Source organism: Pipistrellus kuhlii, unplaced genomic scaffold (assembly GCF_014108245.1).
Source record: "Pipistrellus kuhlii isolate mPipKuh1 unplaced genomic scaffold, mPipKuh1.p scaffold_m20_p_24, whole genome shotgun sequence".
NCBI lineage: Eukaryota > Metazoa > Chordata > Mammalia > Chiroptera > Vespertilionidae > Pipistrellus > Pipistrellus kuhlii.
In genome coordinates, this window is record NW_023425523.1 from 7,162,494 (window position 1) to 7,306,672 (window position 144,179).

Below are 144,179 nucleotides of genomic sequence, written 5' to 3' on the forward strand. Positions count from 1 at the left end.
CGATACATACATAGGCTATCGAGTCCTCTGCCAATGAAGGCAAAAGGTTCCAGGCGCTGCTGGTTTCATAATCCTGTGTCCCTCTTATGCTTTACTTCCCTGCCGCTCAAGGTACCTGCACAGGCTGCACAGAGCTAAGAGTGCATCCTCGTTTGGTTAAGAAATTCCCCACAAAATATTCCCCCGCCTCCCCCCCTCCTCCGCCCCGCCCCGAGCCCTCAGGAGCTGTAGTGATGTCATATCCGTCGTCCAGGTCTCCACACCTCTCCAGGCGCCTACTCCCTCGGTCTCTTTCTTGGGTCCAAACTTTTGAGGTGGACTGGCGAGGAGGAGAGGCGAGGGCAGAGGGGCGGGCGCGCAGCTGGGAGGCGCTTCAGCACCACGGCCAGCGCCCGCTGCAGACGCCCCGCCAGGAGCTGCGGGCGGGCGGGCTGCGTGCTGGGAGCAGGGAGCAGCCTGGACACCGAGATGCCTGCGGAATGATCGCCCCCCAGGGCGGCTGCTGGGGCTGCTGCTGCGGCTGCCTCAGTCTTTCCTCCGCGCGGCTCTGGCTGCCGGGCGGCGGGTGCAACCGGAGGGCCAGGTGTCGGTCCCCGCAGTGACCCTGGAGTGGCCGCAGAAGAGGGAGTGAAGAGGGGGCACCACCGAACCCAGGTCAGGATGCAGCCGGCGACGTCCCGCCTGCTCAATCTGCTGCTGCTGTCGCTGCTGGCTGGACTGGGTCCTTCCAAGGTAGGCGAGATACGTTCCTTCTTGGCTCGGAATCAATGTGCAATAGGAAACAAACCGACCAACCGACCCAAAATGCAAATAAATACATTCTCTCCCCCCACCACCCTAAAAAAACCCGCATGCAAGACGGCTGTCCTGGCTACCTTGTGATACCCAGCATTTGTCCAGGGCTTGGGTGATAGATAACAAGGTGAACTGCCTGCCTGCCTGCCTGCCTGCCTGCCTGCTGAGGAATAGCGCCTCCAGGTAGAGTCTGGGAAGCGGGGAGGGACCAGGACCCGAGGGAATGAGGATGAGCAGCGGGCAATGCGGCTCTCTCAGGGGAATGGGCTCGGCTCGTTCTGGGTCCGAGCGCTAACGTGCCGTGGGGAAGTCGCGGGGGTCACGCCAGGGAGTTAGGCGGCGGAAACAATGACATTTGTCCACACGGATCGACGAGGATATGGTGAAGGGGACCGTCTCTCGGTGGAGAGCGGAGCAGGAGGGCTGTGTGTGTGTTTTCCAGCGGATCCGGGGGAGGAGGACTCCCATGGCAGACGTGCTGCTGCGGTTTGTGTCCAAAAGCACCGGCGATGCTGCTGCTGGTGGCACTCAGGGCGCAGGCAGCGCCAGGCTGGCTCTGGGTGCGGGCGGGAGGCAGGCGTCGGTGACAGGGGCTGGTGTTCACGGGCTGCTTGCTTTTTCCCAGAGGAAGAGGGGGCTCAGAGGAAGTTCTGATTACCTGATTACCGCTGATAAAAGGCAGGAAGTGCAAGTCCTGGGGAGGCAGAGGTGTTGCCTGGCTGCTGAACTCTGAAAAGGAGCCAGCTCTGGCCAGGAGGAGAGTGAAGGCTGAGCCCTTCTCCTCAAAAGGCAGGAAAATCCCGAGAAATGTTTGCAGGGAAAAGTCTTGATGTCAAAGTGAGAGAATTTGACAGCGTCAGCATGGTACGATCATCTTCATTATACGGAATAAGAAATTAGGCGTCTGGTTACAAAGACTAAGAGCTACAATTTAAAAAAAAAATGATTATCACTTATTTCTCTGGCCGAGAGCACTGGACACAACCGGACAAATGATGCCATTTGAAGCTGTCTTTGAGGATATTGGCAAGTTATGTATTTAAAGCTTTACACATCCATCTCTGTGGTGGAGAGAGATTCGTTTTCTTTCCATCACTGAATGAGAAACAATTAAGATGTAACCAGGCATAATCTCATGCTGTGGTTGACAGTGTTTGTAGGCCCAATGTAGCGCATAGCGAAAAGTTAGAGACACGTCCTGTAGACGCGGAGTTAAGTGTGTGCTCGTTTCATGTCTGGAGAGACCTAATGAGAATCAAATCATTTTCTCTTCAAGCTCTGGTGGTTCTATTGCCCCTGAAATCTTCGGCGTGAATTCCACCTTGGTGATCTTAATGGTCAGCGTTAAGGCATTCTGCCTCTACCCCAAAAGTGTTGGCTTTGTTTTTATCATTTCTAAATCTGATTTTTCTTTTCGCCTTTGGATTCACAGTGCCACGTGCCACTGTCACTATATTGTGTTGGTTGAAACTTTTAAGTACATTCCATCATGTACCTCACTTGAGATATTCTTGGTAAAACGAGTTTTAAAATTAAACCTACTCCCTGAATTACTGCAGGGGAGGGGGGGGGAATCACTCGACATAACGTGAATCCTGTCATTCTTAAAAATGAACTCGTGTGTGATTTCTTGTATATCTTTAATGCGTAAGCATCTGTACTTCTTTGCCCTTCATTCTTTCCCATGTTGATATATATAAACAAAGAAAAGCTTCTATTAAATATTGAGATCATGCCTCCAGATAAATGACCCACTTTTAGTCAATAGGAGCCTTTCTAGTATGGATAAGCTTATTTCTGGGTGTGCTTTTCGTGGATTTAACTGTGGAGGCTTGGTACAAATGAGGGAGAAGCCCAGGCAGGACAGGCACACACATTAACTTTGCAAACTGTCCCTTTCAGCTCCCAGACGCTGCCCTGCAGTGTGCAGAGAGGAGAAGACACTGCTGGTCCTAGGCCGCATGTGACATTAGAGAGAACATTAACATGGCCATCAGTGTTTCTGAACAGGGAGAGGAAAATATGGCTTTAAAAGTGAACAAAAGCTACTTTTGTATGCTTTATCAAACTATGGTTGATCGCCAATCTATCACCCCACCCTGTCTCCCATCACAAATAGCACCATTTAATTCTTAAAGTAATTATCCATCAGGTTTGAACCTAGGAATTCTCTCAGATTTTATGGATGATTATACTAACTACTTAAGGTTTTACTTACTAAAATTAATATTGATGATAGAGATTATGTTTAGTAAAACTGAAATGAAAAATCCACTAAGACCACTCAAGACCACAGTTTTGGGAAGTGATAATTAAGTGATGACACTGGGATGCACAGTGATTTTAAACAGCTGATTTGTTCATACTAACATATTCGGACTGACATCTTTTCTAATAACATTTTAAAATAAATGTATTCAAGTGTGCTATGTTTGTTTACGGTAAGCATATGCATGTCCACATATGGATAACTGACAAACCAGGAGAGTTCTTAAAATGGGAGATTTATTTTTCCATGTGTAGAATTATACCACACATGCCGAATGTTGGAAATCTAAATTGTGGAGGGTGTGCATTGTATATTAATTTACCTGCAAACAAAAAGGCTTTCTAACAACATTACCAGTGCCATTTCACAAACACTATGTAGTATTCATGTTTATCATCATTTTACCTGAGATTGAAATTTATAGATTTTCTATGACATTTCATAAAGTGCTTAAGTATCGCCATCTTATGGTAAGATAAGTTACTTGTAGCTCAAATTTATCTTTAAATTTTTTTTTAAATGCCCAAACCTCTAGATTGATAGGATGAACTCACTTTCAGCATGTGCTGATTACTTTCTTTTCTCTCATTTAATACATCAGAAAAACTGGCGAGATCAGTATTTTCTTTCGACAAAGGAAGGCCATTCACCGCTAATTATTTGTATTTTTATGCAGACAGACGATCAATTTTCCCTCTCAGGAAAATGATGAGAATTATGTTTTCTTAATTAAATTCTTATTAACGAGTTTCCAGTTCCATTTACAACTCATGGGTCTATCACTTTGTCTATTGAGGAGATATTAATTAATTTCATTTGTGATGGCGCGTCTCAAGTATAGGCCCTGTGCCAGACCATCCTTCTCCCAGCAAGTTCTCTTAGACAGTGAAAGCTTGTCGGAACTCGGCTGTTGCTTTTAGAGAGAAAGGACCATTTCTGGGCAGGAAATTGCTGAGGGCGGCTGCTAGATGGCATCTCTGTGCTTTTCCAGGGAAGGAAATGAGTCCAGTAATGACCTTGAGAGTAAGAGAGTGAGCCTTTCTCTCTTATAGGAGTTTTTGGCAGACAGTTATTTGAATGTGATAATAAAACAGTAGCTGCCATTCATCAGAGCCATGCGATTCCCCGCTCTGCCTGGCTGAATGCAGGAGGAAGGAGGATACACGCGGGGCCATGCAGTTTTCCAAGAGAACAGTTACACCCAAGGCCCACCCTGGAGCACCAGTGGCCACCGTCACGCGTGGCAGGGCCCGTGAGTGTCCAGCAGACATACTTGTGTGAAAACTACCTTGCAGAATGCCCCAGCATGCTCAAATGGAGGAAGCCTTCCTTCTCTTCTTGCCTAGAAATAGATGACAGAACTTCCCACCACAGTCCTCGCTCCCACTACAGACCTGAGCCGTCACCATGACTCGGCAAGCCTCTTCAGGCACAAACGGCTCTTTCTGAGCAAAGGAACCCAGCCACTCGGGACTCGCCTTGCACCAGACGGTTGCTTTGAAGCCATAGAAGCACGAGTGGAACTAAGAGCACTGGAGTAATTATGCCGCCAAGGGCTTCTTAATGTAATGCCCCGTGTCTAAGCGCCTTCGTCTTATAGAATTGCAGAAGAGAAGCATCAGGCTTACATTGGTGAGAGCTGGCTTTGTACACAAACCTGGTTAGAGTCCCTACCATTTTTTTTTTTTAATGAAATGGATAAAAAGCAAGAGCAGCCAGAGCAGTGAACCAAGATGGGTACCAGTCTCCTTTAACATGCGCCTCAAGTGGTCTCTCTTCTCCTGAACCCACTGTGTGCCAGGGAGGTCCTCTCTACAGCAGGATCCACTCACATCAGAACAGCAAGTATGGACCGAGGGCACGTGGTAGGCCTACGGTCATACCCCAGCGACCCTGATATGGCAGGAAGCGAGAGCTCAGGGCAGCCCACCCATGTTTTGAAAGAGCAAATGACTTTTTACTCTCATTTTCTCCCATCCTCCTGGCTCCTATTCCATTTTTACTTTGCAAAAAGTAATTATTCTTCCCCGCCCCCCCACTTTTTCTTGGCAACTTGAAAAGGTTAAAATTGTACTGCTTTCCTTTATTTTTAAAATTACCGTTTCCTGTATTTTGCAACTATTCTCTTTAAAACAATGTTATTGGGACAATTTTTTGATTCTCCGCTAAGAGGGAAAGCAGGTGCAGTCAGGCCTTCATGTTTCATACCTCCTTTGCCGCCGAAACAATACATTCATGAATGACTCCGGGGAAGATGTGATCTCAGGCCCTCGCCCATAAGATGAGAGGTCCGCCTGTTCTTAAAACGTCTTTGTGAAACTTTAGAATGACTGAGTGCACCTCCCCCTCCCGCATAACTCATATGGTGACCTACTGTCCAAGGTGATGGAATTAAGATATGAGGTCTTTGGAGTAATTAGTTTCTGAGGATGGGTCCCTCATGAATGGGATTAGTGCCCTTAGAGAAAAGGCCCTGGAGATCTAGCTCACCCTTTCCACCCCAATCAACTTAATACAAAAAATAAAATAAGACTTAAAAAAAACAAAAGCATGTCCACCTGAGTAACTCAAAAATTGATTCTTTTCTGAGTTCAACCCATATAGATAATATGAAGGATAAAAAAATAGATGAGAGCAGCTATATAATGCCTAGGATAGACCTTACTCATGAACAACTAATATTTAAGAAATGTATTATCTCAAAAATACTTGCTATGCCAGTAATTTTCCTAATAAAAGTACTCAAAAGTGTTGAAACTAGTATAAATACAGTTTTCTAGGAACATTTCTCTTTTTTATGCTTTAAATATAAGGTGTTGTGAAGCATACATCGCAAAGCTGTGCCTTCTGTCGTTATCACAGCAAGCTTTTGGAAGAATAGAAATAAGTTCAGAAAGAGGATCCCAGATGCTGGTATTCCTGCTCTCCCCTCTCCCTGGAAGCTCTTTCTGCTTCTCCATATGTCACAAGTCTACCTACATTTTAGATGCAACTGAAATGTCACTTCCCCCGCATATCCTTCCCTGACACTCCTCACACCGGAGAGGAGGTGACACTGATAAACTGAGAACTCCTACAAGAAAAGAACTGTGCTCTATTTGTCTCTGCACCTGCAGCTCCTGGCACTGTGCCTGACAGAGTAGGTGTGCAATGAACAGACTAAATTGGATTTCCTCCCCCCCACCACCAAGTTTGCAAAATATTCTATTTCTAATCACTCTTGTCATACGTATCCCTTTCTTCTATTTAATTGGATGTTTGATGTATTGTGTCTCCCCTGCTAAATTATATTGTGGCTGAGGGCAGGCTGTGAGTCTTGATCATTATCTTATTCTTCCGTACCTAGCAACTAGCACCGTGTCTATTCAGGTCAGATTTTTTTTTTTAATATGTTTTTATTGATGAGAGAGAGAGAGAGAGAGAGAGAGAGAGAGAGAGAGAGAGAGAGAGAGAGAGAGAGAGAAACATCAATGATGACAATCATTGACCGGCGGCCTCCCGAATGCCCCCTACTGGGGATCAAGCCTGCAACCCAAGCATTTGCCTTGAACTAGAATCAAACTGTGACCTTCTGGTTCATGTGTTGATGCTCAAGCCCTGAACCACACGGACCAGGCTCAGGTAAGATTTTTAACAAGAAATGTTGAATGAACAGATGAATAGATAAAGTCAAGGAAGCCCTAAAAAACTTACAATCCTGTGATAAATGATGCATGGAAATAATCTCTGGTTTTGGCCCAGGCTCCCTTCATACCAAGGAAACAGAAGAGAAGTAAGACTGATCTTAAGAATCTTGGTTTCAAGGGCTTAACACGATCCTATCAGGCCATTTATCTTGAAGAATGCTGCAAGATTATGCTTTTTTAAATTTTTTTATTACTTTCCTGTCTTACCTCACCATCTTTAGTGTTGTTATTACATCTGGTAACTCTGGGATGCTAGGACTTTGATCCTCTTGTGAATTACTTGCTGTGTTTCATGGTACTCTGGCAAAGTTCGTATTATCTTCATATTCCTTGCTGTATGTATGTATCTACTTTGTTTGCATAGCTTTATAAGTTTGAATATTAATGAGTACTAACTGTTTCACAACTTTTACTGGATCCCATGTCTTATCTTATTGGAAAAATTACTATTTTACCTGTATTTACCTCTTTTTCTAGTGATGGTTATTTTTTTAAGGATGTAAAATATACTATTGAAATTATTCTCTTACTAGATATTCTTATACTAGTATCACAGAAAAAAAGTAATATCAATTCTGGATTTGTATTGCATTGCTATATGAGAGAATACCACCACTTACAGAATGACATCGAATGATTAAAAGCAAACACAGGTACAGTGGAGTTAGATTTATCTGAATTATAACTTCTAAATATAATCCAAAATGTTAACTTTGTAGCTTAAAATGCTCTGGAAAGAAATGTCAGCAATAAAATTGTCTCACCATCTCAAGCCAACAGCTGCCGAGATAACCCCCAAGAGAGGGCATACATGGAGTAGGTGATTCTTTTTCTTTTTCAAACTACGTTGAAGGTGATTGAGATGCATTAGCCCACGATGATTAACTAGCATTCACGGAGGGCACAAGCCCAGATGTCAGGAATGCCTAAAACAGAGCATCCATGCTGCAAGTGCCAAACCACTGGCACCGGTGTCCCTGGTGAAACCCTGCCTTCAAAAGACACAGTCACTTCCAGGAAGGATGGGCGCCAATAGCTGCTGTGGGATTCTCTGCATTAGCACCGATGGCAAGTCTTTTTACACCTCCATGTACTTTGGCAGGATGACCCCATCTTTAGTGCCCAGCACCCTGGTATGGAACAGACTGAAACCCTGTGTGCTTCAGGATCCACTAGAGACTTTTTGTTGGCGGTATCATTTATTAATTACATCCTGATACAGATATATTTTACTCTTGAAAACAAGCTGAGTGCTAGACAACGTCAGAGAGTGCAAGGACGGCAGTGTGATTGCCATCTACCCTAGAGCACCCTGGGGATGTGCAGGAGGAAGTGTAGGGAACATTAGAAGCTCATGCCAAAGAAGTATCAGTTGTCATGTGATGCCTCAAAAATGGGCATGCGATGCACTGAATTTACTCAGTGTCTTTCATAGGCATCAAAGCATCCTGACCCTCCCACCCCTACCACCTGTCAAAGCAAGAAAAGATTCCATGTCCAAACATTCATCCTAAAACTATAGTGGAATAATACTTGAAGAAGTGATAGAATCATAAATGAGCTTATATGCATCTCAGATGTGAACAAAAGATAGTTAAAAGTAAAAGAAGGGTTGAGGAGAGATAAGTATTTGTTTACATGTAGAGGATGGAGCTTTTAAAGATGGGGCATAACATCTGGTGATGTGTATTAAAGCATCACAAGCAAAGTTTATTCTCCCTACCAGCACCACACACACACACACACACACACACACACACACACACACACACATATACACACACATAAAATGACAACATTCATTCATCTGAGACCTGGTTACCCTCCTATTAGCAACTGTTGTATTGGCATTCACTTTTAGAACAAGGTCTCTAATTAGTTCACTAATGTTTAATGTCTTTTGGTAAGAAGAACTAGAAGGAAGGAAAAGGCAGAAATAAGAGCATCAATCAGGTCCTTTTCCTTTCTTACTTGTATCTCAATTTTGCACATGGAGAAGCAATAGGAACCTGATTGCATTTGTATGTAATCATTGCTTTTGGAAAAGCTGCCGCTCAAGGGACTCAACCTAATTAATATTACCTTAACATGCAAAATGAAGATCAAGAAAGAGAGAAAGCATACCAAATCGGGGCAAATTATACACCAATGAGGAAACTGGGCAGAGAAGTAAATTAGGAGAAAAGCTGGGCCGTAACATCAGATTATCAGATGTCCAGTTGTATGGCTTTGGCCAACTTACTATATTGTTCTACAGAACCAGATATAGAGAAACACCTAAAAGATAGAGGATGAGGCTTAACGCCAAGGAATGTGGGCTGCCTCTAGACATTGGAAAGCCAAGAAAATTCATTTGCTAAAACCTCCAGAAATAAAAACAGCCTCGCTGACATTGATTCTAATATCATAACACTGAGTTCAGATGTCTGCTCTCCAGAACTGTAAGATACTAAACTGTGTTGCTTTAAACCACTAAGTTTATGGCCATTTGTTACTAATTACTAAAATTCTGCAGCACAACAATTTTTTTTTTGCGGATTTAATGAAAAAATTGATATAATTTTGATTCATTCACACCAACATTGTTGTGTTGGCTGTTGACATTTTTGTATTTGAGGACCTAAAAGGAAGAAGGTCAGTGCCTATGATTAGTCAGGTATTGCATGTTTTAAAAATTCTCCTGGTGTACTAGTTGAAAATCACTAATCTGGATGATAATAATTAATGTGTAAATAAACATAAAATGTAAGGTAGCCAAATAATAGTAGTGTCTGTGCTTGTCAGTATTAAGATTGAAGAGACCATACCTGGAAATTACAGTGAGGCCTAAAAATTATCAAGAAGGATAGGCAAAATAGAACTAAGAATTGCTTCTTAAAGAAGACTAATTAGATTCCACATAATTCTAATCGACTTACATGACAGGTTACGGTGTCCCTAGGTGACATCTGTCAGATGCACAGTGAGCCTTTTTGTTGTTTCCATCAGGAAAAGCCTGCCTAGAGAGCCTCACCCTCGATCTAAACTATTGTCATTTCACTTACTTGCCAGCAGTGGATGTCAAATGTTTATACTGGATTTGTAATCGACAGTGAACATACAAATAAATTGGCTGCTCTGATTCAGTAAAAACGATGATGATGGCTCCTTCTTTTTCATCAGTCAAATCTGATCCGCCGAAGGCATTGGCATGTCTTCAGATGAAAGCAATTTTTTTGCCAGAACCAATGCATGGTGTACAATAAAGGTGCCGCCAAACACGATGAGGGCCCAGCGACATTCCGTAAATGATGAGCCGGAGCCGCCCCCATTCCTGTGCAGTAGAGGGGGGGAAATGTTGTGTTTACTTATTTAATTTAAAATAACGGAGATTTATTCTTAGCTTCACAACAATTTGCAATGTAAAGAAAATAATTAGTCCAAAAAATGGATGATTCCCCATGATCATAATTATCACTTGTGATGTAATCATCCATTGACAGTCATACTGGAATAATTTTTTCAACAAATGGTCATGCCTGGCACTATTGTTGGAGTTGGAGATAAAAGCATTTTTAAGGAGTAACAGTTATTACTCTCCAAAGCCCTTAGCATTTTCCACTGGAAGATGTGCAGGTGTACTTATTATTGTTCTGCCATATGCTGCTCTACAACAGACACTTGTCTAGCAGTCAAGCAAGGAGAGGCAACGAACATCTATGGGGGCATAAAAGAACATTTCCTGGGGAAAGTGATGCTTAAGGGAAGATCAGTTTAAAAGGGAAGGAGTATTCCATTGAAAGGCAAGAAGTCTCAAAGGAGGACCTATGTAATACTTTTAACAATAAAGATTTAAATGTATACATACACATATATGTACATATATAACCATATATCCAAGTATCTCTGTATTTTATCCATCTATCTATCTATATCTATCTATCTATCTATCTATCTATCTATATCTATCTATCTATCTATCTATTTATCTATCCTCATCTCTGTCTACCTACATAGCTTTGTAACCACTATCTACTTTAATAATCGGAACATAAATTACTGAAAAGAATCCCAACACTTATCTTAACACAAGATCCCCATGATGTCACTGTGATTGTGTGTCCCTGTCTCATCCACATCATGCTCATTGGGCTCCCATGAAAGTCATGACTGAAGATGTTCTACATTGTGGATTGTGTCACCACCATCATATATGAACAGTATGATTACTCAATTACTAAAACTATTGTTATCCTTTGGTAGCAAATTTGTGGTTCGAATGGCTTCACCTAAATAAAGGATCTTCTATTACATCTTCATCAAGTTACAAGATAATTCTGGCTTGGTTCAATTGGCCTGGAATTTGGCATCAACTCAAACTGTTACTCAGATTGCATACTGATTTTAAATTTTATTGACAAGTGCATTTTTTTAATGATGTAAATTTATTCATTTTGGATTAAGAGAAAGTTTCTTTCTTTGCCTTTCTTATTTTGTCCCTTTCTTCTTTCCTTCCTTCCTTTCTTCCTTTTACTCATGTTCTTTCTTCTATTCATTCAAAAATGCAATTAAACTGCTATCATACTGTTAAAATTGGAGCCCCAAAGTTCAAACTGTATGAAATGGATAGCCATGGTACAACAAGGATCACAGAATGAGTACTGGCAGCCTGTTACGGAAGTCTGGGCCAATCACCAATTGCATGATACCCACATCACTAGGGGAGAATGCGGAAAGATTTTCCCTTTATCTTTTGAATTTCTCCAGATTAGACTAGACAGTGGAAAGGTGTGCCACTCCCCACCCCCTCAGCCTGGGCTTCATTTACCTATGAAGTCACATCCTACTCGAGGAAGGACTCATCCACTGAGTCTGGAAATCAATCTATAATCATAAAAGCATAATGATAATTAGACCAGATGTCCTTCGGGACTACGCAGAGCTGTAGCCGCCATGGCTGCGAGGGAGGGATCCAGGCAGTCACCCGTGACTGCGAAGGCCTATTCTTGCACAAATTTCGTGCATCGGGCCTCTAGTGTCATATAACGAGGAAAGAAGGCCTGGCTGACAGCCAGTGGGCTTGTATATTTTAACCATATTTGGCAAAACTCTATTCTGAGAATTCTTTAAAGCAATATAAGAAAGTTGTATGCTGACTGACATGGGGCTATCAGTGCAAAACTGCATGTCTCTTGGACTTCCCCTGTCCAAGAGAATATATCATTTCAGCTCCACCAAAGCCACACAGGAAAAACGGGATTTGTGTTTGTTTTTGCAATTAATCCTGAGATCAAAAGAAAATCTTACTTCAATGCACTGTATTAATGAAAAGAAATCTGTAGTTTGTCATACTTAGCAATTGATTTGGGTCTTGAATATGCCTAAGGAGACATGGCTCACATACGGCTCTCAATCTATTATATGAGGTCTTTCTAATCATCCAACAGGCATAAAAGAAGAAAAATGTTAAGTTTAGCTTTATGCGACAAAAGGAAGGAAAAAAAGATTTATGTGACTCACATTCTTCTCATTTCCCTTGCTATGGGATGACATTATGAGAGAGTAAAAGGAATGTGTGAGGTACTGTAACATTGGCATTGAGCTAAGAGTCTGGAAATAGAAAAATCAAAGCAGGTGCCTGTGTGTGCATGTGTGTGTGCGCATGTGAAGGAGGGAAAGCTTCATCTGAAAACTATGAGAGTAAATCTCAACCATCCAAACTAATCATGTTAATTATAGAAGTGAACAGCATGAGCTACAAAATATTTTTAAATGCCTCTTATTTCCAAATCACACAATAAGCTAAGTTCATCCTACAACTCTATTTGAAGAGTGAAGCCTAATAGAGGTGGTTAGAGCTCATTGTAAAAACAGATGAGATGACATTCAAATTATCCTGTCCATTAAGTGAACATAGGTGATTTAAATTTCTCATGAAAATTCAGTTTACACTAAGAAAACTCATTTCCTTCTTTACTTGCTTCTTTTCTTGCTTTTTGGTTTTTATGCAAAAAAACAACAACAAAACCATCATATTTAACCACAATTAGTATAGAGTCCAAATGACAAAAAAAAATGCAACAAATAACATTTCTTGATTGAAATTACAATAAATTTCGTATCTTTCTTGAAACGTGTTACTGCTATGTGAAAAATCATGTGGTTCTCAGTAATAAAATGGGGAACATAAGACTTCTCTTGTGGGTCTATGTGAAATTTAAATAAGGGAACATTTTGAACCATCAAGTACACTGCCTGGCATTTAGTAAGTGCTAAATAAATGGCAGTTTATTTTTCAGTAAATTAGTGTTCAAAATATATTGTGTGTGCCATACATTCTACTTCTTACCTACCGTGCTATTTGTATAACCTGACATCATACATTTGGCTCATTTTTTCCAATTTCCCATCATTCTCAGGAATATGAATATATATATATATATATATATATATATATATATATATATATAGCTAATATGCAAAGTGTCCCCTTGGGAGTTTGACCAGGAGACCATAAGTTTGATCACTTGCTATGATGTGCACTGATCACCAGGAGGCTGCATGGAATAAAGGAAGGCCCTGGATGGCAGCTGGCAGCTGGGGAAGGAAGGCCCTGGCTATCAGCTGGAAGGCTCCAATACGTGCATGAGTTTCATGCACCGGGCCTCTAATACACACACACACACACACACACACACAAGAGTAATATGCTAATTAGACTGGGAGACCTTCCAGATGTTCTTCTGGACAAAGCCATGGTGGCGGGGCCGAGGTAGAGGTGGTTAGAGGCCAAGAGGGGAGGGCAGTTGTGGGTGATCAGGCTGGTGGCGGGCGGGGTCATTGGGGATAAGCAGACCAGCAGGGGGACCAGTTGGGGTGAGCAGGCCATCAGTGGGAATCAGTTGGAGGTGATCAGGACAGCGGTGGAGTTGGATAGTTTGGAGCGAGCATGCCAGCAGGGGGGCATTTGGGGGCAAGCAGACCAGTGGAGAGGGAAGGTGGGGGTGAGAATAAATCAACAGCACAACTATCAACTATATTTTTAAAGAAGAAAACCAGTGATTTACTATGAGGGTTAAAAAATGGGGGTGGAAGGAAGCACTTTTCTATTTCTGTCTTTACTCCCTGACAGATCCTCTCTCATCTCTTGAACGTGACGGGTTAGTGTTGAAAATTCTTTCCCACCAAGTAGAATAGAATTGGACGAACAAATGATCCCTAAAGCCCCTTCCAATTCAGAGATGCTTTTCAGTTCAACAAATCTTTGCTAAGAATTGTGTTCCAATTTGCTATGCCATTTGTAATCATGCCCCATTTGGTATTTATCCAGAACCCTAGTAAATGCTCAAGGGAAAGAGAAATACAAACAGATCTAAACTTCAGTTGACTGGTGGTCCAGCTCTTTAGCAACATAAGGTGTTTCCAAGAACGAAGAGTCATACAAGATGCCAGAAGGGGATAAAATCAGTCCATGGATCATCTGAGAACTTTCAATAGTTACAGGAAAAATATTCATTTGATTGTAACTCCCAACTGAATATTATTCAATTTCAATTCCTTTGCATTCTTCCATTCTGGTAAAAGGTGTTAATTCTAGTCCTAGCACATAATTTGCATATCCACCACTAAGATTTCCTGAAAGTAAAATTTCTAGTTTATTGCTACCCAGTTTTTATTGAAAGCATTTTTGAGAGGAAATAATTCAGGGAAGGTTGTTTAAATATAGGGTGTCCCCCCAAAATGTAACACACTTTATCAGCTGATGGCTCAATTTTGAAACTGAAATGTATTCAAATAAACACTGCTTTTATAATTACTCAAAGCGTGTGTATACATTCTGGAGGGACACCCTATACACCAATGTCAAATCAGACTGTCCAGGGGCTAGGGACGTACGCTGCTATAACTAACCTCCACGAGCCTCAATTTCCTTATATATAAATAACTTCAGGATAAAGCAAAACCTGAGACTGTTTAGGGAAGCATAGGATAGGATACTTCCTGGCACAGGAAGACATGGACAATCAATACAGACCCTGACACCAATTATTGCCCGATAGCTAGCCTATTGTTGGTGTTAGTATTGTTGTCTGTGTGCAACTGTCTCTTTTTAGGCTACCGATTATGTAAGCCCTCTGCATGTGTGCTTCTCACAAGAGGAAAAAGGCGTGGGCGCGGCTCACCATCAGTAAGTCCGCCCATGCTGGACATCCCTCCAGCGAGCAGATGGCCCGGCAGTGCAGCAGGGCACCTGGATCTTGCCTGCAGGTACCACCAGGTCAGAGTATCTCACCTGGGATTTAACCAGGAAACCGAGCCATGTGCAACTATCTGCTTACCTATTGGGTATGTTTATTTTCAAAGCTGAATGAAAAGGCTACACACAAGTCACTAATTGTAAATCGACTCTATTGCATCCTAGTGTTTGGGGGACTTCTGTCTCAATCTCTGTTCTGTCCTCTCCCTATTAATTTTTCAAGGAGCTTAAAATGCCCCCCTGGAATTTAAAAATGTCCATTCAACGACAACAATGCTTTTGTGAATAGGAAGCAAATACTTAATGCTCGCCTCTCATTCCTCCCGAACTTGCCTTCCTACATTGATTTTTGTAAATGCTCTTTCTGTCGTTTTTACATACTGCGGTCCCTCCCTTTCCAACTCTCCGTGTCTGTGTCATGTGCTGCCTCTCGTGTTCTACATGTTTTTACCTGGAGACCGTGCCCTCTATGCAATGAGCTACATCCTGCTATCTTCCTCAAGCTTTCGATAACTTCCATCTCTATGTAATAGCAAGCTCTTATCTCAAATGTTGGTGTTTCTTGTTGTATTCGCAAACAGTAATAATAAGTCATTTGCATTTTCTGTGCCAGTGGTCACAAATGACAAAAAAGGAACCATTTTTATCCTTAAGAAACTATGATATTTGGGGGGAGGGGGCGCCAGGGGGGACCTCAAGTCAGAAAGCCACCAGGAAAAGCAAATTATCTCAGCTACCTGTGAACTCCTCCATCTACAGCAAAAACAGACGTATTTCAAAAACATAAAGGCATTAAACATGCTTTTGCTATTAATTCTTTAATATCCAGAGAATCATGCTTGTGGCCCCATACAGTCGAAAGCATCGGGACACAGAGGATTCATTTTAAAGACTAAAACCATGTGTGTGATCACTCCTTTCTGGCCATGGGACTGGGGAGGTGTGCTGTGTCGCTTTGAATGTCACCTGACAATAGCCACACCACAGTTCCAACAGCAACTGTTTGCCTGGGAGAAACCAAGAGATGATGGTCCATGGCCTTGGGGTAGTAACCAAAGCAAGCAGCTCCTGCCCAGCCTAAAGGGGAGAGGGTGGTCTAGCAGTTACCTGAAGGGAGAGACGCACCTGTGGGAGAGGTTCACCCCAAATAAATGGAGACTTGGGGTAAAGGCAGAGAGTTAGAGAAACAAATATATCGACTTGGCTTTCCTACTGCTCCTGGTGTCCTTCCAGTACTTTCCATTGCCCACATAGGCCCTTCCCCCAAACACTCTGCAGGAGGAGGGAGTGGCGCACCGCCCTGGAGGTGCACATTACCAACAGGTACCTCCCTGGTCCAGTGGCACAGCTGGTTGAAGCATTGTCCCATATACCAAAGCGCTGCAGGTTCGATTCCTGGTCAGGGCATGTACCTAGGTTGCAGGTTCGATTCCCGGTGGAGGCATGTACAGGAAGCAACCGATCGATGTTTCTCTCTCATGTCGATGTTTCTGTCTCTCCCTCTCTTTCCCTTCCACTCTCTTTAAAATTCAATAAAGCATATTTTGGGGTGAGGATTAAAAACAAAACAAAACAAAACAAAAATACAGGTGTCACTATAGGAAATGAAGATTTGGGGTATACTGGAGCAAAGGAGTACTCTAAATACAGATGTTGTGTTATTTGAGCTAATAAGAAAGTACATTGAAACTATCACCGCTCCCTGATCCCTTCCCCAGAATGAGATGGCTATGGGTTTTGGTGTGCTACCCAATGACTCTGACTCCGCAGCACAGACACAGGACATCTGGGCTATGCGTGTCTGCCAGATGGCGCGGACACTCAGAGATCTGGGCGGCTAATTTTACACAATAACTGCTTCTAATAGGAGTTTTACACTGAAACCTCTGACACGCTTTTACCAGGAGTTGTACTGCCAACTCAGACTGCAATAAATGTGCCTGATTTAATAGCTAATTCTCCAGAAATATCACTTTTTTTTTCTTTTTTTTTTTGCTTCCCTTCAAAATCTTTGCCCTGTGCAACCGCTCACATTTTAATCTTACAACCTTCATCCTTCTTGACCATTTTCCTGCCCCTAGTGGTAATTCCTGTCACCTGGGCATATATATACCACTGCGTCTCATCTGCGTGGCCCCGGCCCATCAGTCAGCAGGTGCTCTCTGTTGCTTTTGGTGTTTCTGGTACTTCATGGTGCAAATTCCAGCTACTGTGAGCTGCCTCCCCAAGTAAGCTCTCTGGGTACCAATTTTTGTTAGGGCTTTGGATACACAATTATGTAGGTTTGGGGTGTCATCCCAAACCCATTGTACCCATAAGCACTGTTATTCTTAACCATAGGCCTGCTGCACTTACTCAACCAGGGCCTGTCCAGCCCGTTTCGCCCAGTCCCGATCGGCCTGACTCCAGCAGCAAGCTAACCTACCAGTGAAAGTGTCTGCCCACCCCAGTGGTCAGTGTGCATCATGGCGACTGGTCAAACAGTCTAAGGAACAGTCAGACCCTTAACATATTAGGCTTTTATTATATATGATACACAGTTTTGCAGGTACTGGATTCAAGAATCCAGGTGTCATGTTACAATACTTTTAGTAACCTCTGTAGAAAGACTTTTAGTACATACACTGGTGTTACTTGAATTATGACTAAGTCTTTCTTGCTTTGATTTCCTTTGCTTGAAGCAACTTTTGATAATTATTGGTCAGTCCCATGTAAACATCCAATTTACTTGACATAGTTCTCATGGGAAATTTTGAATTTTAATTTTTGTTGCATATGTCAGTCTCTTGTGAATTTGGTTAACTCACATCAACAAACAACAGTCGATCCATTCTAAGTACTAACAAGACTGAGTTTCTACGCTTAAAAAAGAAAACCTGACGACTGGATTCTGAACCCCAAGCAACTAAGTGAGATTAAGACCACCCTAGAAGGCCATGATTCAGTAGCCATCTAGCCTCGTCTGAGACCGGCCCTCCTTTCATGAAGAAATGATGATATTTAGGTACCACTGACAGGGTTGCTGTGAATGTGTCATAAGCCCAGCCCAATGCTGGGAATGCCAAGTGCTTGGTAAAGTACACCCGTTAGAATAGTTCTTGGTGGCAATGCATTCCATTTGTGCCAGTCTCTTCCCACCAAAATGCCTCCAAAGTCAACAGAGCTTTAACAAGCAAAAGGAGGGGGAATGAGGGAAAGGAAGGAAGGAAGAAAGAAAGGAAGGAAGGAGGGAAGGAAGGAAGGAAGGAAGGAAGGAAGGAAGGAAGGAGGGAGGAAGGAGGCTTTGGGAATTTAGAAGGATGTAGTTTTGAAGTCTAAGACCTATCTAGTTCAGCTTTATATTTCTAACTCCTAGCATACTGGGCAGTAAATGAAATTTATTTTGGTAGTATTGCTAAAAAGTCTGTATACATTGTAGCCTCAGGTAGTTCTAAGGGGTCCAGAGCACCTCCTGGGGCTATTGTATTGGTAGAAAAGTTTATAACCACCTTATCCAAATTTTCATTCTCAAGTTAATTAAAAGATGATGCATGCTCTATTCAAGATCTTTAAAAATCACTTTTCTTCAACAACTACTCTCATGCCCATGGATTTTAGCCAGGAATCTTCCTATGTCTTCTCCCAATTCAATCTTCAGTGCCTGCCCAAAGAGAGCAAAAGGGGCCACATTCTAAACTTGGGATGATCAAGAGCTTACGTCCTGAAGAAAACTTGAGATGCATCTCATCTTTATGCCCTTCTGATCCCAAGACCTATAATGTAGTATTCTAAAAGGACTCTGAATTGATAGGATCATCTCGATATTAACACCGATAAGTTGTCTGAGTTGGGAAAACCATTAGACCTGTCTGAGCCCATTTTCTCTGAGTAAAATGGAACCAGTATGATCAGGCATGCCTATTACTTAACAGTGTGGTGAAGGTCCACTGTGAAAAATGTAATCCATTACGATGGGCCACATAAATGGAAGAGTGTATCACCATACTAAAACTGTAACGATTTTTTGATGTGAAATTCAATAAAATAAAAAAAACTCCAAGCTAATAAAAGCAGTACATAAAATTAACATGTAGTCCAAATTGTTGGTATTAAGTAGTGCATAAAGTCTATGTTTTCTCATCCAACTTTTAAAAGTGTCCATGCTCCAGGGAAATCAGGTTGGCCACTCCAGGCCCAAAAATCCAAGGCACTACAGGTCACCTAAACCCTTCAGCTGCCAGTGCCACCTTCTGAATGGAGCACTCTTAAACCGTTGGCCAACGATGCTACCTCCTGAATGTGCCAATCTAAATCATCGGTCACCGGTGCCATCTCCTGAATGTGACAACGCTCTGAAGGCCACTCATTTAGCCCATCAATCACCGCTTAGTTCCATAGTCACTGTATCCCTTCCTGCTGGGCGCTCACATTTGATCTGGTTGTTGGTTAAATGTAAGCATTGTATTACCATCTTTCCTCTCCCCTGGGACACTGCCTGCATTAAACACAGTTGAGAAGAAAGTGTTGTCTAAAGTTTCTCCAATTTCCATCCTCACTTCCTTACCATTCCTTGATATATGATGCTTGGAACTGGTGATTTGTCCATGTTAATAGTCTCTGGCCTTTTAAGAACCCACACTGTGATCCTTTCACTTCCCAATTACCCAGCTTCTTCCCAGACAGACCTCATTTATGTAACATCAAGCCTTTATGATTTTCTTAAATTTCAAAGGGAAAAGAGAGAGTCCATGAAAGTTAAGTATTAACTACTCTTCCATTTCTGCAGCCATTCGTTGGTGCCATAGCAAGCCATGTGCATTATCTCAGCCGTACTTGGCAATAAAATTAGGAACGATTTGATTTTTAACTTATGCTCTTCACAGAAAATTGGGTTGGATTTTTACACTGTATAGTTTTATTGATTTCAGAGAGGAAGGAACAAGGAGAGAGAGACAGAAACATCAATGATCAGAATCTCTCCCTATGGGGGATCAAGTCCGAAATCCGGGCATGTACCCTGACAAGGAATTGAACTGTGACATCCTGCTTCATAGTTCAATGCTCAACCACTGAACCACACAAGCTGGGCGGGTTTTTATATTTGTGACCTACGAATTCTGTGTGGTTCACTGCAAAGATGGTGATTTTCATTTGCATTCAGGTGGCTGGGTAGCTCTCATACTGTCCCTTCATTGATTCTTAATCTACTTGCCTCTGGTCAGCACTGTCTCTGGTGGCTGGGTGAAGAGCATTAGATGGGTATTCCAGTCTAAGTGCTCTCCAAACATCCTCCACAGAACACCAACGCCAAAACAGCAACCAAAACATCAAGTAAACGGCTTTCCTTCCTGCACTTGGAGTCTGAAACCACAGCTGGATCAAGCTACCTCAGGTCTAAATCCACAGTTGAATTGAGCTGCCTCGGGTCTGAAACCTCAGCTGGATCGAGCTGTCTCAGGTCTGGAACAACAGCTTCTTAGGGGGGAGATTAGCACTGGAACTGCCCTCCAGGTGCACCCCTCCGTGTCTTACCTGACCAGGAGGGCATGGATTGCCTACTGAAAACCACCTGCTCTGATGGCCCGCCTCCCAAAGCACTCCATGGGCCTTTTGGATTGGACACAATTAGATGGCCTGAAGCCACAAGATACTTATGAAGACTTAAGTGCAGACAGTGAAAGGAAATAATTGAGTCTAGAAGGTTATCAACCTAATTTTATGATGAAGTGAGAACTGGTTGAACAGCAAAGTGGGAAGATGGTCAGAAAGAGAAAAACCGATGAGTGGTGCTCTGAAAGGTTCCTCCCCCAGCAACCAGAGAGGCAGGAGAAGCATCACCCACCTGTCCACATTCCCCCAAAAGGTGTGCCATGAGCTAAGGCCCGTGCGAAGGCACTTGCTTCACTCGCTCAGTTAAGAATGACATTGCTCACCACCCTACCGAGACCAGCTACAATTTCATAGCTTCTGTTCCCCTTTCTAACCCTGATATTGCAGCCTCATCTACTCAACAGATTATCCACTTCCTGCCCTTTGAAGGTTTATCCCTCCAGTCTGACAGGACATGGCTAAGTAACTACCTGCATGTTTTGCATATGTGACTATGTCTCTCCGAGTAGATTATGGGCTCTTAAAAAGATGGAATTAGTTTAGCCGTCTCTTATCCCTGACACGGATAAGGTCTCATAAATTTTCAATATCAATCATTTTTCAGTAAATCAATTCAAACAATGGGATGCTATTTTTTAATTAGCCAGATAGCTAATTAATGTGTCATATTTCCTGACTCTGCTCTGAGCTCTAAGCCATCATTTACAACATCTACTTGACAGCTCCCTGTAGACGTGTCTAAAGAACCTAAGATTCAACAATGTCCGAAATTCGTCCAGGGACTTCTAGTTCCCAACATGGGTTTCGCCTAGTGGCTGCTGCCCCTGTGACTGTCACTATCCATCCATCTGAACGAGCCAGACAGCTGGAAGTCAGTCTCAATACCCTCTCCTTTACCATCTCCCCTCCCCTTCCATCTCCACTTCCATGTCCCTCCTCTAGAGTCTTTGTAGGGTTTTTGCTGATTAAAAAAACAAAACAAAACATTTTTTTTAAAGGACAGGATACGAGGTGGGGCAAACATAGGTATACAGTTGTTTATATGGAAAATAATACAATAATTAATAATAACAAGGATGAATTCTGTTTCACGTACTCAAAACTGCAAACCTACTTGCTGTTTGGGACAAAAAATGGTTGTGTTTGAATGGTTTCGGTGACTTGAAAGACTGGAAGAGCTTGTAATGTAATTCTGTATGAACACTGCAGAGAGGCAGAGTATTTCAAAATCGGTCAAGAACAGAACATGTTTGCAGAAGAAATGGCGCCTTGATAGCCTTGAACCTGGATGGCTTTTCCTTTTGGACAAAATAAACAGCTGCAGAGGATGACTAAGTGTTGGGGGAGGGGGGACCAAGTGTTGGGGAAGAAGCCAAGACCCTCCAGAACTCTGAGTTCCTTGTGCGGAGTGCGTCACCTCCCCCTGGGGCAGGAGCCCCTGCCAGCATCTGATCATCCCGATGATCAGCTCAAATCAATCGTGATGATTCATTAAGTCGGGCTCCAGTTTGTAATGAGGCCTGTGTGCACCTGGAGCATGGAGATAGGAAGGAAGCCATGTGGCTCATTTACAATCATGCGTTGCCAGAAATATAGATGAATACCTCCATTTTCCCTGGGTCTCTATCCCACTGCACGGATAAACAAACTTCGGCAGAAAGAAGTTATAAATCCGCACAGAGAATTCACAATGACGAATTCAAAATTCACTCACTGGTCTCGCTTGGTCTTCCAAAATATATGTGTGTGGTGGTCATTATTTTTATCATTTTAAGCAACTTAGAATGGGAAAAATTAGGTGCGATGAAGCTATGCTAATTTAAATATTTCCCGATGCCACAGTCATAGTAATATAACCCATTTATCAAGACGTACTGTATGCTTAACTATCCCCATGTCATGGACAGTCATTGAGCCTAAAATAGAGCCTGCAAGTTAGATTTCCCCTCTCCTCATTTGGCAAATGAAGAAACTGTAACCCAGAGCTTTCATGTAATTTGACCAAGTTGCCCAAGTGGCAGATCTGGAACTCATTTATTTGTTCAGTCAATAAATATCCATTGGGTTCCTTTTCTGAGCTTGACCTTGTTGTGAGGGGCAGAGCAATGAACAGCCCAGACAAAGCCCTTGTTCTTACAGAGGACGCTTGGGTCGACAGTTAAAAAGGTAGTCAGTTAAAAAGAAACACAACTAAACTGTATCAGTAACAATAGAGGGTGGTAACGTGAGAAATCCATCAGGGTCAAGATCAAGGGTGAAGGGGTCGGCTGGTCTGGATTTCACACACTGAGGTCATGCTGTGTCTTTCTGCTAAAATGACATTTGAGCAAAAATATAAAGGATGTGAGAAGAGTCCCCATCCCAGGACAAAGAAAGACAAAGGGGTCTGATGGCGAGTCCTGCTGGTGTGTTCCAGACACACCGCGAAGCCCAGCATGCTGGGGGAGAGCGAAGAGTGATCAGAGATGAGAGCAGGAAGGTCAGCGGGACCAGATCCCAAAGGGTCTTAAATATAGTAAGCAGAATGTAGACTCAATTTCTCAGCAAAACTGCAGCCATCGGAGGCTTTTAACACAGGAGTGATTCCATCCAAACCATTATTCTAAAAGGATTTCTCCTTCTCCTTTGCAGAGAACAGGATCTGAAGGGGATATAGGGGTCAAGAAATAGAAATGAGTGTTAATACAGACTTGTCCAGAGGAATGGAAGTCAAAGTGTGAGGAAGGTTCTGATTTTTTAAAAGATGTTGAAGGTAGAACCAAGATTATAACTAAGAGTATAGAATTAGTTGAGTAAAGGATTGGCATTTATGATCTCTATAAGTCAGCCTTTCCAGTTAGAGCTACTTTAAAAATAGAGGTGGGATGACTCAGGTAGTTTCAAAAGGAAATTGTATTGTTTGCTTCCTTTCCTGACAGTGTAGTTAAAGGTGTGGTGCCAAATGAAGGACCAGCATCACTGACTTGCTGAACACCTGTGCAAACTGCTTCTGTGGTGGAAGTTGGGGTTTTCAGAAAAATGGACATCTCCCTTACATTCACTGCTTCACCCAATGCCCTCTCTGTCACATACATGTGTTTGAAGAGGTAATCACCTCCTCTCTTATTCTCCTCCTCCTCTTCCTCCTCCCCCCCCCCTCTTGCTCCTCCTCCTCCTCTTTCTTCTGTTTCTTTGGAAGACAGCTGGATGCTCAAAATAACAATACAAGATGGGCTGACTGGTATACATCAGAAAACAAAATCCTCAGTACGTAAGAACAATGAAAATGGATGTCGGACAGCCTAAGTTCCATTCCAGGCAAAATGTTTCTCTCAGTCAGACGCTTAAGGTAGTGACATGATGCAAATGAATGTAGTTTGACATGCTGTTATCAAATCTACCAATACACACTAGCAATTAGTCTTCTGGGACATTCTGAGGCAAACACATGTTGACGGGTGTTGGATATATATACATATATATGTGGATCTATGATAGATGTTCTTTAGCTTTAGATACATATGCCTATATATTTTATACTTAATAGCATAACTAAGACTGATAATCTATTTGCAAGTTAAGTGAGAATAACAGACAACGAGATATCTACAATCCAGACCCATTCAATATTTTGAAAACTACAAGGGAATCATGTTCCCTTCTAACACAGAGTCACCCCTTATGTGGAGTTTGGGTATTTCTCAAGGACTAAGGCATTGCCTGAAGCCATTGGTCTACTTCAGTTGACATATGGATGGATGGTCCAGGGTCAGTCAATATTGGAGGAAGATAAGAGATGTATTGCACATAATTACCTTACACGGTCACGGAGCAGGTCAGAAATCTGTAGGACACACTATGAGGAAGGACAGCCCGTTATGCCTAGCATGGGCAGGTGGAAGTTCTCCCGAACGTAAACCTCAGCTCTGTGTTTAAGAAAGGCCTTCCCTGCTGACCTCTTCGGACCCACCCCGATGACCTGGAAAAACCTCCCTATGTAAGGGCAATGATGGTAAGCTCTGATCACATCTACAGAATATCTTCGCAGCAACACGTAGTCCGTATCTGACTGAAAACTCGAGGGCCCGCAGCCTCGCTGAGCTGACACATTGATAGACCATCAAAGGATCCATGGTCCTGCTCGGGGCACAGGACAGAAAGCTGTACGTGTCTGAGCTTAGACACCCACAGGCCACGGCCAGCCCAAGGTGCTATGTAGGAATCAAAGCTGTAAATAGCTGTTTGCAGCAGTCACTGCTCTGAACTGAAGAGAAAATCGTAGTCTAATTGCTATGAGACAAAAGGTCACTCTTGGTTATCCTTTCCCTCTCTTTTCCCAAGAACAAAGCACGGATGGAACGGAAGCTCCTTCTAACAGTGCTGTTAGTCAAAGATCACTCTCCAGTAATTTATGCACCCGTGGTGGGAGGAAAATAATTTCAGTCCTCATATTCCGCCGCATTCATCAAAGAACAGTTCACCCTGTGGCTATCAATTACGACGGGCAATTGTCTAGTCGTGATTGGAAAAAATCACAGCAGTCCATGAAGTAACGCAACTGCAAAGGGCGGTGCCCTGGAGTGAGTGCGAGGGTTACTGCCACCAGAACAGAGGGGAGAGGAAAGATTTCGGGGGGGGGGGGGGGGGGGGGGGTAGGGGTGTGTATACACATAAGGGACACAGGATGACACAGGAAACCCTAGGCCCCAGTGTGAGCACAGAAATCACATTGGGGGCCAGCACTTAGTAACAGCTCCCTGGAACTCAACATCCCAGACTTGAATTGCAAAATCACATGTGTGGATGTCAATCCAGGTGTAGGAGAGAGAACGCAGGGGGGGAAGGGCTTAAAGCTCTGGGTTGTTTGGTCCTGCTTTTCCACATAAACTCTCCACTGACGAAAGCTAACTTTACAGCGAGCACCTCAGCACCTCACTAACCGTAGTCTGCGCTGTTCCTATGGGGGTTTTAGGTATGTGAGGTACCCCTGAAAGTGCTTCAGGAAGAATATTTCACTGTTGCTTATGCGCATGCCTGTGTGGTTTCCTGGGGAGACGGCTCACCATTTCTTCCAGTTCCCCAAATATCCTATTGCCCTGAAATGAGTCAGACGCATGTGGGCATAAGCCTCTACTCAGAGCCAAGCAGTTGTGATTGGAAACCAAATACTTATGTGATCCAGGGTGTGATTTCATCCCCACCCCCCACCCCCCGCCCCTCTCTCTTTCTTTAATTTGTTAATATGTTTTGTGTTGATTTTTAGAGAGAGAGGAAGTGAAATAGAAGCATTGATGGGAGAGAAATAGCAACCAGCTGCCTCCTGCATGTCCCATTTTGGGGATTGAGCCTGAAACCTGGGCATGTGCCCTGACCGGGAATCGAACGGATGACCTCCTGGTTCATACATGGATGCTCAACCATTGAGCCATACTCGCCAGGCTGGGATTTTTGTTGTTGTTATTTTTTTAAACATTGCAGCAATTTTACAAAACAAGGTATACACTGGCATTATAATTTTACAGGAAATAGTAAGATTGGGACTATAGACTAAAATTAGGACAAAGAACCCCCTCTCCGAGTCCTGCTCTCTCACAAGGACTCAGGTGGCGGGAGGTTAACCCAGATAGACAAGGCAGCTGGGGCTTCTCTGTGCAGGTGTGTCGGTTCCCAGCATGGAGGGTGCTTAGGGGGAGCACTTGAGAGAGACACTCCAATTCTCTGCAGCCTCGGGGAGGCCTATAACGCACTGAGAGTGTGGGCCTCGTAAACATGTCCTCTAACGTGTGCCAGGGAGAAACATAAGAACAGAGAGCGGGAGCGCCCAGCTGGGGCCCCAATAACCCTCCACATAAGTAGGCCCAGGCCTCTCTCTGTTCCAGTGGGATGGCACAGCGATGGCTTTGATGGGACCGGCAGCACCTAGGTCAGCCCTCGGCAGCCAGGGAAAGGATGAGCTGCAAGCAGGCCAGCAGGGAGGCACCAGCAATGAGGTAGGTGTGCGGGGATGAGCACATGAAGTTATAAATAGGGAGTCCAGGACCTCATTTCTCAAGTTCAAACTATCGACTCCCAGCTGTCTGGGTAACACTGGGTAAGAGCTGAACCTCTGCTCTTCATGCTCCTGTGAGTAAAGGGGGTGGTGAGAGCCCCATGTCATAATGACATAAATCAGCTTAAAGCACCTGCATGCAGTGGGCACTCAATAAACATTACCTGTTATTTTTAGTATCCTATATAATAAAAGGCTAATATGCAAATTGACCCTAACAGCCAAATGACCGGTCGCTGTGATATGCACAGACCACCGGGGGCAGACGGCTTAAGGGGGTAGGAGTCTGTTCCACGTTAGGCTTGATATGGCCCAAAGAGGAGCCAAGCTGGGAGGAGCCTCAGATTGGAGCAGAGAAGGCAGATTGGAGGGTGCACGACCCAGGCTACACAGCAGGCAGGATCTGGAGTTGCGACCTGCTGAGTAGTGGGAGTTTTGTTCATGTGAGCGGACAGGGCCTCCCTGTCCAGACGGAGGACTAAGGGACATTCAGGAGCACCCAGGGGACATCCCGGGCCATGCGAATGGCACTGGGCAGATGCAAGGAGGCAGTCCCAAGCACAGGGAGACGCAGGAAGCGAGGAGGAGAAGGTGGTCTGGCCCCCTCGATCCACAGGGCCTGCCAAGCTCACTGTGTGTTGAGTCGTGCGAGATAAGCCTCCATAATCCTGCAGGAAGAGCTGTTCCAGGAAACGCCATGAACAGACTTTCTGTGTTTCATTCCCGCCGCACGGCTGCCTTTCCAAAGGCTCACACCTGCAAGCACTGGAACGTGCTGACTGCCCATGGCAGTGGCCACAGATGTGGGATTCTGGTCTAGCGTCCTAACGCTCCCCTCTGAGCCAAGACTTTCTGTGGCCTCTGAGGCAGCCTTGAAATGAGTGGCGGTGGCTTCCTTTGGTGTTTTCACTTCTGCATTCAAGAAAAAGGCTTAAGTGCCTTCTGCGAGGCAGGCGCTGGGAGGCGCCATCGTGAACAGGAGAGCACCCTGCCTTTTTTGTTGTTGTTAATTATCTGTATATTTATTGGTTTAATATCTTTCTCTTTAGACTATTCATCTAGGTAGTGGCTATATCTATCTTATTTTTTTTTTATTAAGTATTATATGTGTACCTATCTTACCATTGGAGCCCTGCCTTTTGAGGGGTTACCTTCTCCTTCATCTCTCACTCGCTACTCAGGTTGGCCTATGATGTTTTAGTGGCATCTTTTCCTAATTACAGAAGACAATTATATTCTCGTACAAAATTCAAAAGATAGCCCTGGCCGGTGTGGCTCAGTGGACAGAGCATCAGTCTGTGGACTGAAGGGTCCCAGATTTGATCCCAGACAAGGGTGCATGCCCAGGTTCCAGCTCCATCCCCAGTGGGGGGTGTTCAGGAGGCAGCCAATCAATGATATTCTCTCATCATTGATCTTTCTATCTCTTTCTTTCTTTCTGAAATCAATACAAATATATATTTTTTTAAATTCAAAAGATACAGACTGGAATGAAAACGTTATCATCCTATTCTCCACAAAATTGCCACCATCCATACATAGCCTGGTATGTGTGTTTTCTACTTTTTCTAATTTCTCTCTCTACATACATTCCTAGATCACTACTTTTTTCAAAAGTAGTAGTATAGTATACAATCTTTACTATTTAGCATAATGACTGGGTCACAGCAGTTATTCAATATATTTCCTTGTAATAAAGTTTGCCTGCCCCGAATTAACTTTAACTTGGGGGAAAAAGGGGGCTGGGAACAAAACTTCAGGTTTTAAAAAAGTCAAACGGTCTTTGTGGAATCCTGAAAGGAGATTTTATGTAGAGCCCCCAGCTCTGACCTGACTATCCTCCTACCGGATGGTCATTACTCCCCACATCTTGCAAAATGGGCTCACGTGATCAGACAGGGCTTTTTAAAGGAGACGCCCAGCGATGTGATGCATCTTCCTCCACCTGAATGGATTTTTTTTTTCAAAGGACTTTAAAAAAATAAACCTATTCTATATTACTTCCTCTCTGTCTCATTCAAAGGAAACGGAAAGACAAGTCAAAATAATTTTAGAAGAAAAGGGCCATTTTATGTCCAGCCACGGAAGGCAGTTTTTACTTCTTTGCTCACAATTCCTCTCTAGGCTTTTACAGCGTTGGGTTGGCGAGGACTGTCATTTTCAGTCCTTTTAGCTCTTTGTGTAAAAATTGAAAAGTGGTTATATGTAAAAAATGAAAGCCATTTTTCCGCGGAAATGAGGCTGCATAATGTTTTAAGGGTTTCAGGCTAAGCGTGCCTCTCGCATGCTTTTCAATCCCAAGGCACATGACCACTGTTTGTCAATGGGCAAACACGATTCCAGCCGTTTCCCAGTCTCCGCCCTTGTCATCTTGCAGCAGGCGATGAGGGAACTGGAGGACTACCTTCTAAAAATGCAATAAAATGGGGGAACTTCCTTTGGATCTAAAGTTGGAAAACTGTGCTCAGCTTTTATTTATTTTTAAGTTCTACCAGACTTGAAATAAAGGTCTCTCCTGTATAAAGTGGAAACAGCTAGTTTTAAAACCCATCTTTTTAAAATATATTTTTTGTTGATTTCAGAGAGGAAGGAAGAGGGAAGGAGAGAGAGAAACATCAGTGAGGAGAGAGAATCATGGATCCTGCATACCCCACACTGAGAACGAGTCCATAACCCAGGCCTGTGCCCTGACCAGGAATTGAACCATGACCTCCTGGTTGCTAGGTTGATGCTCAACCACTGAGTGACGCCAGACAGACTCAAATCCCATTTTTATGGACTTAAAGACTCATAAAGACTCCAAAATGGACACAACTAATGCTCATATGTAAGTGAAGGGACCTGGGGAGCTGCCAGGGGAAGCAGGTGCCCCTCGTGTGTCAGTTACTCTCACGGAGCTTTCCCTGTTTCACCCACTTAAATCCAACAACCAGCTTGAAACTGGAAGCTTCAAGCCCAGTAGACGATGACCTGTCCATCGTCACCAGGTGATTTAATTGTGAAACTGAGACCTTTTCTGGACACTTCTATCCTTTTAGTTGTTATTCCTCCTCACCCAAGGACATTTTTCCATTGACTTTTAGAGAGAGCAGAAGGGAGACGAGAGAGAGAAACACTGATGTGACAAGACATGTAATTGGTTGGTGGGGATCGAGCCTGCAATTAAGGCATGTGCCCTTGCCTTATTGAACCCGGGACTCTTCAGCCCGTGGACTGATGTGTCCTTGCCTTATTGAACCAATGCTCTATCCACCAAGCCAAACTGGTCAGGCCTGGAGACTTCCTTCTTAATACATAGCTCTTGCTGCTACACCGTCTGCCTGCATTGATGACACATCAGGGATAAAGGGGGTTGGGGGCAAAAAAGTGGGTCTGATTACTGTACTTTAGTGTGGACACAAAAATCATCACAACTGGAAATCCCAGCCTAACTATGGCAATCTGAATAGAAAGGATGTGAGGAACCGAGTAATACTGTCAAAAAGGAGAGACATAAGACCAGCTCCTATAAACAGTGTCTTGCCTGTGCTAGAGACTCCCCTTTTACATAATGAAAAGAGATCATCTTGATTTTAGTGCCATCTTAATGCCATGGAGAAAAGGTTTATGACTGCACAGCTCAATGCGGTTGAATATATGGTTTAATTAGCTTAAGCCAGTAGCTAGAAATGTCTGTTTTTATGGTGTGGTTCCATCGAACTAACCTAAGGCTTTAAATATTGACCTATTTGTTATGAGCAGGAGTGGCATCTATTTATGACCCTCTTCTACACACTAACCATGCAGGGTCAGCCCAGACTTCGAGATGACCATTTCCCTCCCTCCTCTGCATCCTTAACACTTGGGTCAGACTTATTACCCTCACACAGTGATCAGCAAACCGCAGCTCGAGAGCCACATTCAGCTCTTTGGCCCCTTGAGTGTGGCTCTTCCACAAAATACCATGGCCTCAGCGAGTCTATTTTGAAGAAGTGGCATTAGAAGTTTAAGTTTAAAAAATGTGGCTCTCAAAAAAACTCCAATCGTTGTACTGTTGATATTTGGCTCTGTGGACTAATAAGTTTGCTGACCACTGCCCCATGGAATGTGATTACACGTAGTCACCAAATATTTACTAGGCATCTGCCATGGGCTGTATGTCAGGTTGGACTGAAAGAAAAGCTGGAAGAAGTGTGAATTCCTCTTTGGTTTTGAGTCAACTGTGGCTGAAAAGTCAATGCAGGCACTTGGTACCCCACCTCTAAAGCATCTTACCATCGATGCAAAATCAATAGACTCCTGTCCATGATGTTCCATGTTAACAGAGAGCTGGTTGAATCTCTTAAGTTACATATGTGCAACGGGAACATCGCATGCAACATTAATGCTTTGCCTTAGGTATATTTCTTAGCTTGTGGACATAATTTTCAGTTCCAAGCAGTTGTTTACTGCACTTGGTACGATCCTTTGACCTCACAGGTGTTTAACGTTAAAGATATCAAGGGTGAAATTTTGACTCTTAATAAATTAAACGCAACTGGTATTTTTCAAAAAAATTTTTTTTTAATATATTTTATTGATTTTTTACAGAGAGAAAATGAGAGGGATAAAGAGTTAGAAACATCGATGAGAGAGAAACATCGATCAGCTGCCTCCTGCACACCCCCCAATGAGGATGTGCCTGCAACTAAGGTACATGCCCTTGACTGGAATTGAACCTGGGACCTTTCAGTCCTCAGGCCAACGCTCTATCCACTGAGCCAAACCGGTTTTGGCTGGTCTTTTTCAAAATTTCTATTAGGAGTTTTATCTGTAAGTGGAGTGAGGAAAGGAACAAATTTGCAGATTTTTTTAAGTATGTATGAAAATGGGGAGAGAGAAAATATTTTAGTGGATAACAGCCAGACAACACAGTCTCTGCCTCACTTGGAAGGGAAACCAGGATAGCTAGGGCTACTCAGTTTAGGGTTAAACTGAATTTGCAAATCAGAGAAACTGTCTATGGAATTGCAGGTAGAGAAGACCAAGATAATGATGTCAAGAACTTTTATAGTCTTAGGTCTTTTTGATAATTCACTCGATTTCTCTTTTCCTTATTTATGAATGTCTCAAAAACATTCGCATCTCATTTGTTAGATTGACACAGGACCCCCCCACCACCACCACCACGTGCTGCTAATTACATATACTAAACAGATTTGAGCCCCGATTTAATTACCCTGCTCATAAATTGAGGCCAAGAATATATTTCAGACACCCTATTGCCAGAAACGCTGGAATTCCCCTGCAGTTCAGTGCAAGAATAAAGTTGGAGAGCAGTCATTAGACTGAGATTACAAATGCAAAGATTGAAAAGGACATGGCCACGGGAGAATCCCGACGTACTTATAAATTCCACCAAGTCTCCTTATATGATATTTGGGAGCAAATATTCAAACGTAAAGAAACAGTCGCATCAGAAGGAGCGGATCCTTGTGTAAATTTTAAAATTAGCATTCGTTGGGGGAAGTGAGGTTAAAGCCAGTCGTTCTACAGAAATACGCTATGGAAATGTCTACAGGAGGCTGCTTGGTACCCAGGATGTGCTGGGCAGAACCCTCGTGGTCATGGTTAAGCCTCAGGGCCCAGGTGTCAGATGGCCTTGGTCATAGTCGGGTTTTATAACTTCGCTTGTTTGGGCCACTTGGTTTCAGAACTGCGGGTTTCTTATGTGTAAGGACAGAGATCCTCAGTACATGCTCGGTAGGTAGGTAGGCATGCTCAGTACACGCTTGGTAAGTAGATATACTGAGTACACTCTCGGTAGGAAGGTATACTCAGTATACGCTTGGTAGGTAGGTATACTCAGTATCTCGCTTAATATCTGGCTCATAGTGGGTGCTCAATAATATACCAATTACCCATATCTTGCAAAAAATTTTCGACATTAATGATTTAAAAAAAAACAAACACAAAATTCAATACTATATGACAGCCAGAATAGGTTCAAGCCAATTTGTTCCCTTTGATAGTTTGCATTATCTTGGTAAAGCTATGAATAAAACTAATAGTCCTTAGGAATTGAAATGTAACCACCATCAACAAAAAATCTCCGTTGCTCTCAATATATGTGGTAAAGCAGGAAATTTAGCTATGTATTTCAAAAGTATTGTCGACAGTCACAAAAACTAGACGTTCAGCCAGCCAGAATGCCAGTCCCCCAACCAGTCTCTCCCGGTGCTATGGCTCCCCGAGATCACCTCCAGATTTATAAGAAGAGGTGCACCCCACCGACCTCAGAGAGGCAGAGAGAGGATTCAGTGGAATACTACCCAGAGGGAAGCACTTGAACTTGGGGTCAATCAGACCTCAATGTAGAAGCCATGGAGACACCTCTCTGGGCCTCTGCATCTTGACTTGGGAGAGGACGGCACTATCTTTACCTTTGAAATATGTTTGGACTTTTGAAGACAAAGGATGCCAAAGGGTCCGAGACAAAGTAAACACAGCACTCAGCTATTATGATCAGGAGGTGGCAGTCACTGCCCAGAACAAATGTTTGATAAATACTTCCATCACTTCGCAAATGAAAGAGTCTGGGCCTACGGACCATAGTCTCCAGCGGGGCACCTGCCTATGACCATTCAGTCCTTACAATTCAGTCTGCGCATCTACAAAGTGCAGGGTAATACCAGCCCTCTGTACCTCTCCGGGTTGCTGAGAGGGTCAAATGAGGCAACACGGATGAAAGCTCTTAGGACACTACAGAGGGGTGTTATTCACGGCTCTGCTAATACTCATAGCCATTTCAGTAGCACGGATAAATCTGGCACGAATTCACCACAACGGGTTGTTTTCCTGAGGTTATTACAATGATCTATTTTCAGGGTAGAAAGTTCCCAAGGAATTGGCAAGTGTGCAGGACCAGACTTCGCAAAGGCAGCCAAAGCTGGCATGGCCTTGTCTCCTGGCAGTCTCCAGCCACAGGAAGTGAAACCAATCTACCTGGCAAAGATGATCGTTATTTTTACATCCATCCATCCATCCATCTCTTCCTGTTCTCAATATTGGCCAACTTATTTTCTTGGAGGGTTTTTGAGCTATATCTAAGAGAAAAAAGGGTTATTGTGTTGTTAGTTCTATCAAATGATTACGATCATTATCGTGAAGTTCTTCAAGAATAGAGAATCAAGCTTTAAAGAATAAGCATAGATTTTAAAATAAAGGATTTCATTGTTTCTTATCATCTACATCAAGATAACAACCCTCTTTATTAGTATCTCTTTTAAAGATGCTTTCTTTTGGGAAGTTCAAATCCTAAGCAAATTACAGTGTAAAAATTATTCAAAGGAAATTTTTAAAAACTAAACTAGACCTCATTTAAAAAAAAAAAATGATTTCAAGTGTTTAAAAAGAAGGACACCAAAAAATATATAACTATTTTCTGCATCCTGATAATATACTGGCCTCACTATACACAAAATATTGGCCTTCACTTATATTTCTTGCCACTTAAAAATCAAAATAAGCCCTGGCTGAGTATCTTAGCTGGTTAGAGCATCAACCCAATACACTCAAAATCAAAATTAGCTTTCTTTTAAGCAACTGTGTACTTAAACAATTCTCTAACAATTGTACTCTAACAATTCTATTACTTCACCAAGAACATGTGTTGTGCACATAGATGACACACAACTTACCATGTGGTATGGACCTAGTGTTGGTATGTGTGCCTTTTCTTGGCACGTCAATGCTTTTGCTTCAAATCATTTGAAAATTCTGTCACTGTTTTGACAACTACAGTAAATTAAAGGTTGGAAGGCGTCACCCTTTCACTACCTACACAGTATTAAATCCTGCCCCTTGAGCCTGCCTCAGCACATTCTCACCCGAGCAGTTTCTGACACCCTGGCATTATTTGAAATGATACCTGTGGTAGCAGAGGTCCCTAGAATATAACTCCAAAACAATGAGTTAACCCAGTTCTATCAAAATTGTCTTCTCTAAACCAGGTAGTCTGGAATGGGGATCTGGGCAAGTGAGACCCTGAGTCCCATTTAATGATGACTGTGGGATGTCAGACACTGCCATTCAACAAGCAAGACTGACACAGCACACAGAACATTGTCATTACCCTCAATTATGTGCCCCATATGCTGGGGGGAGACTGACACCAAAGAGATCATTTCAAAAACAAGGTGGTAGGTGCTAAGACATTGGACATGGCAGCAGGCCCTGGGAGCCAGGATGGAAAACCCAACCAGACAGAGGCATGGAGAACAGCATCAAGACGCTGTCTGGGCAGGCAGACTTGCAGAGTAATTTAGAGCTGATAGATGTTCTTCCACCACCATTTGTAATAAGCAATTTATTTCATTACTAGAGGCCCGGTGCACAAAATTCGTGCACAGGTAGAGTCCTTAGGCCTGGCCAGCAATCAGGGCCTATCAGGTTCCCCACCTCCCTTCCTCTTCCTCCCCTCACTCCCTCAGCTCCCTGCCCTGCTGCCGCTGCTGGTCAACTGCCATATTCCACGCCACCCCCTGGTGGTCAGCACACATCATAGCGAGTGACCCAACTCCCAGTCTCCCAGTTGAATTCCTGAGGGGACAATGTGCATGTTAGCCTTTTATTATATGGGATGTATGTAGATCCCATGTTTTTTGGAAATGACCTAATATACAGCTTATGTGGAAAATAGATAAAAATTCATTGGACATCTTTGTGAGGGCAACTATTCTATTTTATATGTTTGGTTTTCAGTTTCATGCCTCAAATATAGCATTAACCAAATATACAATGAATAAATGTATCTAGAGTTCCACAATGAGTCCTGTGAGCAATGTCTAGACTTAGTCATCTTTTGACCTTCCCTAACCCCTTTCATTTTACATTTATGTATCCAGTTCACTTTTTCTCTTCCCATGAAGCATGGAGATCATTTTATTCTGGTGGTAAATTTTCAGTGAATCTCCAATTCCAATGATCATGAAATTACTGTTTTTATTGTTGCTTCATGGTATTAGGGTATCAGTATTTTTTTACAGTGGGCTAGTGGTATTGATATTTTTTCTGCAGAATTTTTATGACTGAACTTTGTAACCCCTGGATGCCGGTAGCTCCTCCATGATTGTACTGCCATCATCTTCTCCACCTGAGAACCCCAAATGCCATTGTCAGCGAAAAGCAATGGTGGCTACAAAGTGGCGGTAGGTAGGGTCTTTGGTAGTCTACATCCCAAACAATCAGCAACAGCTATAAAGTTATACAAGTTCATGTCTTCTGTTTTGACCAGGCTATAAATATGGTCTTCTTTTTATAAATATATCTTCATTGATTTCAGAGAGGAAGGAAGAGGGAGAGAGAGAGAGAAACATCAATGATGAGAGAGAATCATTGATTGGCTACCTCCTGTGCCCATGCTCTCTTACCCACCCACCCCCCCCATACCCACTGGGGTTAGCGTGCACAAGCTGGGCATGTGTCCTGACCAGGAATCAAACGGTGACTTCCTGGCTCATAGGTTGCTGCTTAACCACTGAGCCACATTGACGGGGCATAGAAACAGCTTTTGTCCATTTGTAACAGTGACACGCCATTTCCAAGAAGTGAAATTATTCTTATAAAATTCTTGGTCTCTAGTCAGTGGAGGGGCATTGAAGTCCCAAATTACCAAATGCAGAATTAGTAACCTCCAACTTTGCTGATCCAGCTTCCTCTTAACCTTTCAATTAAAGTGTCTGATGTAGAAAATCAATCGCTGCAGTTATATAATCTGTAGCCTTTTATGGCAGGGAAGATGGTGCAATTATGAGGACGCCAGACATGTAATTATTTCTTTATATTCTAACTAAAGTTAGAGCGCTCAACTCGGAGCACTGATTTAGAAATCACTTCGCTCAAATACTTCCAAGACTGCTCAAATGAGAAGGGCTTCCTACTAATTAATCTTCAGATTGGCATTGCCGTGTGGGAGGAGGAGGCGGGGGTGGGGCGGGGAGAGGAGTAGGGAGGGTGCTTCCAGTAGAATTTCTCCCCTTTAGTCACTGTTTGGGCAAGCCTTAAAGAAGATGAAGGAAAAGGAAATTTGGTTTGTAGCTTCCTGCTTCCTTTTATTTTCAGCTCCTTCCCTGTGTCCTGGCATCCTGGCCACACTCTTAAGGGTTCCACTGTCTCAGAGCTACTGCTCTCAGAGAGCTGACAACAAGCTCCTTGCAGAGATTCAGTGGCAATGACTTTCCAAAAGATACTTGCATTTTAACACATCTTGGAGCTTGAATAAATATTTTACGGAGGGAGTGTGTATTATCATGGGAGGAGGCAGCAGAAAGACTGCAGGGAGAAGATAGCACCTGGATCTTCTTCAAATTCTACCAACTTGGAAGGTGGAAGATTTGACTGCCTCCGTCACTGTTCTTTCTCACTGCAGGCGTCCCCAAGGCTTTCTAGACCTCTGCCCCAAATCCCTTCACACAGATGATTCAGCTCTCCTGCATTGCTTCAGGGAATGACTGTTTACTGGGAAATCAGATGGTCATGGGTTCGAATCCCAGGTACTACATGAGGAAACTGACTCTGAGCATGTTGTTCTACATCTCTAATTATTCCTCTGGCAGTGAGCTGTGCGGGTGCAACCCAATGGCCCCTGGATTACGTGACTTCTCCCGACCCTTCATCTTTAAAGTAGGGGTAATCGTACAACCTCCTCCGTAGGATTGTTGTCACAATTAAATGGATGGCGACTGGGACTTCACCTCGCTGGAGCCCCTCGGGGAAGCCCTGCTGAACGTACCTCCAAAGCTTATACAAGGGATGGAGCAAGGAGGACTCATCCCACGGCTCGGATTCCCCATGGGTTTGGATTTGCACGTATGTGAGGGCACATGTCTGGGGGGGGGGGCCATAGGCAATTCAAATGTTAGGTGCAGAGACACCACAGAGGTCACGTGATACAGGTGCCATTTGGGTTGCATGCGCACAGCTCACTGCCAGAGGAATAATTAGAATGCACCTGTGGACAGGAGAACGCCATGCAGAACAAGGTGGTGTCTGATAATCCCTCTCCTCTCTCCTTCTGCCATGCCTCATTGCCAAAACTTCTCTACTTGTGAGATTTTTTTAAATACTAATAACTTCTGTATTCAATATGAAATAACAAAACACTGAACTTTTCAATCACATATCTTCTGAAAGTACCTAATTAAGCAAGAGTAGAAAGTCAGAATGTGGGAGAGAGTTCAAGGAAGTAATTTGAAATAGTAGTGTGCGGACTCAAATAAAATTCTAGGCTCGAATGAAATCCTCCCTCGGCAAGTCACAGAAGGGTGGCCCTGTGCTGGCTCCTTCCTCTGACTTAGACTGTGCTGCCCCCTCTCTAAGAACTGGGCAATGACACTGCTTTAGTAGCGCCTCAGAACAGTAACGGGTCTCCGAATAGCTCACCACCGTCTCTTTACAGTAAATGCCCAAATAGTATTGGGTTCCTCCTCTGACAGCCATGGGGGACTGTTGGGAGTGTAAACCAAGGAACGGGGGTAAGAGGAAAAACCCAGAGCACATTCATTTCACTTCCGTTCCTGCCGCTGTGTCACAGTAAGTGAGCAGGCGGCCATCAGAGCCGGAAGGAAGTGCCATCTTTTCCTCCCAAGGCAGGCAAGGCATCCACACAAGTCCAGTCGCGCCTTTGAACTTGCCAGAAGGCCTCAACTCTCAGTTCCCGCTTTCAGCTTTGGTCTTCTGGTATGGCCATCCCGAGTTCTAACATTAATTCTTGGTTTATATTAAAAATCCCACTGTCATACCCCACCCACCCTAGCGTCCATTGCCACCCGCCAAATATAAGCTTATTTATTAAGTGGCAGAGATCCGCTTCCGCTGTGTTAAAGGAGACCCCCCCCCAAAAAAAAAAAATTCCCTAGTAAATCATTGACTGGCTTTATTACGCCTTTAATCATGGGGCAGCTACCCATGAAATAATAATGAGATTCATAAAATATTACCCTTAGGACTTGCTATGCTATTGCACTATTTTCCTTTCAAATATTTTAACAACACAACGCCAACAATTCTGTGGACAGAACACCCTTTCTGAGTGATGACTGGGGGGGGAAGAAAAATCACTCCCTGGAATTCTGAGTTCCCCTCAAAGATGTCACCGAATCTTAGTTTTTACTAATTGCTCCACTTCAGAAGCTTTAAATACTGCAGTTATGTAATTTGGAAATAGCGGTGATTTCTATCCAAGACTTGGGCATAATTGGACTCCCTCATCAAAAAGAATTGGGAAGTGCTAATTCTGCCCTGTGCTATTTCAGGGCTTGTACAAAGAGAATTATTTAAACATGGCCCCAAGCCCTCAGGACTCCAGTCTAAGAAAGACTGGCAAGAAACAACATAAAAAGACATGTGAAATATTAACCGGAGGAGAAAGCCCCAAAAGTGATACAAATGGCCATGAATTTAGTCCAGGCTCTGTGTATATGTTTTACAGTTCATATAGGCAGTAAATGTGAGGGCAGAAGGCTGAACTTATACTATAGTCCAGCAATTTCCCACAGTGTACCACGGCACCCAGTGTGCCACAAGACTTTTTTAAACATGCACTACTTGACTCTTTAGTCGGGGGCACTGATCTTTTTCCTTAGATTGTCAAGTAAAAAATAGACAACAGCCAACACAACGATAGCTATCTGGTTTGAATGGCCGGTCTTGAACCTTAAATATATAGGTCATAGAGTTGAATCTTATTGGTCTCATCACATTAAAAAAAAAAAAATATATATATATATATATATATATATATATATATATATATATATATATATATATAGTTGATTTTTTACAGAGAGGGAGGGAGAGGGATAGAGTTAGGAACATAGATGAGAGAGAAACATTGATCAGCTGCCTCCTGCACACTCCCCACTGGGGATGTGCCCACAACCAAGGTATATGCCCTTGACCAGAATCAAACCTGGGACCCTTCTGTCTTCAGGCTGGCACTCTACCCACTAAGCCAAATTGGTTAGGGCGGTCTCATCATATATTGAGTTTACATCTGATTGGTTAATTTTTTTTTTTTTTTAAATAATGGAACGCTTCATGAATTTGCATGTCATCCTTGCGCAGGGACCATGCTAATCTTCTCTGTATCGTTCCAATTTTAGTATATGTGCTGCCTGATTGGTTAATATGAGCACTGATTGGTTAATTCTTAATACCAGAAGTCCATATATACAAATATAGGCATCTGATTTTTTTAAAAAGTCACTTTGGAGTAAGAAGAGTAGGTAATTACTATTATTATTTCTTTTGTAAGTCAAATAAAAATTATACCTATTTTTTAAGATTGGCAAATATATATATTTTTTGGTGTGCCTCAAAATTTTAGAAATTAGTTTGTGTGTGCCATGAGATGAAAAAGGTAGAAAATTGCTGCTATAATCTGTTCAGGGTGTATTTTCACATAGTAGCTACTCAATCGACACCTAGGGATGATCAAGAGAGTTATTTCATTGTAGAGTTGAAGCTTCCTTGGGACATAGGGTAAAAGAAAAAAAATCTTAATGACATGCATGGAGATCAGATTTGATCTAGTCTTCCCAGATGTGCTATGTTTCTATGGTACAAAAAATCTTACTGGACAATTCTATATTGTACCCGACACCAGCTCTGCCTTTAAAAACATCCTTCTAGCTTGGGACCTTAATATTTTCCAAACCAACATATATCCTTCTCATTAGAAATATTTTTAATGCCCCCAAAGCAATGCTTTGAAAAATTCCAAGAATTTAAAAACTCAATATAATGAGCTGTCTGTATTCTAGTTGAGCTATAAGACAAGTAATGGTAATGGAATAATGGGCCTTTCAATATTAAAAGACATAATTAGCTAATCAAGTGCTTGCTCCCAGGGGTATAATATTCCTAAGTATGCAAATTACAATGAAGAGTCACCAAATATGTGGTATTAACAACTCACATATTGTTGCCAACACAACACATTGGATTAGTTAGTGGACAATTTGGAAAATGGTGAAATAATCTTGGTAAAGTTCCAAACCAACTAAAATTCATTCTTTCTTCAGTTACATGGTGAATATATTCCTGGAAAACTTGGTTTATATTAAAAACATTTTCCATTTATACCAAAAAATATTGTGCTTTCTTAGATCAACTAGTCACAAACAGGAGTTCTTGCCTACGTACGTTAAAGTCTTTTTGAAGATGTAAATGATTTGAGGGATTCAGGAAATTATTTTTAACTAGAGGCCCTCGGCCTGGCCTGCACCTTCTCGCAATCTGAGACCCCTGGAGGGATGTTGGATATAGCTGGTTTAGGCCTGATGCCCACTGCTCAGGGGGAAGGCAGTCTGACTCTTTACTGACAAATGGAGGAGCTGGGGTGGGACTTTCCCTCCGCCCACTGGCCACTCCTGATTTAACTGGATGCTAAGGCAAAGGAAGCCCAGGCCAAACTGCTGTGCTGGGAACAGACAGACTCTGGGTTGCACTGCTGAGACATGGAGTCCTCTGCTCTAGCCAGAGCTGGATTATTGCTGATTCTGAGTTATTCATTAGCCCTTAAAGGGGACCTCAGCCAACTGTTGAGTGTCCTTGCAGATCCTGGAGGCTGCCTGGGACTCAGCCTTGAAGACCCTGGCTGCAGCTCCGAGCAGGCCTTCGCAGCTCTTCTCACTTCCTAAAGAGGGTGATCACAGTGCTTACCCTGCCCCCTCCTCCTGGTCCTCAGTGCCAGCTCAGAGCTGAGCTCCTCCCTGGAAATCAGCTGTTGGCTCCCCCATCACTCCCCACTGAGAAACTAACTTACAACTTCCTTAAATTCTTGCAGGGGAATGGTAGGCTCCCCCCACCCCCAAGTCAACAACAGATCCAGAGTAAAATAACTCTGGGCAACACAACACCAGGGGAGTTAACGGCTTCCCATACCCAGTCCGGATTAAATTACACTTGGCCGGAGGCCATCCCTGAGTGTATCTTAAGTGATATTCTCGTTTGGAGGCTGCAGCTAATGAGATTTTGATGTTCCAGGAAGTTTAGCTGCAGTCAGCTGCCATGGGTGAACGCTGGGTGGTCTTTATGTTCCTCCCAGTTTATAAACTGGGGGAGGTGTTTCCCTCTAGTGTTGCAATAAGGCAGGAGATTTAGCTGGATACCACAGAGAAGAATGTGGATGGTTGGAGGCTGACCAGTGGAAAACAAAACCCCCCAAATATGCCAAGTATTTCTGACGCATGTGCACCATCAAATCGCTAGCTGCCACACCACACAACCCAAACCGTCTTTAGAAAACCTTGGGAAAGGTCCTTTTCATCCTCCAGTAGCACGAGAATGTTTTACAGACACTTCCTCCGCCCTCCTCCTGCTTTCCATTCCCATGTCCACAGATGACGTGTGTGTGTGTGTGTGTGTGTGTGTGTGTGTGTGTGTGAGAGAGAGAGAGAGAGAGAGAGAGAGAGAGAGAGAGAGAGAGAGAGAGAGAGAGAGAGACTGACTACACGCTGACAGTGTGTTATGTGAGACATGGCGGGGGCTGGTGGTGACCGGAATGTTGTGGGGAGCAGAGGCGGGCAGGTCCTAGCAGGACTGATGTCAGCAGTTTTGTGTTTTCTGGATGACTGGTCTTCAAAATTGTAAGTTATTTTCAGTCGCAGGAAGAAGTAACTCGCCCTGATTTGTTGGCCATCCATTTTCACCTTCCAAGAAAGTCTCCGGGAGAGTCATTTGTCATCACCGAACTGTGCTGCTGGCCACCAGCTCTGGGCAGTTGTCTTGTGCGATGCTATTTGCATGCATCAGCCTGGTGTTTGGGGGCTAGCGCAGACTCAGCTTCCCCCCACAGAGACCCAAGTTCCCCCACATAGACTCAGTCCACATAGACTCTGCTCCATCTCAGCACCTTAAAGCCCATCCCCAGGCAGAACTACACCTCGTCAGCCTTTGGATACCCAGGGCTCATCACAGTGCCACCTGTGTGGTGCTTCGGTGTTTCTGAAGGAATGAAACTCCTTTCCGAAACCATTTTTTCCTCCTCTCATACCTAGCAACCCTGTCCCTGTCCTTGTCAAGTTCAAGTCCCTGAACTTCCAATTAGCGACCCTCATGGGCTTCTCTTCTTTCTCTCCTGAGAAGGTCAGCACTCACGTCACAACTTCTGTCTCCTTTGTCCATGTGCAATGGTTGCCTTGCAGTGCCTCAAATTCTCTACTGCCTTCTTGTCCTAAGGCTGCCAGATTCTGCTGGGACATGTCCCAAAACCAGACTCAATGCAATACAGAGCCAGGCTGTCTGAGTGAATCACCAGGGCTGCTGAAAAATCCCTTTGATCCTCCCATTCCCCAACCCACCCACCTGGCCTGCAGGTCAAGTTCATGGGCTTCAGAGCTAGAGAGTCTTAGGTTTGACTCACAGGCCTACTTCTCACTGAGACTCTCCAACAAGCTCTATTCCCTAAGATTCTGTTCCCTACACTGAAAACGAGAGTGTTTGCTGCCCACCCTGCCCAGAGCTCTTGGAAAGATGAAAGGGACCTCACTTGACCCATTAAATGCAGTTAAGTTCCTGGCAAAGAGCAGCCCCTCAATAAACAGTAGGCATTCTTGTTCCCGATTACTGCCATCAGGACCAAAGGACTGGAGGGGTTCCTTAGCACCTCAGTTCTCTCTGGCATTCCCACTTCTCTCTCAGCATACGGGTGATGACTGAGACATTCTTTCTTGCAACACTCTCCCTTAACTTGTCCTCTGCCCTCTGTCTATTCTAAGCTCCCTAGTTCCTTTCAGCTCCATTTCCACCTCCAAGCCTTCCCTCTGTCCTATAGGTCCCTTCTTCTTTGGCTAGCAAGCAAGCTCGATTTCCTCGTTTCCTTTCTGTGACGGCTCTATGTCAAGTTTCCGTATCATCTGCCCCCCTACCTTGCTGCCAAAGTTATGGAAATGGAGCATCATCTTGATGCCCCCACTTTCTTGGAATTCATTCACTCCTCAAATGTATCCCTGTAATCGGGACAGAAGCAAGATAGGAATGAAGTTTAATAAATAAAATATGAACATATTAAATGTTAAGTAACATACAGAGTGGGGCAACGTACAGTTGTCAGTGAGACACAGAGTTTATTCTTGAATTATTATTGTGTTATTTTCCATACAAATCACTGTAAACCTACTTTTGCCCCACCTTATACATAAAAATAAATTCCTGTTTAAGTTATTTACTTTCACATTGAACATATGTGAATGTAATTATTCAATCCATTTTTATTAAAAATTAAATTGTTTTTATTTTTGCAATTAAAAATATTCTTAGATAGAATTATTTACTTTGCAGAGACTCAAATAGATAAAACCCATGAGATAAAAGGTATGCTAATTTGTAAGACTCTTAATTCCTTCCGGTAAGCACATAATTGAAGAGAAACTTGATTTTTGCCTCTTATAAATTCACTCTACTGCTGACTCTATGAATATTTCAGAAATTCAGAAAATTCATGTACCAAGGGGTCTTTATATCATTCTTCCATAAATTAAAATTTTCTGAATATGAAGTAGAAGATAACTGGCTATCTTCTATTCAGAATTGCAGTTATCAAAAGAGCATTCAGTCAGCCCATAGATAAATCTAGGCTTCTACATAAACCCAAGTTCACTGTGTGAATGAGTAATACTCCCGCCATGATGAAAGACAGAAGAAAAGAATTTTAGAACCAGACACTGTATGTTGTATCAAAACGCAAAACTGCTCATTAAAGCCAAGAAAGACATAAAACACCTAACAAATATCAAGCCATCTTTTACGAAGAGAAGATGAAATAATGAAGAGCACAGCATTAGATAATTAAGACACAGCAACATAGCTAACATTGAATTCCGTGGTTACTTTAAGGAATGGTTTTCCATTTATATAAGATAGGGAAATCATCAAGAATAGGAAGAAATAAGAAGGTCACTACTCAAACTATGTTGTATAGTTGGCAACACACAAAACCATGAAACTAAACTCTAAAAGGAAAATACAGTGGTTAATAGATAAATCTTTTTTAAAAATATATTTTTATTGATTTCAGAGAGGGAGAGAGGGATAGAAACATCAAAGGTGAGAAAGAATTATCAATCAACTGCCTCATGCACACCCCCTACTGGGGATCAAACCCACAACTTGGGCATGTGCCCTGCAATCGAACCATGACCTCCTGGTTCATAGGTCGACAACCAACCACTGAGTCACACCAGTGATGCTAATAGATAAATCTTGAGACATACATTCTGTGCTTTGGCCCTTCACAAAAGGAAGGATCCATGGTCTACCAAATATTCATAGAGTCAGCAGTAGAGTGAATTTATAAGAGGCAAAAATCAAGTTTCTCTTCAATTATGTGCTTACCGGAAGGAATTAAGAGTCTTACAAATTAGCATACCTTTTATCTCATGGGTTTTGTCTATTTGAGTCTCTGCAAAGTAAATAATTCTATCTAAGAATATTTCTACCATGGAAGGATCCATGAGGAACTTTCATGGCTCTCCTTTAACTCTGTTAGAACCTCAAGGCTGAAGGGATAGTTCAGCTCATTCCAGATCACTCCACGTTTCCCTCCCTTGGGCCATTCCACAGAACTCACAATCATGTGTGTGTGTGTGTGTGTGTGTGTGTATACATTATATATATATATATATATATATATATATATATATATATATATATATATATATATATTAAGAGCTCTAATGATTTGTACAGCCCACACTGAAACCCTTAGACAGCCCACCCACACTGTCCCCTAAAAAATTCTGACATCCAGCGTTAAGGTAGGATAGTTATGAAAAAACATGGGAAGCCAAACAAAAAAAAAAAAACACAAAAAAAACCTTGAATAAATTACATCGATGACAATATTCCACTTGGAATTTTAACGTTAAAATAATTTCTTCCTTTGGCCAGGCTTAAACTTGTCTTCATTGTTAAACAAATAAAAACAAGAGCTCTGGAGTTAATTGCCTGCCCTAAATTTCTGAAGCTAACATTTATGTTTCAGCCACTCTTAGTCCCAGAGGACGCAGCATTTGGAGGGTGTGGGTTTTCCAGTGGCCCCACAGCCATGGCTTCCCTCGGAGTTCACTGGCAAGGCACTGGCAAGGCACCTTGGAAGCTAATGGACCGGCGGGGGATGGGGGGGGCTGAGGACCCACCCAACACCGGCACCAGGCTTTGGCCCCTCCAGTTCCCTCTGATCCATCCGCTTTGCACCCCGAGGCTGCTCAGAGCAGGTGCTTCCCACTGCCAGCAAAGAATTGTGGGAAGATCCTCATGAAATGAATATTTATGAGCAGCCCAATCCTCATTGTAAGTGTAAGGGAAAAGCAGATTTTAAACACGAAGAACTGCAGGAAGTGCACCGTCTTTAAGTATTTACAGCCTCCTGTGTTCCTTCTGAAAGCCTTTCATCTGAAGTACAGTAACTACATTAGCAGGGAAACATTGAATTTGCCGGCGAAGTCTGATAAATGCTCTGCAGCACGGGGAACCAGTCACTGATGTAAATGATTTCCTCATTTTTTGCGCAAATTGCTTTGCAAGCTCAGTTAAATCGCTTTGCATCCAACTCAAACCCGGTTTGTAACACTCAAATGATGGTGGTCAAGTTTCCCCTTGTAGTTCTTCCTAAGTTGGCAAGACCATTTTCGCTCGATTATGGGAAGGTAGGAATAAAGAATTGAGGACACTTTCTAAATCCCTCCCATGCAAACAATTTTTTTTTTGGGGGGGGGGGTTGTTACAGCTTCAAAATGGGGGGATGATCTAATGACAGACAGAAAAAACATATTTGAGATAATACTGTTTTATCCATTTCAATAGAGAGAGTGTGAGTGGGTTTTTCTGCTGCATTGCTACGTGGCGGCATTTTCACCTTCTCTTGGCCTCCAATTATTCATCGTGAGTGGAGGTTTAACAATACGAACCAACCAGAAGACCTGCTGTAAGTGACCAGCAGACACACGGCCTGGAAGGACCTATAAAAACTGCTGTCCCCCTGGCTGGAGGGACAGACAGACCACTGTCCATGTATCTTGTCAGCAAAGAGCCGATTGCTTGAATTTTAAAGAAACCATTCATCTTCTAACATCTTCAAAATGTAATATTCTAGCTTGTTTTCTCTGAGGCACAACACATAGTAAAGCCAAATAAATATTTTATATCTCATACACACACACACACACACACATACACACACACAGAAGTTAAAATTAGTGGAGCAATATTCCTTTACTGAGCTATGTTTATTGTTTATTTTAAAACCTACAAATATTTGAATAAATGAGAAGTGATCATTACATGTTGCATTTCAATGATTAGCTAACTTGCAAAAATGTTTTATGCAGAACGCATATCTGAAAACATTAATATGAGTAGATGAATGTTTATTTGCATAAGCTAACTTAGTTCACATTAAGTACTGTTAAATGTTCTTTAATTCACCACATTCTTTTATGGCTGTTTTAAAAAATTGCCATCCAGCAGATTTCATAATGCAGATTGCATTCCTAATATGCTGGGACATTTAACAAACTACTTAGGATTTTATGAAGCCAACTATTCATATTTAGGTACTAATCACCATAATCTAAAGAGATGTGGTAGTATAAACTTTAAATGTTTATTATTTATTGATTCAATGTGCAAATTACAGTATGCGAACAATGATACTGAAGGTATTTAACTTTGGTAAAATGGAACTAGGATAAATAAAATGTATCTAACTTAATACCAACACAAAAATACATTTTAATCCAAATCAATGATTCTATTGAGTAGAACAGAGAAGTACTGAGCTTCTACTTCTACATTTTTAAAGTAGAAATAACTTTTATTATATTCACTTATATTTACCAAGCCGCTTAATTGTGTTTCTTTAAATGCATTTGGCCTATGGAACAATTTCCTGATTACTAGGGCATTCTATTTCATCTGGCTATATTTTAAATAAGCAAGTTAGCGCCCTACATCTGGATAGATTTCTTCGGCTGATGAAATATGATTGTGTTTTTTCTCATGTGTGCATCTGGAGATGCAAATAGCTTTGTTGCATACAATGACAAATCACTGTGCTAACTTTCTCTTTGAGAAAAATTCTGACCACATAAATATGTAGCTGACTAGAAATGGCGTGTGATTTCAAGACTTGGCTGCCAACTCTTCCTTTTCTTCTTAAAAGCACATCTGGTAGAGCTGAATGTTTCCGAGTTCCCTAGTTCGACCTGCTCGCCCTTGAACCTGCCCACTCTGAGTCCGCATGCCATTCTCAGCCCTGGACCAATAGCACCGCAGCCAGAGGCTCTGGGGCTGCCAGCTGTGGCTCTGGGCGGCTGTTGGATACACTAGGGCAAACACTAATGATTTTAAATACCACAGACAGCGTTCTGTGGCGTAGGGATGCCAGCCCCTCCCGTGGCCCTGAGCTGGGAGAATCACGTGCCTTCCCTCCCATGCTGAAATACCCCCCACCCCACCCCGAAGCACCAGATTGCATACTTAGAGAACCCACCAGGATATAAACACACACACATTATCACAATAACACAAAGCTCAGCAAAGAGCCCACCCAGGGCAACAGGGTGAGCGACACAATGAGCCTCACAACCCACGCTCTCAACCCTGAGCACAGAGTCAGGGGAAGCGGGAGCCGAAGGGAAACGAAGGTGCGAAGAAGGAGGGCCCGCATCCGGGATCCTGACCTGCCATGCCATCGCAGGGAGCATCTGCCCTGTTGCTCACGCCCACTGTGGGCCCACCAACCCGGCTGCTCCCCTGTCCCCCACACAAAATGGGCTGTAACCTGTTCCTGTCCCGCTTCCTCTGTACACCACTCGCTCTATTGGAATTGCTTACGTTCGCCCCACATACCCCCTTGTTTCTGTCAGTGCCCACCAGCATGTGAGATGCTGAGAGAGTGGGTTTTATTCCTCGCCGATGGCTCACATGCAGTGTCCAGCGCAGAGAGAATGATCCATAAATCCTGGGGAATGCATAAGTGATCCCCATGAAACAAACCCTGCTCCTCCGATGGCTCTAAATCTAATTTTTGTGGGGAACTATCGACTAACATATTATCGAAAGGCAAACATACAAGAGAGAGAGCGCATTCTCTCTCACAGACGTCTTGGAAGAAAGCTATTTGTGAGGCCCACAGGAGCAGGGCGCAGGCATTGTGGAGCAGCAGGTCCCAGCAGCCCGAGTGCTAATCCAATAGCTACCTGGAACCATCACACACACACACACACACACACACACCACCACCACCACCACCACCACCACTACCCCAGACTGGAGGCAGAGGCGAATCTCAGTCTGAGCAGCATGCTGAAGGCAGGTGGGGGAAGGGCCTTTGTTGGTTCTGCTTTGTTTCAGCAGCACCGGAGGAGGGAGAGGGGACACGCAGAACGTGTGTGCCCTCTGAGGGTGCTCCACGCTCCAACTGCAGTCAGCTACTCTCCTCGGCAAGACAGCAGAGCCCCTGGGAGCCTGCAACCCTCCTCAGCCCCCACCTAGTGCGGGCTACTAGAGGCTCAGCCAGGTTTGCTGAAAGTGAAGAAGATGAGGGAGAGAGAAAAGGAGGGAGGAAGGGAGGGAGAGAGGGAGGGAGGTTTGAGAAAGGAAAGGAGGAGATGGAAGGAAAGAAGGAAGGAAGGGAGAGAGGAGGGAATGTGGCCGAGAGGGAAGACAGGGATTGCACTGCAGACAGCCCACCTCCATTCCTCTCTCTCAGCCGCCTGTGTGATTTGCGCCTGCACACCTCTTTGCAGAAGCCTGACAGGAAGTGTCTCTGTTGGAATTAATTTGGCCATATGCCTCCCGCCTCTCATGAGGCTAAGTGTTCGCCTTCCCGCTACTCCCTGCTCACGTGACGTGTGCTTGTGGAAGAGTTTTCTTTGTAAACGCGGGCCCTTGGGAGCTCCGGTCCTCCTCTGCCTTCCTTCCCGAGAAAAGGCTGTTTTCACAGCAACACTCACTTCCGCTCCACAGTCTCCTTACCCTCAACCGCCCTCTATGATCGACTTTATTGATAGAAAGAGAGGTCAACCTGGGACACACAGGGACAGGGGATGCACACTGACCCGGAAAGAGCTGAAGGATATAAGTCTCTACCATCGGAAGCACAGAACCCACTTCCTCACAACCTACACGGCGTCTCATTGTAGGACCCATAGTCCACGGTACCGTCCACTGCCCTGAGCAGGTTAAAAATGAAGAGCATTTAAGACTGAACTTACACGACGGCACCAGCACCTTTCCAATGAAGACCTTCCCATCCCTTTCCCAGTGAAGTCCTCCCCATCCCTTTCCCAATGAAGTCCTCCCCATCCCTCTCCCAGTGAAGTCCTCCCCATCCCTTTCCCAAGGAAGTCCTCCCCCATCCCTCTCCCAAGGAAGTCCTCCCCCATCCCTCTCCCAAGGAAGTCCTCCCCATCCTTTTCCCAAGGAAGTCCTCCCCATCCCTTTCCCAAGGAAGTCCTCCCCATCCTTTTCCCAAGGAAGTCCTCCCCATCCTTTTCCCAAGGAAGTCCTCCCCATCCTTTTCCCAATGAAATCCTCCCCATCCCTTTCCCAAGGAAGTCCTCCCCATCCTTTTCCCAAGGAAGTCCTCCCCATCCCTTTCCCAAGGAAGTCCTCCCCATCCCTTTCCCAAGGAAGTCCTCCCCATCCTTTTCCCAAGGAAGTCCTCCCCACCCCTTTCCCAAGGAAGTCCTCCCCCATCCCTTTTCTAATGAAGTCCTCCCCCATCCTTTTCCAGTGAAGTCCTCCCCATCCCTTTCCCAAGGAAGTCCTTCCCCATCGCTTCGCCAATGGCACTCGCCCTGCCTTCTCTCGCCTCCGCTGAGCATCCCGGTAAGGCTGGGACTGTGCGGCCCAAATGGCCACAGTTGTTTCTGTTCTGTTCTGTTCTGTTCTTTTCCAAGACTGATAACTCCTCAAAAGATGAAGCCGTGCATCTTAGCCTTGTGTTTTTCAGTGTACTACGGTTTCTGGCCCAGCGAGCGAACTTAATGTTTCATAGATCGGTGTCTTTAGAGGTCAATGAGAGGGTAATGACATGCTTCCGCTTGTGTTTTTCTATCAGCAAAACACAACACATACCGAAGCTGAAAAATGTGGGGAGAACAAAAGGTAGTAAACGGGAGGGGGATCATCAATAACGCTGGACAGCATTTGTCAAAACATTTTGCTTATCCACGGTCAAGTTCGTAATTCTGTATGTCACTGGACCTCTTTTGGTTATCGCTACTTCTGTCGTTACTAAAACCATCTTCATAAGGTTAATAGTTCTTAGTTGCCTGGAAACAAAAAGCCCAGAGGATGAGGAAATAAGCATTATACAGCTTCGTCTACAGGGTGGTGCTTCTATGACCGACCCTGTTTTTCTGACTCCCTTTTACAAAATGTGTCCTTCTCATGGCCCTTCCAGGGACAAAGCCTGCCTGGTTTGCTGCAAGTGCAGAACTTTTGACACCAGGATTACAGAACCACCCTAACTACACGTGCTGGTGAGGGGCTGTGCAGACAAATGACACAGCGAAGGCCCCTACATGAAACTAACCCTGCAGAGCTAGGCTGTTTAAGTAGATTTATTGATTCTGAGAATGTGACTATTGGGGTTCAGATACTGGCCTTGCCATTGATTAGCTATGTGACCTCAATAGCCCATTCTTCCGTCCTTTAATGTTTGAGGTTATTTACTACCAATAGGTCTTTGGTTCCTGCTAAACATCCATTTCAAATTTCACAAGGGAGATAAGCTTTAGGAAACACCCTGTTAGAAAATTGCACATGTGAAGCGAGGGTGTCCTTTCACACTGCCACGGAGACGGTCCACTTCTCATCACCGGGCAATTTCCCCACCACGCTGAGGTGCCTCTTCCTAAGCAATGTCTTTCTGAAAAGCTTTTGGCAATAGTTTAACACTTCGGGCTGCCTGGCGAGGTGGGCGAGGTAGAAAAACCCAAAAACAGATGCCACTGGAAGTGAAGCAGGGGCCGAGCCTTCACCTGAGACTCAGGTGACCGCTCTATCCCATCACAAGCAAAGATAAATTCAGGAACGGAAGACACCTTAGCATGCCAATGGCTAAATCATAACCAATAATTCTAATTATTTTAAAAGGACAACCTTTGAAATTTAATATTTGCCATGATCACATTGTTCTTGTCTGTGTGTGCTGTGTGCACATGAGCACGTGACTAAGGAGATCCTGAGGATGTGACTATTGGGGTTCAGATACTGGCCTTGCCATTGATTAGCTGTGTGACCTCAACTAGCCCATTGGACCTCTCAGTTCCTCAGTGCCTCGTGTATAAATTGGTTGTGCCAACAATACGGACTCCTAGGGTTTGCGTGAGAGTTGAATGAGTTCCTGCAAGTGAAGTCCTTAGAATGCCCGCTGGGAAGACGGACTGCAATAGGCTGCTCCCCTAGGCTGGCCTATGGGAGGGGCATGGCTTAGACCCGCCCTAGGATGCTGTGAGCAGCCAATCCCTATGAACCAACCACAATAGAATCAAGAATATGCTGCACTTCTAAAACTCTTCGAGATAAGCCTTTATGTGCGTAATCCACCCCTACGCTTGATGGCCTTCTCCATCACTCGCAATGTCTCCTTCTCTCCTTTTCACCATGGTGATGAGAGAAGGCCCAGACACTCCGGGGTGCTGGACTCATGCCCAATACGGAGGGACAGACAGCTCCTTATCTTCTGGGGCCTGTGTGTGACAAGCACTTCATAGGTAGACATGGACTCCACCCTTACCCATGCCTACGGAACTGGGTTCTCTTGTTAACCCCAATTTCCACACAGGAACCCGAGGCTCTGGGCAGCTGCATGGCCAGCAGTGTGTCAGGGCAGAGTGGGAGGAGTCTGTGGGTGTGCAGGGACACAGGTGGCTCCTCCCTGTGACTCCATGGCAGGGAAAGGGCTGCATAGGAGACTCGCTTTAATATATAGCTTCATTTCCCGCTGTAGAATGCAGAGTAAGGCGGGGGCTAAACCAAGACCAAGTCTACATCCTTCGCCTTGTGGTCTGAGGGTCTCTCTGTCCCAGCCCTGTGCCCCCTCTTTCCCTCTGGCTTCATCCTGAATGTATGTGTTCCCACGTCTTCCACTTGGCGAAGAACGTCAGGGGAAAGGAAGGAGCTGTCTGCCCGGAATGCATTCCTCCCACACACCCGTTTTCCCTCCTTTGAAGCAGCAGCCGCTGCCAACACAGGATCCCCTCCGGCCTCGCAGAGGAAGGTGGAGATGAGAAGACAGAAATCCTTCCTCCAAACAACTCTGCTCGTGGTTTTCACTCTAAACTCCTTCTTTCATTAGTGAACGCTTTTAAGACATCCCTGGAACCTCCAGGCAAGAACTGCAAAGCACTGACTTCCAGGAGCTTTCCGTGGCCCCTAATTAGCTGCCCAGGGCCAAACCGGGGGAGTCTGGTGATTGGACACACAGACAGCCACCTCCTTCTAACCCTTTTATTTGAACTCGTCTTTCCCATTGCCTGTGGTCCCTTCTGTTTTCCCTCTGTTATTAGAGACAAAACTTCATTAGCCAAAGACGAGAGAGGCAGAGAAGATTGCTTCCACATGCATTTGAAGTTTGGATGACCTGAGGTTTATCAGGAGAACACATAACAAGATTTGGAGACAGTACTTCTAGGCTTAGACCCCAACCGCTTGCTTTCTGACTCTGACCCTTGCAAGGAAAAGCATTCTTAGCCATAAGCAGAATGTTTCAATATTTTTGCATGCACATATACATCCACCAGGCACACAAATATACACATGCAAAGTGCAATATATGACATTGGCTTATTTGTTTCTAAAATAGGGACTAGAAGACCTGCTGATGGAATCAGTAAGAGATATACAATTTTATTTTATTTGCATTTTTATTGAATTGATTGGGGTGACACTGGCTAACAAAATTATATAGGTTTCAAGCACACAATTCTACAAGACATCATCTGTACACTGTATGGCGTGTTCACTGCCCCAAGTCCAGTATCCTTCCATCACCATTTACCCCCCTACGCCTTCCTGCACTACCCATCCTCTCCTTGGCAATCAGCACCCATGAGTTTTTAATTTTTATTTTCTGTTTTGTTCAACCCCTCCACCAAGATATAATTTTTTTAAAGGAAAAGTTAAGGTTGAAACTTAACCTTTTTGCCTGACCAACCAAACCTTGGTGTTGAAATGGGGAGGATTACATAGGAATGACTGAGTGTATGTGGTTTTTGCTTTTGTTTATTTCTTTGGAGTTCTGTTTTGTCTGCTAAAGATGGGGACGTCATACTAGGAGCTCGGTTTTTTTAACGTGTTCAATTTAAGATGTCTATTAAACATCCAAGCTGGGATGTCAAGTCGATAATTGGATGTACAGGTCTGGATTGATAGAACAGGTCTGAGAGGAAGAAACGAATTTGGGAGTCATTAGCATATAGATGAGGGGCAAAAAATCAACAAAAGAATCTGCGAAAGACAGGTCAGGGAGTCGGGGAGAAAAACTAAGTGAATGTGGTGTCCATGAAGCCAAGGAAAGGAATTATTCTGAGGAGGAGAAAGTAAACGTCTGATGAATACTGCCCAGAGGTCAAGAAGGTTGAGGACTGAGAACTAGCTGCTAAAGTTAGTCATGTGGGTTGCTGTCAGCCTTGGCAAAAGTAGTATTGATTGGTGGAGTAAAGAAGTGCTGACAAAAACTTGAGTAGGAGGAGAAAAACTGAAGATGGTGAGCACAGACAACTCTTTCCAGATGGTCTGCTCTAAAGAGACAGCGAGCGGGAGAGGAAGAGGTGTCCCTGACAGCACTTTGGTTCAACTGTTCTTTGAGCCGGACCACAATTCATATCATTATTCTACCCAATTCTTCTCTTCTTCCTCCTCCTCCAATAATTTTTCAGTTGATCTCCACAACTCCATTCTAACACGCCATTTCCCCCCTTCCTCAAGCCAACCTCAAAGTTTAAATGTTTTAAACTACAATAAAGTACACTTAGATGATGATTCCTTCTTTAAGATCCTGTTGCTTAACAAGTAATCCCACTCTCTTTTTCTTGTCTTGCTTAAGGTCAAACTTTGGGATTTTCTACCATATTTTTATGTGGCCATAGGGTCTTTCCATGCATTTGACTTTTTTCATATCTACTTCAGCTGAGTTGCCCCAGAAACCCACACCTACTCACACCTACCCCAGAAACCCACGTATAGCCCCAAACTAGAAAGTACATTGAGCATTAAAGCGATGTTAAACTTCTGTGCTCCAAATCAAGGGAGGGGGATAAAATTCCAGTGACAGAACATGTCACAACCACATAGGATCACCTATAAGTCTTTTTTTTGTCATTATTTATTTGCTTACTAATTATTTATTATATAGGTTTAGTCATTAAATATTCTCTGGATAATAGGAAGGTTGATTACCATAAGAAAACTAATAAATAAATGCATTGGTCAATATCTTTCAGCATTCCATTAGCAATAATGCATTTTGTAGGTTTTATAGTTATTGAACAAAGAATAATCACCATCCTGTTTTGCAAACTAGAACTCAACTTCCAGAATGGAAATTAGAATGATGATCACTTCGATGGAGTCTGGGAGCACCAGAAAACTATTTAGGTCTGTACAAATGGTAGCTACATTTATGTCCCACAACTAATAATCATTAGAATGAAAGCTTTTCTATTTCAACAAGTGCCATTTAAACCTGCTCTAAAAACAACACATTAGCGCTCTTATGCTGTTCATCAACATCAGCGAATCACAAGCCTTCACTGTTGTTTTCTCTCTGTCTTCAGTGTGGTGATTTGCATCTCGGATCTCTGGGAAATTGCGAGAAGCATTCCCTTTATGTGGGATTTTTATTTCTTCCTTTCTTTCAGATTTGCAATGAAGAGTCTGGTTCCTCCTGACGTTAAAGCCTATATTCTTCTAAAGAGACTTATTTTGTCAACTGACAGTTTTGTTAATAAGTAGAATTACCATCTGCCATGTTGCATCTTAAATTATCCAGTAATTGCATGTGTATTAGTTTTCAACTTGAGGAATTGATCTCTTGAAAAGATACTCCCCTCCTTTATTAGAGTCAGATAGAGTTACAGGTGCATTTTGACGGGATTAGATTTGTGAATCCACTTGGCTGTTTTGTTCTTGACACAAGGTACTCCAAAGGTGAAATTTCACAGTCCTTTTTAGGAATACTTTTTTCTTTAGTACCGAGATCAGAATATAAACAATTGTGCTTTTATCCTTATTGCTTTCTCCTATATGGTATGATTTTTTAAAGACAACAATGTTACTTTTTGTTTTCTGGACACTTGGTTAAAAATTAAAAGTCAATTGAAATCCTCTGGGTGTATTTTAAAGGGGAAAATCACAACCTGGTTCCTATGAACTAGAAGGGAGGGTTTGGGGGTGTCTCAGCAATCACCCCACTTTCAAGCTGTTGTTAAGTCTAAAGGGCACACATCTCCATAAACATGACCCACCTTCCATTTTCTTAAAGCCACTGTCTTCATTTTGCCTGCCAAACTGTTTCAGAAAAAACACAGAGCTTTGACAGAAAATTCCAATTACAAACAATTTCAGAATTCTCTCAAGGGAAACAGTATTTTTTTTTTCTTTCTAGAACATGTAATTCTTATTCAACAATATTTCCCTATGTCTTCTCTCTCTTTTTATTTTAAACCCAATATATGGTGCAGACAACCTCTACCATTTGGGGTCAAAGATTGGGATGTGGGCGATCTGTGGTATTTGTAGAGGATAGAACGAAGGGACCCAGGGGGCTCTAATTCCATCTACACATTTTCGAACCAAACCCTGACGGACAGATCTGAAGAGAGCCTGGGAGAGCAGAGAGAAACGGTAGAGACATAAAAACCTGAAGCCGAGGAGATTGTGAGTCACTGGCCAGTCACGCAACAAACTGCATGAGAACAAAGGTTAGCCCTCCAACCCCCGGGTTCCGATTCTGTGCATTTTCGCTAAGTCACCTGTTCTCTCAGAGGCAGACTCCTGGCATCCGTGGCTGTGCCTCTGAGGGAGAACATAGAGTTACCCGAGTTTGCCTGGTGCCTGAGCATCTCCTGGAAGCACACGTGAACTTCCCACAGCAGAAGCCTTCCGCTAAGGCTGTCTGACCCTGCAGGCAATAGCTCTTCCTCTTTGAGTGTTTTTTCTTTTTTCTTTTCTTTTCTTTTTTCTTTCTTTCTTTTTTTTTTTTTTTTTTTTTTTTTTTTTTTTTTTTTTTTTTTTTTTTTTTAGAGGCAACAAAGCTCATGTTAAGCAACTGTTTAAGAAAACCTCTCCTATCCTGGAACTCCTTTGCAGGCCTGCTCTCCTGCCCTGACTGTGCCCGGAGCAACCTGCAGGCACCGAGTGGTGTCTGGGATGGCCTGCTGGCTTCCCTCCCTGGGAAGGTGCATTTTTTATGAAGGATAAAGAGCAGCCCATTACAAGCAAGGAAACCCTGGAGGGAATGCACTCTGCATGCCCGCTGCCTGGTGGAGGGCATGGCGAGATCCATTTCCCCTCCCTGCAACCTTCGCTCCAGTAAACACCAGCCCAGGCCTGCCCAGCACTCCTGGGATGAGAGATCCAAGCATCTGGGGAGCAGGGAAAAGGCGGGGCAGGCACTTTCCGGGCAGGCGGGAGGGGAGAAGGCAGCCTGTCTTGCCTCAGAGCTGGGGAGTGATCTCTCTTCCTGCGGAAATGTGGCTGCGGTGGGCACGCCTCCCAGCTGCCAGCCCCGGCACCAGCCTCACAGGCAGTCCCCGGGAAAACTCGTTAGCTGCACAGCCATGAGCCCCCCCCTGCTGCAGCTGGGCGTGCTGCTGAGCTCCATGGCCATAATCTCCAACTGGATGTCCCAGACGCTCCCCGCCCTGGTAGAGCTCAACACCACGAGGCTGTGGACACCAGACGCCTTAGTAAGTCATGGGGCGGGCGGGCTGGGTCTCTGGGGGAGTGAGTGCCTAAACCAGCGGGCTGGCTTCTGTGATTTCAAAGGCTGAGATTTTTCCTTCTCTGGGCGGGTGTAACGTTAGTCTTTTTTTAATGAACGCGTAAAAATTCCATGAAAAAATAGATTTCCCCAGATATTACTACCTGCGCAAGGAAAAAACAGACTCACTGAATGCTTCAGCTTAGAGAGCGTACACGTAATGATAGATATTAACCTGAGGTTCGGGAGGACATTTGATTTGTTTTGTTTCTTGTATTTTAGATCTTCTCTTAATAAATCCCATTAATTGTTTCTACAGAGTCTCGTCTTTCTAATCTAGCTGTGCGATAGCAGGTTCTTCCTTGAACTTGAATTCCTGTGACTTTGCAATGCATTCAGCCAGAGAAGCCAACCTCTTTTAAACATAAATGACTAATAATAAAATAAAATAAAAACTTCAGCAATTTAAAGCCTGCCAGAAAGACCTTAAGAAGCTAAGAAACGCCAAGAACAGATAGCTTGCCTGTTTAATTTTCTCTCAGTACTGTTTAATTTTTTATAAAGACTTTTCCATTACAAGTGTAACTCCTGTAGTCTCCCTTCCCTAAAATGAATGGCTTCTTCACCCTCCTCAGATTAGAAGCCAAGTCTCTTCTGATAACTGGAAGCCCACCTTAGTTAGCAATCCTCTTAACCCTCCTGAGCAAAAACAAAAACTATCATTTTTTTCAAATAGAAGTGCATAAACCTAATAGACGGGTTGCTCCAGAGAGACAGTTTCCCTGCCGCCCCTGCAGGTCTATGTTTTCATCTGATCTGTTTTTGCCACGGACTCTCGCAAGTACAGTCGGAAAAAGCCAGTAAAAACGGCACGAGATCCTCTATGTTCAAGACTTGTTTGCAGCTACTACTACTAATGAATCTATCAATTAATGTGCGTGAACTGAGTAGAGCCAGGGGGTTAAATTAGTTACATAATTAGCCTGATTGGCCTGGCGCTTGGGCACCAGCAAAGCTCACGGGAGATGCACTGTCACCTGCCCTTATGTTCCCTCTGCCCTCCAGTGACTTAAGAAAGCTCAGAGCCAGGTGCCGAGACTCCCCTCCTGGCTGCATGGTGTGTGGCTGGAGGGATGGAAAGAAGACCGCCGTTAGAAAGAATGCACAGGAGCTCAGCCAGTGTGGTTCAGTGGTTGCGCATCTACCCCTGAACCAGGGAGGTCGTGGTTCGATTCCTGGTCAGGGCACAGGCCTGGGTTGCAGGCTCAACCCCCCAGTAGGGGGCATTGCAGGAGGCAGCTGATTGAAATTCTCTCTCCTCATTGATGTTTCTATCTCTCTCCCTCTCCCTTCCTCTCTGAAATCAATAGAAATACATTTTTTTTAAAAAAAAAGCATTCTGTCACCAACAATTGCAAAACAAAGAAACTCACACCACTTCCTAATCCCCGAGCCAAATGCCCTCACTGTGCATGTGAATACCGGGGTGCTCACCAGCTCGGTTGTGTAATAAACTCCGTCCGTCCGGGAGTGGAACTGAACGGAGAAATTCAGCGCTGAGCTCCTCAATCTCCGCACCTTGCCTCTGAGATGGACAACTTGTGTGTAGATAAGACACTGGCTTGGTTATTTCCAATGTTGATGGCGGAGAATTTGAATTTCCGATAGAATGCATGATTCTCTTAGGGCCTCTCTTTTGTCATTTTAAAGTAAGTTTATGTTCTTTACTTTCTGGTTGGTAATCTGTTGGTTGAAAAGTATAAAGCATCGCTATGGTTTATGGATGTGCCGTCACAACCAAATATTCCTTTGGATAAAAAAAAAAAAAAAAAAAGGAAAACCTCAGAAAGTTCTGGAAAGTTTGTGCTATGATACTTACTAGAATGGATGGAGAGACCGCTGGCAAAGGTTCTTTTCTCCTTCGCATGCTTTACAGAAGTGGCGTACCTTGCCCAAGAGCAATGTCCATGATGGCCTTTTCCCACCTTAATTATTCAAGATAATTGCTCATACTTTAGAATTCCCGCGGTGAAAACAAATGAATCTGTACTTCCTAGATTAAGATCATCAAATGTTAATGCTGGAAAGGCTCTTAGGAATCGTCCAAACCAGGAATTTTCACACTATTTTTGGCAGCTATGCCCGGCTATCTGGCTATTTTATTCAAATCCTACATAAGCTGAATAAATATAGGGTGTCCCCCCCAAAAAAAAAAAAATGTGTCTACACTTTGAATAAGTATAAAGGCAGTGCTTATCAAAACATTTCATTTTAAAAACTGAGCTTATCAGCTGTGAAGGCGTGTATGCATCTTTGGCGTGGGGGGGGGGGGGGGGAGAAGCCCTGAAGTTTGGAATAACTTCCGTGTGGTGGCTTTGCATTCACAAAGACGGCTCTGCAATTAGATCCTAAGCAAGGAATGCAGACTTAAACACCACCCCACCCCCGATTGTGGAAATTGTCATTTTATGCTCCTATTTAGAGCACTCTTAAATATTTCATGACTTCTGTAATATTAAGAACTTCTAAATAGTTCATTTAGTTCTACTGAACACAGAAGGTTCAAAGGGACTGCACCAGACTTCGCTGTGACTGGCGGTGTTTTGGAAGGTCATGGACTCCGCACACCCTTCAGGTCCCAGTGCAGGTTTCACAGTTGTTCAGACAATGCTAACACGGCCATGCTCGTGGCGCAGGGAGGTTCGGGTAACTGGTGGTTCCCTGGCAAACTTCCAGGCTCCGATTCAGACTGGGCAAGCACCAATCCCAGCTCTGCTGATGACCCCCCCCCCCATGACCTTGGAGCAGGTTCCTTCCTATCTCCAAGTCTCAGTGTCCTCATCTATAAAATGGGCAGAATAACATCCCCTGGTCTACAAGGTCACTACCATGTTCAAAGGCCGTAGCACCGGTGAGCTGCCAAGCAATGGCTAGAGCAAGTCTGCTGTTACTATTACACGCGTGTGACTGACACCTGAATGCTTGCTCCTACAAGTTACAACGGAAGCAATCCTTTTGCACAAACACCTAGTTTCTCCATTGCACGGGAGGTTTCCGTTGTCTCGTTTGGATCCTCATTTTAACGCGAGTGTTGACACTCTGCAACCCCTTGGACTCATCACTAACCCGAAACAGGAGTCTCCTCTTAGAGTGGCCTTCCTCACACTCCAGGTCCCTTCTCAGCGCCCAGGAGGTGACGTGTTGCATTGGGATCATTTAGACTAACTCCGTTGTAGAGAAGGTCGTGGCTCTTTACAATGATTCTTACAGAGAGACAACCAGAAGTACAGACGAGGCTGCAGGCTGCACTTTGATGAAGCGGGAAATGCAAAGTGAACACCAAACCTCTTCACCTCCCCACGTTCCTCATTCCAGGCAGCGCCTGACCCCTGACCCCTGCCCGGCTGTGGTCAAACACTTGGCAGGTGGACAGCGATATGAACGCTGCCAGGTGTCACGGTCGCTGCTGGCGCTGCTGTTGAAGGTGTTCTAACATTATAATTGGGGTGGCCCTTGCTCTTTCATCCGAAAGCTAAATTCGAGTGACAGGCCTTAATGTTCTGACAGTTTTTGAGATTTGTGTCCAATGCCAGAAGCCCAGCCGCATCTACAAATACATCTGGATGTATTAATCCCATCCTGTTCCTAAGCTTAAACCTTTAATCATATCAGCGAAACCACTGCTAAGCTGTTTCCATCTCCGGTCTGTACATAATCTCTTTGCATTGTTTTCTCCTTTCATTCAAAAGGTATATTCTTTGAGATTCTATCTGACTGTAATAATATGTAATTCTGAACACAGCTTTCTATCCCAACTGGATATTCAGGTATAAATCCTAGGAGGCGGCAGTGAGGGAGGATGAAAAAGATAAATCCAATGCCCCAGAAACAGGCGAGACAATAGGAGACTTCTATGAACTACCCAAAAGGGGCGTTTGCGAAAGGAGCCCCAAAAGATGGGCGTGTCGGAGAACCCCTTGAAAAGAAACAGAACGGTGTGCTGGTTGATGGTGTGTGAGGAGCTGGGGGCTGGCCCAGAAGAACTAGGAGATGACCGCTGGGAAGCCCAGAGAGAGATGCCAGTCCCCGGCAGCTCTGGGAGAGAGGAGCCTGCCTGGTGTGTCCCTTAAAGAAGTGGCTGCCCACGTCTGGAGGCAAACAGAGCAGCCAGTAACTCTGGGCACGTTGCAAGACAGTGCTCTGCTGGCCTCCATTCACGTGCTGTTCCAGCCCCATCTGAGAGGCCCACCCAGCCCCTCTCCAGATCCACAGAGACCCTTCCTTTCTAGACTGCATCCATCCTCCTCTTCCCTTGCCAAAAAGAAACCCTCCCGGCCTGCTGAGTCCCGGGAAGTCGAGAAGGGATGCTGGGAATGTCAGCTCCCAGTGTGGGCGTGAGCCAGCGCTCACTGAAGGCAGCCATAGAGCTGTTTTCACAGGAAACACACAATCAGAGGCAACCTGGACGGTTGATGGTTTTCCTACATCCATGTGACTGGCCTTTAAGAACAGTTACCTGGTCCAGTCCATGATGCTCCGAGGTTGAGCTTCGACCTATGAGCCAGGAGGTCATGGTTTGATTCCTGGTCAGGGCACATGCCCAGGTTGTGGGCTCAATACCCTGTGGGGGGGGTGCAGGAGGCAGCCGGTCCATGGTTCTCTCTCAGCATTGATGTTTCTCTTTCTCTCTCCTTTGCCCTTCTCCTTTTTCTAAAAAAAATCAATAAAAACATATTTTAAAAAATAATAATGGGCCCTTAATGCAAGGGCAGCTCCTTGGGATAAAGCTTTGCTTCAGAATATCGCACATGAGTAAATCTGAAAAAAAAAAAAAAAATATATATATATATATATATATATATATATATATATATATATATATATATATTACATTACTAATCGCCACTATGTTTGAGAAAGGCAAGCTGTAGGATCCTACGGAGAAAGACTGGTCGTGTGTGTGTGTGTGTGTGTGTGTGTGTGCAAGTGGTTATTGGATTCTCCTAAAGCAGCGTTCGTCTGTCCACAGAGCACTGGGGAGGGGGCAGGCCGCTGAGTATCCATCATGGAGCCTAGAGGGAGAGAACTCTCTAGAGGGAGAGTACTGCTAAGGAAGCTGTAACTGAAGGAGGCTGTGCCATCCATGCAGCCTGTCTCCTAGCTTCCTTTTTAACTGGAAAGAGTAAAACCAGACTTTCACTGCCAGAAAGAGGATTTGCTTCAAATGTTACCAACTGGCCTTCTCCCCACTCTAACGGGTCTGTGTGTGGTGTGCTTCCTCGTTTCCCCAGACGCAGGTCAGCCCCAAGGAGGGGTGGCAGGTGTACAGCTCCGCGCAGGACCCCGATGGCCGATGCATCTGCACGGTGGTGGCTCCGGAGCAGAACCTGTGCTCCCGGGATGCCAAGAGCAGGCAGCTGCGCCAGCTGCTGGAAAAGGTAGGAGTCCCTGGTCTCGGGCACGTGTGTGCTGAAATCCACTGCTCTTTGAAAAGGAAGTGGGGGGCATGGGGATCAGGGTCCTCCCTGTGTTTGCTCCTTCCCGGAAGGAGTCCCTCCCGCTTCCTGCTCTGTTCTACTGCTGTGGCTTTTCACTGCTTCCAACCCCATCTCCTTAGACTGGCTCTCTGTCATCTATCGTAATATTCGGTTGGTGTCTCCTTAAGATATGGGGGAGCAGGGGGAGAGAGTAGGGAGTCTTATTCCGCTGCCAGAAATGGAGCCTTGACTCTCAGAATCACACCAGGCTCCTTGGGCTTCCATTAGGAATCCTGCAAGCAAGCCAACTAATGGCATGCGCTGCGCAAGCTCTCTGACGGATAACGAACAACTGCACGTATTTGCCATCACTCTCTGAGGCATGCCTTTGAGCATCACGCTCTTCAATTTCACTCAATAGCATTCATCCTGTCGTTTACTGAAGCCGGTCCCCAACAATCAACTGCTGAGTGGCCCTGATTCCCTCTGTGACAGACCCCAGTCAGCTCATGAAAGCTTATTGATATGTGGTGAAGCGAGAACGAAACAAAACAGAGCGACAATGGAAGGTTCTTCCCATTCTTCTCGTTCAGACTTTGTCTGAGCGGGGTCCCTGGTACAGCAGCACAGCTGGGGCGGCCAGGCTGACGGGCGAGGGGGAGGTGGCAGCAGCTACAAGTTTAAATGCCATCGGGGGTGATACGATGCATCAGGTGGCATGAGCTATTGGAGGATATCCCCCTCAATAACTCACGCGGGGCCATGTCCATCCATGCAACTGGACATTCATGGGAGCTTCCCAGGAAGTTAAGAGAAGCTAGAAAAATGAAAGTGTTGAATCTCCAAGTACAGGCAACCCCATGTATGCCATTCCCAGGTCCCCGATGGCACAAAGGACCTGACCTTCACATTTCCCATGGACCACGCACGTCACGTGGTAGGAAAACACTGCTCCCACCGGCAATGTTCATAACAACAACTCCCGTCTGTTCTTCCTGTCCGCCCTGTTCAACCTGCAGAGCAGACGCGGTTGCCTCTCTCGGTTCACCTAAGAAGAAGCTGGTGCTTCCTGAGGCAAAACCACCAAGCGATGTCACTCACCGGCAGATGGTGTGGCGACGCCCCTCCAGTTCTGTGTTTTCTCAATACCCCATGAGTGTCTCGAGACGCCCCTGGTGGGCCCCACGCCTAACTATGCGCTGCCCTGCCCAGTAGCCCAGCAAGCTGGATAGCATTGTATCAGTGAATACCAGGAGAACTGCAAGTGGCTTCCCAAGTTCCGGGTGTTAGCATGCCCAACCTAACGCTGTTCCCTTAGCAAAGCTTGCCAGCGTGCAGTTCCCTGCACAGGTCACAGCGCCCGCACTGTGCAGCTCGCTCATTCCCCAGTGTGGTTTGGAAACAGGAGACCAGTGACGTCCTCAGGACGAAATGGTCCTGCGAGACACAGTACACGACTCTTTGCTCTGAAGATTCCACCTCGCAGTTCACAGGAAGCCTCACAGTGAAGACACCTGTTTCTCTGTGTTTGCCCAGCGCCTTCTAAACATACAAAATGGTTGGATTGTTCCCAGTGTAGCTGCCATATCAATGAAGGAGAGTGAAACCCGAGTTAATTTGCACTGATGTCTGAAAGCCCTCAGACATGTGACTCACAGGAAGAACCAGGATGGAGAGTTCCAACATGTTACCAGCGAAGGGGGACCCTGAGCTTGCCAAGCCCTGCGGAGAGGCTGTGGGCACTGGGACACCAGTGGAGAGATGGACAGCAGGACGGCAGATGGCTCTTCTCCCTGCATGTGGAATCCCGGGGACCCCGTCTCTCTGTGGGTCCTGTAACCAGTGGGAAGCTAACCAGTCCCTGGGGACCGCCAGCGGGAGAGGCGGAAGGCAGCCGAGCCAGGGCCTGTCCCCTCGGACAGCTCTATCACTAGCTCTGTCATTGGACACGATTCTGCAACACAGAGGCCGGACAGGGACTCGGCACACATTCTCTCGGTGCATTTCCCGAAGCACAAGGAAAGCTGCACTGGAGCTTGAGGGGGAGAGTCAGAGGCAAAGTAACAGGAGGCTGTGTCCACTCCATCCACACCCCACGCCCGCCCATCGCTTTCTCCTGGGCACGGCCTCCCGGGAGAGGCTGGCCACCCAGTGATGGGCGGGCCTTCATGCAAACGCCGTATTCACCTGTGCACTTTCCTTAATATAAATGGCGCTTCTTTATTCAGGCTTAACCGCAGTGAAGCTCAGAAGCGTTTTGAGAGCATTACCTTTACCCAAGATGCAGCCACGATGCTCGAGATGTTGCCACGGGAATTCCACGCTGCCCTGAGGCTGGGTTGTAAGTGAGGCTTTCTGATGCGGGAGTGACTGTAAATCAATAAACACGTGGGCGTCCTGTGTTCTTTCCTTCTCAAGTTAAAGGAAGTCACGCACTCACCCGCACTCACCCCCACGGGAAGCCCGAGAGAACTCACCCCGCAGACACAGACTGGCTTTTCCGACTTGCTTTTCTCCAGGAAATCCCTCCACGTTAAGCGTCGCTTCTCAAAATTTCACAGACAAAGGGATCACGTGGGGATCTTGATAAAATGCAGATTCACATTTTTGGACAAGAGTCTGGGTTCTGGACCAGCTTCCAGGAGGATGCCGGCCCCAGAGACAATACTTTGGGTACCAATGGCACTGCCCTGTCCTCTCACCTAGCGCTTCCTTCTCCCCTCCTCGAGCCAGTCAGCAGCTCCCCTTCCCTGTCCCTCGTTCTGGTTCCAGAATGTTGCTGCCACAACAGTGAGGAGGGTCATCTGTGCCCTCCTCTAACAGCCTGGGGCACAGGGAACCCGTGTTGTGTGCCCACCTGCCCAACACCAGTGACCGCTGCCTTCTCCCAGGTCTGCCAGAGCAGGCTCCGCGGGTGAGGAGGGCCCAGCAAGGGTCTGGGATCCGCCACCGTGCACCTGGGTCCGTCCACTTCACCTCTGGGTCCATCCACCCCTCCTCTGAGGGTTTGTCCAGTGCCTCGAGGTGACTGTACCACAGAGAGTGCATTGAATGTCTGTTAGGCACTCCTGACACCCACCATGGCTAAGCACCCCAGATCTCGGGGTCAGAGGTCAGCGTTAGTACTTACAGAAACAGCTCATTTTAACCTTCGACAAAACAGGGCACTGGAATAAAAAAATCTATTTCATGAAACGTATTTTTCTGACATGTGAAGGCCTCACTGATATCCAGTCATTTCTAATGTTCAGACACCCGTTTCATGATTCCCTGCCTCGGTCTACCTGTCTCTCACTGAATTCTTTGTTTATCAGGGAGAACTGTCCTTCTAGAAACGTGTTGTGTGGGAACGCAAAATAGGACCTGGGACTCAAGTTCTCCATGTAGATGCCATTCTGGCTGTCTCGCGGGTGACTGCGTGGACCTGTGCACAGACACTAATTGACGGCCAGTGTTCTCATCATACAGGTCCAGAACATGTCCCAATCCATTGAAGTCTTAAACCTGAGGACTCAGAGGGATTTCCAGTACGTTCTTAAGATGGAAACCCAGATGAAGGGGCTCAAGGCCAAGTTCCGGCAGATTGAGGATGACCGGAAGACACTCATGACCAAGCACTTCCAGGTAGGTTTGGCTCCCTCGAGCTTGTCTAGCCCCGGGCGACGCCGAGTGGGCCTGGCAACCATTGTGGCTCAGATAGAAACAGCTGCGCTGGCCCCTCCACGCCCGGCATCTCCCCACTGGCCCTGCCATTAGCTGTCGGGGCACACAGGAGGCTGGCTAGAACAAAGCTAATCCTGCAAGAGCGCGGGGAGTGTCTGCATAGACCTACAGGCACTTCAGTGCCGATGACAAGGGGAAACCGGAAGGAAAAGTAATAATTCAATGTAGCCAAGTTTTCCCCCTGATGAAGTTTTTTATGCCCTACTACGAGAAATATTCAATGAGGCAGTACTATCATTACCAATAGCCATAGAAAGAGGATTGCTTTATGATTTGACCCAAAGACCTTTTTTTTACTTTCAGTGGTTTATGGGCAATTATTTAGAAACACTGGAAATGGAGACGAGGTGCTTGTGAGCTTTTATTAACTCTGAGTGACAGGGCCATCGGTTAAAATAAACTCTGACTGGGATGATGCCGTCTGCACCGCTATGGAAAAGGAACGCAAAGACACGGCACGTCGCTTATGAAACACGCTGTGGTTTTATAAAAGGTCACAGCCCAGCTTCCCTGCCAGCCAGGAAGCGAGAGGCGCGCTGGTGGTGAGGGAGCAGGTCTGACCTCCACGTGTCGGTGTGAGGGCCAGGCAGCTGGCCCTTTTCTCTGCTTCGCACGGGTCCCCAGGAGCCCGGGCAGAGGAAACCGTCTGGCACTGAACCGCATTTAAAATTTCACCTAAAAGGCGGGCAGAAAGGCTGAGGGTATTGGCAGGAGAATGGGCTAAAGGGATGACACACGAGATTTCGCTTGAAGAAGGATGTACACAAGGCCAGGGGGGAGGGGGGGAGGGGCAGGGTTAAGGAACTAGAACAAATTAGAGCAAAAGTCTAGAAGTTACTGGGAACTTAAAAGATTGTTGGGAATAAGAGAGAGTGAACTGGAGAATAGAGACGGTGTGGGGGGATGGCATACAGAGAAAGATAGAGGCTGGAGAGCAAATGAATTCATCTTAACCAACTCTTACTGAGCAGGTCCTGCGAACAGGACGGGGCTGGCCCTCTGGGGGGTGCGGTACGTAATCTCTGTTCTGGGCCCAGGAGCCGGACCTGGTTTCCCTGACACGAGGCCCACGCTCTCCCCGCAGGACCTGAAGGAGAAGATGGACGAGCTCCTGCCGCTGATCCCCGTGCTGGAGCAGTACAAGACGGACGCGCGGCTCATCACCCAGTTCAAGGAGGAGATCCGGAACCTGTCGGCCGTGCTCACGGGGATCCAGGAGGAGCTGGGCGCCTACGACTACGAGGAGCTGCACCTCCGGGTGCTCAGCCTGGAGACCCGGCTCCGCGACTGCATGAAGAAGCTCAGTGAGTAGGGCGTGACGCCCACATTGTGTGTGTATGTGGGTTCCATGCGATGGTGGGAATGGTCAGAAGTGCCTCATATCAGGGAAACCAGGGCCGGCTCTTCAAGGGCAAGGTCAGTGCTCCTCGATGGCTTCCACGCCCCCGGGAATGAGTGGCACCGAACTGGCAGTTGCCCGCTTCCCCAATAGCCTGTTACGTTGGAAATAAGCAGTCTGGCGATAGAGCCAATTCCCCTGTGGTTGGCAAACTGCGGCTCGAGAGCTGCATGCGGCTCTTTGGCCCCTTGAGTGTGGCTCTTCCACAAAATACCACGTGCGGGCGCACACGTACAGTGCGATTGAAACTTCCTGGCCCGTGCACAGAAGTCGGTTTTTGGCCTGAGCGAGTCTATGCTGAAGAAGTGGTGTTAGAAGAAGTTTAAGAAAAAGTTTGGCTCTCAAAAGACATTTCAGTCGTTGTCACTGCTGATAGTTGGCTCTGTGGACTAATGAGTTTGCCGACCACTGAGCTACACCACTGGAGATGCATCTTATTACAGACAAGCAGTGCGTGAGGGGTGGCACCGCAGGGAGTGAGAAAGGTAAAGGCTGCAGGAAAGGAGGGGGCCCTGGGCCAAAACGGGAAGCCGCGGTGCTGAGACCAAACCCAAACAACTGCCCCTTGGGCAGGGCTGCCCACGACGGCTCCGACCCACTGACGGAATCAAAGGAGGCTCCTTCCCAAACTGGCTCCTATGCACCGTGAGAAAGCGCCACGCATGTGTGTGGATCCCGGACTGCAGTCCCTGACTCAGCCTGGACCCGTGAGCTGTGATCCAGCTGAACATCTGGAGATGAGTCCAACCCAGCTTGGCGTGAGTCCATGGCAGGGAACCGACTGGAGAGGCTGGGAGCATGTTCCGGAACGGCATGTTAGTAGTTGGCATGACGGGGGTAGGGAGGCAACTCAACCACAGCACAGTGCTGTCTCAAGGTCTGGAGGAAGCCGTACACTGGGAAGAGGAGTAAAGAAGTTGAGGAAAATAATTTCTTGGTCAGGAAAATCTCCAAGGATACATGTAACACTTGATCGGTAGCATGTGCTGAGCCAGGCGTGTGCTGAGCCCAGGTGTGTGCTGGCCTCCTTGCTTTTCCCTCCTGGACTGTTCATGACACACCAACTCCACCAAAGCCAGGCCAGGTCACGGGAGGGTCGTACCCGGTGAATACCATAAGCCCGACCGGAAGTGGGCCTGTGGAACTCCTGTGGGAATAACGTGGGAAAACTCTTGGGATCTGCCTCCTTTTTAGAAATGAACTTCACCTCTAACATTTGCAGGGTGGAGCGAAAGGAGGTGGACAGTGGTGAGTGTGTGAAGTTTAAGATAATTAAAAAACAAATGAGCCTCCTCGCCTGCTGGGTCTCAGCGACTCCCACATACTAAATAAAGTGTTCGCTTACTTCTCCTAGAGAATTCAAGTTTGGGCGAAAGATAGAAATTAGAAAAATGCTCCCACGGCAGTGCACCCTCTGGCCTGAACGAGAAAAGGCGTGCTCTCCTAAACGCACGGTTTTCTATCCCGGAGCCCAGACAAGAGAGGTCCCCTGTGCTTAATTAAATCGGGCTGTATTCCCAGACATGCACACTGTAATGACACGCATGTGAGGATTTAACTGAAAAGCACGGTGAAAGCCTTCGCAACCCCCGAGACCACCGACAGACATTTAATGTCGCTGATAACCAGGCTCCAGCCCTCTCCCCGCCTCTAAGCACTTCTAGCCCAGGACGATGGTGCGGTGACATCTAGTAAGTCCTCTGTACCTCCTCCCATTAACACGGCCTTTGGAGTATCATTAACGTTCAAAACTCCAGATCCCAAGTAATGACACTTGGGTTGTTGTTTTTGCCATGTTAGTGCCAAAATCGTTTCAAAAGGGAAAACAAAATGTCCAGGTGGTAATAGTCATGTTTGCACAGTCAACCGATATTGAATGAGCCCTGGTGTGTGTGGGCACTTGGCCAGGCACTGGGAGACAAGGCTAAGCAGCAGACAGATCCCCATCCCCCGCCAGGGAGGTGGCATTCTGTGGGGACACAAGCACATAGCAGATAAGTGCAGTCGTGTTGACAGCCGGCTGCGAGATGGGCACCATGCCAGCCTCTCTCTTCCATGTGGTGGTTCCAATCGCCGCGAGAACTCTGGGTGAGGCCTTATTATGCAATTGATTGCACACAGATTGTTCAGCTTAAACTCATTTGCGATTTATTGGAAAACAGAAGGGTTTGGACACATGTTATTCTTGGTCCCGCTTGCCGCACACCCACTGAAAACTCATTCTAGTGCCCGTTCCTTTATGGCAACTGTTATATTCACCCTTTCACCACCTTCCCCCGGCACTGCAGCTGCTGAGTTAGACATGAAAATAAAAGGTTAAATAATAGAAACAAATGTGTGGTAGAGGTAAATATATTATAAGTAGCTTCAAAAGATGGATGCTGAAGATCAAATCATATCTACTTCTTGCTATGCGTTCTCCAATGGCCGTTAAGTAAAAAGAAATGAAGATTGTGAAGAAATGTTCACCATTCCATTTAATTTACTCATATGGAAATGGCCTTGGGGTTCAAAGTCAGAAGCCACTAGTCTGGGCCATCACAAGGTGCAATATTAAAGAAACAAAAGAGAAGAGACATGTCTCCATGCTTTGTGGATCCAAACAACTGATCTTGCTGAATTCCAAATGCCACCTTTTCCTGAGCATGGGCTATCGCGATATTACCAAGTCCGATGTCTAGAAGGCATCAGAGAAATAAAATGGCCACATCCTTCAACTGCCTCGTCAGTGTATTTTCTGAATAGATAGCATTTTACAATATATTGTGTGTGCATGGTTCTAACATTGTCCCATGTCTCACTGCCAATGAGAGCAGAGCGGGAGAAAAGCCAGTGGAGCAAAACCCTTCACTTCGCTCTTTGCCATCCATTTCTGCAGAACATTTGTCTTCCCGGCGCCCGGGAAAAACCACCCTTTCCGTCTGGCTCCCTGTGTCCTCGCGGAAAGAGAGCGAAGTGAGAAAGGTATTTGTGTCTTGGAACAAAAGCCAGTGAGGGGGAGCCAAGAAACAGAAATGACTTCCACTGTTGACTTCATGTTTACAATCTCTACGTTTCATCCGCAGCTGAAAAGACCAGTGTTTACTTACCACAGAGATCCACAAAATCATAACTACAAAAACAGCCAGTTTTTAGAAATTCCTGAAACTCATTAGTAAAACTAAATTTTAAACAATTTTAAAAAGTTACGCTACATAAACCTATTTTTATATAAACCATAAATGAACCCACAGGAGATGGTAATTTAATCTATTTAGTAACCATGCGTAGCCATGCCTCTATCTATATAAACCTATTTTGTCAACTCAACACTGAGCATGGTCCTGATTCAGCATAGCTTCTCAGGAAATGGTTGTTCGGTGAATATATTACTTTACATTTAAATAGAAACTGCTGGTTTCTTCGCTGACCTATTTCAGAGGAAATGCCCCTTGCCATTGTCAGTTTAGGCACCAGAAGGATTATACCGCTGGTATAATTCCTGTCTCCATTCCTGGTTTGAACAGCCTGAGGCTCAGCAGCACCCCTCTACCATATGTTCACATCATTGGATTCTACCCAAACACCACCGAAGCCGGGACACCCACGCCACCCACGTGCTGTCGCTTTTGGAAATGGTTGATTCTATGAGATTCGTGGCACAGATAACTGCCCAAGGGAATTCTGGGGCAGATTTTTAACTAACCCATCCAACTCAACTCCTGTTGATGTTACATCTACATAAACGGGATCCAGAGATCAGTTAAACCCAGGAAACCAATCAACACCTGAAATATATGCACACGTCGAGGGGAAATAAGAGCTTTATGTCTCCTTGCTAGTTTTTGAGTTGATCATGTTGTGTGGCCTGAGGATGGTGTTGTAAATATCCAAACAGCCCTTGGCAGAAAAAAGGCTCCCCACCTCTGATTTAGAGTATTGAGTTCAAACTATAGCTACAGGTATGACACCCGACACGAATGATCATTCATTCAGAATACGTGATGTCAACCCCGTGATTCAGTAGCCCTTGTTTTGCTCTTGTGAGTCTGTGTGTTGGAATCATTGCCCTGTGGTCACCTTGTGTGTTTACGTTTCTCTAATTTCAGCATGTGGCAAGTTGATGAAAATCACAGGCCCAATTACTGTCAAAACGTCTGGAACCCGATTCGGTGCCTGGATGACTGATCCTCTAGCATCCGAGAGAAACAACAGAGTATGTGGTCTCCACCAATGTCTTTGCTTAGAATTATGTTTTATTTATACCTTTTTGTCTACTGGACCATTCATTTTCTTTAGCGATAGAGTTTCACCTTGGAAACGATAACATCATTGTAAATATTTTCAGTTTGATAATATTAAGACAGATACAGAGATAAAAGGCAAATTTATTTTAGTAAAATGTTTTATCCTGTAATCCTCCAATAGGGTGAATCTAATTTTTATTTGCTTCAGTCTTGTTTTGCATTTCACAGGGCAAAAATTATAAGAATACAAAATGCTCTTTATATTTCTACTAAAACTTGCTCCTTAATGTGAAAACACACACAAACGCACACACATACAAAAAACTAATAATAACAATAAGGGAAAAACTTGAGCTTACCAATTCACAAAACAAGCTAAAATATTCATGGAGTCTAGAGCTAATTTTAAGGGAAATAGCACTGAAACTTTGGGATGGGGAAGTATTTTCATAAATCAGCAATACCTGTATTATGTAAATCAATATACCGCAAACTTACTATAGCTCTGGGCATTTGCTATTGTAGAATTTACTATACATTAAGTTCACAGGGTTACATCCAAATAAGATTTGTAGCTAGATTAGTGAAATGGTTGTGTTAAGAGGTAGGTATACCTAGAAGCAGGTTCAACGAACAAGGGTTAGTTAACTGGAAGGTTCTGTGCATCCATAAAGGAGAAATACGTTCAGTGGTGTCAAGTTAGACCGCACATTTTTTTTTCAGAGCGAGCTGCAGAACAAATAAATTTGCTGAAGGCGGTGTTTTTGCAGTTATTGATCGCACGGATCGATCAGGTGACTAAACAAAGTGATGTGATTTGTACTGACACGTGTTTGGCTCACTCAGTCACGGGCACTGAACGGTCTAAAAAAGAAAGGACAAAAAGCCAATCAACTTCAAGGCAGCAAATTTAGCTATTTCCTTTCCACCAATCCATGCCACTCTCTTTTTGCAAAAGCCCGCCGTGCCAACCGCCCTAAGATAATGTGTCCTCCGGGATCCTCAGCATCCTGATACGGATGTGTGTTGATTCTCACTGTCTTTGTTTTGGAATTCTCAGCAAAGTCCAGAACATAGGTGCTCCATTCATTTATTTTTTTTCCTCTCATCCTCCCAGGTCTGGTACATGGACAGTTACACTAACAACAAAATAGTCCGTGAGTACAAGTCCATGGCCGACTTTGTCAGCGGGGCTGAATCAAGGACCTACAACCTCCCTTTCAAGTGGGCGGGCACCAACCACGTGGTCTACAACGGCTCTCTCTACTTCAACAAGTACCAGAGCAACATCGTCATCAAGTACAGCTTCGACCTGGGCCGTGTGCTGGCCCAGCGCAGCCTGGAGTACGCCGGCTTCCAGAACGTCTACCCCTACACCTGGGGCGGCTTCTCCGACATCGACCTGATGGCCGACGAAATCGGGCTGTGGGCCGTGTATGCCACCAACCAGAACGCGGGCAACATCGTCATCAGCCAGCTGAACCCAGACACCCTGGAGGTGGTGAAGAGCTGGAACACGGGCTACCCCAAGAGGAGCGCCGGCGAGTCCTTCATGATCTGCGGGACCCTGTACGTCACCAACTCCCACCTGACCGGAGCCAAGGTGTACTATTCCTACTCCACCAAGACCTCCAGCTACGAGTACACGGACATTCCCTTCCACAACCAGTACTTCCACATCTCCATGCTGGACTACAACGCCAGGGACAGGGCGCTCTACGCCTGGAACAATGGCCACCAGGTCCTGTTCAACGTCACCCTCTTCCACATCATCAAGACCGAGGACGACACATAAGCAAGTGCAACCTGTTTCCGCCCAGCTACACAGTGCTATCTGTGACCCATTCTCTAGGCCTCCCTCTGTATTGCTTTTCTTCATTAGATTGTCCTCACCCCTTCTCTAAAGCATTTCTATCATAACGTGGGTGTCCGGAGAAAGAGTCGCGGAGCTCGCCTCCATGAGCCCGTTGGACACACATCGGAACTCCTCCATTCACATGGCCTATCATGTCCTTGTCATGGGAAGCACTAAAGAGAGCTTACCTGGCTAATGTCATACTTTTGCAAAAGATTAGTGGTCTGCCTTATCCTAGTGTCAGAGACTAATGGTAGCTTCAATGCATGAATGTCTCTCTCTCTCTCTCTCTCTCTCTTCTAACTCTGCCACTTCTGTCTCTAGCTCCACATCAGAAAACATTCTGGTAGGATCAGAAGGAAAAAAAAGGAAGAAAAGGGGAGAGAAAAAAAAGAAAAAAGCACTTTCTCCCCACTCATTTCTAACACATACGTCAGGATCTGCTTTACGCGGGAAAGAACATGCCGTCCCGCTGTTCCCCAGCCCTCCGACGCGGTGCTGTACAGCCATTTTTAAATCTCTTGCTAACACTTGATTGGCAACCTGTATTTCTACCATTGTGACCACCATTGTGCAATTGTTCTCTCTTCACTTCTGTGACAGTAAGTGATGTTTTTTATAAACTACACTGAAGTTCAACCTCAGTGATCCTCTGGGGCCCATGTCCAAGTGTGGTCCGAAGGAAGTATCCTCCTGGCTTTGCCTGCCCATGGTAGTGTAAGCTCAACAGGAATGCAAACCAGGCCCCTTCCATCCGGTCTTTATTTGACCCCTGACACACACCGGACCACAGACACGCTATGCCACACAGACTCGGCATGGGCAAGTCAGTCTGCTCGTCCTGCTGAACGCAACCCTTAAGTCACACAAATTGAACTTGAATTGACTATACTCCGTTATGATACGACCAAACAAATTATGTTCTTCGTGATTAAATATCTCAGTGTTTTAACTTATATTTCACACACAACTTGCAATAAAGTAATTCCTTGTGCCAGCACTAGAAAAGTACACGAAGCACATATAAAAAATCTTTAAAAGAGTTCTGTAATATCATCTAGATTCCCATGATAAGCTCGGGAGTGGTTATTGGCAGGATTTGTGCAAAAGAGAATGATGGGAAGACTTGGGAGTTGTCTGTGCCGTTTAAATGTGCAAACGACCCATTTGCAAGGCAAACCCTGGTTACCCAGATTCTTTGTGTGCAGAAGCAATGCAACCGAAAAAGACAGCTTGAATCAGATTTGGTGTCACTAACTCCCAAAACATATACTCAGTATACTATTATTGAACACGTCATTGAGTTTGGATGGACTTTCCATATATCAAACATCCTTACCTAACGCCATTTTACTGAAACTAGTATGGGTTGGTTTTAAATTTTTAAAAATATAGAGTATAATAAATAAGCTATAACTTAAATGGTTGTAAATGTTTAGTTTTGCACATAAATTCTACTGTAATTTCCTTCATAAAGTAAGGATATAACCATTCAGACAAGGCATTGTGTAAAGAAATGCTAATGCTTAAGAAATTCATTTCCATTGTCACAGGTAAGCCATCATCCTCAAAAAGCTCACTGTCAAACATGCAGGATAAAATAACCCAATCTTGAAAGTGTCCAAGTTTAGCAAAGCTTTCCCTCCCTCCCTCTCTCTCTCTCTCTCTCTCTCTCTCTCTCTCTTCTCTCTCTCCCTCCCTCCCTCCCCTTTCCCTCCCTCTTTTACTCTTCTCTCCCTCTCCCTCCCCTTTCCCTCCCTCTCTTCCTCTTTCTCTCTATCCCTCTCTCCTATTCTCCCCCCATTTCTTCCCTCTCTCCTTCCCTCACTTCTTCCCCCTTCTTCTCTCCCTCCCTCCCTTTCTGTCTGCCTGCCTCCTGTGGTCCTTTGGTGATATTGTCCTTCTCTTTGAAAACATTTATCTAATTTCTCCTCTGCTTTGGGGTGTTAGAAAGTTTAGGGGATCTGCTTGTCGTTTTACACTCGCTACAAGAATAATCAGCCAATACTTTGAACATCAAGAGTTTGTATGAAGAGAAGAAAGCCAACTGCAGAGACGAATGAACTTTGAAGTCGAGGGCCTCTTCCGAACAGCTGGGTTGTCATTACTAGCTTTCATTTTTTTTGAAAGATGGATATGGTGTCACGTACATGCCCACCCTGGACTGCCGTGAGACACGTGGCTTGTAAAGCCCTTCACCTGCTGTGGGACTTGTCACCTTCTGGCCCCCAATGCACGCACTGCCAGGGGATGCACAGGGGCCTGGACTGTCGCTGGGACCGGGACAGGGACTGTGAGCGTGAAAAAGTGATCTGCATTAAACATTCACAGTTCAGAAGCATTTTTCTTCATAAATTATCAGTTTTGTGCCTGAAATAAATAAGAACTTACTCTAATTACTGTTTTATTTTTAAATCTCAAATAAAATAAATTTTATGAGGGAAATGAGCATTTATAAATCGCTCACATAATCCCATCAGTAAAGAAATCCAAGCTCAGAAGGCCTTTTTTTATTCTTTTGTTTTTCCATCACCAGTTCTGCCTTTTTCCATTTCCCACTCCTCTTCCCACCCCGCAATCACCACACCATTGTCCACATCCATGAGTTCTCGCTCTTTTCTGCTCAGTTCCTCCACCACCTCCCCAATCCAGCCCCCACCAGAGCTGTCTGCCTGTGCTCTGAGTCACTGTCCTTAGATATCCTGGCACAGGGTCTGACACAGAATCATCCCACCGCAAAGGACAATAACCACAGAAACATAGGAGTTGAGTCGTAGAGTCACCACCTTCCCACGTCTAAACAAACTTTGTTCCACTCGGAGGTCATGAGATATTAACTTTTCCCACAGTGTTTAATTGGGGATAGATGTCCATGAGGTCCTAAGGTAACATTCCTAATGCATGGACCGGGGCTGTCGAGCAGATAGAAATGGGCTTCCGTTACTCTCTTGGGTCCATTGTTCCTTGGTGATGTGGTCAATTTCATTGCAGAACAAAGTAGCTCAAAGGGGCTACCGTCCTTACTTGCGTTATTTCTCTCCTTGACACCCATTTTTTAAAGAAAAAAAAAATCTACATTTTTGCCCACCCAACTCTTGGTTCCTTATTTTGCCTTTTTACCCATGTAAGTAAAGACTTCCCTAGATATATACTCTGTCTTTGGTAGATCAGACCTGGGTTTTATCCCAGAGGCATGTGCTAAAGTGGGCCTCTCACCTGTCACCCTCCTCCCTGATCCTGGGTTTGCAAAGGATGCGCCCATGAGCAATGTCAACCTCTTCCCCTAAGTAACACCTTCTAACTAGCATCTTGTACCCTCTAACTAGCACTAATGAGGACCCTATCTTCATACATAGGAGCGCAAGCAACTCTCCCACAAGGCAGGTCTAACTACCAGTCTTAGGGCACATTTCTTGGTTTCTGTAGATGAGAGTGTTGGCCGGATGGGTAGTTACCCAACAGTTCCCCTCTAGCGCTTGAGTGCATTCCAGAGTCCCCTCAGAGTCGCCAGAGGGACAGCGGAACTTAACGGAGATGGGGCAAGGGCCTCCAACTGTCCCTCACCACCTCCCACGAGAGCAACCTCCTCCCTTTTATCTCCTTTCTAGAATGTTTTGGTTATACGCTTTCATAGTCAGAACGCGTTTCTGTTGTTGTAAGTATAAAAACTACTTATCTAGGTGGTTCCCAGGGTTGGGCTCTGACTTCTCCAGAGTTGTGACTTGGGAAGGTCCGTAAAGGACGTGCATGCGTGGGAACTCAGATGCTCGTATCGCTTTGAATGAAGGGGAAGACACTACACAGAAAGGAGAGAGGAAAGTGAGCTTACTAATTGGCTGGAGCTAAGACGAACAGTTCATCTTGTCCTATCGCTCAACCAAACCCTACTGCCTCACTAGGGATATTCCGTTTGCATAACCCTGTTCAAAACCCATGGTTTCTTCCTCTCTACACTCCTGTGTCAGCAGCTAACGAATAATGCTAAACCCCTTTCACATGAACCCCACATTCGGACCAGCGTTTCACTGCATCAGCTCCCACTGAGTGCTTCTCTGGGGGAACCACACAATGTCTAGTGAATCCCCAAAGGAAAGCGGAGTATGTGTTACCGTAGAAACAGGCCTGGACTAGGCTGACATTCCTCCTCAGGCACCATAATCTCCCCAGGGTTTTCTCCAGCTGATTTCAAAGCATCTAGGTCCCCCGAAAACCTAACATTTTAGTTCCACCGAAACAAGGGAGGCCAGCCGAAACTGGTTTGGTTCAGTGAGTAGAGCATCAGCCTGCGAACTGAAAGGTCCTGGGTTCAATTCCGGCCAAGGGTATGTACCTCAGTTGCGGTTGCAACCCCAGTGGGGGGGTGTGCAGGAGGCAGCTGATCGATGTTTCTCTCTCATCGATGTTTCTAGCTCTCTATCCCTCTCTCTTCCTTTCTGTGAAAAATCAATAAAATATATTTTTTTTTAAATCAAGGGAGGCCAGTTGAGGTCAGAATGTGGCATGCTGGGAGGAGTTCATCCTTCATTTGGCAAATATTTACAGTGTGTCTACGAAAAATATTTACAGTGTGTCTACGAAATACCAGGCGGGCCTGTTAATCAACGGGGCTGGCTGCTGCAGACAGAAAGTAGCTCGGACTGACTCGAGGACTGCGGGGAACTCTGCCGTCCCAGCACTTGACGAGCTGTGTTGGCAGGTTGGTAAGAGCGGAGAGTAGGCACTGACCCCTTTCCTTAAATGCTTCTTGATAGAACTCAGCTGCAAGATCCAAGGTCATGTCCTTGAACCTGCTTACTCATGCCGAACAGCCGGTAAGCCCCATCCCTGTGGGGACCAGGCTGCCCTTCTCTTGTTTGTGCCTGGGCTGCCCATGCGAGCGCCTCCCTGGCGGAGAGCGTTTCCCCATAAATAACTGCCGACCGAACGAATGAACGAGGCAACGAATTGTTAAAAACACAGCAACCATCTCAGTCAGAACTCCCGAGGGAATAGCTCAGCCTCTGATGTTATTAAGTCATTCATTCGTCACTGGCCTTTAAATTGCTTTAGTTATTTTTGCGTTTGTCTTCATAATAGGACTAACTAGTTGTTTGTTTAAACACTAGTGATTAATTCTCATCATTTGCAGCAACCTGGATGGAATTGGAGAACATCATGCTGAGTGAAATAAGCCAATCAATGAAAGAGAAACACCACATGACCTCACTCATTTGTGGATAATAAAGAGTATTATAAACTGATGAACCAAAAGATAGATATAGAGACAGTATATCAACAAGTAGACTGTCAAATTACAGCGGGGAGGGGAGGAAGATCTGGGGGAGATAATAGATCAACCGAAGGACTTTTATACATGCATATAAGTACAACCAATGGACATAAACACTAGTGATTAATTTAAGAGAAACTTCAAGTCTTAAATCTGTAGTAACCCAAGCTAAAAACTTGACTCTCTTGCCTGTCGAGAGGGGCCAGTTGAAGCGTGCTCAGTATGACTCCCTATAACTACTCTTACTACTGCCAATACTACTCCTAGCCATGCTAGACTAGCAGCAGATAGGGAAGATGAATTAATAGTGTCTTGTTACCCTTCTGTACTCAGCCTTTCTTTTACTAAGATAACAAAAACACATATTTGGGGGCTTTGGGGTTAAAATTTGTCTCCCTTCCTTTAAGCTAGGGGTGTCAAACTCAATCAGAGAAGGGGCCAAAATCTAAAATCCAGCCTAAATCGCAGGCCGGATGGTTTACTGAACAGTCATAAACTGTCATTGTGATGGAAACGCAGCGGAGTGCAGTGATGACAGCGCGGTGCGGGCCACATTGCAAGGCCTGGTGGGACGGATTTGGCCCGCGGGCCTTGTGTTTGACACATGTGCTTTAAGCACATCTGTGGAGCCATCCCCACACAATGAAGTACCGGGAGGATCTGCTTTCCAATAGAAACTGAAATAGCTTCATTACTCTTCCTTGTCAGAGCTTTCGGGCTCACGTGTTATTGGCGGCTGTATAGCCCTTCTGTTCTCCTCACTAGCAGGCAATTGGAAATCCCCGTTTTTCCCTGAGAGAGAGACGGAGACTCACGGCATCCAGTTAGCATTTCCCCAAAAGCCAGCACCATCTGCTGCTGTAGTAGGGGACCTGCCTTCAGAGGCTGCTTGAAACATCCTGATATGGTGCCTACATCCCACTTCGGCCAGAAAAGGGAGGGACTGCGAGGGCCATACCTCAGATAAGGGGGTCAAAGGGGGCAGAACACCTCTGAGTGAAGAAGGCAGCAGCTCGCAGGGTGCTGTGTGACATCAGCATCGATTCTCATTTAATCTCATGTCCTGGGCCCTGTGCCCATGTCCCCATTGCGTGTGGGGTATGCCCTTGACCTCCTCTCCCCGTGACTTCATCCTGAGCAACCGGCTCACGTGGTCCTACAGCGCATGCACGAAAAATGCTGCTCTAGTGGAAACTTTCTCTCTTCGGGGAGTTGGTATCCTCCTGACTAAACAGCACTGCTTTTCCCAACTTCCTCTTTCCCGCCCCCATCTCCTTCCAAAAAAAGCAAAAATGAATAAATGCTCCAGAAGAAGAGCATGAGAACTGAATCAACCCTACAGAGACACCACGTTTTTTAATCAGATCCCATTGCTTTTATCTCCAGGTATTAGAATGTCCACATATGGAAGAATTCCTGAAATAATTAAAATTTTGCCACAGATCAGATTTCTCTTGTCACTAAATAAAGCGTTAGACGACGACGAGCCAATTTATTATAAAGAGGTTTGGCCGACTGTCCCAGGAACCGCGTGCCACCAGGAAGGCAATTAGTCAATTTTCCAATTAAAATAAATGTGGTTCAGTCATCACATTGCACACAGGAGAAGGAAAAATGACTTCCATCGCTGCACTTTGCATTTCTACAGTAACTTCCATCTGAGAAGCTCAAAGCGCTAATTGAATTAAACTCCGGAGAAGTTAGGCGTGATTGTATCCTGTTGACAAAGGTCTAAAAGGAGTCACAGAAAGATTAACTCACTTGCCTGGGGTGACACAGTGAGCTGGCGGAGGGGGTCAGGATAAATCTGAGACCTGGGGCAGGTGGCTCTCCGCAGCCCGGATCAATGATCTCTCTCACAACCTGCACTTTTCCCAAGTCTCATCACCTCAGCTCTGCCTGGAGCTGGGCCACTGGCACCTTCAGTCCTTCAAAAGCTGGGGAAAGTGAAGCACAGATTATCCAAACGTGCTTCTGGTGCTTATTCTTAGTAGCCTGCCTTATGGATGGCGCTTGCTTGGAGCAAATGCTGGTGGTGTTTTCTTCCCTTTGCCAACATTCATATTCCATATTCTCTCTCTCTCTCTCTCTCTCTCTCTCTCTCTCTCTCTCTCTCTCTCTCTCTCTCTCTCTCTCTCTCCTCTCACAATTAGGTGGCTTAGTCCCAGAAAGCAAGGCTGTTTGCTTTTAATTAAGGACTGCATTTGTGCATCAGAGTTTCAGGGAGAAATTCTGCAGGATCTTCCTGTGATCTCCCCTTAATGAGAGGAATCTGATGGCTGCTCTGTTTGCGTTCGCCACAGCACACGCCGCCCATGGCTTACGAAGTGTACCGAGCAAACAATGTTAAAAAGACCCCAGGAAGTAGTCATCATCCAGGGGATAAATATTTAGACATTTTCAAGGGCGACAAGTCCTTCGTCATGTTAAGTTACTAAACGGAATCGGCCCATCTTTGTCAAAGGTAGTTTTTTTTAACAGTGTTTTCTAACCTTTCAACCAAGGGGCCTATAAGCCCTTTCAAAAAGTAGCATCTTTAGAAATATCTATTTGGAGAAAAGTAACTTCCAGTTTTATCTAGGCACATCATGTATAGATGGTGAGACCAATAAGGCCAAATGGGTAAACTCAGGATATGCTATTTCTTACTGTTAAGGACTGTACTGGTCAGCTCTGGCTGCCATAACGGAATACCAAGGCCTGGGCGAGTTAAAGAACAGGAGCTTATTTTCTCCAATTCTGGAGACGAGAAGTGCCAAGACCAAGGTGCCCGCAGGGTTGGTTGCTGGTGAGGCCTTGCTCCTGGGCTTGCCCATGGCCTTTTCTCTGTGCACACAGGAAGAGAGCAATCTCTTCCTTTTTATGAGATTAGCCCCCAACCTCATGCCCTCATTTAACTGCAAAGACTCTATATCCAAATGGTCTCCTTAGGGGATTAGAGGTTTGGACTTCAACCCACAATTAGGAGGGGGAACAAAATTCAGTCCACAACAAGCAATTCCCATCTTAGTCAATGAAACAGAAGAAAAGACCCACTGCTATGTCCAGGAAAACTCCTCCCCCCCCACCCACCCACCCACCTCTCCAGTTGGACACAGAAATAACCTAAGACAGGAAGAACATAATTTAAATATATATACACTAAAGGCCCGATGCACGAAGATTCGAGCAAGAATAGGCATTCCTTCCTGTGGCTGCTGGCACCACCTTCACTCCTGCCAGAACCACCTTTTGCCTCTCACCTTGTTGTGTCAATTTGCATATTCCCTCCTTATTGGCTGTGGGTGCTGCCATCTTAGTTGAGGAGTTACAGTCAATTTGCATATTCCATCTTTATATATATGTGTGTGTGTGTGTGTGTGTGTGTGTGTGTATATATATACACACATACATACATATATATATATATACACACACATATATAGTATCCCCAAAAATGTATATACACTTCACAGCTGATAACTCAATTGATGTTTCTTTCTTTTCATCTTTCCATTTGAATTCATAATTATTCAAAGTGTGTATACATTTTTGGGATACTCTGTATATATATATGTGTGTGTATATGTGTGCATTTTTCCCCAAAAAAAAGTCTTTACTTCCTTAAAAGAAAGCTAATTCCATGGTTTACTGCTAAACTTTAAATTCACGTCCACTTTTTAAAACATTTATCACCCCACCCACACCCACTGAGCAACACACTCACCACCCAGGGCTCAGAGACCCCTCTGCAGCCTTGGCCTCCTAGCAGGTCCAAAGCTCAGCTCCATGTCAACTGCCCGATGGAAACCATACCACAGAGCAGACCTCCGCTCGTGCTGTAAATCAAGCGAGCTGAAGTTGAGTCCTGGCTCTGACATTCGAAGACACAGCAATCTCAAGAAGTGTGCTAACCTCTTTCCCCTCCGGCTTCAATTTTTAATATTAAACCCAGATTCAGGCATACCCTTGATGAAAAGGTTCCAAGCACTTCAGCATATCTATTTAAGGGGTAGTGGTAAATGATCAGGGTGAATTATGGTTGGCATCAGGATAGATCTTTTCCTCACCAGTAAAAATGGTCATTATTTCAAATAGGATGAGCTGTTTTGGAATCACTTAGCAGGATGGGAAGATGGATGAGCTAACGTGGTAATGAGAATAGGCCTCCTGAATGGTGTGCACAAAACAAGGGTCCTTGGGGAATGCTGAGCAGTTGCTTTTTTCATTGCTAATTCCTCTACCCCCCACCACCACCACCCCCAAAGGTTAAGAGCTTTGATGGATTTGAACAGCCTGCAAAGTGTGGGAACCTTATTTCCTTATTTGGTCATTATTGAGCTGGGCCCTTCTAGAAGCAGCTACAGCCATGTCACCCTGCATAGCCACAGCTACGGAAGACATTCGGCTCAAGTCAGGAAAAGGTCTCCATGAGCAGCGCCCCATTTGGGAAAGGCGCTGACCTATCTGGGCCAAGTCATAACACCCCACCGACACTGCAGCCCTTCGGGAAACCTGGGCCCCCCTGAAACCTGCCTCCGGCCCCCCGGCGCTGATCCATCTGCCTGAAGGGCCAAGTAGGTGACCTTGTTTTTGCCAAAACCCACGCTCACTGCAGGTGGCATTTCGGGAGCTTCCTGGGGAAATTGCTGCTGTCACTATGTTCCTATAAATTGTACCAAATGGCCCATTACCCCTGCTCCCTGCAACAGGAAACTCCAAAGGCGAAGGAGAAACACTCTCCCGACAGGCAAGCTGCCAAGGAGCAGACAGTGACAGGGGAGAGGCAGGCAGGACTGGCGGGGGAGAGGGGGTCCCTGGCTTTTGGAGGGGTCTGAGCCATTGCTTTCTCTGCCTCCCTGTTCTCCTCCCCTTCCTCCTGCCACGTGGGACAGGATGGGACGCAAACCCTTCACTGTGAAGCAGGTCTTCTGTCACAAACACACACTGGCATCTCTCCCAAGTTCACAGAAACCCAGCCTCCTGCCCCGAGCTTTTATAACAAAACCAAAGAGCTAGTCTCCTGGCTAAAAAAAACAGACAGACAAAACCAGCCCCGAACCTCACTGCAGCCGACATCTCGCCTGCTAAGATAATCGGAAGTTGATTGTTTGATTCTGGTTATAAAACTTATTTAAAAACCAGCCTAATTTTTTTTTTCCAAGAACATCTGCTGAGAGTGCAGAAAAGAGCATGATGTATTCACTCACCCAAACCCCCTGTAACAGTGTTTATGCCATGGCTCGCTGGCCAAGCCTTTACCTCCCAGCCATGAATGACAATAGAGAGCCCGCCACACCTCCCATCCTTAGCCCATAAGCAGATGTTCGTTCCTTCACACAATGTGAGCGAGCATTCGTGGGGAAAACAATCCCTTTATTTCATTTGACTCGAACACACACGATGGGTGTGCGTGTTATAACACCAGCATAAAACCGCGCCCCGTGTGTTAGTGAGACATCGGTGCCGTTTATTGTGGTGACGGCTGCAGATGTTTTCATCTTGAAGGATTCTGCAGGAGCGCAGACACTGCCCCGTGTGTCAAAGTCACTGATGTTGAAGCGAGACTGCTCAAGTCCTAATCACAGGCAGGAAATAGATGTGCGTTAGGACGGCTTGAATTGTGCACGTGATTCTATGAACTGGCAGATGGGGGAGGCTGTGCAGGAATTTGTTCCCGTTAAAAACCGAGGGGGTGCCATCCAGCATGGCTCAGTGGCTGAGCATCGACCTATGAACCAGAGGACACGGTTCTATTCCCAATCAGGGCACATGCCTGGGCTGTGGGATCCATCCCCACTTTGGGGCATGCAGGAGGCAGCAGATTGATGATGCTCTGTCATCATTGATGTTTCTATCTCTCCCTCCTTCTCCTTTCCTCTCTGAAATCAATAAAAAATATCTTTTTTTTTTTTAACTGAGGGGCCACAGACAATCCAGTGACTCCCTGCTCATCTGCAGAGCTTACTCATAAAAGCAAAATGCAAATATGTTTGTCTCCTGGATGTCACCCCTGGTCCTCTCCTACTGGACCAGTCCTTGCTAGACGCCCTGCAATGAGGCTTCTCACCTGCCACTAAGAGAAGAGAACATAAATTGTTTCTGTTTGAAAGGATTGCCTTTCCTTTGTCCTGTCTTTTGGTGAAAAGATTCTTTTTAAAAATTAAATGCTGATAAAAATGGCAGCTCTTGGTATTTCTAAATGGCCGTTCTTGGTACATGGGCTGACCTCCCTCTGTGCACAGGTCTAGGCCTGACTCAAGTCTTAAGGGAATTTATTGGCTGAGGGAATTAAAAAAGAAAGTCCATGTTCAGCGATTCAGATCTGGCTGAATCCAGAATTCAACTCATGCTTTCAAGCCTTGGTTTCACTTTATATTTTAAAGGCTTTCTTCTCAGATTTCACTATGTTCTTAAGATCCAAGTTTACTGGTACATCATCCTCACTGCTAACTCTACCGAGGGAAGAAAATGGTTCTCTCTTCACTATCTCTAGAGAAGTCATCTTGCATGTGGTTCAGTCACATGACTAACCCCGAGCCAATCATCATAGCGAGAGGATACAATGGTCAAATTTCCCATCCATAATCTCACAGTCAGACCCTCAAGAACAAAATGAAGTCATCATGAGGAAGAGGTGACCTCCCCCTAAAAAAATCAGGGTGCTGGTCACACAGAGAAAGTAGGTAATTTCCAGTTAATCAAAAACATCAGCTTTCCACTAGTCTTGCCTTTTATGCCTCAACAAAGCTATACTAGTTCCCCACATCTTTAAAGTAGGTGAGAACTCCCTCACATCCCCCAAGCTAGAAAGTGCTGCATGAATGTCCTATAAGGAGTCCTCTTCCATCATGCCTCCGAAGCAGTCACACAGGAGTCTGGGATTCCAAGCAGCAAATGGTGTGCTATGGCCTTTTGGTCAGTTACCTAGACCAGTGGTTGGCAAACTCATTAGTCAACAGAGCCAAATACCAATAGTACAACGATTGAAATTTCTTTTGAGAGCCAAAATTGCATGGGCCACGAAGTTTTAATCGCACTGTACTTGCATGCCCACCCACACATGGTGTTTTGTGGAAGAGCCACACTCAAGGGGTCAAAGAGCCGCATGTGGCTCGCAAGCTGTAGTTTAGTGATCACTGACCTAGACAGGTACAAATCCAATTTCTCATCACTAACACCAAGCCCATCTCAAAATTTGGAAGTACAAAGGCAACTGAGCTATTAAAAGCATTGTTGACTATGAGCTTAATTTTAATTTACTCATATCAAAACTGCAAGAATGGAGTTACCTGGCTCCAAAGTCAGACTGCACTTGGGTTGAGCAGAGATGTCCTGCATTGTTTGAAGCCTGCATGCTCTCTGGGTTTGGTATGTAAGGTATCAGAGTTCTGATGCTCTTTAAGAATGGAGTCAGAGCCCTGGCCGGTGTGGCTTCAGTTGGTTGGGTGTCATTCAATGCACCAAAAGGTTGTGGTTAGATTCCCAGTCATGGCACATCCCCAGGGGCATGCAGGAGGCAGCTCATTGCTGTTCCACTCTAGCATTGATGTTTCTCTCTCTCTTTTTTCTTTCTCTAAAAAAAATTTTAAAAAATCAATAAAAATACTTTTAATAAAAGAATGAAGGACATCCTTTTATTAAAAACTGTATTTGTAGCCGAAACTGATGCTCAGTAGTTAGAGCGTCGGCCTGTGGACTGAAAGGTCCCAGGTTCAATTCCATGCATAGGCACGTTTTCTCTGTGACCGTGAGAAGTGTATCCATTGTCACTTCCAATCTATTAAAAACGCTCTCCTGAGGGTCTTTCTCAACAAACTAAAGGGCCTTTTCTCTGTCCTCATTTTCCTGGACCCTTTCAATACCCTATTTTTTAAAGAGATATTTTCATTCTGGTTTTAGTTTATGCCAAGACTCAAATCCCGGTTTCCATCTGCATTTAGAGTAACTTCTCCTTATGTGCTTCCCCCTTTTCTCCAAATGTGGATAAGCTAATAAGAGCTAATATTTTCCCAACACGTAGTCTTTTATTTAATAGCACCTTGGAGAGCATTCAAGTAATAAGTGGAATCTAAGATTTAAATGAGAGGATCAAGATGTGTAATACATAGCGCTGCTCTGATGAACCAGTTAGCCACTTGAGGGTACAACAAGGCTTATCCACCCCATTCCTTACAGTCGAGCTCACGGGGTCTGGGAATCATGGCGAGCTCCTTCCCCATCTAGACAGTGAGCGGCTCCAAAGGGAAAAGCTGCTCCTGGTGTTGGTATTCACAGCACCTAGGCAGCGTCTGGCCCAGAGGAGATAATAAAACGCTTTATAAAAATAGCAAGGAGTCCAAATGTCTAGGGCATATGGTATATGGAGGAGAAAAATAAAAGGACTAAAAATGTATGTGAGGGAATATTGCGCGGCATGCTCAGAATGGCAGATTTATTCTGTATGTAAGGGAGAGTTTTGAGGGCGCTCGCACAGAACAAAATGTGGACACCTGTTCCATGGACCATTGGACAGGGCAAAGCAGTCTTTGGAGGGGACCAAACTGATCCTGTGGTGATTAGCTAGTTATTAATAACAGGAAGGGAGCAGAGGGGGCAGCCATTATAGGCATGTCATTTGGGCAGCTTCACCAGGAAGCTGCAACATGGCACTCCCCAGAGAACCACCGGCCTCTCCCCTATAAAACAGGGGGGAGGAACCCAACAAAAGGAGGATAGATGCCTGCCCAGGAAACCAGAGGACCAGGGCAGGTACTTGCCTGTCAATCAAACCCCTGGGACAGAGATGGTTGACAAGTGCATGGAAATTCCTTTAAACAAAGGAATCCTCTCTCTGGTTGCTCCCCACTCTTGTGCTCCACTCTCAGCTTGTGGGGTTCCTTTGCTCCTGTTCCTACTTCCTTGTATTCACCCATAGGGCCCTCTCAGCCATGTATAGCGCCAGAGTAACTCAGCTTGTTGGCACCAACAGACGTTTCTTTCTTCTATACATGTAAACATTCCCTTCCCTTTCTCACAAAAACCCTTGTCCTCGCCTTAGAACTGGAACACCCTTGGGTGTCTGCCTGAATCTGTGCTTCCACAATTGCAATTCTTTTTAATCCCAAATAAAAGCTGTGGGATAAATGCTGCCCCTCGTCTCACCTTTTTATCTTTGGGTTAATAACAATGCAAATTATTTAATACTTTGTAAAGCCCTTAGAACTGTATCTGTCACATCCTAATTCCGCTGCAATCATTAGTTATCGTCATCATCCGCCTCTTTATCAGAGCCATGTGTATTGTTCCTTTAATAAGAATTCCTCCTTCATGCTGCCCTGATTTATGTTCATATTCAAATGACCAAAACATGGAGTTTGCCTTTAGTATTTTCAAGGTGTTTTCTTTGCAAAAATAGATTGCAAGAAAATTGCTCCTGCTTTTTAGTCTCCTGCTCTAAAATAAGTCTATTTCCTAAATCGACCCCCTGCTTTCATCCCCAGAACTTATTCCAAGTGGGGAGGGGGAAAAACAAAAACGCTTAGCACCTATCTATCACCAGACATGAAACATTTCAGCTTGAAAGGGCTCCAGCATCTGTATCCACACCAGGGACCACAGGCCTGAGTGGCCGTGGGAGCTACACATGAGAAGGAAGGGATGAGTCTGAGCATGTTTGTCCTGTGATCTCTGCAGAAGCGAAGAGCGGATCACAGAGGAGACCGGCTCAGGGAATGGGATAAGTGAGCCGGCAGCTCTGTGCAGACGGCAAAATATTAATCAGGCTTTGGAACCATTTTCTTCTAGTTTGTATTCTTTGGGAATAGCTTCCTTAGTAGCAGCTAAATGGGGTTCCCCAAGGCCTGCCAAATATCCCATTTAAATTAGCATATATTTGCATAAGTTGACATACAGGAAAATGCAGTCTGACTCCCAAAAGGTGTCCTTCCACACTGTCAGGTAGGTCGCATTTGAATGATGCCTGTGACCTGCTTCCTGTGACTGAGGGCATCCCCGTGCTGCCCCAGGCAATTCATTCCTCCTTTGCGGGCCTCAGTTTCCTCATTTAAAAATAATCAGCAAAGCAATTAGCCAAAAAACACATATGCAATAAGCCAGAGACACAGATAACAGTGTGGTGGTGGCAAGAGGCCTGGGGAGTGGGGGCTGAGTGGTGGTGGAACAAAAGGGGGGAAATGGGAACATCTAGAATGGTGTCAACCATAAAAATAATGTTAAAAAATGAATGGGGGAATCTCAGAAAATGTCTAAAATTCCTTCTGTTTCTAAAATTCCATTAATCACATCTTTCTAGTAAGCAGGCTGTAGGTCTAAGTTAAAAATTGGTAAGTTATAGCCTAGAGGCCAAATCTTCCACCACCTCTTTTTGTAAAGAACGTTTTGTAAATAACATTAGTCACATCCATTGTGTCTGCCTGCTTGTCCCCCCAGTGACAGAGTCCAATGGTGTGACAGAGGCCAATCGTGGGAAAATAAAAAGCATTTGCTACATGGCATTTTATAAGAGAGAATGCTGCCCCTGACCTCGGTGAACGTATCAAAAACTTCCTATTTTCTCTCATGGAGCTCTTGTGCTGACAGCATCTCCAAATGCGAGTAAACTGTGAGCCTGTGAATACAATTTACGGCTGAGGCCATGTTCACAATTACTCCTAAACAGTACACCTCGGAGCAAACTAACAGCAGATTTATGGCAAAGCGTTCCAGTGTTCAGTCCATCGGAAAGTGCCGTGTGAAATGTTCTTGTCACACCCAAACCCGTTCTCAGGACATGTGCGGGATTCGCCTAAACTGAACACCAAACTGCCCTGTCTTCTAGATCATGCTATTGCCCAACCCATTTGAAATCAGGCACAGCATGCTTAGCTGTCCCCAGTAGCGATGTAATGACTTAATGAACAGCTGAAGGTGGTGGTTGTATGGGCCTCGTAGTGAACCTTATTTTAATTATACAAAAAGCAGAAAGGCTCAGTCCTGCAATTCATTCTTCCTTTGCGGGCCTTAGTGTCCTCGTTTAAAAATGAGTAGAAGCTGAAACCAGTTTTGCTCAGTGGATAGAGCGTTGGCCTGTGGACTGAAGGGTCCCAGGTTTGATTTCGATCAAGGGCATGTACCTTGGTTGTGGGCACATCCCCAGTGGGGGGGGTGCAGAAGGCAGCTGATCAATGATTCTCTCTCATCGATGTTTCTAGCTCTCTATCCCTCTCCTTCTCTGTAAAAAAAATCAATAAAATATATTTTTAAAAAATAAAAATTAAATTAAAAATGTGTAGGAAACAACTTAAGGAAGCTTAGCAAAATATATAAAACAGTTAGAGGCTGGTTCATATCTGACATGCTCCTCGACTTTGTGTCTGCTCTGAGACCACTGAGTAGAAAACGAAAGCAGCTGTTCCAATTTTCTCCTGCATCTTCACAACGGGGCATTGCTGAATACGTGAAGGGTGCCTCTGGCTCTTCACAGACTAGCCCGCACCAGACCTGAGCCACACAGGTGCTGTCCCTTTAATCCCCACGCTCTGTGTTCATCAAGCAACAATGCTGCTCTTTTCCATCCATTAAACTGTATCGCCAAGTTTGCCAAACAACCTTGAACTGAGTGTCCGTTTGGAGCCACACAGACCTGTACTGGATTCCCAACATTGTGGTTTGGGGGAGGTGATCAAACCTCACCCCGCATCCAATTAAGAACTGGTACTTGCTACATCCCAGAATTGTTTGAGAATTCTATTGTCTACATGTACATCGCTGGGCTACAGCACACCTCTCCAACATCATTGGTCAACTTGCTTCCCACAGCAGAGTCACGAGACCCTCTTCCTCCAAAAACTGGGTCCCCAAAACCGTAGCATTCTACCAGTCATTCACACCTTGGAGTTCAGTCGCTTGTATTTCTCAAGTGCTTAGCCAGAACCTGTCAATCAAATCCTACTTGTGTTGAAATGTGTTTCTATCAGGTTAAATGTACAAGACGTCGTGAGTCCCTTTCCTACAGTGGAGAGAAGACTCCTCCTTGAAGATGCTGTATTGCAGGTGCCACTGGTGAGATCCCACAGATATACCGTGTACTGTTATGAGGCCACAGTCCATGGGTCCTGGGGATCTCTTACTTTATCATTCCTGACAATAACCTAAGTAGTGGTTAATTATTTTCTACTTTCCCAAATACATCAAGCGTTAAGTCCACAGAATACATTAACCACAGTCAATAAGCAGAGAGGAAGGAGCTGCACATTGGGACAAGAAGGCAAATCTGACGATACGCATTTAATCATGTGTGTTATTGTAAAGGTCAGCATTACAGTTTAATTCTTAATTTTATTTATTAGATGCATTTTTTCCTGAGAGAATTATTCATCTCAGCTTTTAAAACATGTTCAAATCCCCATAAATATATCTCTTGGAAGGACTTCCCCTCCCATCTCTTGGTCTGACTTCAGGCCTCTTAATGAAACTGCCGTTCGATACCATTACATTCTGTTTTCTCTTAATCATCTCTAACTCCCTCCACAGACATTTAGGACATACAGCATCTTTGCATACACAGGTAGGTAAGACCAGAGGGCTTGCATTTAAGAAATACAAGGTAAGTAACCCATGCTTCAAAAATAACAACAACAACTTGTTGACTCTTGAAATGAGTCAAAGGTGGTATTGAAGACCTTATTCTAAAATGTCTCTTTCTAGAGAAAATAACATTAACACTGTGTAGGTATATGAGACTGAGTGTACTATGATAATATCCTGTAACTGCAACAGAAAAACATGTGGGAGATGAGGACTATATGAGAAACACCTTTCTACAAAGAAAAGACTGACAAGTTGCCAAAGGGATAGGGAACGGGAGGAGGGTCTGGGTGCAAAAGGTGAAAGGATTAAGAAGTACGACTTGGTAGTGACAGGACAGTCATGTAGATACAAATTGCAGGGTATGGAAGATGGCCAATCATAATGTCATGGCTACATGTGGGGCCAGGTGGGTACTGGAAATACTGGGGGGCCACTAAACAAAGTACATGATTGGCCACTATGCTGTACATCCGAGGCTGAGAGTAGATAATATTGAATGTAAGTTGTGATTGGAAAAAAAAAAAAAAAAAAAGAAGAAGAAGAAGAAGAAACATTTTGAAAAATAGTAATGGGACAGTAAGATTTAAGGAAGTCAGTCAACTCATAGAAAGTGGAGAAGGGATGGGATGGGGTGGGAAGGGCGGTAGCATTTGTCATTATTTTCACGTTACATATATAAACAAGCAAACACAGCAGTAAAGGGCTTCAAGTCGGAAACTAGTTGCTCTCAAATTTCATGAAAGGACTCAAGATCTAAAATCATTTGTGTATTTATAGAATATCCAGAAAAATTCCAAACTAATGCCAAAGCAATAAATTATTCCTGCCAGTCTATGGTGTCCTGCCATCCATAAATGCTGAAGCAACAGAAGGCGTTCGTTTTCATAGCAAGAGCAGCTGGCTGTCCTACAGAGTCTGTTATATGAGTGACACTGGCCTCACTAAGGCCACTGTCTTAGAGATTCTGCAGCCTCAGGATAGCCTGAAGCGTCCAAGGCCAAGTCTGCATTTGGCTCTGGAATTACGATCAAGCAGAAAATTTCTATGGATTCAACCCCGATATGCTCTCCTGTGAAAAATAACGGGAGCTGGGAATTGGACCACAGGCAGTTGACATTAAACTCCCGCTTCTACTTTTTTAGTGAAATAACATTTAGCTTTAAGTTTAAATCCCATGTTAAGAGAAGAAAATGCATGTGTTTGAAATGCAGCTGGACAAACGCTCTCCTGACGACCCCAATGGCACTGCGGAAGGAAAGGGCCTTGGGAGCGTGTGAAGAGAAGGCTTGCGGACATCACCGTCTCGGCCAGGAGCCCCTGAGAAAAGATCGTGGCATTTAAAGACTAATTTATCAAACCCCTGAAAATATTTGACCTTGTAGATTATCAGGACAGACGAACCCAACAATTCAGACCTGTGTTTACAACTGTCCATGTCCACGCATGTCCCTTGGGACTGTTACTTCCCCGAAAGTCTTTTTGGAACCAAGTTATGGTTTAAGCCAGTCACATCTGAGTAACTGGTTTCATTGGCCCAGTTACCAAACTGGTTGGCGGTGACTTTCCTTGGCAAACTGGGAGGATTAGCCACTGGGAGAATGGGAAGTAATGAAACCAAGCTCCCTGCCCAATGATGCCATTCAGATCTCACTAAGAGTCAGGACGGCTCTGAGGAGAAGGCGCTACCAAAGAGATGAAAGGACAGACCCTCATCAGAGAGGCCTCTGCCAAGTTCACGTCCACTCCGCTCTGAGCAGAGATTTTGCTGAGTGGCAGGGCGGAAGAAAGTGGGCAGGAGGCGGGCTAATGAACCATCAGCTGCTATTTATTAGATACAGGCCCTCCCTCCGCGCAGCCTTCAAACCTGGTCTTCACATTTCTACTTCAGGTGCCGCATTTTAAATCGTGTCGTCGTTATTTATTAACAGTCCCCACCTCTTCTCCCGGCCACCCATGGGCTGGGACCGCCTGGAGAGCGGAGCTTTATTTAACTACGCTCTGTGTTGGCATTCATGAAAAGTTAATGGAAGGAATGACTGAATGAATAATTGAAACAAGCTAACACCTAAAAAGGGCAATGGAGAGGGGGAAAAAATCACAGGAGGAGGAGGATAGATGACCAGGGTTAAGTAGGTGCACGATTAGAGAGCCACCTCCCAATTATGTCCCTGGCAGAGCAGTCCTTGGAGATGGATGGCCTTGCAGCCAAGCAGTCTCAGCCAGGCCGCCACCTGGTGGCCTGAGGAAGTCACCTAAGCTTCTGCATCTTCCTCGGTCATTTGGTAAACAGCTGGAAACCTGAACCCCAAAGGGCAACAGCTCTGACACCCGGGAAGGTTAGCCCTCACACCAGGGACGCCGGAGGCACAACCATTCTCTGCCACGTTCTGGCCGCAATGCTTCTTTTACAAGAGACACGGGAGAGAATGAGCCACAGCCACACTCCGTGGGAGAGTCAAAGAGGAGTGTAGCCCTGTGCCCATGATGAGCCACAGCCATACCTCCATAGGACCGTGCAGGAGAGCAGAGCTGGGCGAGACTAGGAAAAGCAGGTCACACACAGACACAAAGCCGAGGTCAAGGCTTTGGAACTTGATTCAAAGAACAATTGGAATCCACCAGCTATTTTAAGCAAAGTGTAGCATTTCCATCTAGGTAACAGCAAAGAATTAAACAGGATAAGAAGGAGACTCAAGGGGCCCAGTTCAGAGACATTCGCTCTGTTACAGGCCAAGTACCATCTTGGCTTGGACAGGCTCGGAAGGGAGAGGAGAACACAGAAGGAAGGAAGAGGTGCACGGTGGAAGAACAGGACATGCTAACGGAATGAGGACAGGAAGTCGGGATGATGAGGAAAAGGTTAGAGAATTACTTCAAGGGCTTGGGCTTCAGTGAGGCAGGTAACGGAGCGCACACAGGGAGAAATGCCTCAGTCCTGGGAAACAGGTCCCTTCCCCCAGCACACTTCCCTCTCCTCGGCTAGGAAGCACGATGTGTTGTGCTCAGGTGACGGGAATGCTTTGTTTTTGAAACATGCTCCGAGTAATCGTGTGCTGGTCACTTTAGAATAATGCTGGGGAAAGTGAGTAACTCACTGACTAGCAAGCACTTCCTCTTGCATTTTGGAGATTTAACTTTTCTGTACAATGACCATTTTAAAAATCCGGGTGACCTGGGTTTGGATGCCATGACTTGGCAAAAGTGTACAGCGGTCTTCTCATTTAGTATCTGTCATCTCAGCTTCCTTACCTGAAAGAGGATGGTCATAAGCATTCCTACTGTCTACATCTAGGATTAGATGATGTCATCCCCATGAATCCTAGCACGTGATATAGTCAATAAATCAACCAGTCTTCTGTGTACCATGTGCTAGAATTCATGGGGATGACATCATATGATTCTAATCCTAGATGTAGATGGTAGGAATGCTTATGACCAGGCCATTGTAGGCGCAGGTGTGCAGCTCCAGACGTAAGAGATGTTTAAAGCATTCATGAGCAAATGCTCATCAGTGTGATTTCTCAGGAATAAAACAATGGGGACTTGTCAGGAAAAAATGGTTTTCCAACACCACCCAACAGTGTTGCTGGTCCTTGAGAAATCAGAGAGAATTACACCAGGAAATGGGAAGTCTGGGGGCTGAAATGAAGAACATGTGCTGAAACGGGGGAAGGGACCTGCGTTGCAGATGCTGGGGGGAAGGCAGAGCGCAGGGCGAGCCAGCACCCCCTCCCCCACCCCCTGAGAATGCCCATCTCAGACAGCCAGGGGCAATGAGGCTCCTTGCAGTGCCAGCACGCTCCGGAGGAGGGAGAGCGGGCTGCCCAGTCGTTTTCCTGCCTCTCTAGGGCTCTGGAACGCTGGGATGCTGTCCTTCCTCCCTCTGTAATAATTCTCATCAGAAACGTATCTTACAACCAATTCACATCATTCTTGAAGCCCCGCTTTAGAGGCATTTAGCTTGAATAGCTTTTTTCGTAATTGTTCACGGAGACAATTTCCCTGATTGTCTTCTGGGGTTTTTAAACTATACCAGAAGCATGGAAATTAAACAGAATCCGCACTCCTCGTCCTCACAGTCTCAGACAAAGCAGTGAAACGGCATTGTGTGGGAAACACAACAGGAAGCAAAACTATCCGCTTGTGTAACCGACCTGACCTTATCAGGCTCGTCCCTACACCTGCTTACGGGCCGGCCGGAAGGGTAAATCAATGAAACATCTCGCATCTACAGGAGCGTAATCCCGAAGGCTGTTTAATCCTGGCCTCCGAGAGAGGCTGAACTGAATCAACAGAAGCACCCTTTGACCTTTTATGAGCCCAAGAGCTGCAGGCATAGTCTCCCCAGATGGAGGAGCTACTCCCAACTGCTGCCTGCAGAGCCCAATGATAAATGAGGGAGACGGCCCAGCTCGGACCAGCTCACTCCTCCTGCCCACGGGCTCCCTCCTCGGGCGTGATGGGCAGGCCCCGAGGGTAATATCAGGATCCCATCCGTTTCGTGTTTTGGAAAGCAAATTGCCCCAAATAAAGTCACTGGTTAGGAACTGAAGATCAATACTGCACAGAGAGAAATGAGCCATGCTCTCTCATGACTCCTCACTCAGGACTGGACTGTCCTCTCGTTTTCGTGTATGCAATGATCACCACTTGAATTTTTGAAGTTAAAAAAATATCCACTTGGACAAATTAAGTTGCTTTTCAATTGTGTAGTTGTCCAGGTAAAATAAGAAGTAAAACGAAATGCTTTCTATCCTGACATAGGAGTGTTTCAATGTGTGTAATCATGTTTAAGACAACGTTTTATCCTTTTAACATAAGAAAAAAAAGAGCTAACTAATGTATTTGGAGAATTACCATCTACAAAACCCCCACATGCACTTTAAAATTTAAATGACGTAATTTTACTATTTGTTACTATGATCTTCTGAAGCAGGCACTGTCTTAGGCTATATTTAGACTTAGAAATATGGATAAATAAAACAATCAAATATCCCTACACTCATGGAGCTTACCTCTCTAACCGGGAGACAGACAGTAAACAAAGAAAGCGAGTCTAGAATATGGCAGGTGAGCGAGCGATGAGTGCTGTGGACCAAAGGAACCGTCCAGCTCCCCTTCCCTCCTGCAGGCCCTCAGATTCTCATCGGCGGGCCCAGCGGGAGCAGCAGCACACGGAGGCTCCCCACCCCCACCACCACCCGTCTCCATGAGCAACGCCTCCAGGCTTTCTCCCATAGCTGGCTGTTGTACTTGGCATCTCAGATTCCCATGCAAAGCTCCCTTTCCAGATCTTTCCATTGCTGGTTCTCCTACATTTGCATCAGGCTCGTTTCCAGCAGAATCTGAGTCCCATAGAACCCTCACAGCTCTGCTTCCTCCCTTATCCTCTGACCCAAACCATCATCACCGAGAGACCAGCATGTGTCCACAGGGCCCAGGATGGTCATGTGCGCTACCTGCTAACCGCGCCCCATCCCCCTCGGGATAAAGCCCTCGTTTTGAAAATTGTTCACTGGATCCTCAGGGCCCGACCTAGACTTATCTACACAGGCTTCTCTCTCTCGGACCCAAACATGGAGAACTTCTATCCTTTCCTCAAAGGCTCTCATTCCAGGTCATCAAGCACACCTTCCCCTTCCCTGGCGTTTTCTCCTTATCATTCATCTAACACATTTCTTCCTCTTCAGACCTCAAATGAGGGCTCTCTTTCTTAGACAGGGCCAATATCACGACTCAGGTTTTCCTCCTGTAAAGGCCCATTGGGTCCCAGGACCCCCGTTCTGTACCTCTCATCCCACGTCAATGGCATGCCTTCCCCACTCAACAACAATAACCCTGCCTGCTGCGCTCCCCGTGATGTCCTCCCTGCCAGCATGATTCCCAGCTCTTGATAAATACTTCATCCACGCTGCGCCGAGAACAGATGGCACAATGAATAAATCAGAGGTATATTAGTCACATCTTTCTGTGAGAAAAAAAAAAGATTAGCACAAACTTAGAGGATTAAAACCACGCACATCTGTTACGCTTCAGCTTCCGGGGGGGACAGCATCTCTGGGCCAGGGTCTCTGTCACGTGGCTGCCTCCCCTCCCCACCCCCCGGGGAGTCAGCCAGCGCCGCCTCTCAGCTGAGAGCCGCGGGAAGCATGAGCCTCAAAGAGCCGGTGGTTGTGGCAAGGCTGCTCCCTGAGGGGTTGCAGGACTGAGAGCCTCAGGCCCTTGCTGGCCAGAGACGCACCCCGGCCCTCGCCCTGGGGCAGCTCCTGATGCTTCTGCATCAAAGCCAGCATGGAGTCTGATGCCAAGACAAAGTGAGGTGCGCGTTAGGCCTATGGAGCTGCATTGCTGAGTTAGGACACTGGCACCCAATTACCACCACCAAGCAGAAGAAAGAAAAATCTGTCTGTCAATCACACATTTTACCCAGATTTACTTTTTTCATTTATTTCTTTCAGAAAGGAAGGGAGAGGGAGAGAGATACAAACATCATCGATGAGAGAAAAATCATCCATCAGCTGCCTCCTACTCTCCCCTCACTGGGCATCGAGCCCACAACCTGGGCAAGTGCCCTGATCAGGAATTGAACCATAATCTCCTGGGTCATAGGTTGATGGTCAACCACTGAGCCTCGCCAGCCCAGCTCCTTGTATTTATTTTTTAAGCTTATTTATCGGAAGTGGTAGAATCCTTATCTATCACTCATGACCGTCTGAGGAAACACCCTTGTGTGAACTGATTCATTCAAATGAAATTCCAAGACTCACTACAAACACACAGAACAGGACGGGACTCAGAGGAGGCCTTTTCTCACCCCCAGCGAGGGGTCCCACTTCCTTCAAAACACGCGCCCGCATCTGTCCGGAAGTGTTGAAACCAAGGGGCCAGGAAGCACGGTGACGGCAGTGGGCTTGGCCTCAGCTGTCACCCTGCAGGGTCAGCGACAGCCACCTGGGGTCAGACTCTCAGACTTCTGGGACTGCAGGTGAGTAATTCTTTCCAACAAATATTTCAGGAAAAGGTGCCCACGGATGTATTCGTTCGTGTCTGTGATGACGCCGATCATTTCATATTAGGTAATTTTGTTTTTGGAAATTTCCAAATGACGTTCAAGAAAGTCTTGCTCGGGTGCTCATCCTCCATTTCACACACGCCTACACGTCTCAGGTCAGAAATGTTCCCAGCTCAGCGCACCCTGGCTGAAAGGTTACCATGCCATCTGACTGGCCTCGCTTCGCCCCGCTGCAAAATACCTTCCAACCCCTCCCCCATGCCTGCAACAATTCCTGATGAGATCCCTTCTCGAGGTAGCTCTCTGGTAGCACAGCAACTAAAACATATTTTAGCTTCGATGCATGAGTCATTGCAACAAATATTTGATTTATACGGAGAAAATAAAGGGCATCATACTGAGGGAAACTGTCTACCTCGCTCTACTCATTTTTAATTTCTGCCTATTTTCCTATATCGCCTGACACAGAATAAATATATATTGATCATAAAACTAGAATGTTCTATTTTGAAACGCGCAGAAGACCAGATCTGAGACTTGTGTTTTGGGCTTCACGTCCATTTTATGACTCTTTCTATAAGCTTTGTTTTCTGAGGTTAAAAGAAAACACACCCTGTTTCCATTCATTCCAACAACACGAGGTACAAAATGGACTGCGGTCGTTTTTTAAAGCCAATAACCCTCTCTTTCTCCGAGGCCCTGCTCGTGTGCAGCCCAATCTTCCTCCAGCTTCTCGGAGCGGCTGGAAAAGCAATCTGCTGGGGAGGGCGCTGCTGGGAGCGGTAATTGAATGAATCAAATCTGAATCCTTCCCCAGCTCAGGCCCGGCAAAGAGCTGGCATTTAAAGAGAACCCCTTCCCTGCTGTAGCTGTATTCGCCGCAGCCCTTCCTTTCAGCAATGCTAGGAATATTCTGGAGAAGAGACGGTCTCCTCAAATTTTAAGCAGCATCTCGTTGAACATGTCTGTTTCGCTTTTTGTTGTTTTGTTTTTCCCTTTTTAAATGAAAAACCTCCCCCCCCCCTTTTTTTTTTTACATAGAAATTTAACCACTTTCATCAAACCTGTCTGAAATGCAGCAAGCAAGGAAGACTTCAAATACACGTTCCTTTTTCTGTTGTAGTTGCTAAGGAGAAGAATGGAATGGACTCTAATTTAGAAAATTTGCAACTAAGTTGAACTCCCAGATGTCAACCAAATTCAAGCCCAGGTTCTTTCCGTTTGCCACCCCAATCTGCCTACTCTTAATGCGGCCTGGAGACCCAGCCCCCTAGTGGAGACAAAAACCCCGAAAGCTTAAATCATATGTGCATAGAACACAGTGGATCGTTCCCCCTCATGCCCCTCCCTCCTCTGCCTCCTTTATGGAAGTGAATCTAACATCTGGCAAAAGGAAACCAGAGTAAAGAGAGAGGAACGAAGGTCTGACCACCGACGTTGTCATAAGAATGCAGGACATGCCTTCTCTATGCAAGGAGGACATGCCAACCTGAGGATGGTATTTAGAGAGCGGGGGGGAGGGGCGGGGGGCGGGGAGGAATGGGGCAGGTGCACATTCTCCAGAAGAGAGTGGCCCAGATGGACCACACGCTGGGTGTGGGGCCGGGGGACACCTCCCTCCCTCTGGGTGACACATGCGAACGGGCGAGCTTGCCTCTGCGTCAGATGAGGTCGGATCCAAACACCTCCCCGATGCCTGCGTGAAAATTTCACTCTGGAAACTTCACACGTCAGTTGACATCCGTTGGCAAGATGAATCAGACCTTCGAAGGACATCGTCCTCCATTTTAAATGTCAAAATGTTTGCTTTAAAAAAAAGAATCCCCGTTCTGCGAGAGGAAGGTCATTGTCCTAACGAGGAATCTTTCTAGGTTAGAGACACAGTTAGTGGTTCCTATGGATCATGTACAGCCACCCTATACTTACTTCTTCATTAGCATGCCCATACTTGACATTATATAAGTGTATCGTCATTGTCTACTTCAGTGGTCGGCAAACTCATTAGTCCACAGAGCCAAATATCAACAGTACAACGACGGACATTTCTTTGGAGAGCCACATTTGTTAAACTTCAACTTCCTTCTAACGCCACTTCTTCAACATAGACTCGCCCAGGCCATGGTATTTTGTGGAAGAGCCACACTTAAGGGGCCAAAGAGACGCATGTGGCTTGAGAGCCACAGTTTGCTGACCAACTGAAGTAGACAATGACTTGGTCAACAATCAGGACAGCCATCCCCTGGTCAACGTATCTGAACCCTTTAGAGCAGTGAGTGCCAACCTTTCGGACCTCACGGACCCCACTGGTCCTCGGACCACGGGTTGGCGATGGCTGCTCTAGGCCGCATCAGAAGCCTCAGGGGAGCAGGGGATACCGGACAAATGGATCAATAGCTGAACAAGACAGAGAGGCTAGGGTCCCATGCTAACCACTGGGACTGAGGGTGAGCATTTCTGAGACAAGGGAGACGGTCCCCAGTTCCAGCCCCACATATGATGATTGTGAAAGCAAATGGTAGTGTCCTATAGCTAAGATGCTCACACTTCCCCTTTATAGTCTCATTTCCTGCCCAGATGCTGTGCGCTGGATGCTCACGCAGGAAAACTGCCTTTCTCCTTCGCCGCCTCCCCCCAAAGTCCCGAAAGCATTTCTAGAAAAACCCAGCTCCCCTGAATGTATCACAGACACCAAAGGGGATTTTAATACGTTCAAAGAAAAAGCGCAAGGAAAGATTCCCTGAAGCGCATCCTTTGGAGACAATATTATTATATTAGAAATACAAGACAGTTCAGAAAGCAAGGCTCCCTGATGGCAATTCAGATTTTTCTAGTTTAGAAACAGTTTTTAAACCCAGAAAGAACACAGTGACATTAGAGTTTCATTCAGTGACGCTAACGATGGCCTACCTTACCGTGTGGAATCTAACCTTCCTTCCTTGACTCTGCATCAGACACTCTACATCTCTAGGAAGCAACGTCACCTTAAACGCACGTGATAGCACCAACAACAACAACAATAATAATAATAACAGCAGGCACTTACCTTGGGCTGGACACGTTCCAAAACCTGTTTTTTTTTCAGGATTTGCATAGAACATCAACACATCCCTATTCATAACTCTGCACAGTACACACACACTCATTCCAACCTCAAGCCCAGCTCTATGAGGTCAGCACCTTGTTTCCTTCTCGTTGAAGAGAAAATGAGGCGCAGGTGCGGAACGGGGAGTTTCAGCAAGAACAGCTGAGCGCCTGGCTGCAGGGCCTGCTACGGACCTCCCAGTCGCTGGCTGGCGTGTGAGACACCCTGTCCTCTCTGGGCCCCCAGCCCCATCAGACCCTTCCCCTTACAGCTGCACAAAACTCCCAAGATGCCGTGTGATACATGAGCTGTGTGCGGGTTGTATGAGCCGCGCTGGTCACTTACCTTCTCCAGTGCAGCCGGGGTCGGGTCGGGGCCTGGTCCAGACGTGTGGTGTGCGGCGTTTCCCACGCGGACAAACAGGGTGCAGCTGGAGCCTGCAGGGGTGCTGGGCGGCTTCTGGTGGTCTGTGCGCCCAGGCAGCCTGGCCACAGGGCCTGCATACGGACGCGTACCCCCCACTCCCTCCAATCCTCCCCTCCCGCCCCCCAACCGCTCTCAATGCTGGGTTCAAACCTGCCCACAACCTTAACCAAGCAAATCTGTTCTTCGCGAGAATGTGGCTTAATTAACTCCAGTAATGTGGACCACAGGCAGGCTGGCCTGTGAAGTGAGACTTACTTTTATGGTCCCATGAGGAGGAGAACGTGTAGTTTCCAGCACGGGCCCCGGCAAAACAGTGGTTAACAAACGCTCATCTGACACTGAGCTTCTAGTCGCTTCCCTGACACGGGTGGCGGTGGGTCTCCCTGCCCTTCGCTCCTCCCCCGGGACTGCAAGGCCCGGGGCTGCGGAGGTCAGAGGGCGGATGTCAGGGAACCCCCCGGGGTAACGGTCTCATCGCCTCCGTACATCCGATGGTTCTCCAGACTCATCCCCTCACACCCGGGCTCCCACATTCGTCAGAAGGTAACTGTGCAATGTGACCCATGAGCCACTGCTGTGTGTGCCTCGGGAGGAATGTTCACTTGAGAAAAACAATTTGAAGCAAAGATAGAAGCGCCGGTCCCCTACCTTCTCCAGGGCGAGCCGCTCCGGCCTGGTCCGGGTGCAAGGCGTGCGGGCTTCCCACGTAGGCCAACGGGCGCGGATGGAGCCTGCAGGGCGGCTGGGTGGCTGCCAGTGCCCACGGAGGCACGGGGGCAGGACGGCTGCGATGCACGGAGCATGGGGTCTGGCGGCAGGAGTCTGCCCGTGAGGCTGCAGCCCCACTTCCCAGCAACGAGCCCTCAGGAGGCCTCAGGTTCTCTAAGGGCTGGCAGGTGAGTCCTGCCATGGGCACCACCTGGGCGCCCAGGGGCTGGAGGCTCCCCATCGGCTCATCGGAAAGGAGTCCGTCCGGGCGACGCCACCTCGCCAGCAGACCCCAGTCCTGGCCGGCACCTCCCAGGATGCCCCGGTTCTGGGGGGGCCTTGTCCCAGTGTCCCAGACAGCTGTCCTGGACGGGAGGCTGGCCTGGAGCCCCGCAGGGCGGGAAGGCCCTAGGCCAGAGAGGCCTGGACTGCACGTGCACAGGCTGCAAGCCCACCACCTCCCAGGAGGCAGAGGCCGGGGGACAGCGGTGTGCCCTGATCCTCGTCTGACTGGGGCTAGTTTGCAGCAACCGGACTGGCCGTTCCACTGCCCTGTCCAGGGGCAGGTGTTCCCACAGAAGCCGGAGCTTCATGCCGGGTCCCAGGACACCAGGCTGGCTGTTCTTGGTCCTTCTCCTGAAGAGCAGCCAGGGCGCTGCTCTCTGCTCTGGACTCTCCTCCAGTCTCTGCACTGGCCTCTGCTCTGGCCGCTCCCCTTTTTGAACACGGCGCCTGGGCTGGGTGGGTGGAGCCAGGAATTACCTGGAAGGAAAATCAGCCACAGGTGGAGCCCATACCGTGTGCTGTGGCTTCAATGCGTGGAGGGGAGCGACCGCAGGTCCGGGTGGAAGGACGGGGAGAGGGTGCGCTGGGACACACATCCGTCACTTATGAGGGAGGGCTGCCCGTGGAAGAGGAGGCCCAATGTTCTGGTTTGCTTCTCCTTGCTTCTTGACACTGATTCAAAAGAAAACAATGGCCCTAGCCAGTGTGGCTCAGTAGATAGAACGTAGGCCCACGGGCTGAGGGTCTTGGGTTCAATTCCAGTCAAGGGCACATCCCTTGGTTGCAGGTTCCCTGGCCCTGGTTGGGGTGTGCGCAGGAAGCAACCCATCAGATGTGTCTCTCTCACATCGATGTTTCTCTCTGACTTTCCCTCTGCCTTCCACTCTCTCCAAAAATCAATGTAGTCCTGACCGGTTTGGCTGAGTGGATAGAGAATCAGCCTTCGAACTCAAAAGTCCCAGGTTCGATTCCAGTCAAGGGCATGTACCTTGGTTGTGGGCACATCCCCGATGGGGTGTGTGCAGGAGGCAGCTGATCAATGTTTCTCTCTCATCAATGTTTCTAACTCTATCCCTCTCCCTTCCTCTCTGTAAAAAAAAAAAAAATAAATAAATAAAATATGTTTTAAACATCAATGGAAAATATCCTCTGGGTGAGGATTAACTAACTAAATAAATAAATAAATAATAAAATAATTGACTTTTTGCCCTAACCAGTTTGGCTCAGTGGATAGAACGTCGGCCTGAGGACTGAAAGATCCCAGTTCAATTCTGCTCAAGGGCATGTACCTTGGTTGTGGGCATATCCCCAATGGGGGGTGTGCAGGAGGCAGCTGATCGATGTTTCTCATCTGATGTTTCTTGCTCTCTATCCCACCCCTTCCTCTCTGTAAAAAAAAGTCAATAAAATATATATTTTTTAATTGACTTTATTTGGGAGTAAGTTCCCAGGATGACCAGAAAACCAAACCAGGTTCCAGGATCAGGGAGGGCAGAGCAGGGACATCAGACCACTTCACCTGGGTGCACTCTATTTCCTAGCATTTATTTTCTAATGGAGAAGCTGGTGCTTGCTGAAGAAAGAAAAGTCCACTTCAGATCCTTCCTCCCTGCAGTGAGGAGCCACGGAGTCTTCCAGTTGGATGTGATTTTTGATTAACGTTCTTTCACCTCGTGTGCCTCTCAGCTCCACGGTGCACACAGAACAGGCCGGAGGAGACCGGAGACAGGGTCCCGCCCACAGGGAGTGCTGTGGATGGAGCTCCAGCCAGCTGCCTCCAGCCTTAGGCAGTCTTGTCAGTTATTCTCACTGGGTGACACAAATACCATTGTCTCATGTGCCACGGTGCCCACCAGGTAGGGACCCTTGGCCTTGGAGATGGAGTCGTCGAACTCCCAAAGAAGTGTTCGCTCCGACCTTCGGGCACAGGGGCATCTGAGCTCTGCGTGTGTGTTTTCCCAGCACTCACAACAGCAGCTCATCCAAAGAGCTTCCCGAGAAAGAGGTTACAAAGACCCTCTTCCGCCGGCTGCTGCCGCTCAGTGGGTTGATCATCATCCCATCACCAGGAGGTCAAATGATGCAGGGTTTGCAATCCCCAGTAGGGGGCGTGCAGGAGGCAGCTGGTCCATGATGTTTCTTTCTCATCCATGTTTTCTCTCTCTCTCTCTCTCTCTCTCTCTCTCTCTCTCTCTCTCTCTCTCTCTCTCTCTCTCTCTCTCTCTCTCTCTCCCTCTCTCTCCCCCCTCTCTTTTCCCACTCTGAAATCAATAACATTCATTTCTTAAAGATCATCTTCTAACTTCTGTGATTGATGCAAACCCTAGCATTTGGAGCTTTGGCGGAAACACCTTCACATAATAGTTTTGAATTCTGAGATACAGACATTAGATCTTTCTTCCGTTATTGCTTCAGTAGGACATCCATTTTCCACCCCCTCATAATGCTTCCATAATGAGGAAGCTCAAGAACCTTCCACAAGTTAGCAGCCTTCTCATTTACATGAAAATGACTCTTTTTAAAATGCAGGGCCTCATACTGAATGCCCGATGTAATGGGATCAAAGCTTATTACAATGTGTCTATTATTTCCTCCATTTTTATTTAATCAAGAATAGAGGGATCTTTTCTTTTTTTTCTTTTTTCCTTAGCAACTTCATTGTATTTTTTGTTTGCATTGAATTTGTGATCCATGAAAAACCTCTGGATGTTTTACATAAAACTGCTATAGATTCAAACCATAGCTTCTTCATCCTGTACTTACAAATTCTGTTTTCTTAATTAATAGACATTGTTCTTTATAGACATTTTAGATTCGCAGCAATACGGAGTGAAAACTACAGAATTCCCATAATAGCCTCTCTCTTAACACAGGCCCAACATCCCCTATTACTGACATCCCACACCAGAGCGGTGCATGGTTACAAGGATGGACTACACTGACATCTCATTATCAGCCGAAGCCCACGATTTACATTCGGAGTTCTGACAAGTGTTTAATGGCATATGTCCACCGCTGTACTGCGGCATGAATGGTCTCACTGAAAATTCTCTACCTGCTCCTCCCTTCCAAATGCCTTGCTGCTAAAAACCACTGATCTTTTTACCTCCCTCCCCACCCCATCGTCCTGCCTTCCGAAGTGTCACATAGTTGGAATTACACAGTGGGCCGTCTTTCCAGATGGACTTCTGTCCCCTTATACACATATAAAGTTCTCCCATGTCCTTCATTCTCCCTGGCGTGACCAAGGAGGCTGATTCCGGGGATGCAAGACTCATTCAATATTTGAAAGTCAATGTGATCCGCTATATCAACTGGCTCAACGAGAAAGCTCACGTGATCACGTCAATCCATACATTCAAAGCATTTGACAGAATTCAATACTCATTCATGATAAAAGCCCTAGGACAGATGGGGATGAGTGGGGGGGGGGCTCTCCCTCTTGAAAAGGCACCTACAGGCAAGACCCGGGGCTAAGATGCTGCTTAACAGTAGAAGATGGAGCCCTTTGCCTCCGACCAGGAGACCACAAGGGTGTCCTTTCTTGCCACTTCTATCCAGCCTTGTCCTGGAGCTTCCAACCAGGGACAGCGCCCTACTGATTCCCCTGCCCCCTCCCAGCTTTACCGAGGGACACTGACAAATAAAATTGTATATATTTAAGGTGCACCATGGGCTAATCTGTGCATGCCATGCAATAATTACTGTAACCAAGTTGGTCGACACACCTGTCACCTCAGTAGTGACCGCACATCCCAAGCCCACAAGACAGGACGGTAACCTGCAGTCACCACGCTGCACCTCAGCTCCTGAGAACACATTCATCTTGGAACTCAGAGTCTGTGCCGTTGGACCAACGGCTCCCTCTCCCCCTCCCCCAGCCCCTTCTACTCTGTTTCTATGAGTCTGGCTTTCTAAAAGACTCATTTTGTTACATAGAAAGACAGTCATTTCCCTTTTTCCCCTAGTTTAAATGTAACTATATTCCCTCCTCGCCTGAGAATAGAGCGTTTATTCTTGTTCTGTACTCAGTTTTGACTGCGATAGGTCTCTGGACCATGGCCTTCTTTATGGGTCTCCTCATCAGGCCATTAAATGGCGAAGTCATCACAAGCAAGTCCTACGCATCAGGCCAGGGTCCCATAGAAACTTCCCTTCACCTTGGCACCTAACCGCCTAAATATCACCAAAGTCTTGCTTATCTGCTCTATTTTTCCTTATCTTGTTCTTTAGCGTGGTGTAATTAAAAGCAAATTCATATAAAAACCATACTCCGTTTATTAGGTAAGTACTATCAGCTTACGATAACAAACCAACCTAGAGACAGCTCCAAGGCACTGAGATTTTCTTTCAGCCTCCTGTAAAGACTAGAGGTATTCCTGATTGGCTAGATACTCACTTTCAAGTTCCAATTCAAGGCTCTGCCATCTTCAATAGGAGGCTTCCAACGTCATTATGTTCCCCTGTATGAAGCTGGTAAAAGATGAAAAAAACAAGTGAAAAGAACACTTAATACACTACAAGTGAGTCATAAACCGGTGAGAGTACTCACTAGCTGGGAAATCACATCCCAGCAACATGAACACATTCTGGGAAGAGGGACACTGTTTGGAGGGAGCCTGCTATCTTTCTTCAAAATAGTCCACCCCTCAGACCTCCCTTTTCTTCAAGTCAAGCTCTCCCCACACAATGCCCCTCGGGAGGCCATCCAGCGTCCACGCAGAAGCCACGTGGGTGGGAGAGGTGGTCGGGAGCGGGTACTCTACTTGTGGAGAAGAGATGGCCAAGTAAGGTCGAGAGCTCCAAAAAGTTGTCAGGGCTGTTTATTTAGATTTGAAAGGCAGGGCCTATAGGAGAGTTGAAGGCGTGCTACAAAATGAGAGCGACCAGGCAGGCCAATGCAGAAAAGGACAAAGGTGAGAAACGTGGGAAATAACATGTCGGGGTCAGGCTGGGATGTGGGGCGGAAGAAACCCAGAAAAAGCCCACATGACATGAAATATTTGGAAGAAACGTAAAACAAGTGGACATGACATAAAAACCAAGAGAAGAGAGACCTCACAGGGAGGGTCAACAAATAAATTATCATAGAAACGATTAAAAACATCAACACTTGCCCAGCTCGTATGACTCAGTGGTTGAGAGTCAACCTATGAACCAGGAGATGACAGTTCCATTCCCGATCAGAGCATATGCCAGGGTTGCAGGCTTGATCCTCAGTAAGGGGCGTGCAGGAGGCAGCCAATCAATGATTCTCTCTCATCGTTGATGTTTCTATGTCTCCCTCCCGCTCCCTTCCTCTCTGAAATCAATAAAAATATATTTAAAATTAAAAAACAACACAACATCAAGACTTAGTGGGAGGTCCCTAGTAAAGCCTGACAGCTTCCGTGGACTAGATGAAAAGAAATTTATGGGGTGGAAAAAGAGGTAAGGAGTCTGGAGAAGATAATAAGCACAGCAAAGACACAGAGGCAGGAAATAGGAAGGTGTGCTCGGTGAATATTAAGAGGGCCATCTCTGGCATATCTCATTTTTTGTGCAAATTAGAAAGAGGCACCCCATTGAGCAGACATAACCCCAAAAGCATCCAGTGAGGCAAGGCTACAGGCTGCTTTTCAGCTCCCTCGCCTTGTCTGCTTCCACGTGGCACACAGACTGCACAGCCATTTGCAATAGCTCTGGGGAGAGAGTCCGATCACGTTGAAATGCAGCGTAAGGAAAGGACGGCGCTGAGGGAGAAATACGGAGAGATGCTGACGCTACAGCAGAGGCTGCTCCAACGGTCTAGCAATCCGAGTGAGACCCCAAATAGAAAAACTGCCTGACATATCAAGAAGGAGAGGGTTTGACCGAAACCGGTTTGGCTCAGTGGATAGAGCATCGGCCTGCAGACTAAAAGGTCCCAGGTTCGATTCCAGTCAAGGGCATGTACCCTGGTTGCGGCACATCCCCAGTAGGGGGTGTGCAAGAGGCAGCTGATCGATGATTCTCTCTCATCAATGTTTCTAACTCTCTATCTCTCACCCTTCTTCTCTGTCAAAAGTCAATAAAATATATTTAAAAAAAAAAAAAAAAAGGAGTGGGTTTGGGGTGCAGATAACTGCAATGGCAAAAGCTCTGAGAAATCTCACGCTCGGCCTGATGGGAGAAGAGTGAAGGACAAGGTAGAGGCATGCAGGAGGGAAGTAAAGACCCATGGGAAAAGGCTCCCCCCATGGGTGGAGCTTTGAGGGACATAGTAAGAATTGGGGTTATGTCAGTGACAAAAGAAAGTCTTGGGAGGGTCATACAAAAAGGACTAATAGAATTGGATACGCCTTTCATGAAAATCTTTTTGGCTGCTGATTGGAGAATGGCCTAGGGATTTGGAGATGGAGCCAAGTGTGGGGGATGAAAGATCAGCTGGAGACTTTCTGACGTGGTAAAAGGGAGCGATGGCAGTGACTTCACCAGTGCGGTAAAGAGGTGGAGAAGTAATAGGATTTAAGACTTCTTGACGGATTATGTATGGGAAGCCAAAGAGACCGTATCTTAGAGCATTAGCCACCAAGCCAGGCTATAAAGTACTCACTGGGCTGGTCACTGAGCTACTTCTACCAAGAGAAACTCCGGCAAGAAAAAGCACGGAGCATGGATAGAAAAGAGGAATGCCATGGTGTGAGTCTGCTTCTGGTTCTGTACAGCTGAGAGTTAAGAAAAATGATCCCTCCAGGTCTCCGTAGGAGCCGAGTGGGGGTCCGACCGTATGTGAGAGAGCTTTCAAACACTTCCAAAATGAAATTGTCTGGAAATTTAATTCTGCTTCACTCTGGAAGCTGTAAATGTAAATGCAAACTGCTCCCTCCCCCTCCCCCCCCATCCTCGCCTCCGACACCTGTGGGAGCCTGTCTGAGGCTCAGTGTCTAATTCTCTGGTTTCATCACTAAACCTAATCTCTAGATTCCGGGCCGATGGAAATGTTCTAATTTCATTTTCTCTTGAGCTTTTTGCTCTAGCCGGTGAATCCCTCTTCTTCTTTGTATACGATGCATGTAGCTGCTGAAAATGGATTTTAAAATTAGCCATTTTCAGTGGAGCATTTGACTTACATCAGATGTGAGAAGGTCACCGGTTGTCAAACATGCCGACTACTGTTAATATTTTATTGATTCTACAGAAAATCATTTTCATCCGTGCTAAGCATAAATCTGACTGTGTTTCCAGAATCTAGACAGAACGGTTGGGAGCCAGGTCGCAGCACACCCAGCCCCCACAAGGATCACTTTCACTTCCTCGCACTTTGGTGTCTGGCCATCCATCACATAGAAGGTGATTATAGCAAACTCTCTGAAATTCATAGTCGCATCCATTTTCAGGATTGGTAACAGAGTTTCATTATTACATCACAAGAAGTCCTTTTTATGAAGCACTTCTCTGGAGAGGTTGCTGTCTGGTCAGAATATTAATATTGCCTACTAATTGTACTTTTGCCAAAGGGGGGGAAAAATATTATTTTTTTTTTTTTTTTTTTTTTACAATTTCTATGAATCCTGTGATTCCATTTTCCTTTGTGCATAAGCTGTTCAGAACAAGAGCCCTGGCCGGTGTGGGTCACTGGTTGGGTGCTGTTTCCATGGGGGGCCTCAAACCAGCCACAGGGCCCGGACCTGGGTCCCAGTTGTTGTCTTCATTTCTGGGGCCGGTACCACAATCCGGGGACCAGCCCCCAATCCAGACACCCAGACACCCATCCTGGGGCCAAGACCACCATCCAAGATTCAGACCTATATTGAGGGCTCTGACCTTCATGGGAGGACCCCTATTTACATGGCAGGCCTCAGATCAGACACAGGACCCAGACCTGGGTGCCGGGTGGGTGCTGTTGTCAATTCCAAGGCCGTTACCACAACCTGGGGAGCCAGCCCCCAATCCAGGTACCCAGACCCCCATCCGAGGCCCCAGACCTCCATCCAGAAAATCAGACTTCAATTCGGGAAAAACACCTTCATGGGAGGACCCCTATTTCCATGGCGAGATTAAGACCTCCATCCCGGGTTTTCACCTACATCCGGGAATCTGAAGCCAATCCGGTGGCCAGACCTCTATCCCGAGACACAGAGTCCGTACAGGAGGCCCGACCCCAATCCAGACACCCAGACCCCCATCCTGGGGCCAAGACCACCATCTGGGATTCAGACCTGTATTCAGGGCTCTGACCTTCATGGGAGGAACCCTACTTACATGGCGGGCCTCGGACCAGACAAAGGCCCGGACCTGGGTCCCAGGTTACATCTCTTACTACAATTGGTGCTGACATCAATTCCAGGACCGGTACCATTACCCAGGGAACCAGCCCCCAATCCAGACACCCAGAGTCACATCCCAGGCCCCAGACCTGCAACCAGAGACCCCGTTTCTACAACTGGACTCAGACCTCCATCCCAGGCCCTAACCTCCCTCTGGGGCCCTGACTTCAATCCTGGGGCCCAGATCTGTATCTCTGGGCCCAGACCTCCATCCCAGGGCCCAGACACCCCTCCTGGAATCAGTCCTCTATTAGGGTCCCAGACATTCATGGTAGGACCCCTATTTCCATGGCAGGATCTGACCTCCCTCCAGGGCTGACTTCTATAGCAGGACCCAGAAGGCCACGGCAGGACTCACACCTACATCCGGGGCCCAGACACCATTTTAAACCCAAACCCACATCCAGAACCCAGACACACTTCCCAGGGTCCTGATGCCAATTCCAGGTCACGTTCTCTCTCCCCTGGCTCAGACCACCATCCTGGGGCCCAGACCTCCATCCTAAGTTCAGACTTCAAGTTGTGCCTAGGCCTGTGGTCAACAAACTGCAGCTCTCGAGCCACGTGCGGCTCTTTGGCCCCTTGAGTGTGGCTCTTCCACAAAATACCAAGGCCTGGGCAAGTCTATTTTGAAGAAGTGGCATTAGAAGAAGTTTAAGTTTAAAAAATGTGTCTCTCAAAAGAAATTTCAATGGTTGTACTGTTGATGCTTGGCTCTGTTGACTAATGATTTTGCCAGCCCATGGGCCTAGGCCTTCATGGCAGAATTTGTTTTTCCATGGCTGAACTCAGACCTGGGCCCCAACTTCCCTCTGGGACCCTGATTTGAAGATTTAATTTCCTACAAGATTCATAGAAGATTTAATTTCCTACGAGGATCCACAACAAACCTGTACTATTTTTGCATGCTAACATGGAACCTGTTTTACAGGTATGGTCAACTTTAATTCATCTTCAAAATGTGGAGGGTGCCCAGAAGGATTCCATTTTACCTGCGTCGCTGGGTATAAAGTACCGGAACAAGAAAGATGACCCTATTTTACCCTGAGCTCATCAGGACACACAGAAGTCCTGGGTATTAGAACGCATAAGACTGGAGGGTGAGACGCTTTGGTGGGATGGCTGTGAGCTGTGGTCCAGGCCCCGCGGAGAGGGGAGGCGGGCGTGGGACTCCGTAATTGACCTCATATATTACCACAGAGAGAAATTAGATTTTTTTTTTCTTCTGCGCCCCAAGGACCCACACAAAAAACAAGAAGCATTATTCTCAGGGAGCCAGACTCCATTTTAACATAAGGGAAAACTTCCTCACGATTACATCTCTTACTAAATCGGGCAGGCTCCCTTATAAACAGGTTGAAACCATTGGTGGTTTTAAAACATAAGCATACGGCCGAAACCAGTTTGGCTCAGTGGATAGAGGGTTGGCCTGCAGACTGAAAGGTCCCAGGTTCGATTCCAGTCAAGGGCATGTGCCTTGGTTGTGGGCACATCCCCAGTGGGGGGTATGCAGGAGGCAGCTGATTGATGATTCTCTCTCTTCCTCTCTGTGAAAAATCAATAAAATATATATTTTTTTAAATTGCAATATTTAAAAAATAATAAATAAATAAATAAATAAATAAAACATAAGCATCCAATCAGGGTCCGAAGTCCCCTCGCCACTTACTAGCGACTTACCTGAGGCAAGTTGCACATTCTGACTAGGTCATCATGCTTTTGTTTCCTCCTGCACTAAATGAGAAAATTATGAATAATTAACTCAGAAGCTAACCGTGGAAGAAAAATGAGTCAATGCAGAATCAGTCCTGGGGACTGTGTCTAACTAACTCCTTTACCGCTTCAACGTTAGCTCAGAGCACACTGGGCGGGGAGGACTCACCGAAATCCCAGTCTCAACCCCGTTCACCCCTCATCACACCCCCGTTCTCTCACTGTCACAGCACTGCTCCCTGAACTAAAAGCCCAGAGTATTTATTGTTGGATCCAGATTCAAACACGCATTTCTGGTTTCCTAGAGCATGATGGTTAAAAAAAGCAGAATGTCATGCACATAGGCATAGCCAATGGACGCAAAACGCTGGGGGGTGAGGGCATGTATGGGAGTCGGGGGGCATTGGTAAGATATGTACACATATAATACCTTAATAAAAAAAATGGAAAAAAATAAAATAGGGAAAAAAATCTCTAAAAAAAAAGCAGAATGTCTCAGGGATCAGGGATCAGTACTTTGAGCTCTCTGCAGAAGCTGTGGTAGGCAAGCTCCAAGTATGAGGAGCACTTAGTGTTGGTGGAGTAGCAAGATTTTAAGGGTTCGTCTTTATCTGCCCATCGACAGGGGGGTCTTCCGGGCCTCAGGGAGGGTGGACAGGGTGAACAGCAGCTTCCTTCGGTGACCAGTGCGGGAGCTGTAGCTCGCTTCAGGTGGTCTTAAAGACTTTCTTTTCCTTTCCGCCCAGTAACCCCTAACGTGTCATATTCTTGTTAGTTTCCCAAGCAAAAGCAAGAAACACTCTAATAAAAATTTCATAGCTGAGCAAACCGAGTCCCAGAGCGCAGTGAGAAATACTGCAAGAGGAACAGTGAGTGTTCACACTGCTGCTTCATAAACTGCTTTCCTTTCAGCTGGCGTTCAGGCTGTCTGTAAAATAAAATTTGATTTGCAACTAGAATTGACCCACATTAGGCTCCCAGTCTTCCCGTGTCGGAGCTTTACCATAGCTTCAGCAGAAAAGTCATCGTCTTTCTTCTAAAACCCAAGACACGGGTTTTTCAGGGCTTTGGGTTTCTAATCAGAGCTCTGGGATTTTTTTTCCTGATAAAAATATGAGTTTATTGCATTTTAAGTTCCCTCAGAATAGCCCTCAATAGAGACTGTCATTGAGAAAAATTCAACTCCTCCGAGTTAGCCTCCTAGGAACCAAATGAAGACCTTTACTGACACCGGCCTTTGTCAAATCAAAGCCAATAGCCAAACTCCTTAATTAGAGAGCACCATTCATTAATTGTAAAAAGCATCTTGGCCTTAAATACCCTTTGGGTAATTTGCACAGTGACAGAAGGCGCACTTGATTTCAAAAGTGTTACAACGCTGGCCTCAAAGCCAGGAACAAAATTTTAGTTCAAAGAGGTTGTTGGTTCCATTCCCAGTCTGGGCACATGTCCAGGTTGCGGGTTCAGTCCCCAGTGGGGCATGCCGGAGGCAGCTGACCAATGTTTCCCTTCTCAACGATGTTTCTATCCCCTTCTCCCTTCATCTCTCTCTAAAAAAATCAATTAAAACAAATATATGTATAAAAAATATATAGTGCCCAGAACTTGGTGAGTCTGCGATATTGGATGATTAAAAAGTACAACTGCAAAACCTGGCCGGCCCACTGCCCATGCTTGCAGATTTGGAAGCTCAAATGGCTTTTACATTTTTAAATAGTTGGAAGGGGGAAAAAAAAAAAAAAGTCAAAGCGAGAATAACACCTTGTGACACGTGAAAAGTCCATGGCATTAACTCTCAGTGTCCATCGTAAAGTTTTATTGGAACAGACACGCTTTATCGTCTGTGGCCGCTGTTACACCATAAGGACAGACCGGAGCAGTTACCACGGAGACCCTGTGGCCCGAAATACCTAGACCAGTTCCCACCTGACCCTCTGCAGAGACAGTCTGCTGAGCCCAGCGGTATGGGAACCGTTAGTGCTCTTCCCAGACTCCCTTTCTGGGCCAATTCTGAGCGCCCCTCTCCTGACCTTCACGTGCTTTTACCTCTAACTGCCCTCCTGTGCGGGTCTTTGGAGGGCGGCCCGGAGCTGTTAGGACCACCTGGCTGCAGACACAGAGCTGGATGCCCGGGGAAGGTCCGGGTGCCCCAGCCCCCTTGGCCCTCAGCCAAGGGTTGGTGTTGGGTTGGGCAAGCAGCTCCCTCGCCCAAGCTGGGAGGGATGCTGAGGGGCAGTGTACGCTTCGTGGATGCTTTTAGGCTGTGAGACTCTGCTGTTGGGGTGACTTCTCTCTCTGCCTGCCGCTTCAGTGTTCTGCAACACTGCACCCAGCGAGCTTGTGTGTTTTCCCACGGCACTGTATTCCTCCTTTTAAATGAAGAAAACTGGCCGGCTGGAGTGGCTCAGTTGGTTGAGCATCATCCTGTGCACTGAAACGTTGAGGGCTCAGACCCAGACTGTGGGTTCCATTCCCCAGCTGGGGCTCATACCAAAGGCAATCGGTCGATGTTTCTCTCTTCTCTCTCCCTTCCTCTCTCTAAGCATGTCCTCCGTGAGGATTCAGTAAGTAAATAATTAATTACATTTATTAAAAGGTAAATGCTGAATTGGATACCATCTGAAAACCTTGCCCGTGGCTTAGACAATGGGACACCTTGCCATCACGGCCCCTCTTGTATGCAGCTGCTCGAGTCAGCTGTCCAACCCTCGGCGGCCAGCACTGGGCGGCGATAGGCAAGCCTAGTTCTCCAGGGGGAGGCACATGGCAGTGTCCCCTCATCTGCTATGTGTCAGGCTCTGGTCTACCTGCTCAGAACACATCTGACGGCTTCACACTGTGATGAGGTCCTCGCCCTTCCAAGCATCACTAGAGCAGGAACTCAATCTTAATGTTATTTTTCAAATTTTCTGAGTACCACTGAAACCGGTTTGGTTCAGTGGATAGAGTGTCAGCCTGCGGACTGAAAGGTCCCAGGTTCGATTCCGGTCAAGGGCATGTACCTTGGTTGCGGGCACATCCCCAGTAGGGGGTGTGCAAGAGGCAGCTGATTGATGATTCTCTCTCATGGATGTTTCTAATTCTCTATCCCTCTCTCTTCCTCTCTGTAAAAAATTAAATTTTTTTTTTTTTTTTAATTTTCTGAGCACCAAGCCCAGGGCCGAGTTGAATAAGTGCTTGCTGAACGGAATTATGCTTCGTCATTCGTGAGAAGGGAAATCTATAAGGCCCAGGCGGCAGTTCAAGTCAACATGTCACTCCTTGTACAGGAGCCACGGACCCCTCACCTGGGGCCACATGCTGTCCCAGGAATGGGCTGCAGGCTGAGGTCCGGAGGCCTGCATCTGGGTTCCCACTCCGTTAATAATTCCCTCTGTGACCTCAACGATTCATTTCATTCTCGAAGCCTCAATTTCAACTATAAAATAAAGAGGCCAGACTAGATTATTCATAACATTCATCTCAGCTCCGAGATTCATCCCAGCTCCGAGATTCACTTCCTCTGAACTCTGCAATTACTTAGCCATGCCAGATTTCTTAGGAACCGAGGGATTTCCTTCAGACCTGATCCAATGCAATCAGCTGAACTGAATTCTAAAATGGGATAAACCTGAATATTTATGTATTCTGTCTACTGTCTCAGGCTTGAAAACAGTATCATTCTATCTTTTATAAAAAAAAGCAGTTTGCCATAAGTTCTGAAAAATATTTGCTACTTATTTTCTGACTCAAATTTCAGACAGAACCAAGTTCCAATCAATGCCTGTTTTTTGTTTTTTTCCTGTTCTAGCAAATGACTTCATTTCATCATTTTGAGTTATTTTTTTTAGATTTAAAAATTTTTTAATACATTCAAGCTTGTTTTTATAACCACCCTACCTCTTTCTTCAATCCCCAGTAGGAATCTTAAGATTTTTAGAAAATTAAATCCAAAGTAGTTCCTGTTCCAAAAATAAGTGTAAAACCTTGATAAAGAAAGCAGGAATAACTTACATCTATTATTTTGATGCAAATATGTAATGTATTATTCAGTCACCCAGACACAGCTCTGGGTATGTCGTTGAGCATTCATTCACCTTGTTCCAATTTTTTTAAATCAGAAACTCAATTGTTATGTGACTCTAGAAATCAATTCACAGGTAGGTAGGAATTTTATATTCTTCACATCTCCCTCCTCTCCCCTCATCTCGGAAACCATGCCTCCTCCCACTGCCTTTCTTTCTCCAAGGAAAAAGAAGAGAACGTTCTCACCAGCAGTATTGATTCCTATATCAGTTATCCATTGTTTCAAAATCGATCGGACACCTAGCCCTTGGCCTGACGCTAGATGCTGAAAGTCTGAAGGAAGATGACAGGGAAAGATTCTCAGAAAAGCTGTTCAGTTGCATTTTGAAGAATGAGTGAACTTATAGAAAGAGGATGGAGGCTTGGAGGTGAGAAAACCACACACATCAAGGGGCTGCTGGTCCCCAGGATGGTTGAGGCCCAGGTTCCCCACAAACGCAGAGACTAACTGAACCCCAGGAGGCCATGCGTGGTTTACCGATGTGGCCACCACCATTTTCTCTTCCCACGCTGGTCCTACCACCGGCTACTGATGGTGAAAGAAAATAAATTGTTATATGTTTTATTTTCATCATCATGCATTTCTTCTTTCTCTTTCTTCGCAGTTTTTAATCATCTAACCCCGTCCTTCAGCGCTCCCATGTCCCTGGGTGTTGTTTCAGTGTCACTGGGTGAGCAGGGACCCAAGGTCAATGCCATGTTACAATTCTGGCATTCAGCGTTTATGGATTTGGAAAGGGGGAAGACTAGCAGCTAAGCGCAAGAGATGACAAATGGGCATACAACCCAAATCCAATACAGCAGTGTGCTTTGTGGAGTCCTGGGTAGAGAAATCCCTTAAGAGCATCTTTAAAAGAAAATATATAAATTTTATTTAATAAAAGTGACTTTAAATATTCTCTAAATTAAAGAAGAAGAAGAAGAAGAAGAAGAAGAAGAAGAAGAAGAAGAAGAAGCCGCCGCCAAAACCGGTTTGGCTCAGTAGTAGAGCGTTGGTCTGCAGACTGAAGGGTCCCAGGTTCGATTCCGGTCAAGGGCATGTACATTGATTGCAGGCACATCCCTGGTAGGGGGTGTGCAAGAGGCAGCTGGTCGATGTTTCTCTCTCATCGATGTTTCTAGCTTTCTATCCCTCTCCCTTCCTCTCTGTAAAAAATCAAAAAAATATATTAAAAGAAGAAGAAGAAGAAGAAGAAGAAGAAGAAGAAGAAGAAGAAGAAGAAGAAGAAGAGGACAGCACATCTGATTCAAATGCAAGTGAGGGGGAAATGCTAAAATTGCTTTTTTTTTTTAAAGCAGAGTGCTTGGTTTACCCCCACCTCCATCCCCAAGAGGTTCTTAATAAGCCAGGTTGAAACATAAATATAGCAATAATCCCTCCACAGACACCAGCATCCTAAATGGAATTACAGACACATTTGCCTACACACACACACACACACACACACACACACACTGATCTTGCCCTGCAGGAGATGATCAGAGACCATGAAATAGCCTGGAAGGAGATAGGTCATTGGTGGCAGTGACACTAAAGAGGGTGTCTACAACAACCTCTCATCTGAGTGCAGAGGACAGGGGCACCATCCTTTCCATTGCACATGCCCATCCCACCTGCCTGTAGCCCTCCTGTCATCAGCTCTAGGGAAGTGAGTGCCACGGAAGGGGATCTAGACTGGAGTGCAATGGTTCCTGGCCCCTTCCTCCTCCTTCCGCCCAGCTCTGAATGAGACCTTTGTGTCGCTGGCAGAGAATTTTTACCTTTCATGGCCATCACTGAGATCATTGGGAGTCTACCCTGTGAATATAGATACTCACATCCCAAGTCATTCCCACACTGGCCAGCATGATGGTCTACGAGTTGAAAACATGCCTTGTGGCAGAAACTAAGGCCCGGAAACAGTGTTTCCTGAAGGGGAACTAGACAAGCCCAGGACGGTGAAATAATGTTTCCTCTAAATGCAGGCAGGGTCACGTGTCAGAAGGAAGCAATCAGTGGACTGTGTTTTTGACAGATAAACTCCAAAATGTTTGGGTGACTGTCTCATGGTAACGGGAGTACAAATTACCTTTTTTATCATCTTTATGCTTTCCTATGTTCCAACTTACCAGACATAGACAAGTATTATATTATTAATCAGAAAAAAATCAAATGTCAAAATTACAACCAACAAAACAAAAACAAAAACAGTTTTCACTGGGGTCAACCAAACCCAAGTTCAAATTTTAGCTTTGCCTTATCATGTGATCTTGGGAAGGTTATTTGACGTCTCTGAATCTGTTTACTTAAACTAGCAAGATAATCGTATTCTTAATAACAAGTATCTTAATAACACGAAATCATTCTCATTCATGTTATTAAGATGAGCCTTTGTCTCTCCACAGCTGGAAGGTTTTCCCTGAGTCCACCGGAGCTGTCATCTCATCCATTACTTCATGGAGACGTTCGTGGTTCATACCTCTGACACCCCTTCCGTGGACATGTAAGGATTTAACATAATAACTTAATAGTAAGAAAATCCTGGTATGCATTTTACTGTGAGGGTGTAGTGTAGTCTTCATATGTAATAATGATTTCTAATAGTAGCAACAATAATGAGGAGGAGGAGGGAAAATTCCTGTAGCCTTATTCCGCATCAGGATCTGGATTATGCAAATATGTGCACTAATCCACACTGTCTTCACATGGCCCGTGAACTAACACTCTTCTCAAAGGCCAGTATCTAGCCCAGCATCACAGAGATGGCCACGGGCAAGCCTGGTCTCTAATCCCACATTTGTACTTCTTCCAAGAGCATCTTCCAACCAACTTTCATCTGAAGAAAGAAGAGAATGCCAGCCCAAGACATGCTTTCTGTTTCCTTTTTACTTGCAATCTCGTTCTTGGGTGTAAAGCATGTTAAACTCTACCACCTGCCATCCTTCCCTTGAGTCGTGACAAGAACAAGCTGAGTTTCTACCAACAAGTGTGTTCACGGAGCTGGAGAAATTGGCCAAGTTGATGCATTTCCGATGAGCGTTAACATATCTGCTCCTCAGACACCTGGGTCAGAACGAAAAGGTTGCAGCCTTGGGGTTCTGTTTCCACAGACTCTGAAGCAATAGAATCAGACCAAACTGAATCGACTGGAAAATAAGTCATTCCTCTTCTCACCTTTTTCCCCATGTAACCCTGCTCAGCCTGAATGGAGAAGGTCTCCATACCATAGTATTGTAGTGTCCTTTAAAAAAAAATGTCTTTATTGATTATGGTATCACATAATTGTCCTCATCCCCCCAGTCCCATCCCAAACTCCTCCCCACATATGTCCCCACCCCGCTGTTGTCCATGACCACTGGTTAGGCTTATATGCATGCCTACAAGTCCTTTGATTGATCTCTCCTCCTTTCCCCAACCCTCTCTTACCTTCCCTCTGAGGTTTAATGGTCTGATCGATGCTTCTCTGTCTCTGGATCTGTTTTTGTTCATCAGTTTACATAGTATTGTAGTGTCCTTGATAATGGTGGTCAGTCTCCCTGAAGATGCTGCCTTTTCTTCCATTCAATTAAATAACATCTTTAAAAAGGCTAGTTAAGGAACTGAGGGAGCACAGGAACAGGCCCTGTTGCTTTATGAAGTCTAGAAACAAATGCTGTGCGAGACTTTTCAAGTGGGTTGGATTCTTAAGGAGGGTGGGTCTTAGTTTTTAACTTGAGAAATAATGCACGCAATTGCTTTTTCTGCCCTAGGAGACCATCAACACCTAGAGGCAACACATTTTTGCCGAGTGTTTGCTGTCAAGAAGCAATGAAGTACAAATGGGAGCCAGTTGAACTTGGCAATTTGTTTTCTCAAAGAGAAAGCAGCTGGAGAAAACATGGAGTATGCTAATAATCAGCCAGTCCTGTTAGATAAGCAATGTCCCAGTACATGATGCAGCATTACAACATGAGGCTGCCACTTTGAATGATGAAGCACTAGGTTGAACCTTCTTCTCACTCAAGAGAAAAAATGTCCTCAGAGTGGGGATGGGCAGGGTAGAAAAACAGGCCTCTGTTTCAAATGTTACTCATTATGTCTCCAAACTCAGACCAGTTCTCTGATGGATGCAAAAATCCTAAACAAAATTCTAGTAAATCAAATACAACAATATGTTAAAAAAAAAAAAAAAAAAAAAAGAATGCATCACCATCAAGTAAGGTTCATTCCAGGTGCAAAGGATGGCTCAACATACACAAATCCATCAGCGCAATCCACCACAAACAAAGAATGAAAAATCATATGATCTTATGAGTTGATGCAAAAAAATATACAACATCCATTTATGATTAAAACACTGAATGAAATGGAGGAAAAAATAAAGTACCTCAACATAACAAAGGCTTTCTGCCAATATCATACTCAGTGTTAAAAAATGAAAGCTCTTCCTCTAAAATCTTGAGCAAGACAAGGATGCCCCTTTTCACCATTCTTATTCAACACAGTTCTCCACATTCTCCTCGCCAGGGCATTCAGGCAAGAGGAAGCAATAAAACCATCCAAACGGGGAATGAAAAAGCAAAAGTATCACTCTTTGCAAATGACACATTCTATATTTAGAAGACTCTAAAGACTCCACCAAAAAACTATTAGAAACAATAAACAAATACAGTAAAGTTGCAGGATACAAGATCATGTTAAAAAAAAAAAAAAAAAAAAAAAGAAAGAAAGAAAGAAAGAAAGAAAAGTCCACTGCTTTCCTATATACCAACAATGAAAACATAAAAAAAGATGTGATACATATATACTATGGAATATTAGCCATAAGAAAAGATGAAATACTGCCATTCATGACAACATGGATGGACCTTGAGAATATTATGCTAAACAAAATAAGTCAGACAGAAAAAGCTCAGAACCATATTATTTCCATCATATGTGGGATATAAAAATCAAAACTCATAGACATGAACAACAGTATGACTGTTACCAGAAGGAAGAGAAGGAAGAAGGTGTGTGTGGGAGGGAGGGGGAGTGGCGGGGAGGAGGAAAATAAAGGGTAAAAGAAGCCAAGTATATGGTGATGGAAGATGATTTGACTTTGGGTGGTGGGCCCACAATGCAATATACAGATCATGTATCATAGAAATGTACACTTGAAACCTATATGATCCTATTAACTAATGTCACCCCAATCAATTTAATTAAAAATGGTCTCTTTTTCTCCTTTGATCCTGCAGATGTGACTATAATGAGATTTCATCAAAGTCACTTTATCCTAGTGTTACCTCTGCCAAAGAGATAGTGCCTTAGCCCCTCCTGGCTGTGATGCAGACAATGAAACTTCCTAATAGATTGCCAATTGCCTTGACACAAAAGCTGGCGAAAATGTAACTTATCCCAGAACCTTGTTCCCAATCTGTCTCCAGCACTGCAGCTGTCAAATTTGGCCCCTAAAATGCCCTTGATTAAAGGAGTGAGCCGGAGGAAGAGTAATCGTCTGCCAAGTTAGGTGGCTATAATCTTCAATATTGGTAATTACGCTTCAAATACACGGAGCTTTGTTGTTGAAGCTCAGAAAATAAAACTCTGATTCATCTAAACAAAAGATGATTCAGATCTTGCAAGACTCGGGAAGCTAAGGATGCTCTGAAATACCCCCTGCAGCTAAATTACCTTCATTTCTGACTTGGCCAGGCCTCCTGAGGCGGTTTTTGCATCAGGTTATCTGAGGAAACCTTAGCCAACCACAAAGAGGCTCACTTTTCGGAGGAAGAACATCAAGTCTGAATCTAGACTTTGTGGGACATTGTAAATCAAAGCCTTCTCCCACTCCTGGTCAATAGCTCTGAGATTTCAAAAAGAAAGAGCTCACCTGCTCGATCCTAGCCCAAAAAACAGCCTTAAGACGTAGCTCATCTTCTAAAATCTGTTTGCATCACAATCATGGTCAAAGCCTTTAAAAAAAAATATATATATATATATATATATATATATATATATATATATATATATATATATATATTGATTTCAAAGAAGAACGGAGAAGAAGAGAGAGATATAGAAACATCAATGATGAGAGAGAATCATGAGGCCCTGCTTTCTGCACACCCCACACTGGAGATCAAGCCTACAACCGGGCATATGCCCTGACCAGGAATTGAACCGTGACATACATCCTGGCTCATAGGTGGATGCTCAACCACTGAGCCAGGCCACTGGGCTCAAAGCCTCTTTAGCATGATGGGGTAGAGTTCCCATAACTCAGATAATGCAGATTTATTGTTTTTTGCTTTCAGTATGCCACAGACTCAAGAGTTAGAAATATTTACAGGGCAAATCAATGATGCAGGGCAAACGTGTCTCCTGTTGGCCAACATCTGAGTCCTGTCTTTTTTATTTATGAGTTTTCTCATAAATAATAGGGTGACTTTGTTCAAATTTCCATCCTGTATCGGTTAATGCATCATTTAATTCCTTCCACGGTCAACAATGTCGACGCTCACATGACACAGTCTTCATCATAGCATTTCTTCTCTTTGCCTGGTTTGTAGATGATCTCTGGCTGATGCAGCAACGTTTAATTAAACAACAGAGGTAGCGATATATCCCAAATAGAGTTCAGTACCTTTACATTCCTGCCACAATGGGCCCCAATGAATTCACCTTCATAAACCCATTTCTCAGACATTTGAGACAAAAGACAAGGTTTCTTATATTTAACCACTCCACCCTCCACCCCCACGCCCCTGGAAAAACTGGTCAACCAAATAAAGACAGCTTACCCAAGACAAAAATTAAATTGTGGTTCTGTTTTTAAAGATGTCTTCTACAGGAAATTCTCTTTCTAGTTTCAACTTCACTCTTGCAGAACCTCCTACGCATGCTATTTAAAAAATGATCTTGAAATTCAATCTCCTCCCCCCCCCCTTTTTTTTCCAGGAAACACTCATTTCACACTGCACTCTGCAGGCATTCCCAAAAATAAATGTGGGATAGATAGGTTGAAGACCCCCCGCCGAGAACGTCATTTCAGAAATCAATCCCACCAGAAAGTCATGCTTCTGATATAGTCACAGCTGTGGCCAAGTCGTGTTTCAGCACTGATGGCGTGTTAGTGAGAATATGTATCTTCATTGCACAAACTGTTTTCTAAGAGAGGGCTCCTAGACCTCGGGTGCCCAGCCAACCCAGAGCCAGAGGAGCGCCTCTAAGTTGGCATCATGTTGCTTCATTTGCCCACGATGCCACCTCAGCTCACGAGAGTAAGAAAGAAACATCCAGATTTGTGTTTGCAAGAATGAGGTTTTATTAGTATTAGTGGTCACAATAGTAGAAATAGTGATAATGGTTCTTACTGATTGGGTACTTACCCTGGACCAAACATTACACTGATGCTCTACACACATTGTCCATAAACTTAATAATTGAATATTTAGGGAAACAGTAATCTCAATACTGAGAATCTCACACATTTCAATGTTCCAACGGAGACCTAATAATCCATGCATATTTTTTCCTAAGCTAGCAGGAGAAAACATACCTATTTACACAGCTCCCAGTCCTCAGGAAGAAGAAAAATAAAAGAGTGTTTAGAGGAATAAGTCCTGGTTACTTGTGATTGGGTAAAGAGAGCTTATTGGAAATCCAAGTGGAAAAAGATGAGGAAAAAAAAAGAATATTTAAAGAACAAATCTTCAGGAAGGATAACAATGTCAAAGGCCAAGGAAGACATAGGCAGTGCAGTACCTGGGCTGAGAGAAGGTGCACAGAGAGACTGTAGCAATGGGGGCGAGGAAGAGTATGGGCATCATTCATGTCAAACATGAAGAAGATTAAAGCCAGTGAGGCTGGCGTGGGGGTGTGCATGGCCTTGCCTTCATCAACAAACTTGGTATTTAAATTCTGGAAAACATTCCCATGGCAATGTTTCATCCACATTAAAGTCTATGAAAAGAAGACTGGAAACCCCCTTTTTAACCAAACTTCTTTATCAGAAATTGTTGAAATTTAAGTAATAACCTTTCTGGGATTCAGTTCCATTAATTGTATAATGAACATTAATCAAACCACCCTGCCTACCTCCTGCTTTTTAAATATGGTGCCGGTGAAGAGAATAGATAAGAAAGTACTGTGAAATAGTACAAAGCACAATACAGAGGTAAAGGGAATTGGTATCATTTTGTACCTGAATGCAATCAACTCGGAACTGATGGCTGGGTGTTCTAATCCTTCACGAGGGACAGAAAACAACACAAGAAATATCAAATGAAAAGCTAGGGTCTCTGCCTCATCAACTTACAACGCAAGACGTATAGTGAGAACGGCCCACGAAGATCCACTGGGAGTGGTACCTGAAGGAAGAAATACAGAAACATTTCCTGTGTCTCAGTCAGTAATTGATTTAGTCACTTATCTAATCTACACTTGTCCCCACTGGGAGATTTCAAGCTTATTTTCTCTTATTCCTTGCTGAGTGGATATGAAGAATAGAATTGTAGTGATTCAAAAATAACCTATAAAATCAGCACCTAGATTTGTCTTCTTCAGGAAAAAATACTTTCATAATAACATCAATGTTTTTCAGCTCCTTAATCACCCTCACTGCACTCGTCTGGACTCAGGATGGAAACCTGGGATATCTATCAAATTGCCAAAATAGAGATATTGTCCAAAGCACAGCCTTTGTCATCTGGGCCTGAATTTAATTTCTAGTGACAGGCAAATAAAAATCCTCTTTAGAGGTGGGTGACATATGTCCCACCTTGAATGATTTCCACAATTAATTTTTCAAACTACCATGTCCAGCTAAGCTAAGATAACTAGAAACATGTTAGGAAAAGAAACCCTGAAGGGGGTAGGGGTGGAGGAAATCAACAATCAGTTCTAAGTAAAGCTTAAAAATATTGGCCGGGAACTGTCACCTCAAAGAACCAAATGAAAATGCTAGGGAAATGCTGGAATGTCCCTGGCCAGTGTGGCTCAGCTGGTTGTGTTGTCCCTGGTTTGATTCCCAGTCAGGCACACACCTAGGTTGTGGGCTTGATTCCCCAGTAGGGGGCGTGCAGGAGGCAGCTGATTGATGGTTCTCACAGATGTTTCTCTCTGTCCCTCTCCCTTCCTCTCTCTCTCTCTCTAAAAATCAATAAAAATATAAAAAAGAAAAAGAAAATTCTGGCTGTTATAACAGAATTTTAAAACTCAAAGTATACAACCAAAGGCAGCATAAAATATGAAGAGGAAGAGATGTAGGAAGGAATGGAGAGCAAGGTAGTCTATAAGTGGAGGCTCTAAAGGAGCAGTGAGCCAAAACTGGTTTGGCGCAGTGGATAGAGCGTCAGCCTGCAGACTAAAAGGTCCCGGGTTCGATTCCAGTCAAGGGCATGTACCTTGGTTGCGGGCACATCCCCAGTAGGGGGTGTGCAAAAGGCAGCTGATTGATGATTCTCTCTCACCAATGTTTCTAACTCTCTATCCTTCTCTCTTCCTCACTGTAAAAAAAAATCAATAAAATATATTTTTTTAAATAAAAAATAAATAAATGAACAGTGAATGAATAAAACCATAATAATACTCTTGTGTTAAAACATACACTACTAAACATACATTTCCATATTATGATTTGTTGTTTTATACAGCCACTGCTCATTTATACTTACCTTTATTTGCATGTGTAAGTGTAGATATATGTGTTAGAAAAATGTAAGAAATCAATGGCTTATAAGTTAACGTAAATGAATTAAAATGTTCTAATGACCTTGTAATGTCCAGGGAAAGTCAAAGTGCACGTTGTAATTTCTAGAGTAAACACACACACACACACCACACTACAAGAAGGTAGAGATTGTTAAGTAGAGAAGAGAAGGGCGAAGTCATCACCTCCGCTAACGGGAAAGACACACGTAACCAGAGCTGGTTCACTGAGTGCGAAGGAGACATCTGAGGAAGGGCGGATTCTAATATCATTTCTCAACTAAGAGAAGTTGAGAAATACTATAGGAAACTGAAGGGGGCCATGGATGTTTAAGGACAATAAAGAAGCAAAATCGGCCAAACAGAATTCAGAGAAATGGAAGAGCTTTCGAAATTGGGAGACAAGGAGAGGTGACATGAAGCACGATCGATGAGCGAAATGTTCATCTTTCATCAGAGGCGTCAGAGTGACAAATTAGGAGACGAGAGGATAAGGATCTCATTTTGAGTTGAGGGTAATTACCTGAGAAGCTAGCATAAAAAAATAGTTGGGTGACATTCTCCTGAAAGGGGACGGAGGATGAGAAAATCTGACACAGGGGACCACTGTTATGTGTTTCCAGTTCTTCCGTTTGATTATTTTACACTCTGGACACATAAAACTTAGATTACTAGATGTTTACATATAATTTCATAGAGCACCAATAGATAGCTATTGCAAATTATGTTTATAGCAAATGTAAGCTATAGTACAAACATAGTATATCTTTTACAGTAAGTAGAACTCCATATATTTTATATATAACATCTATACCTTATATATTCATGTTTACATGTTCATACTGGGAAATTAAACTGTAATCGTCTTATAAACTAACTTTATTTTCACTGACTTTTAACAAGGTTGTTAAAATCCAGGTCGGAGTTTTAAGTCTCGAGTCAGACACGTTAAGTTTTAACTCCCTTTTCTACTACAGCCTCGCTATGAGGCACAGGAAAATTCATTCAACCTCTTTCACTGTCTATTTTCTCCTCTCTCCAGGAAGAAAAATTACAGCTACTGTCAGAAGTGTTGTGATAATTGGAGATAATATATTTTAAATGCTTAGCCAGTGTTAGACATAAAAAGTACTCAATAAATAAAAATAATCACTTTAATTCAGCACTTCATTCTTCCTTCATTTAATAAACCTCTTCTGAAACCTAATGTGCATCAAATACTCTCTGGCTGTGGCCAGGTGGCTGGGTTGGTTGGAGCATCGTCCAGTACACCGAAGGTTGTGGGTTCAATCCCCGGTTGAAGCACACAGAAGGCAACTGATTGATGTTTCTCTCTCGCTCTCTCCCCCCTCCTCTCTCTCAAACTCAATAAAAACACATCCTTGGGTGAGGATTTTTTTTAAAAAAAAATTCTCCAAGACTGCACCCAAGAGGCAGACGGGGTGGTGGCAGGAGGTAAGCAGAGGATGCTGAGAGCACTGGACTCTCAGGGTAGGTGCATTGAGCCATTGACAAGTGAACTGAAATAACCTGAGATAAAGAAAGGAAATTCCAGAAGAAACAGCATGAGCAAATGGCATAAACATAAAATAATGTGCATATTTATGTCTTAAGGGCTCTGAATTTGTCCAACTCTGCCGACAGCCAATGAAGAAGTTTAAGCCAGACAATGTCTATAATTGACAATAGAACACCAGCTGAACATACGAGTTGAAATCAATTCTCTAAAGACATCAGAGGAAGTGAGAGGAGCATTTACTCTGCATAGAAAAAGGCCCTCAGACTAATTCATTGCACTTGGTACAAAATTTCATCCTCTCGTTCACAAAAAAAAATGTTCGATTGCATGCGTATGATTATTCAAGTGCAATGATTCTTTGCATGTCATATACTAAATATGCATTTTATATTCCCAGACTGGACTGAATTTTTCTAGGGTAAGGACTAGGTCATATCTTTATCATCGTTATCACAGGCATAATTTCTGGCACACGGAGTGCCCTAAATCCATGCCTACTCACTTAACTCTTCAAGCCTCTGGGAGCTGTACAACGCTGTTTCTTATCTCATGTTTGAATCACAGCTGTCCCTAAAATGTTAATCCAAGTCGTTTCTCTGTGTCTCTATAGCTCACACTTTACCCTACTGTGTTACCACCCAAGTTTCGTTTAATAACTTTATGTCTGTAAAGCCTCTTGGGCAACCCCATGGACCTCAAGTCATCATGACACAAGTCACGTGAGAATCAGATAAACCTTGGAGAAGCTGAAGGCAAACCATCACATTCCCAAGTCATCATTGATGAACAACCCTGGGCCGGAAATGGGGAAGAAACAGTCATGGTATCATTGCCCTTGCAATTTGGGGAGTAGCTTTGATAACCTCGTGTTGGGAATGAGATGACACCCCCTTTTCCTGAATCAAAGCAGAGAAATGACTCTGGTCTGTGGGAGACTCTTATCCCATTCTAGGTCTACTTACCCCACAGACTTAACTCGCAGATCCGGCAAAAGTGAATAGTCCTCCTGGGTGATTAATTTTGAGAGGAATAATAGTGAGACAGGAGAAATGCATCCTTGGAAAAGTTTCATCCCAGAAGGAACTGTTTTCCCAATATGTTGAATTCATTTGGGAGAGAAGGCCACGTGGAAAGTCATCTCCGCACATATATTGTACTTGCTCGCAAAAACACCAGCAACACACAGACGCCATCTGGGGAGCCTCTGTCTGGCCTGGCCCCATGTGGATGGAAAAGCAGCCTCCAGAAGCTTCCCCGCCTTCATCCAGAGACCCCCGTCAGCCCCCCACGCTGTTCCTGGTAATACGTCATTGGCGATGCCTGCACCTCGTGGTTTCAGGGCTGTTAACCAAATGTGAAACATTATGCGAGTCCCATTGGGGGAAAAGAAATGTGTCTGAGATGCATTTATTTTGCAATTTAGTATCTGAGCTCCTCACAAGTAATTAAACAGAGCAGAAGGATATTCAGAGCGAGGACGGTTTTTCACCAAAGACAGTCCAAGTTTCAAAAAGCGAAATCATCAAAAAACAAGGGAAACATTTCTAAGTGAAAACTTCAGCAAACCACGTGGGATGAAATGAATCCGGGTAGTGAAGGCGGGACTCCGGACGCAAGTCGCCGTGACCTGTTCTCTTGTCTCTTTGTTACCGTCATTGCTAAGTCAAGGCAGTCATTGCTGCCTTTCTGTGTTTGAATTCCAGCTGCCAGTCTAAGGATCACCGGTGGGGGGGGGGGGGGGGGGGGGGGGGGAATTCCAGTCTTTTGCCAAAGTAAGCATAGACAGTGCTTATAAAAGTCAAAAACTTGGTTCATTAGTAAAAAAAAAAAAAAAAAAAAAAAAAAAAAAAAATGCAATTAGCCACATGGAAAAACAGCCAGAAAACCCATTCCCAGACTAGCCCTTCCTTCTCACCAATAATTAGCTGCACAAGCCCCCAGTGTCTGCCCTCGGGGGACGGCTGCCAGTGGCCCCACCCAAGGTCAAGTTCTAGGTCTTCGCCAGCCTGTCTCCGTCGTCACTACCCACAGTGCTTGAACTTGGTCCAAAAGGCGCCTGGGCTTTGCTGATGACAAACGTTACCACAGTGTACATTTCCACAAAAGCAGCATATTCTCCTTAAATGCAGTTCCACAACACCATGGCCATGCTGGCGTCCAGGATCAAGGTTTAGGCGTGAGAAGGAAGGAGAATGACTATAAAGGGAAAACAATTTCTCCAATTCCTCAATAATTCACCAAATAAATTAAAATACTGCCATGTATTGTGAGCATTTTATTGCATCAACAATGAGGTTATCTGATCAGAGCGCTAGTGCTGTATTTGCTGTGCACACTTGGAAAGGTTCAAAGACAAAGAAACAAGAACACTGGGCTCTAACTGGTTTGGTTCAGTGGATAGAGCATCAGTCTGTGGACTGAAAGGTCCTGGGTTCGATTCTGGTCAAGGGCATGTACCTTGGTTGTGGGCTCATCCCCAGTGGGAGGTGTGCAGGAGGCAGCTGATTGATGTTTCTAACTCTCTATTCCTATTCTTTCCTCTCTGTAAAAAATCAATAAAATATATTTTAAGAAACAACAACACTGGGCTCCATAGTCCCTGCATTTGCCCCTGCTCTGTTCTTTTTTTTTTTTTTTTAATAGATATATATTTTTTTTGATTTCTGAGAGGAAGGGAAAGGGAGAGAAATAGAAACACCAATGATGAGAGAGAATCATTGATCGGCTGCCTCCTGCACACCCCCCACTGGGGATCAAGCCCATATCCCAGGCATGTGCCCTTGACCGGAATCTAACCTGGGACCCTTCAGTCCACGGGCTGACGCTCTATCCATGAGCCAAACTGGCCAGGGCTGCTCTGTTTCTACATTGTCGCTGTCCTCCTGGATCCTTAGACTTCAGGACAGATTTGGTTTTCCTACCCTCTGCTCTCAGGCCCTCTGACTTCTCCTCGGGATGCTCAGAGTAATCCCTCTTGACCAGGTTCCAAGGCCTTGAATCCCCCTAGGACCTGCGGCTCCCTGGCCTGGGACACACCGCTCTTCCTCGCCTCCCTCAGGGAGGGGGTGGTGTCATTCTGTGTCCTTTGAGTTCGAGGATCTCAAAAACCCTTAAACATAACATTTTCTCCACAATACAGTTCATATTTGAAAGTTTAAAGGACTCAATACTTTGCAAGCCTCCCCTTTTCAAACTTGTATTATGAAATAACATGATTCTATTGTAGGAAATCCTATATAATAGAAAGCTAATATGCAAATAGACCAAAAGACAGAACAACTGGTCGCTATTACGTGTACTGACCACCAGGGGGCATGTACAGAACATGGCTGGAGTCAGTTGAAGCAGGATAGTGGAGCAGGTGAGCAGGGGTGCCAGACCGAGTTGGGGCACTGGTTGTTGTCATTAGGTTGAGCCTCTGGTGGTTACTGACACTGTAGCCACTCTCTACACCTACCAATAACTTATGTTTTAATTTGAAAAATAACACAATGTGATCTTATTGGTTTACTAATTTGGGATAAGCTCATATTTGCTTTACACAGATGCACGCTCGCACACACATTCACGCATGAGCATACTGCACAGAGACTATGTGTCTCAAAGATATACCCTAGGCCAGCACCATGTCGCAGAGCCTGGTGTTTTGGTCCTAAACGCCAGCAGCAAAGCCTGTGACCACAGGGGTCCCCTGCTCCCATTACATTGGCATTTTGTGATTTTCAGCTCAGAGATCCTCCCCGTGTTTTGTTAAGCTTGGGCCTAAGTAGCGGTTTATAAATGGCATTATTTTGTAATTTCGGTTTCCACATGTTCTGCATTAGCAGGGAGAAACGTGATCGATGTTTGTATTGATCTTGCATCCTGCAACCCTTGCTGAATACACTTATTACCACTAAGAGTTTTGTTTCAGAGTCCTTGGCATTTTCTACACAGAACATAACATTTTCTGCAAGGGAGAGCAGTTTTATATCTTCCTTTCCAGTCCTCGTGTCTATTTTTTTTTTTCTGCCTCACTGCAGTCGCTGGAAGCTCTAGTATTATGTTCAATAACAGTGATGTCAAGAAAGTGATTTTAATATTCTATGCAAGAGCAGGGAGGCTAAAAATATCCAGAGCCCTCCTTAAGACACGATCTGCGAGGACGTAGTTCATCACATTTCAAAACTGACTCACGTCTTCATGTCGTGCAGCCTGGCAATTCCCTCCCAGGGAGAGACTGAAACATCACCCGCTCCCGTGTGCCTGTTCCCACCGGAAATGTCACAGCCGCATCGTCCTTCACGCAAAATCCTGGAAGCCACGTCCCGCTTCGGGAGCCTTGTTCATGCGGAATGCACAGTGTGGGTGTGGGTGTGGGTGTGTGCAATGGGACAGGGTACGTTCTTGACAAAGGATGACCTAGAGCACCATGAAGCAACGTGGAGAAACTTTAGAGACATGACATTGTCGTAAAAGATGGCTGTCTTCTGAAAAGCCAGTCAAAGCAAAACTAGACTCCGTGTTGTTTCAATGTGCATGGCCACATGGTCAACCAAGGGAATGGCAAAAACAACATTTTGAGGGTTGATTACTTGGCAGAAGAACTGGGGAGGCAGCGGGATGGAGTTAAGAGGCCCGGCCGGCCTGGCTCAGTGGTTGAGCATCAAACTGTAAACCAAGAGGTCACAGTTCGATTTCCAGTCACATGCCCAGGTTGCAGGCTTGATCCCCAGTGTGGGGCATGCAGGAAGCAGCTGATCGAAGATTCTCTCATATCACTGATGTTTCTCTCTCGCGCTCTCCCTTCCTCTGAAAAAAAAATTTTTTTTTAAATGTGTTTTGGGGTGTGTTTTTTTAAAGAGTATTGGTAACATTCTCTTGCTTAAGTTGGGTGGAAAAGACATATGTTGGTTTTGTTCTTCATCCTTCTAATTTATATATCTTAATCTGTCCATAAGAAATGTTTCAGAATTAAAAAAAAAAAAAAAAAAAAAAAAAAAAAAGCTAAGGAATACACATTCTAAACTTCTGGCTGTTTCTTGGGAGAGCAGGAGAGAAATATGTGTCGGTAAAAGTTTCAAAGCATTCCAGTCCTAATGATGTATTTTTTTAAAAAGAAGGGAATAAAACACAACAAAATAAGCAAAATATCCATAGGTATCAGTTCTGACAGTCCGTGGAGGAGATACAGATTCCTGTTACAGGATGACTTACAAGCTTTTGTTTTTAAATTATTTCCCCAATAAACTCTTGCATGCCCATCTCCTTTGTTCTGGAACCCTAAGGCCTCAGGTCAATAACTAAATAGATCACTGGAGAAACAGCTAAAATCAGAATGTGAGTGTAACAATGGAGACATCTGGTTTCATCCTCTGAGACATCACAACACAGCCGAAACCGGTTTGGCTCAGTGGATAGAGCATCAGTCTGCGGACTGAAGGGTCCCAGGTTCGATTCCGGTCAAGGGCATGTACCTTGGTTGCGAGCACAACCCCGGTTGGGGGCGTGCAAGAGGCATCTGATCAATGACTCTCTCTCTTTGATGTTTCTAACTCTCTATCTCTCTCCCTTCCTCTCTGTAAAAAATCAATAAAATATTTTTAAAAAAAAGATATCACAACACAGCGTGTAGCTCTTGGCTGAGTGAAATGCTAGATAAACACCTTCAGTTTACACTCTCTCTTCACACAGTTTTAATGCCTTCACAGTGACCGGGGGGTTATATCTGACAACAGAATGAACAGAAGGTGAGCAGACATGCATTCTACTAAAGGGTAAGAAATGTCAGTGCCGAGATACCCACTAGAAATCAATGACATGGACCAAATATAAGCATTCGATGATGATAAGTACATGGAAGGACCGAGTCTACCGTAGACCCCGACAAAGTAATTTGAAGTGCAATCGAAATCTGCGAACCTCTAAGAGATAGGCTGTGAATCCTCCAAGGGGTAGCCGTCAGAACGCGTGCTTCCAGAAGCTGCGGAGAGAAATGCGCACAAAGGAAAGATCTTCCATGGAGCAGGGGCCGCGCACAGCCCAGAAGAGAAATGAAATTGACATGTCAGGAAGCCCGGAGAGTGAAATATGGAAACAATCAAAACCAACAGAAGGGAGAACGCATGAGAAGATAAGAAAACTCCATGTGGACACGGTGGAAAGAGTCATTGAACTTGCCCAAAAAAAAAACCAAGACGCCCACAGATGTCCACGCCGGTTCTGTGGGGAGCGGAGGCTGCTCCGTGTTATCAGGAAATGAAGGAGTTTTGCCTCCACGTGCAGCTGGGGGGATGTCGTGTAACTGCGAGGCCCCGCTCCTCTGTGCCTGAACCTTGGGAGGGGCGCCTCCTGAGACGGAGAGTCAGGCCACCAGCCTGGGAGGTGGGCATTCCCCATACTGTCATGGTCAAGGCCAAAGCAACACGTTTGTTTGCGATGTGAAAGCAAAGGCCACACCTGGCAATGATGCTGGACTTGCTGCTGGCTCTGGGTGGTTCAGCCACGTCAAGAACCTTTCAGCCCAGCCGAAACCGGTTTGACTCAGTGGATACAGCATCGGCCTGCGAACTGAAGGGTCCCAGGTTCGATTCCGGTCAAGGGCATGTACCTTGGTTGCGGGCACATCCCCAGTAGGGGGTGTGCAGGAGGCAGCTGATCAATGTTTCTCTCTCATTGATGTTTCTAATTCTCTATCCCTCTCCCTTCCTCTCTGTAAAAAATCAATAAAATATATTTTTTTGAAAAAGAAGAAAAAGAAGAAGAACCTTTCAGCCCAGCGTGGATCTGAGGGTAACGTTGGCTGGGCTAACCCATATCTTTACTGGAATATTCTATAATAAACCATCCACTTCTGTGGAACTCAGAGTACTGGATTGCAAGGAAAGGCTTCCTAGAGAGTCCAGACTTTCTTTGGTAACTTTGATCCTGAACTTTTTATCGTACATCTCTGATGAGGCTTAATGAGTTAGCTGAGTTAATGAAGTGTGATGTCCCATTAAGTACATCAACTGACAACAATTAATTCCTCCCAGCGCGCTCTCTGGTGATTGATTATAGTTTTCAGCGTGGGAGACTTGAAGCGATGTAAATCTCTTAGCAGAAATCAGGCGTCTCGGGCCCCGAGAGTTTAAATTAAAGAAAGTGATTTTTTAAGTGAACTCTGTTCACCAGTTCAGCGAGCGAGCCGGCTGACTTGTCAACCGTTTATGAAAACGCGACAAAAACACGTTATCAGCCGATGAAGAAGCGCCGTCTGTCCGTCACTGCAGGCCCAGCCAGGACCCCCCGGCTCGCGGAGAGAGGTGCTCCAGAGTTCCATTAGCTCCCAGCACATCACTGAGCTGCACGCAGATAAAAAAAAAACAGCATGAAACTCAGAGCTTTGGAGAGAAAGCCCAGAAATGCAGAGGAAACAGAACTGCCTCCGAATGTAGGGAAATCCCCAAGTCCCTGTATTCATTTTGGGTAATCGCCCACGTTGCCCCAGAGCACCTCACTGGCACGGGAAGCCTGCCAGCCTTCTCACAAATCACCGCGGTAACAAATGGGCCCTCGCAGACACTTCCAGGGGGATCCTGATGGAAATGGCGCCGAATGTTCTAGGCGATTAACATCCATTCACATTGCCTCAGCCGGTGGAACTAACCAACCGGGGAAGGTGCTAGGTTGCAGAAGACCAAACACCTGTCTAATCATCAAGAGCTCGATAATGAGCCGTAAGCGAGTGACAGAAGAACACAATGCTGGCGTTGGGAACGCAGGCCTGCAGCTAGAAGAAGCCGTATGTTCAAGGGCGACTGGGGGTGAGCAGCAGGCGGGGCGAAGCAGGCAATGGCTGGTAATGGGGACGCTCCCTGCCTTTCCCGCCACACTTCACAGCATTCGCGCCTGTGGACACCAAGGAGATTGAAGAGCGTCTACCTGTGTCATCACAGACTACACAAAGGCGCCCAGGGCCTTGCTCGTCCTCGGGATGCCTGCTCTGGGGCCTTCCTGAGAATAGGATGACCTTGCTTGGTTCGAATCTATTCCTCAACAGCTGAGAGTCCTTAATTAAAAAAAAAAAAAAAAGTGTGTACTCAATGAGGTAGGTGTTCAATGTGCAAAGGCTAATCAAAGAGGCCTCCTCGCATCCGTCCATTGACCCAGCCACTGAGATGTAAGCAATGTTTATTAGCCGCCGCTGGCTCTCACCAACGGTACCTTCTTGGTCGGTTGTTTTTTATGGTGCCTAAACCAGGACATAAAAACAAATGACCGGGGACGGTCATTTCAGATATCCCCGTAAGTGATTCAGCCAGCTCATTAACTGAACCAAGCCCTCCGCATCCCACCCGTCACCTTGACGTTAATGTAAAAGGTTCACACAACTACCCAGGTGCAAAAGTAATAAACATACAGAGGTCAAAGGTCTCCCTAGGCTCTTCTATGGCCACAGGAGATGACGATGGTTGAATCCCAACAGCAAATGAAAGCGACATGTTCCCAATGAGAGGCGGTCCAAGTCCTGGCTAACCAGCCGCTGGGACTCAGGGCACCTGCTCATATCAAGGGCCTGAACTGTTAGTGGGTCTGTCCTTCATTACTGAAGAGATGCCCCACCCACATCCCTCCATCCCCCGCAGTCCAGCTCCCACATCATTGGCAATTTCTGTGAGGGCCTGGTTGGCCTGTGGCAGATGGATAAAGCAACTGTGTAGCTCCAGTCCTACCCACAGCACCTACTCTTCGTTTCTGCCCTCCTTACCCCCAAGATTAGCTCCACCCACTGGGGTCTCCCTTCCAGGTCACCTCCTCCTCATTGAAGAAAAGCAGAGAGAAGCTGACCAAACCTCGGCGCAAGCACATAGCACTTCCGGGGACTTGTTACAATATTGTTTTCTTGGCTGCCAAATAAAACTGTTGTAAGCAAGTGGGATAAACCCACTACCTGCCACCTGAACATCCCACTTAAATGAATCAGACGTGGAATATTTAAATAGCTGCCAGTGAAGTGTCCTATTAATTTTTATATTTTTATAACTGGCTCCAGGGCTAGCATTCTCCATCCAGTCCAGCGTGTGGGCGAAAGACCATTTTAATGTGAGGCACGCCTCCACGGAAGGTAGTTTTCCTAGTGGGATCATCTGTTATTCCTGATTCGAATTCTGTAGGTGAGAAACTCCCCAGAAAGACCCTTTTCCCGACGAAGACCGCTCAGAGCATGTGCAACGCACTGTGAAGCGCGGTTCTCCACAGACCTGAGTCATTAGTCATCCAGACAAGTCCCACGTCCTCCCGCCCCACACGCATCTGTGCGTGGGCCCCCGGCTCTGTACCATGAGCCTGGAGTTGGACTCGGTGTGTGAGCGGGAGCCATAATAACAAGTGGGTGGGCTGGGGTCGGGAGCCGTCTACTTAAATGAGCTTTAAACCTAATTAGGTGACTAATTGTGCATCGGGACCGGGTTGTTGTACAACATGTCATGTGTGGTTAATGATGATTTATTCTAAATCTCTTCAGATGGCTTTGCTCTCCTTTTTTCAATTAGTGAGATCACTACCCAAAAAAAAAGTTTTAATGTTGACAACGTGCTCCTTTTAAATCATTCTCTGTCTGCTACATTTTCAGAAACTCATAAACGGAATGAAAAGTAAGAAAACGTGCTGTTTTGGGCCTCCCCTGGGGCGTCACGTGTGGCACAGATCTGAGCAGTAAATCCCAGGCGGCGTTTGCCAAACACAAAGTCCTCCCCTGGCGATTACCAAGATTTCCACCCAGAGCCGGCCCTGTGTGGGCGGAACTCCTTGCAGGCCTACATAGTAGGCTGCAAATAAGCTCTTCTAATGGCATTTCCCTGAGTCAACGTTTGGGGTCCCTGGGGGCAGAGACAGTAAGAAATTAAACCAAGCAGGTTCTTACTCAGCTGGTCCAACAGAGATGGGAGGATGGTGGCGAGGCCGCAGAGAGCAGGCCATTCAGCTATGGGGGGGTCCCCACGACTCAGACACGGTGGGTGAGCAGAGGATCCTGGTCTCACCTGCCTTCCTTCTGCAAGCAGCCGCCCTCGCTGAGACTGAGATGGGGCAGGCAGGAGGGGAGTCCCTGTCTCACGTGATCACTGAGAAGGTTCCCCGCCTTCAGGATGGAGGCCAGGCTCTGAATCCGGGAAGGTAAGCAGACACCCTCAGCATCTCTTCCTCTTATTGTCCAACGTGATCTCCCTGGTAGCCAGCTTCTCTGTTTCTTTACCAGCCTCTCTGTCATCTCCACCTAATGTTCTGCATTCACAAAAAAAAAAAGTGTGCGTATAAGCTTTATGTGTGACCTTCATGTGTAACCTCGGGCAGAAAACCGGGGGTTGAATTTTTATTCCCGCCCCACGGCTGGCCCCATTCTGTGATCTTGGGCAAACTCCATCCTTCTCTGCGCCCCATGCTCTGGTCTGTACAAGGAAGGCGATGCCTGCTCCACAGAGGAGCTGTGAGCATCAGTGGCCACCTGCCTGCACAGACAGAGCCTCATCCCACCAATGCTTGTGAAGAGCTGCGTCTGAGTCACTCGAACGGGGCTGGTAGGGGGTGAGCTGGAGATGGAAGAGTGAACCAGGCTGTGTTGGAGCCAAAGGGCGGGACAGAGCACTAAACAATCACAACAAACCGCATGAGCGCTCTAAGAATGGGGTTCCAGGGGGCTTTGGAGGTGCCTTCGCTGGTGGAGCAGGAGGCAGGACAAAGGACTAAAGATGTGCAAAGAGCTGCCCAGGTCAGCGGGGGTGGGGGAGGAGGTGGCGGCCTGTGCCCTGTGGAGAAAGGGCTGAGGGAAGGCAGCACGCATTTCAGAAAGTGGAAGAAGGTGTGTTTGGCAGGAACTGGCAGCTTCAGGACCACGCGCATAAGAAGAAAGGAAATAAGGATCTTTTAAGGAGTTTGAATTTCGTTGTGGAGCAATGGAAATCAAATAAAAGGTTTTTAAATCAAATAGGGCCATGACCAGAATTGACGGACTCTTCAACAATGATGATTCGCTTACGCTTGGAGAATGCACTGCAGTGGAGCAGACAGAGGGAGAGAGAGATTTCTGGCGGCAGAGAGTCGTGTCGATCCGGAAGGCAGTGGAGGGAGACATGGCCCAGGGTGGAGACACTGGGGTAAAGGAACGTGGTTCTGTGGAAACGATGGGGGAGAGAATGAACACATGGTTGGGGGTACACTTGGATGTGTGTGGCGGGGAAGCAGTGGGCAACACCAACCCCACCAACAGAGTCCACTCCTTCTGACGCAGGCTGATGGAAGGCTTCACAGACATCTTTAGAAAAGGTAATTTATGTAAACAGACAGCAAGGAAAGCTGAGACGCAATTAGACTTTCGAGGAGCTTGTAGTACATCAAACAAATTGTTTAATTGATCTTCGTAGCCATTAGGGTAAGGCTGCTGCTCGTTCTGAACGACGGTGAGGATGATTGCTTTGGTAGGCGAATGTATCTACAGGGGGCGACAGCTTTTAGTCGGGTGCCTGTTCCATGGGTCACAGGCAGAAATGACCTGACAAAGGTTCCCCGTGGACACTTAGTTCAGGTTTCCTTTCAGGCCATATTCCTGTTTGTCTCCTGTTGTCTGACGCACAGATTCATCTGCTTTGTACGAGCAGCCCGTTCCCTCGCCCTCGCAGTCTTTCTCTGTATCTTCTATCATTTGCACTCTGCGGAAATGTTTTATCTTCCTCATTGTCTCTACGCGTTAATGGCCATTTTCAATATTACGTTAAAATGTGTCTTGTCTTGAGTTTGCAGATCCTGGAGGAATGGTGAGCCCGATGTAATGGAATATTTAAATGCATAGATGCTGTACTAATAAGATCCCGCTCGCTTCGGTTATTAGCACTTTATGAGAGCTTCTGTCTTCTAATTGCGTTTTTAGTGGGAGTTGGCCAGGCGCTTCATCGCGGAAGAACCCACGAGAGTGTGGTGTAGATAGACGGTAGTGAGCACACCCACAGATTAGCTGAGAGTAACCACCCCCCACGTAACCTTAAACAGAAATCCCCTTCCGTCCCCTTCACTCGCCGCTTGCCGTTATCTGTAATGATTACCTCTCACTCTGAGTGTAGGCTGTGTGATGCCTGCCTATCAGGAGGCTCTTCGGCAATGAGGGTGCCTGCCAGACATTCAGATATTCCCCACCACCTAAATCTGGGAGGATACCCCATATTTCCCTTACAGTCCATCTTCTCATGAACCATCTTGTCTGCTCATCCCAAGCTCCTTGGACGATTAAGCTAACCCAGTGGTTGGCAAACTCATGAGTCAACAGAGCCAAATATCAACAGTACAAGGCTTGAAATTTCTTTTGAGAGCCACATTTTTTAAACTTAAACTTCTTCCAACGCCATTTCTTCAAAATAGACTCGCCCAGGCCATAGTATTTTGTGGAAGAGCCACACTCAAGGGGCCAAAGAGCCGCAGTTTGCCGATCACAGAGCTAAAGTACTAGCATCGCCCACAAACCATGGTAAAGGCGTCCCTCGAGCACCTGTCCTTCTAAGCAGAGTGGACAGGAGGCAGACTGTTCAGCCAGCTCCCCACTGGGAGGATGTCCCACCCCCGGGTTTTCAGAGCCCCGCCCAGGCCCCTTCCGGCCACTGCATCAATGAATCTATTTGTAATCCTTGCCTTCTTGGGTCAAAGGCTGTTTGTCTATTTCAGTTCAGGGACCCCGTAACCCATGAGGCACCCCAAATGCGCTTGCAGATGATATGATTCTGATTGTGACTCCACCTTTGCTGCCTGTCGCAGCCACCTGACCACCTCTGCCGCTCCAGGCCCCATCACTCCCACTGAAATCACAGAGCCCATGGCGGCTGGCCCCACCACTCAAGCAAGTCATGGAAGCTCCCTGCTACAACCACTGTGATGTCAGTGTGAGCACTTCCTCACACCTCACAGGCACTGGAGGAACGTGAATTAAAACACACTAAGTTGCCAAAACCGGTTTGGCTCAGTGGATAGAGCATCAGCCTGCGGACTGAAAGGTCCCAGATTCGATTCTGGTCAAGGGCATGTACAATACCTTGGTTGGGGCACATCCCCAGTAGGGGGTGTGCAAGAGGCAGCTGATCGATGATTCTCTCTCATCGATGTTTCTAACTCTCTATCCCTCTTTCTTTCTCTCTGTAAAAAATCAATAAAATAATATTTTAAAAAATAAAAAATAAAAAAATAAAACACGCTAAGTACTTAGAACAGTACCCTGCACAAACTTAAGTGTTCAATGCTGGCTGTTATTTCTGTTATTTTTTTTTCTTTTGAAATACTTTTTCTACTTTCCATAATGGTTTAAATAAATGACTATGTACAACATCCTATATAAACTGACTACCAAGATTCTGCCCATCTTGGTCCATTTAACAGAAACTATTTTCTTATTAAATAAAATTTAGCGGCATTATCCTGTGTGTGTGGCAGAGGCCTGGAGCAGTAGGAAATCCTTGCCTTTGCAGTTTATTTGATGTTCACACGCAGGGTCAGAGTCAACAGCCCAATCTCCCAGAATCCATGGGTATTTCTTTGTTTCCTGAGAGACCAGATAGTTCCCTGTAACAAACCCGCTGGAGACGCCGTGGAGCAGGCAGCTTCGCACAGACCAGGCGGAGGGCAAACGCGGGCTCTGCGCCTTGCTGGCTGCGGTTCAGTTGCTTCCAGCTTTACCGTGGGAGGGTTGGGTTTATTATCATATGTGAAATGCCCAGCAAATAAAAGGGTAACTCTTAACCCTTTTAGGAAAAGTATGACTGACATCAACGCAAAAACCATTGTTGTTATGGATGGCACTCAGCTACAGAAAATGTCCTTTAAAAACAATTATCCACAACCCAGTGCAGGGGATTAGAAGTGGCAGTTTTAGAGTATTAGGTTGGGTGGCCCCAGGGCTCGGGGAAGGTGTCAGAGATCAGCGATAATTGATGATCTTTATGCGCAAAAAGAGAAAACAGCGTTTCCCTCACTGCCCAGGGCTGTGCTGTGGGGGCAGCTGCTGTTTGAAGAGATCCTTCCACCCCTCACTGCTGCCAGGAAAGCGTGTCCTCAGCATGCGGCCTTGACATTGTGAAGACTGCGGATGCAGGTCCTAAATTCCTGACTGTGATGAGCCTCCCATGTACACACAAGGCTCAGGACCGCTCCCCACCCAGCCCCATGGCACTGGCAGGGCGCTGCCCACCCAGGATCTCTCTCTTCTCCCAGCCCCAGAGAGAAACTGTCTGCTGAAGCATCGATCAGACCGTCAAACCTCAGAGGGAAGGTAGGGGAGGGTGGGGCAAAGGGGAGAGATCAACCAAAGGACTTGTGAGCACACATATGAGCCGAACAAGTGGTCACAGACAACAGGGGGTGGGGGCATGCGTGGGGAGGGGTTTGAGATGGGAATGGGGGGGCTGAGGACAAACATGTGATACCTTAATCAATAAAGAAATTTTTAAAAATAAAAAAATGAAAAAGAGCCAAAACCGGTTTGGTTCAATGGATAGAGCATCAGCTTGGGGACTGAAAGGTCCCAGGTTCGATTCCGGTCAAGGGCATGTACCTTGGTTGTGGGCATATCCCCAGTAGTGGGTGTGCAAGAGGCAGCTGATCGATGACTCTCTCTCATCAATGTTTCTAACTCTCTATCTCTCTCCCTTACTCTCTGTACAAAATCAATAAAATATAAAATAAAATAAAATAAAATAAAATAAAATAAAATAAAATAAAATAAAAAAGCCACACCGGAAACTGGGCTTGCATCGGTTTTGCCAAAAATGTCTCCTTCTCCGGGCAGCTTAGTGAGCTCGGCTCAGACAGCACTGCCTACTTCAGAGGAAGCACTGTGGTGGGCAGCCCAGCCTGGTCTGCTGGGCCAGGAGTTAGCGCTGTGGGTCCTCTCATCACAGCTCCAGCGGGGAGCACGGGGACTCCATTCCCACTCAATCACCCCGCCTGGGAGCAGGAGTGCTCACGGCATCCATTAGGCTTGTCGTGACCATTGTGCCAACCATACACAATGATGGGGAGCGAGGGGCGGGGGCGGGGCCCTCTCTCCCCAGGGAGGAGAGAGCGAGCAGGCAGCCAGCGGCCTGCATAACGGTGCTCCTCTGGAGAAATGCTTCCGGCTCCAGCTCATTGCCTCCTCAGATGGATGCGCCACCAGAAGCACCAGGGTAAACAGCACGGCCCATTGCTCCCCCGCCTCGCTCGTGCCCCAGGCGGCGGCGGGCAGAGCACTGGTTCCTGGGGAATCACAATGTCAGTGACTCTGAGGACGCCAGGGGGGCGGAGAACATTTACTGGACCCAGTGATTGCAACACTTTCCAATGGGGCGATGGTACCAGCCGTCCTGGTGAGGGACAGCGTCCCCTGTCCTGGGACTCGCCGGCT

General features: G+C 45.5%; 1 protein-coding gene, 1 long non-coding RNA gene and 1 pseudogene across 3 annotated transcripts; 1 reads left to right on the forward strand and 2 right to left on the reverse strand.

Annotated features, from left to right (window-relative positions):
- Positions 1 to 240: 240 nt before the first annotated feature.
- OLFM3 (olfactomedin 3) lies at positions 241 to 74,618 on the forward strand. 2 transcript variants are annotated; one of them, XM_036452788.2, is made up of 6 exons: positions 241 to 732; positions 62,850 to 62,996; positions 66,504 to 66,659; positions 67,843 to 68,062; positions 72,246 to 72,352; positions 73,501 to 74,618. In XM_036452788.2, exons 1-6 carry the CDS (start codon positions 661 to 663, stop codon positions 74,176 to 74,178), a joined length of 1,380 nt encoding a protein of 459 aa, XP_036308681.1. In that variant the 5' UTR covers positions 241 to 660; the 3' UTR covers positions 74,179 to 74,618. The 2 variants fall into 2 exon arrangements, with proteins under 2 accessions (XP_036308681.1, XP_036308680.1); XM_036452787.2 differs by lacking the exon at positions 241 to 732 and adding an exon at positions 57,307 to 57,544.
- LOC118727531 lies at positions 39,642 to 39,757 on the reverse strand (annotated as a pseudogene).
- A 1,633-nt stretch (positions 74,619 to 76,251) lies between the features above and the next one.
- On the reverse strand, positions 76,252 to 86,996 carry LOC123652987. The gene is made up of 3 exons (XR_006742589.1): positions 86,985 to 86,996; positions 83,315 to 83,319; positions 76,252 to 76,459 (listed from the first exon to the last, which is right to left on the reverse strand). It is a non-coding gene; the product is annotated as an uncharacterized LOC123652987 (long non-coding RNA).
- Positions 86,997 to 144,179: the final 57,183 nt, after the last annotated feature.

Bases quoted from the DNA above. Each gene is read 5' to 3' on its own strand.
- OLFM3 (XM_036452787.2), top strand. From the start codon at position 57,416: ATGAGCCCCCCCCTGCTGCAGCTGGGCGTGCTGCTGAGCTCCATGGCC. The intron at 62,997-66,503 runs GTAGGAGTCCCT...CTCATCATACAG, and splicing joins TGCGCCAGCTGCTGGAAAAG to GTCCAGAACATGTCCCAATC. The intron at 68,063-72,245 runs GTGAGTAGGGCG...CTCTAATTTCAG, and splicing joins CGACTGCATGAAGAAGCTCA to CATGTGGCAAGTTGATGAAA.